This window comes from Coenobita brevimanus, chromosome 93 (genome assembly GCF_032717465.1).
Source record: "Coenobita brevimanus isolate Jiangsu-jjx chromosome 93, ASM3271746v2, whole genome shotgun sequence".
NCBI classification, from domain to species: Eukaryota; Metazoa; Arthropoda; class Malacostraca; order Decapoda; family Coenobitidae; genus Coenobita; species Coenobita brevimanus.
Window position 1 is genome coordinate 682,236 of NC_137046.1, and position 144,179 is coordinate 826,414.

Genomic DNA, 144,179 nt, shown 5'->3' on the forward strand with positions numbered 1-144,179 from the left:
ATCCTCTTCCCCCACCCCCCTCTTCCTTATCCTCCACCTCCCTCCTCGTAATCATCCTCTACCATACCCCCCTCATCCTTATCTTCCCCCCACCCCCTCATCCTTATCTTCCCCCACCCCCTCATCCTTATCTTCCCCCACCCCCTCATCCTTATCTTCCCCCACCCCCTCATCCTTATCTTCCCCCACCCCCTCATCCTTATCTTCCCCCCACCCCCTCATCCTTATCTTCCCCCACCCCCTCATCCTCTCCCCCACCCCCTCATCCTTATCTTTCCCCACCCCTCATCCTTATCTTCCCCCCACCCACTCATCCTTATCTTCCCCCAACCCCTCATCCTTATGTTCCCCCCTCCCCCTCATCCTTATCGTCCCCCACCCCCTCATCCTCTCCCCCACCCCCTCATCCTCATCCTTCCCCTCATCCTCTCCCCCACCCCCCTCATCCTCATCCTCTCCCCCATCCCCTCATCCTCCTCACCCCCACCCCCCTCAACCTCTTCATCCTCCCCTTCTGCCCCTCGTCCCCCTTCCTCTTCCACGCCTAAAACTCCTCCCCCTCATCCTCGTCCCCTCTCCTCCCCCTCCTTCTCGTCCCTTCCTCCTCCTCCTCCTTCTCGTCCCTTCCTCCTCCTCCTTCTCGTCTCTTCCTCCTCCTCCCCTCTCCGTCCCCTCCTCCTCATCCCCTCTCCTCTTCCTCCTCATCTCCTCTCTGTCCCCTTTTCCTCCCCCTCATCCTCACTCCTCCCCCTCATCCCCCCTCCTCCTTCTCGTCCCCTCTCTTCCCCCTCATCCTCGTCTCCCTCCTAATCCTCTTCCCCCTCCTAATCCTCTTCCCCCTCCTAATCCTCTTCCCCTTCCCAAGCCTCTTTCCCCTCCTAATCCTCTTCCCTCTCCTAATTCTTGCCCCCCTCCTAATCCTCTTCCCCCTCCTAATCCTCTTCCCCCTCCTAATCCTCACCTCCTCCTAATCTTCGTCTTCCTAATCCCTCTTCCTCGTCTCCTCTTCCACGCGGTTTTATGTTTTTCTTTTTTTATGTAGTCTTTATTGAGTAATATTTTCGCCTGTGCAAATAAAGTCGTCTTGTGTGTGTTTTAATTCCAAAATATGGGAGAGCGAAAAATAAATTTGGTGAGCTGCGGGATTTAGCAACAGGGCAGCATAAGGCCCGGGTGTTGAGCAGTGGTACAAGCTTGCAATTGTTGCCACCAGGTGGCAGCACCAGTCTTGTCAGGAACAGCAAAACATAAGACCCCTTCCCTGTGCAACCAAAGATACTGTAGTTCAAGGGATTACCAATAGATGGCAGCACTAACAATGTCTGGTGCTGCCATCTATTGGTCATTCTTTGAACTATCTTTGGTTGCACAGGGAAGGGGGCTTATGTTTTGCTGTTCCTGACAAGACTGGTGCTGCCATCTGGTGGGAAATATGTGAACTAACCAGTGGTGCCATCTGGTAGAAAATATGTGAACTAATTGTACCAGTGGTGCCATCTGGTAGAAAATATGTGAACTAATTGTACCAGTGGTGAACACCAAGGCGTCATTCCCCCCTGTTCATCCGTGGGCCTGGTAAGTATTGTCTTGTACACTACTACAGAGGATACAGGAAACAGGGTAGTAGGTAGTATTGCCACCACTTTATTTTGTACTCCAGTGTTACACACGACACGTTTGAGATTCAAGGTACATTGTACATGAGGCTCATAGCTATGAAAAAGGAAGTAAATAATGAAGGGGGAAAAATGTTCATGGAGAGAGTCGGGAGGGGGGGGGGGTTCTTTTCACAATTCATAACCCAGGAAAAAAGGTTAAGGTGCTTTCTGTGGACTCAGCCACGCCATATCAAAATATCAGACTGGATGGTTGTAGTGGTGGTAGTAGTAGTAGTTCTAGTCAAGTTCATCTGAAATGTGAACCCAGTGGACTGCAGGCTGATATTGTGTAACTTATTTTTCTAGCCAATCTCGATAATGATAAAAGAAAGACGAAATGGCTGGGAGGGGGCAGGGTAATAAGGAGGATGACGGGGCTATGGGATATGGGGAGGACATCTGAGACAATTTAGTGATAAATTACTGGTGATTGGTGGGACAATAGTAATCAGCAGTACACAATAATTCCAACCTGCAGTCCACTGGGTTCACATTTCAGATGAACTGTTACTACTACTACTAAATCATCCAGTATTATATCTTTATGTGGCGTGGGTCAGTGCACGGAAAGCATTTTGTATTTTTTCTGGGCCATAAATTGAGGAAAGAATCCCCCCCCCCCCTCAATGCTCTCACTCTGACATCCCATCTCCCCTTATCACACCTGTCTCCCCCTTAATCTCTCTCTCTCTCTCTCCCTATCTCCCCTTATACATACCCTCCCCTCTCTCTCTCTCTCTTTCACATCCTATCTCCCCTTGTATCCCCCCCCCCTTTCTCATATTCCTTCATCACACACCTCCCCCTTAACACACACACACGTCCCAATTCCCATTATGTGTACCATTCAACTCCCCTCTTCTCCCACTCTCTATCCTGTTATTATATGTCCCCTCCTTAACTCTCATCCCTTTATCATACATCTCTCCCTTTCTCTTTCTCTCTGACACACACACACACACACACCTATCTCCTCTTCTATATACCCTGCCTCTCTCTCCCACATAAGGCGTAGGGGGTAAACTTTTAACCTACTGTAAAGGTCTAACTAAACAGTGTGGGGTAGTTATATACTGTATCTACAGTTTGTAATACTAAAGATGCCACTGCAATATACCGGTAATTATCTGGCCTCAAAATATATATATATTCTTAAGTATATCTGTAAGTTTTGACGTCTTTCCATATGCTGTTGTTACTACTATTTTGTCACCAGTTTGAGTAGTGGCAACTTTAGTGTTGCATTATACACTAATATGTATATTATACAGTGACACAGAAGAATGGTATACCTGATTGACAATACCAACATCACGTACGGCTGTACTTCACAGTACTTAGCACAAGAACACAAGACTGAAAGAAATTTGGACCAAGTTAAGGTAAAAAGTGTATTGACAGGCAACTGAAACAAGATTTTAACAATGTGTGTACAAGAATTTATTTTTACAAAATAACATTCATTTACTATACATACGTACATGGCTATACTCTCTTCACCTTAACTTAGCACAACTTTCATAATTTTGTAGCTTAAATTCTTGTTGTTCAATGCCAGAAACATCATTATCACAGCACTTACTCATGACTAACACAATATTCTAGGCAATCTCTTACAAGTACTGTACAGTGATAATGGAAAAGATGTTAATTTTAGGCCAAGTTAGAGTAAAATATGTAATATTGGTTGTGCACTGACACAAACTATTATTCTGACATTCTTTGAAGCCTTTGTGGATCTATTTTACATTAAATTATTTAGGCCATTACAAGAAACAAATGGGAAACTGTCTGGCTTTTGCAGTGTTTTGTCTTAACACATTTTTATGCCCCATACTGAATGGCCTTGGTAAAAATTCAGTGTGAAGTGTTAAAAGCTACTTTGATTTTTTGCTTGCACACATCAGTGACTTAGTATGAATTAATAACTAGAAATAGCTTTAGAAAATTGTCCTCCTGATGCAAAGGGTAACAGAAGTTGACATAGTGGAGCATTTATTTTATAAGATCCACTGATCCAGCTCTACTCATGTCTGTGTCTATGAAACATGCTGAGCATTAGCCTAAGCACAAGTCTGTCTTTATATATGTATTACAACTCTGACCTGGGATTTAAAAAAAAAATAAAAATAAAAGCAATGATAGTCCCTCACACACACAACCTTCAATGTAAAAATGTCCTGTACATAATCACTTTAGTCCAGTTTGTTTAATCTACAACCATTTATACGTACAAAACACACCTACAGTATTTGCATGACCATCTGCTACCAATGGTCAATAAATAAAACTTCAGCAGGTGATGATATGCCCGATGTTGGAAGCAGTGCACTGGGGAGCTTGGACGACAGGGAGAGTGGATTGCTACAGCCTGGTAGGAAGAGAGACACTGTGTTACTACAGTAGTAAGCAGAATAACTGCTTAGGAAGATATCAGGAACTTAACTGATGACAGTGTGGGCCCTAGTATTATTGTACAGCAGGAGAAACACCATATGGATAAAGATCAATATGATGGTAATAATTCTTATTGTGCTGATGATCATACATAACTGATCATCAGCATAATAAGAAATATTGTAATCCAATTCATCATCTTTATCAATATGATGTTTTTCCTGCTGCTGTAGTCCCAGGCTCCTCTGAAGGTGAACCAGTGAACTACAAGCTCTTATCTTGCAGTCAGTCCTCCTCCTTTCAGAACAAGACTGGGTACATGGTTATATCAGTGCCACTGCATGAAGGCATCCTTCAATAGCACCTTAATACAACAAAACATCACAATCCTATTTATATGCTTTCTCTTTCTGTTTTTGGATCCTACCCAACCCAATCTTTTAATGGAGTTAGAATAATCCATCCATCCATCATCCAACCCTATGTTGCCCCATAACGAGTGTAGGAGCCTGGGGCTAGGCAAGTTGGTCCTGCCATTAAAGATGAGAGTGACCAGCCTCACTCATCCCTGAGTGGCATTTTATGAACTATAAACCCCAATCACCCCTTGGATATAAACCTACACAGGCTCAATCTGATTGGAGAACCTGAATTACCCACTAAACCACCAAGTGCCATAATTTGGTTATATGCATACCATCCAGCATAGTAAATGGTTTCCTGGTGTACAGGAAACCATTTGGCTTGTCACTCAGTTCAGAGTCACCAATAGGCAGAAGAAAGAGGAGAGAAAGACAGAAGAGGAAGGAAGGAAGAGAGGAAAGGGCAGACATCCAAAGCAGCAGTACACTGAGTGAGTGGATGGTGAGCATCCTCACCTACCAACAAGTTAGGGTAATGAGGATGGGGGGGGGGGGATAGCAATCATCTCAACCCTATCTAACAAAAAAACCTGTTGGGTGAGCAGTAGTATGGGGGGGGGGGGATGACTGAGGCCCATATTCTCCTCAGTTAAAGAAACTCCCTAATATCTCTCCTATGATTATTCTGCTTATTACTCCCTTACTATCCTCTTGTGTCATTTAAATCATTACAATACCTGCACAGTCAGCATAAATAACATACAAATTGACTAAGCATCCCTATCCAAATATAATTAGCTACGGAAAAGACGCTAGGCAGCTTCCTTAAGTTACGAGAATATGGACCTAGGAATTATGCTAATACAAAAACAACTAATGCTATTTTGATTCCTATTACAGAGGCAGCTGGAGCTACTCACTGCCAACGAGGCAGTGGTTACCAGCCTCACTTGCCCACCCCTCAGATGTAACCCTTCCAGTCTCCATCCAACTGAAGCACCGTAACCCACTAAACCACCACCCACCATAGCAAATGACATGGCATATAGCAAACCAATTCACTTGTCACTCAGGGGCACTACATGAGTGACAGAGAGAGAGACTGCATCAAGGAGTCAGGAGGGGATTGGGACATCAAGCAAAGAGAGGGGGGGGGATGGGGACTACAACAAATAAAGAGGAGGGGGGGGGATGGGGACTACAAGTAGACAGGGGGGGAGGGTGGAGACTACATCAAATAGCAGGGGGGAAGGATGGGGACTACATCAAGCAGAGCAGAGATGAGACACTGAGTGGGGGAAGAGAGGGGGTCACTATCAAGTGGGGGGAGAGGGGAGGGGATACAGAAAAGGGGGGAAGGGAGAGAGGATGACTGCACCTCCACCTTTCACTATTATTATAAATATTGTTATTATGAGTGGGGGTGGGTGGAGAGGATGACTGGTCCCCCTCCTTCCACTATTATTATAATTATAATAATAATTATTATTATGAATAGGGATGGGTGGGGGGCACAACACTGAGTGGGGGATGATTGCTCCCCCACCTTCCATTCTTATATTACAATTACAAGTATTATTATGATAAAAACAACAGCCATTACTGAAAATTTTACAGCTTTCACAAGACAAATGCTAAAGATGGAATAAGATCATTTTTAATCAAGTGGAGGCTGAATGTACTTTACTTAAAAACAACTGTAAACGTCAATATATTAATTACCTTGGATATCAATGGGTGTAGGAAGATCAAGAAGGGTGACTATGAAGGCACAATTAGGTGTCAACTGGCAGTCCGTCTCTCCCTTAAGGTAGCTGATCACTTGTCCTCGCACCTCTGTTGTCAATGGGATCAGATGAATAACTCTTGATTGGTAGGATAACTTCTGGAACAAAATTGGTTAAAAAAAGATAATCAAATTTTTAAAAACTGCTCTTCCATCCATTATACAAACCTTCAGTAACCCATCAGGAGCATAGGTGCCTGGGTCTACACTACTTAGTCCAGGCTGGATTATGAGGCAAGTGACCAGTTGCTCTTTCTTCAGTAAGGAAAGTGTTGGTAGTGTGGGGGTGAAGGGAGGAGGAAGGGGCTGGAACTGAGAGAGAAGATGACGAGAAGGAAGAGGAGGTGGAGGAAAAGGCTGGCACTATGAGAAAAGGAGGGAGGAACTCGAGAGAGGAGAATGGAGGAAAAAGGGGATGGCAATGTGACAGGAGAGGTGGGGCAGTATGAAGCTGGTGCGCATACATAGAAAGGAGGAGAAAAAGGCTGGAACTGAGAAGGAGGAGGAGAATGGGGCTGACACTGAAATGGAAAGAGGAGGAATAAGGAGCTGGCACAAAGAGAGAGAGAAAGGGGTAGGCACAGAAATGAGGGGGAGGAGGAGTAGGAGGCTACAAATGAGAAAGGGGGAGAGGGAGAAGTATGTGAAGGGCACTGGGAAAGCAGGAGTAGAAGGCTGCAAAGGAGAGAGGAGGGAGGGGAGAGAAGGGAACTGGCTGCCTGGCACTGAGAGAAAAGGGGAGGAGATGGAAAATAATAACACTGAGGGAAGATAGTGAGAGGAGAAAGAGGAAGAGTAATGAAAACTTACTCAGAAGTTACCAGTAAAGAAGTTTCAATCCTAAGATTGGTTGGCAAAAAATTTTCATTATGCAAGTAGCCTACCAATAAAATACACCTGACCCTTTCAATATGGTCTCTTGAAATTATTCATTTTCATTATTCACAGACAATTGACGTGAAATGTGTTTTATTTCAAAGAGAGTACTAACAGCGTCTTGGCTATAAGAAGTTCGTCCCAGTTTGATAAAACTGTCAGAAGAAATGTTACAAATAAATAAAAAATACACCATTATCATCATACTGAAAGGTTTAGCTCCAAAACACAAAACATTATCCACAGACAATTTAAATTTACTACAGGTATATTTTTTGAAAGTACTAGCATCTTGGCTGTGGGTGGTTTGTCAAAATTTGATAAAATTGTTAGAAGAGTGAAATTTAATAATATAATATACAACATCATACTGAAAGGTTTTATGGGTCCAAAGCACAAAAGGTTAAACTTCAGTAGTCATCATCATCATCATCATCATCATCATCTGGACCTCCTTTCCCACCCAGGGGCAGGGTGAGGAGTAGCAATGTCCAGACAGCCCAAACTTGCCCAATCCAATGAGGCACGCTTCCATTCACTCATTGCATATGCCAAAAACATTCACCAAATTCTGTAGCTTCACATAAACATATCCGATTGAGTCAACTTCAGTAGTTTCTATAAATATACACTCACTATTGCCAGATTAATTACTCCTACATTATATGAACCTCTAGTGATGAGGTGTCTGAAAGCCATATTTAACTCCTCCAGTTACATCTCTTGATATCTTGGCTGGAGGTAAAAAATACAAAAATGAAATAAATATAAACTGATCAGATAGGTATAAGTGAAGCTACATAACGTGGTTAAATATTTTTTGGCCTATCTGATAGAGCCAGCATTCCATGGGCTTGAATGATGAGTGAATGAAAGTGTGGCCCATTGAAGTGGGCAAACTTAGGCTGTCAGAACGCTGCTACTCCTCACCCTGCCCTAGGGTGGGAAAGGAGGTCTGGATGATGATGATGAAGACAAACCAATTAAGAAAAGATAATTATATAATAAGAGTAATAAAAAAAAAAAAACGCCAAAAATGCCAATCCAGATTTGTCAGTAAGCCCACCTGACAGACTATGCATCATCTAGACATCAGTGAAGTTTTGTTACCTCATGATACATAGAGATGGACACTTACAGACATAGGTAATTGCATACAGTAACAACAAACACAAGCAAATATGACTAACCTTGCATCATCCAGGTATCGGTGAGTGACTGGAGGTGTTTACCAAGAGACAGTGCTTGTTTGGCCAACACTAGAGCCCTTGTGTGTTGCTGCTGCCCCTCCACAGTGGATGATGGGCAGGCCTTGTGTGTTGCTGCTGCCCCTCCACAGTGGATGATGGGCAGGCCTTGTGTGTTGCTGCTGCCCCTCCACAGTGGATGATGGGCAGGCCTTGTGTGTTGCTGCTGCCCCTCCACAGTGGATGATGGGCAGGCCTTGTGTGTTGCTGCTGCCCCTCCACAGTGGATGATGGGCAGGCCTTGTGTGTTGCTGCTGCCCCTCCACAGTGGATGATGGGCAGGCCTTGTGTGTTGCTGCTGCCCCTCCACAGTGGATGATGGGCAGGCCTTGTGTGTTGCTGCTGCCCCTCCACAGTGGATGATGGGCAGGCCTTGTGTGTTGCTGCTGCCCCTCCACAGTGGATGATGGGCAGGCCAGGGGATGCGGGGTGACAAAGTGGAGGAAGTGGGTGGCTCGGCTAATCAGTCTGGCTTGCCACACTAACAATCCTGCTCACTGGCTCAGATCTGATACTTGCCAAATGCCCTGTGGGATAATGAGTCACTTTAACCCCTTCTCTGCAATTACACATATTTTCAGTACTGTACAATCCTGTTATATACAGACAACTTTAATCTGCTTGGGTAAATATAACAAACTGGAGAGGTCAGACACACCACTAGAACTGCCTGTTCATACACAGCATCCCAATATTACTCCCCCAATTCCTACCTAAGAAAAGGGATGAGGTAGGATCCCCCTTCCTCCCCACAAGAGAGAGAGAGTATAACAATCACACAGCATACCCAGTGACATATGCCACAGTCATTAACACACATCAGCTAACAATCTGAAGTAATGGTTCCTTATAAGTACAACCTGGTTAATCATCTTCCCTTTAGTCCTTCTGTAACACCTACACTTATAAAGTATTAAAGGTACCACACAACTTTATCAAGCACACATGCACAACTCAAAATGACGATATGGTTACTCAAACAAAACCCTGATACAAAAGGGCTCCTGATGGTACGGGTAGTTGTTTATGGAAATCAGTTCATATGAAAGACTACATAACCTATGGGCAAAAATAGGGACTGGGTGTTTAGCTACCACCAACTTACACCTAGAATGCTATATATAAGGCAGTTTTAAACAAAAATAATGGTGAGTTATATCTAAAACAAACAAAAGTAATACTGTATATGACCTATAATAATAATGCATAGCTAATATAATGGATGCATAAAGACCCCAAGAAAATCTGTTGGAACTGGAACCACATCCTCAAACTCCTTACTCTGGCTACTGATTGCATACAACAATCATAAACACAAGTGAAGTAACCCTTCAAGGATTAAGGTTGTGGGTAATACATGGGAATAATTTATCTTACTATTCCCAGAAGCCTTAATCCTGTATGGGGTGACCAGAAACAAACTGCTTCCACATTGCCCTGTCCTTTGGCTGCCCTCCCTCCAACTTAAATCCCCCTCTCTCATTTATCTTTCCACTTCATCCTCCCATCTTATCCCTGGTCTACCCCTCCACCTCATGCACACACTTTCCTGGCCAGTTCTTCATCCTCCCCACATTGCTAGTAATTTATGCCCTTGGTTAACCCACCAGTTCACAGAAAATTATTCCTAACATGTTACCAAACTCCAGGATACCTGATGTCTTAATCTTGTCCCAATTGTTTCAGTGTCTGAGGTGATACACTGGCAAGTATTTATAATGGTCCTACTCCCTACCCGAATAACAGCATGAATAAGCCTCCATAAATTTACTATTAACAAAAATGTTTTAGTTTCTTTTAATCTGATATTCAGTCTAAATGACTTGATTATGAAGTGTTTGTTAACACTGAGTGAAGACAGGTGTAGCACAAAAGCCATTTTACAAACAATTTAAGCTTGGTAAAGTATATAAAATGAGATGCCTTCATGTGGTGTACTGGTCAGCTCCACTGCCAGGTTTGACAAACATTCCTCAGTTTCAGCCCTATCCCCAGAAAAGTGGATGGTGAGTTGCAGGAGGAGGCCACAGTTCACTGGGTTCATATTTCAGATATGCTTTAGGACACTACTACATGTGTTGTGTGGTGCTGGTGCAGGATTTGTGCATTACACTGACACAATATAATAAATATTACCTGTAGTGCTGCCAGCCAGTTGGGTATAGCCTGAGGCATTCCAATGACAGGTACTTGTATACAATTGTCATAAGCGCTGGAGTGAACCCATTTTCATTTTTCTCCTCTCCTGTCATTGCTGCAGCCTTCAGATGACCCCAGTGACCTGGATGATGCTGAAGATGGTTTGGTTGATGACCAGGATGACATACTGGTTGATGCTGTCGACGATGAGGGTGATGTTCCGCCAACTAGCACATGCACCAGCTGAGCAGAGCTGCCACTGATCTCACTAAGTACACAGCTCTGGAAGTGTTGGCAAAGATATAGTGTATGACAAATAAATAAATAACTACATCAGTTCATCCCAACTCTTATTCACCCATCACATTAAATAAGTAAACTGAAGTGTCAAAGAAAGTGTAAAGTGATGCATCATCATCACAATCATCATCTGGACCTCCTTTCCCACCCTAGGGCAGGGCGAGGAGTTGCAATGTCCAGACAGCCCAAGTTTGCCCTCTCCAATGAGCCACACTTCCATTCACTCATCATTCAAGACCCCGGAATCCTGGCTCTATCTGATGTGCCAAAAACATTCACCACATTCTGTAGCTTCACATAAACATATCTGACAAAGTCAATCCGATGCTGTCACGTTAAAAAAGGGTGCCAAATCCCTGATCATGCACTTCTCACAACATTCATCCATGCAGCTCGATCTCTGTCAGTTCCATAGCCTCACCGACTTTCATACCTCTTCTTCACACGCTCATCCACGATATCCCTCCACCTTCCTCTTGGCCTACCTTGCCTCCTCCTTCCTTCAAATTCGCTCAGATATAATTAAATAAATACCAGCAGCAAGTGAAATTTACCTCTTAGTGAAGTTTGTGAACAATATCAACAGTGGATAACTTTCCTCCCTTACCTGATACATCTAAGTAAGAGGCACAAGCAATGATTTCATCAAACATTTGAAGGAGCTTTCCTTATTGAGTTCCCTTACCCTTAACATCTATGTAAGAGGCACAAGCAGTGAGTTCATCAAACATTAGAAGGAGTTTTCCTTATTGAGTTCCCTTACCCTTAACATCTATGTAAGAGGCACAAGCAATGATTTCATCAAACATTAGAAGGAGTTTTTCTTATTGAGTTTTTCTTGAAAGACATTTCAGCTCCATGACCTGAGTCATTAACCCTTTCAGGGAGATGGTGGGGTGGAGCTGAGGTCTATTCTGGTTAATTATCACTGGCTGAAATGCATTAACAAAGCAGAGCATTGATGCAGCAGCATGCTGGAGGTAGGCAACAACAAGACAACACACAGGTAATGCAAGTGGGTCAGTATATCTTGAAGGTTAAATCAGTCTAGGCTGCTAACATGGAGATATCAAAGGTTTGCTGTATGGCTGTCTAGGTATTACATAGGGAAATATTTCTCTCAGTAGAACAAAACTGCTTCCCAACAACCTACATACAGTACAGCCCCCAGCTCCATGTGTCCCCTACCTGATGCATGGATTCATGGTCTAAGCCTGGGGTGGTCTGGTTGCTGCCACGGTGTATGTGCATGAGGACAGAGGATGGGACATGCGTCTCTACCCACTCTGGAGTTGGCAGTACACTGTCCCATGTGATTAAGCCAAGGACAACAGTACGTAGCAGCAGAAAGTCTGGAAACACCTGTGAAAGAGTTGTTTTTAGGTTATATAAATGTTCTTTGCTTATATGACTTATTACTACAATGTCTGCAAGCAATGACACTGATATAACCAAGCTGCCTGGTTAATCAAAAGTTCCTCAACTCCTTCCCTATCCCCTGAAAGTAAGATGGTGACTGTAAGAGGATAATTTCAGCCTGCATTCCACTGCATTCACATTTAGATGACCTCAGGCCACAACAAAACACAAAATGCAATGACAACCTAAATCTATCTATCTATCTATCAATTGCCAGATGCCTTAATCCCATACGGGGTGGCCACAAACACATCACCTCCATGTCACCCTGTCCCCTGCCATTTCACTGCCCTGCCCCCAACTCACACCCCCCTCTCTCATATACCTCTCTACTCCATCCCTCCATCTCATTCTCGGCCTCCCCCTCCCTCTACCCCCCTCCACCTCACTCACATACACTATCCTCATCAGTCTCTCACCCTCCATCCTCTCCACATGGCCAAATCACCTCAGTGTGTTCCTCATAATGCTTCCTATCACATCCACATCAACACCACAACGCTCCTTTATATCCTCATTCGTCAGCCTGTCTCTCCATGTGACTCCACAGGCTCCTCTTAAATAACTCATTTCCACTGCTCTCACTCTTGACTTGTGTCCTTCCAACAACGTCCAAGCTTCACTTCCATACGTTAGAGTTGGTATCACAATACTGTCATGTAGTAACTTTTTCACTTCCATGCTCACTTCCCTGTTTCTTATCACTGCTTTCAAAGAACCAACAACCTTTCTTCCCTGCTGTACCATTTCAAGCACTTCACCCTCCAAACCTCCATCTTTACTCATCACACTCCCCAAGTACTTAAACATACTCACATTTTCCATTTCCTCACCATCCAACCTCACTGTACATTCACTGACTTCACCTCTCTCGAAGACCATCACTTTACTCTTCCCTACATTCACCTTTAGATTCCATTTCTTACACACTCTCCCAGATTCATGCACCAAGCCTTGCAGCTCCCTTTCGTCTTCACTTAACAACACAGTATCATCTGCAAACAACAGTACAGGGAGTTTCCAAACACTACCCCCTCCCACCAGGGCCACGCCAACATCCACTGCCCTACCTTGTATTTCTCTTATTACCCCATCCTTGTACAGATTGAACAACCATGGAGACATGACACATCCCTGTTTCAAACCAACTTTCAAAGAGAAAAATTCACTTAGTTCACCATCCACACGCACTGCAGCCTTCGCACCATCGTACATACTCTTCACAGCATTCAACAACTTCCCATCTACTCCATATATTCTTAACACTTTCCACATTCCTTGTCTATCCACCCTGTCATATGCTTTCTCCAAATCCATGAAAGCCGCATACAACTTCTTTCCCTTCTCTAGAAACTTTTCCATTAAAGATCTAAGAATGAATATCTGATCTACACAACCTCTTCCCTTCCTAAAGCCTCCCTGTTCTTCTCCAACTAATTTCTCTGTTCTTTCTCTAACTCTGTCAATAAGTATCCTACCATACACTTTCCCTATTACACTAAGAAGACAAATACCCCTATGATTACCACACACTTCTTTTTCCCCTTTTCCTTTGTACAAACTAAATCAATAATACAATAAGAAAAGCAAACATCTGCCTATTTACTATTAATATTCATTCCTGGTTTCTCTATTTTAGGAATTAAAATGCAGGTAAAAAATTAACATAAAAACCTACCAACTACTTTGATGTGGCTGCATCATCCCACCAAACAGTACCTTAGCTGCACCTATTAGTGAAGGACATTTTGTGGGCTGAACAAAATATGAGCAAGTGTTTACATGTCTTTCTTGTTCTCAGAAAATTATCACTTACACCTGTGAGACTTAGTTACTCACACTACCAATGGAGGAGATTGGCACATATTTAACAACACCTTCTTCACCTTAACTTGGCCCAGATCTTCATTCTTCTGTGCTGTATTTCACAGGTCAAGAGCAGAGTAAGACCATGTTACTGCTCTACACTGTTTCTTTAGCTATTTTTGTGACTGGCACCATTTTCTGGCATTAATCTACTGCAACAACTAAACATTCAAGAAGATGTCAATTCAAGACCATGTAAGAGTAAAAATGAGTACAGTAGAAGTGACAGCCTTCTTCACTGATACACCTGCACAGCAGTTTCTTCTCCTGAAAATCCCTAACTCCTTCCAGCATAAACAATGACCAGGTGTGGCCAGATTACATGGCCAATCTGACCATACTAGGTTTATTTTCACCTGACAGATGTGGGTCACTCTCACACCTTGAATACTAATTGTGGCCTCATGAAATTAGTGTTAGGTGGGGGAAGGGCAGTCTGATGGCAGAAGACTGGGTGAAAAGGAGGCAAGCTGTTAACAGCCATCCCGATAAGTTATCTGATTATAGACAGCTAAATGTAGGTAGGTAGGCAGACAAGACAGATAGCCCTAACAAACCTGGTGAAGAAGATAATGCTGGTGGCATCATGCAGCCAGTGACGGCAATGTTGCTGGTGATGAAGGGCAAGGGTAGCATCTGCAGCTGTTACCTCAATGTTGACTTTCTCACCCTCCTGAAAAACAATTCATACAGTAAAAGTAATGTCAGTCATACGCAAGTTAACGTGGAACAAATATGTATGACACTACAGCTATTACTGTTCAATCCTTTTATATTCTAGATATATGAGCCATTGTTGTTCATCTCTTTGTATTCTAAAGTAATATGCCCTTTACATCCATCAGCTAATCTTGTATTGCTCCTAAAATTAACAGCATGGACCACTCCCCAGCCCTGGTTTTAAAAAGGAATGTAAATCACTCAAGACACAAGAGAGAGAGAGGAAAAAAAGAAAGTGCAGTTGATAATGACAGGGTAGATGCTGCAGGTAGATTCAGATTCAAATTCCTGGCCTTGAGTCAATGTAGATGAATAAGGGACAATGGTATCAGTGGCCAGAACTCCCTCTAGCTTTTGCCAACACTAATGGTACCTGAGGCTGAGTGTGACAGTGACTTGGTGCACAGTGAGCAATGTGAAATAAAGACTGTGGATTAGGCCTACTGGGGACAGACAGACAGACAGACAGACAGACACACACACACACACACACACACACACACACACACACACACACACACACACACACAAACACACACACACACATACACATACACACACACACACACACACACACACACACACACACACACACACACACACAAAATGCTGAGTATAAACTATGAGATTATATATGACAGACAGCATTAGAATTACATTAAGGTGGTTCAAATACATGGAGAGGACGGAGAGTGAGAGATTAACGAGGAGAGAGTATGTGAGGTGGAGGTGGAGGGGGGAGGGGGAGACTGAGGATGAGATGGAAAGATGGAATGGAGAGTTATATGAAAGAAGGGGGTGTGAGCTAGGGGAAGGGCACTGAAGTGGCTGGGGACGGGAATACAGAGGCGATTTGTCTGTGGTCTCCCCATTTGGGATTATGGCATCTGGCTATAGACAGATAGACAGATAGACTTACAAATACACAAACTCAGCTCAGTACTAGGCAAACTTTGGGTGGCTCAAACAACTTACTCCATACACAGCAACACACAATATCATCATTAGTTGTTCCGAGAAGAATTGACACGTACATCGCCACTTGGCCTGAAGTACAAAATGAAAAATGTTACAACCATGGCACTGACTCTGATACACGTCTATGAAGCTACATGTGGAAGGTGTGCCTGTGAGGTGTTGCAGGGATTCCACAAGCTTGAATGGTGAATGAATGAGTGTGTGGCCTATTTTGCTGGGGATGCTGTTCACTAATTCTCCCAATTTTTTCAGCTGGGCATGGTGTTCATTTGTTCATTAACTTTTTGACTGGGCCTGGTGTTCGTCTGTTCTCCTACTATAATTTTTTTTAACTGGACACTGTATGCTGTTCATCTGTTCTCACATTATCACTTAATTTTCCTCGCTTTCTGCATCTTGCCTTGCCCCACCTGAGGGTAGGAAAAAAGAGGCAGGGCGACAACGATGATGACAAATATTTTGATGTTCATTTTGGATATATAGAGCAGATATTGACCTGGATATCTGCATTGCCATATCCCAGCATGCCCTCTTACATGTCATACCAGTGAAACTGATTTTATGATAACCTAAAATACTGTACTGCATTATTTGATAAATTTATAGTTGCTGGAAAGGGATGCCTTCATGTGGTGGCACTGATAAAACCAGGCAGCTTAACTGTCTGGCTACACAAACCTCCCTCCACTACTTCCCTATCCCACAGAAGAAGGATGGACCACAGGAGACAGGCATCTGGACTGCAGGAAAAAGGCATCTTCATCCCTTTGGTACAGTGACTTATTGGGTGCATCATGGCAGGCCTGGGGCATTGAACCATGACATAACCTCAGTGTCATATATTCCCTTGAAGGTAGGCAGAATGCTGGGAAATGCAGGAGGGGAGGGGGGGAGGTACTGGAAGCATGACGCTCTGGGGGGAGCCAGGATTGCTCACTGGTCCATGCTTCAGCTCTGTCTACTCTGGGTCTTCAATCAATCCCTGTCCAGGCTGGTCATGATGTACTGTGGTAGCTGGTCACCCCCCCAGATACACCGGCCTTGTCTCAAGGGAATTGCTAATGGTACCCATATAGTGGAAGACATTATACAGTATTTACACAGCTTGCATAACATCCGGAAGAGTTAATTAGTAACCTGGCTGATGCAGTAGTCTTGTATCCTATCGCAGAGAGTGAATAACCAACCACAGCCACAGTGGCTTCAGATACAGAGATAAGCACTGTGGCTAAGCACTATAATTAGGCTTTTCATCTCATTAACTCTCCTCCTCTTACTGGCTCCCTTCAACCTGTCTCTTTGCCACACTGTTCTGTCTGCTTGCATCCCTCCACCTCTATGATGGGTGCGTAGCACTCGTCTAGCAACAAACTCTCATCCCTTTTCTGTCCAACTCTTTAATGCAAGAGTTAACCATTACTCCCAGTCCTTCATTTATGCAACAGGTCAACTCTGGAACTGTCTCCCTCTGTCTGTATTTCCTACTTCCTATGAACTCCAGTCTTTCAAACGCAGTGTGTCCAGGCATCTCGAGATGAACGGATCTTGAATCTGGTTCTCTTTTGTATTGTTTTTATGTTTTTCTTGGAAGGAATTGTTTTGCGGGCTCCTAGCCTTTGGTTTCTTCTTCCTCGTATTAAAAAAAAAAAAAAAAAAAAAAATGCCACCAACTTTACCCTAAATTTGGCTGTAGTGTAAACACAGAGCACATTTATCATGATGTGTCATGTGGCCCAAGGAAAAAAACAGGACATACAGTATCTGCAATACATAAATACAGTATAATGGCAGATGTCTACAACAGAAGGTGTTAACCCTGCAATCCACCTGGTTCATGTTTGAGATACTGGATAAGCCTGAGACTGTAGCTACCATCACAATTAATACTTATATTCAGGACAATGTACCTGCTAAAGTAAGGTACATATCAGCCTTTAAAAAATAGATAAATATAGTACTATATTACATTCTCTATAAGCCATTATGACAAAAGACAAAAGCAGTTGGAGAAACATTTTTAAAAACCTGTGTTTCTTTACACATATGGGGCATGGCATACTTTCCCAAAGCCTGCTATAAATGGCTCCAACCACCCATAGTTCAACTCAGTGGCAATTCTGACCAGACCAAGTCCATCTTTCTGAGATTTATTGAATAATTTGTAACACTCTGTCACAAGATGCCTGCATCCCATAACAGGTGGACACAAATGAACTGCATCCATGTCACCCTATCCTCTGTCATCTAGCTATCCTCTCTCCAACTCACACCACCTTCTCTCTTGCATCTCCACCCTCTCCCTCCATCTAATTCTCAGTCTCCCCCTGGAACCTTATTCACATACACTCTCCTAGTCAGCATCTCATTCTCCATCCCCTGTATATGGCCAAACCATCTCAAAGTAATTCTCTTTATGCTTTCTTGCACATCCACAAAATCTTTAGTTTTCTCACACATCCCAGTAACACCACAGTGCCCTCAAGCCTCAAAGTCTAACTTCCAAAGAACCTTTACTTTCCAAAAGATTAAACAAGGGTGTATTGATTCTATCTGTCATTACACAATCAATGCACATTTGAAGAGAAAGTATGGCAGGTTTGTAAAAAAAATACATAAATAAATAAATAAACAGAATTACCATAAAAGCCCCGAACTGCAAATGGTTGGTTCTCAGTTCTTGGTGTTGGGTTAAGGGCTCTGACAACAAGGAGCCCATATGAACCCTTCCCTTGGCCCGGCGGAGAGGCGGCAAAGTTGCCTGGATCATCCGAGGAAGAAACAGGTGCCAAAGGACATAGTGAGGCAGTGGTTGACTCAGGCTCCTCCCCCCACAAGAGTGCTAATTTGCTGTCTCAACTCCTGGGAAATTTGTGGGGGGGCAGCACCTGTGGCCTGCAATGTAAACCTGTTGCCATTATACAGTGATGGTAAGTACAGTATAGGGGCAAACGTACTGTTCTTTACAATAACTCTCCTCTTGAAGAAATGGCTAACTTTATTTTTATATTATTTTTTTTTTTTTTACAATAAGACATGGAAAGCCTCCATTCCTCTCCTTCCTGTAAATAATCTGATTTGTGACACAGTCCACCACATGTACATTTGAAATTCCCATCCCAGTACTGTGCTGTGCAGGTTCCAATCTCTGTTAATCCCTAAGTAGCAGCTTTGGAAAAATCTACCTAACACCAGGGGGAAAAAAAAAAAAATCATATAATCAATCAATTTTAAGTTATACAGACTCTCAAAGAATGTGATGTACAACATTACAGTATCTTGCATGTGTGTCAGACTTTATAGGTCCAGCTGAACTCTTGGCTCAGTTACCTTGTTTTTGTTTTTTTTTGAGAGAGAGATATATATATATATATATATATATATATAATAAAATGCAGTCTTGAAGTTTCAAAAATTTTAATATATAATGCTGATGTCTATCTATCTATTGCCAGACGCCATAATCCCGTAAAGGGTGGCCATTTGACTCTGAGTTATTTGTTTCACAGGGAGGGGCACTAACCCTCCACCAACCCACTTGTTGACACGTAGGAAGCACATATGGTTTGGTTATATGGTTACCACTCAGCATTGTAAATGGTTTCTCAGCTTACAGGAAACCATAGCTTGTCACTCAATGTAAAGCCACCTGTAAAGGAAAAAAAAGCAATAAGAAGTAACAGGAAAGATGGCAGAAATAGGAAGAGAGGAGAGCAGGCACAGAAAAAGAATGATAAAGGCTAAGGTAGAAGTTGGCAGCACTACATCAAGTGAGTGGATGATGGTCGCCACCAGCTACAACTTGATGCTGATGTGCTACATTGAAAACTTCTTGGGACTTAGGAATTAAACTGATTAAATATTATGTGAGGTGTGGAGTCCTGAGGCTAGGCTAGGTGAGTACTGTACACAACAGGGTAAGTTAGATGACCAGCCTACTTATCTTGACGACACTACAGGATCAAAAACCCTCATCACCACTTTGGCAGTGAAATGGAGGGGGACAGAGCGACGTGGAGGCAATGGGGTACTTTATGGGGTGGAAGACAATTGATAATCGTCATGGTCGAGCCTGCCACAGACGTCGTAGAACACGCATGCTCATGAATCATATGCTGCATTTGTTTGTGTGCACTTGTGATAGGATTAATGTCATTCCTGCTTACAAAACCACTTACACTCTCCAATGAATACACACAACAAGAGCTTATTCATTTGTATGAGTCATACAAAAAGGTAAAAATATTCTAATCTGGCAAGTCTAGCAACTAGTCAGCTCATTCATCCCTTATAATTTAATGTTTTCTATGTTAATTCTTTAGAAATGAGTAGATTTGTATCTCTTAATATATGGTTTCAATGAGGAAAGTCATATTTTCCTCCTCTGAGACGATTTACTAACTTAAATTTATTAATGCCTAAATTCGCCTTCAGTCAACGATTTCGACAAACCGTCCCAAATCCAGGAAACAGTCATTTTTTGCCTGCTCTGAGAGAGGTCGGAAGGCTGGACTGAAGTCGAGAGGACGCACGCTGAGAATCTGAGATGTCAGGATCGTACTGTTGTGTTCCCCTGTGCATTAATAGGGGTGGCCATCAATTTCCTCAGATTATGAATGATGAAATTACAAAATAAACAATTTGGATAATATAGTGTCATATACAGTATGTATATATTTCTCAAAGTAGCTAATCAATCCAGAATAGAATATATTCTCTATAATAAGTATATATAGAAAAATATATGTATATATATAAAAATATGTGCTTTTCACTTTCACTCACAAAGTACACACTGCTTCCTACCCAGATGACTTAACACTCCCACACACACTTCATGACTGGTGTACTACAAAGACTCAGAATGGCCTCTTTTATGGTAGAACACAGTCATAACTCACACCTCACTATCAACAACATCCCCCTTGTCCCACATGCACGCAAAATCATTGGTGATGAAAGCACAGTAACAGAAGAATTTGGTAATATCTTGAAGCATAGAGCAGTTAGTTAGAAGCTGATCTGTAAAAATATTTATCTAAGACAGCCTTTCTGAAATTATCTTGATGTCCTCAAACGTGAATATTACAAAATCTTGGGTGCCGCAATATTAGTAAACAAAAGCAGGGTCTATCTTGTCCCTGGGACTGTACCTTCAATGCGCATGCGCCACTTGGATATTTGGGATGTTACGAGCGTCGTACCGATTTTTTACTTATATTGGCTAGTAATCGACTTGAAGAGGGTAATTACAAAGTATTTCGTTCCAGCCAATAGTGAGTAATGTAACTCCACCTCTTTCAGTACAATAAAAGACTACTAATGCAAAATAAATGAGGATCTTGGAGTTCATTTGATGCTAGTCTAGCTGGATAAATATTTTTTACGTATTACTATGAAAATAATAAGTAGTTTGCCTTCATTTCTTCTCAATTATTTGAGAAAAAAAATAATTCCTCTACACATTACAAACTTTAATTTGAATCATAAGTCCACACAAAGATATATTATTAATGATTCATGAGAGTGCGACTGTTCACTGTCAGTGGCAGGCTCGACCACTTCAATGGCGGCTCCAAAGTACCCCATTTGTTTGTGGCCACCCCAAACGGGATTGATGTGTCTGGCAATAGATAGATATATAGACCACTTTGGATGCAAACTAGGCAAAGCTACCACTCCAACAGGGGCATTCTAACCACCTTTTAAACTTTCAAAATACAGTACTCCAAATTACACTATACCATCTGATAATCCCTGGCCATATTTATCTCTAATACTTGCCTATGTCCAGTACCTTATTCAAGCCTTCCATTAGAACAGGACGGCTGAATTATCACAAGATTTAAAACATCATCATCAATAAAACGATTCCAGACTTTTAATATTTTACCTTTCAAAATATCGAATGTCATAAATTAAATCCCCAGCCATATTAAGTTTCTGCGCTTACCCATATTAGTAACATATCGGTATTTATAGCTCCTATTAAAAAGGATGGCAGAAATGTTATGAGACATCCTCCACCATATTAATCTTCGTTTTTCCTCATGCCAGGGACCATATTCCACCTTAAAATATGTTTGAATGACGCGAATATTTTGGGGATTTAACAGCTTCAGCCTACCTGGGTTTAAAGGGACATTTTGGTCACCTGGGAATACACTGTCGTATAATGTATAGGTAATTGATATCAACTACCTATACGTCTATATAATGGCACAAGAAGCTAATAAATATACAAACATGAAATTACCATCGTAAGAATCACAGTAACACCGTAATCAACTAATAACGTCACTAACCTTCACCACGTACAAACTCACCCGCTCTCGTAATGCTCTATTACCCCATTTTATAAACCTATTTTAGGCAGATAATTTTACTACTACATCATTAATTTTTCAAGCAATAATTTATGTGCAAAATATACTGAGATAAGTAAAACATTTCTTGCTATTTTTTTTTTTTTTTTTTTTTTAAGAACACGATAATATTTGCTGCATATAAATAGATAAAATAAAAACGTGGATTATTGCATACTGTATTTGGTTATATGGTAAGCATAAAACTAAATCACATCCTGTGCTGGGTGGTAACCATACATCCAAATGACGCCTGGTAGTTTAGTGGGTTAAGGTGGAGCCATCTGAGGGTGGTTGGGGTTTATTGTTCCTGTAATGCCACTCGGGTAGAGGAGGGCTGGTTGCCCTTGCCTTAAATGTCGGGACTGACAACCTAACCCCGGGACCCTACACTCTTTCTTATATGGGGCAAAATGGGAGTGAATGTTGTTTCGTTTGCTTTTATTGTTCTCCTCCTCCTTTTCTTTTTTTTTCTTCTTCTCCTCCTTTTTCTTATTCTTCTCCTCCTCCTTTTCCTTGTTCTATTTCTTCCTTTAGCTGTTCGTCGTCGTCTTGTTATTTCCTTATGTTCAAAAAATGTCATCCAGCTCGGGAGATTCTACACTGAGGGGTATATGATGGCTGCAGCCAACCTCTCCACTGCAACAAGCGTCCCATGATGTCCTGAACAAACACGGTGTGGGGGAAGAATATAGGTCATTGGTGTAAAGGGGTTGAGATTTTGTTTTGTTTCGATTGAGACAGATTGAGGGAGAGAGAACGCACGAAATGGATTATTTTTTTTCGCCGCAAAAAAACACTGACACATATACACACACTCTAATCTTAAAACACACACACACACCTGATGCCATAATTTGTATTCATATTCCTCAAAACTGTCTCACCTGATACGGTTTTCTTTCACTGCGTTTTCCATTTTTCTATTTCAAATTCCCCCTCCCTTCTCTCTTCAGTTAATCACACTTCTCTCCTCTGTGAATAATTTCTTTTCATTGTAGACTTCCTCTTCTGTTCATGCTATCTCAAGGCCATCATACAGGATGGCGCATAAATACCGTTTCACTAGAAACTCACCTGCCACTATCTTATGTGTTGTAGGAATGGCTTGACCTGCTGGTGTGGGTGTGGGTGTCTCAGTAAGAATAAGAAATAAACAAACAATGCAGGGTACACAGTGACAACACTGACCAAGCTGTCCCCACAACACATGAGAAATCACTCGATGCTGAGGAAGATGGACGACCCTCCAAGCAGAGATCTTTACCGCACTGTCCACCTTTATTCTCTTAAATTTTATTCTTGCTATCTCTGGTCGCGTATCCGTCACCTGGTGACATCAGTGACTGGATGGCTCCATTGCCCGGTCATCCGGTGGCCATAATCAAGTAGCCTTCCAGTCACCCTGTCCACCACCATCAGACTGCCCTCACTCAAACTCACATCCTCCTCTCTCATATATCTCTACCCTATCTATCCATCTCATTCTTGGTCTTCCTCTCAACCTCACTCAAAAATACACTTTTTCCATCAGTCTTGCACTCTCTATCTTCTTCACATGGGATACAGTGGGCTTAATATAGGCACCTTACTGCTGTATTGGTAATGGAGAAGGATGTCCTCTTGTAGTGGCACTGATATGATCAGCCGCCTGAACTGTCTCGTCAAACAAATGTCCTTCGACCCCCTTCCAACACCCTGAAAGGAGGAGGGTGAACTACAGGTGAAGGGTAACTTCAGTTTGCAGTCCAATGATTTCACATTTCAGCTGAAGCTGGGACAGTGACAATGGTGATGATTACTGTACAACTACTACAATGGTAGTGTTGTTGCTGCTGCTGCTGCTCATACTGTTATTGCTACTTATTACCAATACTACCACTCCCACTACTAGTTACATAGTTTGTGCAGACACTATATCCTTTGAGACAGTAAATGGAGGGTTTTATACTGGTTGTTCCTGTTGTGACCCATGTTCATCTAGACACGAACTCAGAGGACTGTAGGTAGAAATTCTTTCTCCTACAGCACACCATGCCCCTGATGGGGGATATGGAGGAAGCCATGGGACAGGAGCAGACTGTAGCACCAGTCGAGCAGGGCGGTACTCCCAAGGTGGATGGAAAGCTGGTGACAGGGAGAGCTGGAGCTCCCATTTCAGGACAAGTGCCTGACCATCCCCCTTTGCAGAACTTTTTCAGTGTTTCTGGAACACAGAGAGTAAGTCGGCATACCTACAATGCAAGTTTCTCTAGTTGTCAACACCAAACCACATGCACATTACACATTACACTTCCTATTCAAGATTCAACCAAAATGGCATCATTTAACCAAGCCTCAGAGTCCCTGGGAGGGGGGTGGGGATCATAAATGCACCCATCATCTGCCCATATCCCAGTGGTGACCCAGCAAGATGGTTGGAACCACTGTCTGACTCATTTCTTCATTTCTGCAACATTTGCAGCCTTTCCTCCAACTTTCTCTCTGTTGAGCACCACTTCTCCTCTAAACCTCACCTTCTCTTCCTAACTTAGACTCAGCTGTCTGAAGCAACTGAGCTGAGGCAACTGATAGCAAACTTTTATCTTTTTCCTCCTACTTTTCTCTATACTCATTTCAAAGCCAAAGGTGGCTGTTGTGTATATGTACGCAACGACTTATCTTGCTCTCGTGTTCCTGAACTTGATTCTTCTGAATTCTCTGCTCTCTTGCTTCAGCTTTCCTGATGTTCTCTGACTAGTTATATCTAAGCTGTTTACTTATCCTCTGATTCTACTGACTCAAAAATTCTTTGATTATCTTACTTCTACAACAGAACACATCCTATCCATTTCTCCCTTCTCTGAAATCTCCATTCTAGATTTCAATGTTCACCACCACCTTTGGCTCTCCTCTCCTTTCACTGATCCACCTGGTGAGCAGGCATACATCTTTTCTATCCTCAGTGACCTAAAGCAGCTTGTATAGCACCCTACCTGTATCCCTGACCGCCTTGGAGAGATCCAACATACTTGACCTCTTCCTTACAACTAATCCTTCTGCTTACTCTGTAAATCTTTCCTCTCCATTGGGCTCCTTTGATCACAACCATATCATCTATCTATCTCTCTATCTATATAGATAGATAGAAAGAAACATACATATATACTGTATATATATATATATATATATATATCTATATACCTAGGCTGCTTCCCCCAAGGAAAGGGAGGTAGCCGAGACAGGACGACACACTCTCCATTTACTCATCCATTTAAACACATTCATTCACATCTTAGCCCCAAAGGGGAGAACGGACAGATATATATATATATATATATATATATATATATATATATATATATATATACATACTATATATGAGGCCCTGCACGCCACAAGGGGCAAAGTGACATATACGATTTTCTACAAATTGCTTTCAAAGTCTGGCGACAAAAAAGTTCATAGAAATGTTAGTTTTAGTTTCTAAAATTTGGACATAAGGTGCATAAATGTGAGTACTTTAAGGGTAATATCTAAGAAACTTGGCACAATAATATTTTCATTGTTAAAATTATGTCATCAGTAGAAAAATATTTTTTGTTAGTGTCTTGCTAGACTTTGTGAGCTTTTTGCAGCTGTTTTTGTTTTGTTTTTCTTATTCAAACCGATAAAGTATCATATTTATCCAATACTATGATAAAGGTAAGTTGTTTTTTAAGGGCAACATGGAAGAAAACGGTAAAGTGCAAAGTGCCACCTGAAACAAGGTGTAAGTTCCTGGGGTGCTCTGCACCTGGCAGAGGTGACACTGAGACTGAGCAGGTAAGGCGCCACCCCTGAGAAAATCAGCGGCCCTAATTGGCTATGTGTGGATGACATAGCACATTCTGATTGGATGGCTGGTCACTACTGTGGGATGACATACAAATGGAGTTTACCCTTTGTGGAATGCAGCAGAACCTACACCCCAAACAAAGTGTCAACAAGGTCGCTTGGAGCACACTTCTCACTTCAGACTTTCACCCTTATTGCACTAATCGGAATTAAGCAAAGCAACTTTGTGCACACATAGGGTAGTGTTTGAGGGAGTGGCTGGTGGGAACAAACAGGTTTCAGCAGGTATGGTGCTTTACCCCTTGTGGCTGCAGGGCCTCATATATACACAGTACAAACAGTGCCGCTGCCTGGTTAAATTGGTGCCACTACATGAAGGGATCCCTCTCCAGCACACAGGTTTTATAACACAATCCAGTAATATAAAAACAAACAAATAATACATATACTGTACACGTATAATTTTGCAGAATCTTGCCATCATCATCATCATCCAGACCTCCTTTCCCACCCTAGGGCAAGGTGGAGGAATACCAACATCCAGACAGCCCAAATTTACCCAATCCAATGGGCCACGCTTCCATTCACTCACCATTCAAGTCCCCGGAATCCTGGCTGTATCTGATACACCAAAAACATTCACTACGTTCTGTAGCTTCACATAAACGTATCCGATAGAGTCAATCCTAGAATCATATGAAGTCAGAAAAACAATCATTACAAAATCAAAATATAAAAACAATGAAGATATAATTAAAAAAAAAAAAGATATTAAAAAACCATTAACATATAATGACACCAATGAAGAAATCAAAACAGTGGTAGTAGTTGTAACTCTAGGTTCATCTGAAAGTGAACCCAGTAGGCTGCAGATAAAAACTGCCGATCTCCTGCAGTCCACCATCCCTCTTTCAGGGGATAGGGAGGGAGCTGAGGGGCATTCACATACAGTACCAGGCAGCAGTGTAGCCCAGTTATGTCAGTGCCACCACACAAGGCAGCCTTCTTCAGCACAATTATGAAAATGTAACTGGAATATCATAATCATAATGTTATACAGAATTATGTTTTATTTTTTCTTGGAGGGAACAAATTTTGTGGGCTTTTAGCCTTTAGTTCCTCCTTTCTTGCATTAAACAAAAATCTAAGTATCATACAAACAATCAAAATATCATACAAACAGCAAAATAAAACAATCATAATATCACATTAACCATCAGAATAAAACCTTATACAACATAAACAAACACATTCATTGACCATCATGTCTGGTACTCTCCCACCTGGAGTGTAAGGGCTGAGGCGAGGGATTTGGTCCACACACTCATGGTAAAGAGTGACCAGTTGCCTTCAAGTGAGTGGCATTATGTGAACAAAAAAACCCAACCAGCCCTCGGATGTGAACTCTCATGGGCCACATCTGGATGAAGCACCTCAACCCATTAGCCCACCAGGCATTCATAAAAACCAGTATTATAATTTAAACTAAAATCACAAGGCAGTCAAAATTAAGGATTACATAACAAAACTAAATATGATTTATAAATGACTATACTTAACACCTTCAATCCAGTGACTTATTCTATTAGTTTATTCTTGTTGTTGTGGGACATGAATCCAGTGGACTACAGGGTGAAGTTGCCAGCCCCAGCAGTCCACCATCCTCCTTTTGGGGGATAGGGAGGAAATTGAGGTACATTTGCATTAGCAGGCAATGAAGCCAGCTGGTTATATATGTGCCACCGCATGAAGGCACCCCTCTCCAGTACTCCAGATAATTTCATTACAGAATATAAGATGCAGGAAGAAACACAGCAACATGTTGGGGCCTGAGGCTAAGCTAATATTCTATTACATTTAAGGGATCAATATTACAGGATAACGATTAGATGGACGTGTGGTGCATCCTTCAATGACATGCTGGGGGGGAGGGGTTTAAGGTTGAGAATGAAGAGTTGAGAAGAAGGATGAGACTTGAATGTACTGGTGATGTGATGAGAAGGGGTAGAGTGAGATGGCTTAAACATATGGAGAAGGTGGAGGATAACTGAGAGTTGAGGATGAGAGGTGTGCATATTGAGGGTAGGGACATGCGAGCAACACTGAAAAAAACCTGCAACAAGGTCATAGAGCATGAACTCAGGGATGAGAGACTGAAGAGAACCTGCTAGAGACTGAGGATTGTGGAAAGGCATCATTAACTGACCAGTGCCAATGCATGCAAGCATGTTGGAGCCTTAATAAATAAATAAACAAATGGGTAAATGACCAACCTACTGCCATTGATAGTACAGAACCCTACATGACTGAATAACCTCCAGTCATCTCTTGGGGACTGAATCTATGCAAAGCTGTCACTCTGACTGGTGTGTTCTAACCCCTGGACCACCAAGGGAAGGGGTGAATTAAGGCTGGATCCAACCCCTCCAGTTTGAAAATTTTATCCCAGAATATTTAACCGTGAAGGAGTTATTGAAGGATATATCTAACCCCACCAGTTCTATTGTCCATATGTTTTTAGCTGACAAAGATCTGTAACCTCTTTTAGCTTAGTTGATGGCCAGGCACAGTTAGTCTGGTGTATAATTTTACTTGTAACCAAGGAGACTCAAGTCTGCCTCATAACTAAGGCTCATCCTATTTCATACAACCATGACTTAGCATTCAAGTTGTAGGAATGACCCAATTCTATCACATAAAAACTGACTATAACAGTTTCTTCCAAACTACAGGATGGCCCATAAACTCCTTTTCCACTGCCAAGCAATTTCTTGGGTGATACAGGGATGGTTGAGTCAGTCAGTGTTATCCGTTTTTATTCTGCATCATTTATTCATTTTCTGTTTCAACTGCCACATCCATGCCCAATCCAGCTGGTGAGCCATCGCCGCCACACACAAGACACTGCTTGGTGAGTGAAGGCTGCACCTAACCCCTCCACTTTCAAAAATATCTCAGAATAAAATTAACAAGAGGTTGCAAGAATGAAATAGAGAGTAGGCCACTGGATTGAAAGGGTTTTTTAATGCTGAATTATACAAGAGATAAATCTATACAATACAATGGTTCTTCTTCATTATAAAATACAGAAGAGACATATATGAGCATACAAAAGGATCATCATCACTATCAACACTGGCACCATCATCATCATCTTTGGCACTATCAGCAGCATAATCACTCATCATCAAGATAACTATTGTTCTCACTGCCATCATCATCATCAGCACCACCATCATCAATGTTATCTTTGGCACCACCACCACCACCACCATAACAGGCAACAACACCACAGTCATCATCATCCTAACCTTACATAAAAACCTTTCCCCCTGAATCAAATGACGTTTTCTAGTTTATTCTTGCTACTTCCAAACAACTCAGATATTCTATTCCAGAAGTCTTTATGTCGCACATTTCAATATTTCACCGATCACATGGTTCAATGCCAAGGTAACACTCACTAGTTTCCAATACTTTAGGAAGGATGAAAGCAATGCTGCGAGTCCTACCTGCCTGAGTGTTCACACATTCAACATAACTTCTCATGATCAGGATAACTCTAGTGAAGTACATTATTCCTGACAACTTTATCTACATGAGAATGGTAACTACCTGTGTCTTGCTGTCTCCAAATAACTTATTCCCTCTCATGTCAGGACAACTCTAGTCTTGTCATCCAGTTAATGCCAGGTAATTTTATGTGGCTAAAAGTGCAGCACTGTCACCATTAACCCTCTCATGAGTGAGACAACTCTATTATTGTCTTCCAGTTGGTACCAGGTGTTTTTATGCAGCTCAAAGAGTGTTGTACTGCCACCTTTAACTCTTGTCGAGCTGCAGACCACATATGAGGCACAAATGAAGGTCTGCAAGTGCCACGCTGCAGGCCTCATACGAGATACAATTTCCATTGGTTATCAAACAATGACTCAGGGGAGGTGAACTTCCTTTCAAAGACTCAGACTGACAGGGTTAACTCTCTCATGGCTGAGACATTTCTATCATAGTCTTCCAACTGGTACCAGGTAATGTTATGTGGTTACTAGTGTAATTCTGTCACCCTTAACCCTCTCATGAATAGGACAATGCTAATTTTCTACTCTACACAACTGTGTTCAACTGAAAGTTGAGTCCCACAAACCCAAGAGTGTCAATACCTCGCTAGTCCAATGGTTGGGTCCCACTGTTGCAATTCCAATGTTTCCAGAGCCAGGTTCAGTTTATAACTCTTCACTGAAGCACACATCTACTGCTGTCACAAAAGCCTGAAAGTGCTAATACTACACTGGACTGACAGTCTGATGCCAAAGAGTGTTGACAGCTCACTGATCAGATGGTTCCGTGCCAAAATAACGATCGCCAAAGTTCCCAATGCCAGGCACAATATAAAACTTTTCATTGACACAGGGGTCCACGGCTGTTGTAACAATTCTCACCTTGGGAAATGCATATGCTATGTTGTGCACACCTGAAAGGGAAGATACAAATGTTTTTAGTTACATAGACAGTTTTCATCATCACCACACCCACACATATGCACACAAACATGCATGCCACACCACACCACACCAAACCCACACATGCACGAATGAATGCAAGCACACACACACACACACACACACAACAAAGCAACAAAACTCACCCTGTTCAGTCATAAGCAGAGAACACAATGATATATGTTCTTCTACAACTTCATGGTCCAATAACACTCTTATGGCCATAATGCCAACAGCTCCCATTGCTACTGTGGCGTCCATTAAAAAGATGTGATAGTCCTTGATGTCCTTTGGCAGTCTGAGGTAGTACAGCTGAAGAAAAAAAAACTAAAATTTTTATTATTACTATTACTGCTGTTGTTATGGGGATAGGGCAGCCTGATGATGGAGGACAGGGTGACATGGAGGCAGTTCATCTGTAACCACCCCTTCCAGGATTATAGTGTCTGGCTAAAGACAGATTATCATCATCATTATCCTAGTTTTGCCCATTACTGTACCTATTCTCTCGCTCTCTCTCACTATCTCAATGTCTCTTGAAAGTCTGTGGTAGTACAGCCCCCCTCCCCCTCCTGAAAAAATACTGTACAAAATGCAAAAATAAGTACCTTTATTACAATAATGCTTCTGGCGACTTCAGTGGTGAGTAAATAAAGTTGTGACCCATTCAACTGGGCTGACTTTAATCAACTGCTCCTCCTATCAGTTTTTTCTTGCTCCCTGAACCTTACCTCACTCCCTCTGAGAACATGACGAAGTCTGGATCATCATCATGATTAAAAAATCATTACAGCCACCACCACCACCACCATTATTCAGTAACCTTACACATAAAGCATAAGAACAGGAGACTAATTATCATGATCATTATCACTGTGACAATAAGCCAAGTTGGGGGGTCAACTGTAGTTAACTCCTTCAGTCATATTATCTTGCTTCACTGTTGGTACTGTCAGACATTCCCACATGTACTACACTGCAGGGCACACTTGTAGATCTGACAGGTATGATGTGGCCTTCATTTACTCATTATTAAAGCTCTGTCCTAAGCTTAAAAAACTGACCACATGTAGGAAGAATGTTCACCATCATTATCCAGACCTCTTTTCCCATCCTAGGAAGGGATGAGGTAGTATCCACACAGCCAGAGGAGACTTGAAAGAATGAGATCACAGAAAAACTAACCAAAGCAAGACAAGCATATCAATAATACTGTAAATCAATGAATGTTGCTGTGGCCCTATGCTCATCTTGACATGAGGTCAGTGGAATACATGCAGAAGTTGCCCTTCTCCTGCAGTTCACCATGCTGAGGGATAGGGAGGCAGCTGAGGGATGTCTCCATAATGAGGCAGAGAAGCCACTTGATTACACTGACACTGTCACTGGATTGAAGGGGTTAGTGAATGATGTATCTAACCCATCACATTTGAATCCTCCCCTACATCTTGTAAAGTTGTCCTAAAAAATAAAAAATAAAGAATAAAAAAAATAAATAAAAAATAAAGTGGCATAGCCAGACCCTCTCAAACTGGTGGGTCAAGGTGGAAGTGGCCCATTGCTACACAATGTGCACACATTTAAATAGATAAGTTTCAGATGGGGTGCCAGTGAGGAGGGCCAAGAAATGCATGGGGAAGCCAAGGCTGTCCTGAGGACTGGCCTATGGATACCATTATCCAGGTGGATTCTGTTCCAACTAATGCCACATCATTTTACCTCTGGCTCTCCTGTGTCAAGGTTCGTCTGGATGAGAATCTTGCCAATCCTAACGTCCTTCAACACCTCACACAAAGCGTTTTCCATTGTCTCCCCTGCCCGTAAAATTGAAACACCACAAATCTTTTCTGTGGCAATTCGTTTTCTTTCATACGGGATTCCCTGGGGTGTTTCCACAGTCACGTCCTGCTGGGGAGAAGGAGTAGAATCATCATCATCATCAAAATACCACAAATCTCTATGGTGAATTACTTTCTTTCACAAGGGATTTAATTATACAGGAATACCCCGGTTTAACAATGCAACTGGTTCAGTAAAAACCCATTGCTAGGCAGGGTACCATATCTCAGGGTGTATTTAACATGCAAAGTATAGGAATGTGTTTTTAAGTCTTGGGTTTACCCCTCAACCAAGTCCTAAACCTATCCAAATGAGTCCAAAAACAAGTTTCTAGCTAACCTAAACCTCCAAATAACTTTAAAACAAGCTAAACTAAGCCTAAAAGCAGTTTATAACTCACCTAAACCCAAAAATAAAATGTGAAAATCATCAAATATAAGGCTGGAAAAAATCAAACTTGGTAAACTGTACCCCAATATGACAATGCTCACCCCACCTATGACTAACTATCTATCTATCTATTGCCAGATGCCTCAATCCCGTACGGGGTGGCCACAAATAAACTGCCTCCATGTCGCCCTGTCCCCCATCATTTCACTGCCCTGCTCGCAACTCACACCCCCCTCTCTCATATACCTCTTCGCTCCATCTCTCCATCTCATCCTCAGCCTCCCCCTCCCTCTCCCCCCCTCCACCTCACTCACATACACTCTCCTCGTCAGTCTCTCACCCTCCATCCTCTCCATATGGCCAAACCACCTCAGTGTGTTCCTCCTAATGCTTCCTATCACATCCACATCCACACCACAATGCTCCTTTATATCTTCATTTGTCAGCCTGTCTCTCCATGTGACTCCACAGGCTAATCTTAAATAACTCATTTCCACTGCTCTCACTCTTGACTTGTGTCCTTCCAACAACGTCCAAGCTTCACTTCCATACGTTAGAGTTGGTATCAGAATACTGTCATGTAGTAACTTTTTCACTCCCTTGCTCACTTCCCTGCTTCTTATCACTGCTCTCAAGGAACCAGCAACCTTTCTTCCTTGTTGTACCCTTTCAAGCACTTCACCCTCCAAACTTCCATCCTTACTCATCACACTCCCTAGTACTTAAATGTACTCACATTTTCCATTTCCTCACCATCCAACCTCGCTGTACATTCACTGACTTCACCTCTCTCAAAGACCATCACTTTACTCTTCCCTACATTCACCTTTAGATTCCGTTTCTTACACACTCTCCCAAACTCATCCACCAAGCCTTGCAGCTCCCCTTCATCTTCACCTAACAACACAGTATCATCTGCAAACAACAGTACAGGGAGTTTCCAAACACTATCCTCTCTCACCAGGGCCACTCCAACATCCACTACCCTACCCTGTACCTCTTTTATTACCCCATCCATGTACAGATTGAACAACCATGGAGACATGACACATCCCTGTTTCAACCCAACCTTCAAAGAGAAAAATTCACTTAGTTCACTATCCAAACACACTGCAGCCTTAGCACCATCATACATACTCTTCACAGCATTCAACAACTTCCCATCTACTCCATATATTCTTAATACTTTCCACATTCCTTGTCTATCCACCCTGTCATATGCTTTCTCCAAATCCATGAAGGCCACATACAACTTCTTTCCCTTCTCTAGAAACTTTTCCACTAAAGATCTAAGAATGAATATCTGATCCACACAACCTCTTCCCTTCCTAAAGCCTCCCTGATCATCTCCAACTAATTCCTATGACTAAAACACATTAATCTAAGTCTAAAAAACGGTTTACAAATCAACCTTCACACAAAATTTTAGTCTAAAATACCACCAAAATCAGTTTAAAAAAACAAAACCCATTGCCACACTGGGGTCTGGCCAGTGTTAGGTGGGGTATGGTGGTTTTTCTACCCCCATCGCTATGCCGGGGTTTCACGTACATGTATAGGGGTATCACATCCTGAGGTCTGCCCGTAATAATACTAATACTTACACTAATAATAATAATAATAATAACTATAGTAATTCCTGGTAGGTGGGGGTGCTCACCATCCACTCACTCAATGTAGTGCTGCTTTGGTTATCAGCCCTTTCCTCTCGTACTTCCTTCCTCTTTCGTTCTTTTCTTCATTCTTTCTACTTTCTTCTGCCTATGGGTGATTTACTCTCCCTCTTCAATCTTTCTTTCCTTCATTCTTTCCCCATCCTTCTGCCTATGGGTGACACTACAGTACTGACAAGCCAAATGGTTTCCTGTACACCAGGAAACCATTTACTACGCTGGGTGGTGACCATAGCCAGACCCTCTCAAACTGGTGGGTCAAGGTGGAAGTGGCCCATTGCTACACAATGTGCACACATTTAAATAGATAAGTTTCAGATGGGGTGCCAGTGAGGAGGGCCAAGAAATGCATGGGGAAGCCAAGGCTGTCCTGAGGACTGGCCTATGGATACCATTATCCAGGTGGATTCTGTTCCAACTAATGCCACATCATTTTACCTCTGGCTCTCCTGTGTCAAGGTTCGTCTGGATGAGAATCTTGCCAATCCTAACGTCCTTCAACACCTCACACAAAGCGTTTTCCATTGTCTCCCCTGCCCGTAAAATTGAAACACCACAAATCTTTTCTGTGGCAATTCGTTTTCTTTCATACGGGATTCCCTGGGGTGTTTCCACAGTCACGTCCTGCTGGGGAGAAGGAGTAGAATCATCATCATCATCAAAATACCACAAATCTCTATGGTGAATTACTTTCTTTCACAAGGGATTTAATTATACAGGAATACCCCGGTTTAACAATGCAACTGGTTCAGTAAAAACCCATTGCTAGGCAGGGTACCATATCTCAGGGTGTATTTAACATGCAAAGTATAGGAATGTGTTTTTAAGTCTTGGGTTTACCCCTCAACCAAGTCCTAAACCTATCCAAATGAGTCCAAAAACAAGTTTCTAGCTAACCTAAACCTCCAAATAACTTTAAAACAAGCTAAACTAAGCCTAAAAGCAGTTTATAACTCACCTAAACCCAAAAATAAAATGTGAAAATCATCAAATATAAGGCTGGAAAAAATCAAACTTGGTAAACTGTACCCCAATATGACAATGCTCACCCCACCTATGACTAACTATCTATCTATCTATTGCCAGATGCCTCAATCCCGTACGGGGTGGCCACAAATAAACTGCCTCCATGTCGCCCTGTCCCCCATCATTTCACTGCCCTGCTCGCAACTCACACCCCCCTCTCTCATATACCTCTTCGCTCCATCTCTCCATCTCATCCTCAGCCTCCCCCTCCCTCTCCCCCCCTCCACCTCACTCACATACACTCTCCTCGTCAGTCTCTCACCCTCCATCCTCTCCATATGGCCAAACCACCTCAGTGTGTTCCTCCTAATGCTTCCTATCACATCCACATCCACACCACAATGCTCCTTTATATCTTCATTTGTCAGCCTGTCTCTCCATGTGACTCCACAGGCTAATCTTAAATAACTCATTTCCACTGCTCTCACTCTTGACTTGTGTCCTTCCAACAACGTCCAAGCTTCACTTCCATACGTTAGAGTTGGTATCAGAATACTGTCATGTAGTAACTTTTTCACTCCCTTGCTCACTTCCCTGCTTCTTATCACTGCTCTCAAGGAACCAGCAACCTTTCTTCCTTGTTGTACCCTTTCAAGCACTTCACCCTCCAAACTTCCATCCTTACTCATCACACTCCCTAGTACTTAAATGTACTCACATTTTCCATTTCCTCACCATCCAACCTCGCTGTACATTCACTGACTTCACCTCTCTCAAAGACCATCACTTTACTCTTCCCTACATTCACCTTTAGATTCCGTTTCTTACACACTCTCCCAAACTCATCCACCAAGCCTTGCAGCTCCCCTTCATCTTCACCTAACAACACAGTATCATCTGCAAACAACAGTACAGGGAGTTTCCAAACACTATCCTCTCTCACCAGGGCCACTCCAACATCCACTACCCTACCCTGTACCTCTTTTATTACCCCATCCATGTACAGATTGAACAACCATGGAGACATGACACATCCCTGTTTCAACCCAACCTTCAAAGAGAAAAATTCACTTAGTTCACTATCCAAACACACTGCAGCCTTAGCACCATCATACATACTCTTCACAGCATTCAACAACTTCCCATCTACTCCATATATTCTTAATACTTTCCACATTCCTTGTCTATCCACCCTGTCATATGCTTTCTCCAAATCCATGAAGGCCACATACAACTTCTTTCCCTTCTCTAGAAACTTTTCCACTAAAGATCTAAGAATGAATATCTGATCCACACAACCTCTTCCCTTCCTAAAGCCTCCCTGATCATCTCCAACTAATTCCTATGACTAAAACACATTAATCTAAGTCTAAAAAACGGTTTACAAATCAACCTTCACACAAAATTTTAGTCTAAAATACCAGCTAACTCATTTTAAAAAAAATTATCCCATTGCCACACTGGGGTCTGGCCAGTGTTAGGTGGGGTATGGTGGTTTTTCTACCCCCATCGCTATGCCGGGGTTTCACGTACATGTATAGGGGTATCACATCCTGAGGTCTGCCCGTAATAATACTAATACTTACACTAATAATAATAATAATAATAACTATAGTAATTCCTGGTAGGTGGGGGTGCTCACCATCCACTCACTCAATGTAGTGCTGCTTTGGTTATCAGCCCTTTCCTCTCGTACTTCCTTCCTCTTTCGTTCTTTTCTTCATTCTTTCTACTTTCTTCTGCCTATGGGTGATTTACTCTCCCTCTTCAATCTTTCTTTCCTTCATTCTTTCCCCATCCTTCTGCCTATGGGTGACACTACAGTACTGACAAGCCAAATGGTTTCCTGTACACCAGGAAACCATTTACTACGCTGGGTGGTGACCATATAACCAAATTATGGCGCCTGGTGGTTTAGTGGGTAATTAAGGCACTCCAATTTAGGGGACATGTTATATGCTGGAGATGTGGCTGGAGCTAGCTCTGTGGCTACAGTAAGGAGTGGCTGGAGGAAATTCAGGGAGCTGTTGCCTCTCCTGACTCTGAGAGGGTTCTCCTTCCTTGCTAAGGGATCTATGTATGCAGCATGTGGTAGAAGTGTAATGCTCTGTGGTAGTATGAACTGGGCAGTAAAGGAAGAGGATATCTGGAGGCTCAAATGTACAGATATGACAATGATCAGATGGGTGCGTAGTGCATCCTTGAATGTGAGGCCTGTGGGAGCTTGGATTACGATTGGCAAGTTGAAAGGAAGGATGGGACTAGTGTGTATTGGTGATGTACTGAGGAGAGGTGATGATGTGGGGTAGACTGAGATGGTCTCAGCATGTTGGGAGGATGGATGATGACAACTGGGCGTGGAAGGTGAGGAGTGTGAATATCAGGGGTAGGGCTGAGATGGGCGGACCAAAAAAAGACCTGGGACAAGGTCACAGAGCGTGACCTCTGGGATAAAGGACTGAACAGAGAGGCTGCCAGAGATCAAGAAGCATGGAAAACTGCCATTAGGTAACCAAGGCTGATATATGCAAGCATGTTGGAACCTTTATAAATGATACCACTAAACCTATTGGTCTTCATTACAGTTCTCCTCAGATCACAGCTTCTTGAAGAGAAAAAACAAAAGACCTTCTGTAAATGGAGGTAAAGATGGAGAGATGGCAATTTTAGGCCAACATAAAATGAAAAGGGTGAGTTTTCAAAAGCCATCTATCTCTAAGACATACCGTAAATGGAAGTAGAGTCAGCGCGTGTTCTATCACCAGACGAATCAACCTCTTGGAGTAGAAGATGAATTCGTCCCTGGGAGTGTCCTTATTGCGAATGAACGTGTGCAGACCACGAATTTGTGGCGTTGATGGCAGGAGATGGAGGGAATTAGGTCTTGCAATGCCAAAATTGGCGTTTGCTAGCTTCTCTCGCAGCTTGAAGCCCCTCTGAAGAATATACAACCAGCATCACATCCTATTGTCATTCTAATGTTTGAACTCAGCATTCAAGATGGACAGATGGCAATTTTAAGTCTAGTCAAATTCAAGATGGGCAGATGGCTATTTTAAGTCTAGTGAATTCAAGATTGGCAGATGGCAATTTTTAAGTCTAGTCAATTCAAGATGGGCAGATGGCAATTTTTAAGTCTAGTCAATTCAAGATGGGCAGATGGCAATTTTTAAGTCTAGTCAATTCAAGATGGGCAGATGGCAATTTTTAAGTCTAGTCAATTCAAGATGGGCAGATGGCAATTTTAAGTCTAGTCAATTCAAGATGGGCAGATGGCAATTTTAAGTCAATTCAGAGGAAAAAGGGGTTTAGGATTATTATTATTACCTGTTGTAGTTGTGTCATGACATTTTGAGCAATGAGATTTATGGCAACTTCATTCTCACCTCCTCTTGGCACAATGATGTCTGCATGGACCTGAGAATAAGAAGAAAGTAACCATCATCATTATTTATTTATCATTATCATTCTCTCTCTCTCTCTCTCTCATTCTGTATAGGTAATTAAGGTATCACCATAATGGTATAATAATAATAATAATCATCAACTGATGGAGTAGAGAGGTATACGAGGGAGGGGGGGGTAAACTGAGAGCAGGGCAGTGAAATGGCGACATGGAGGCAATTCGTTTGTGGCCATCCCGTATGGGATTAAGGCGTCTGGCAATAGATAGATGCCTATAGATAGATCATCAACTAAGAACATGAAGAAAGTATTTATCATCATTAACACTTCATCATCACTTACTCTTTCAGTATAGGTAATTAATGTACCACCATAATACTGTAATGCATCCATCCACCCATCATCCAATCCCATGTTGCCCCATGAGGAGTGTAGGAGTGCAGGCCAAGCAAGTTGGTCCTGACATTTAAGATGAGTGACCAGCCTCACTCATCCCTGAGTGGCATTACATGAGCAATATACCCCAGCCACCCACTGGATATAAACCTTCACCGGCTCATTCTGATTGGAGCGCTGTAATTACTCACTATACCACCAAGTGCCATAATTTGGTTATATGGTTACCACCCAGCATAGTAAATGGTTTCCTGGTGTACAGGAAACCATTTGGCTTGTCACTCACTGCAGTGTCACCCACAGGCAGAAGGAAGGGGAAAGAATGAAGGAAAGACAGAAGAGGAAGGAAGGAAGAGAGGAAAGGGCAGACACACAAAGTAGCACAACATCAAGTGAGTGCCCCCACCTACCACATAATACTGTAATACTACTACTAATAATAATAACAATAATCTATCTATCCATCCATTGCGAGATGCATTAATCCTGTAAGGGGTGGCTACAAACAAAGCACCTCCATGCCACCCTGTTCCCTTTGATTTCACTGCCCTCCCCCCAGTTCACACCCCTCTCTCACATACCTCTACACTCCACCCCTCCATCTCATCCTTGGCCTCCCCCTTCCTCTCCCCCCCTTCACCTCACCCACATACACTCTCCTTGTTAGTCTCTCACTCTCCATCCACTCCACATGGCCAAATCACCTCAGCATATTTCTCTTAACGCTTTCTATCAGATCCACATCCACGCTACAACGTTCCTTCACTTCCTCATTTGTCAGTCTGTCTCTCCATGTGACTCCACATGCTCCTCTCAAGTAACTCATTTCCACTGCTCTCACTCTTGACTTGTGTCCCTCCAACAAGGTCCAAGCTTCACTTCCATACGTTAGAGTTGTTATCACAATACTATCATGCAGCAACTTATTTACTTAAAGCAACTTTTTTACTTAAATGCTCACTTCTCTATTTCTTATCACTGCATTCAAAGAACCAGCAGCCTTTCTTCCTTGTTGCATCATCTCATGCACTGCATCCTCCAAACCTCCATCCTTACTCATCACACTACCCAAATATTAATGGACTCACATTTTACACTTCCTCATCAACCAACCTTACTGTGCAGTCAGTGACATCATTTCTCTTGAAGACAATAACTTTACTCATCCTTACATTCACCTTTAGATTCAATATCTTACACACTCTCCCAAACTCATTCATCATCATCATCATCATCATTCTTCTTCCCCCCCCCCCTCTCTCCCACCTCTCTCTAACATAGGCAGTTCATTATTATCACCACCATCCCAACTTCTATTACCAATGAAATTTGGAGTGAGGGAAGTTATACAAACATCCTTCTCTTCCTCCTCCTCATTACTATAATATTTCCTGACATAAAAAGGGAAAAGATATATTAACAACATCTAGTAACTTAAATAATGCTTAACCATGCAACTGAGATCTACACAGACCATACAGATCAAGAGGTCCTTATCACAGAGGTATCAACACACTGTACATACATATTAGTCAAGTGTTAGATTCACAAACTGCATGTACTCTTCTGAGCTGCTACATCACAAGAATGTTGTTGTTGTTGTTGTTGTACCCCAGGCTCATCTGAACATGAACCCTGTGTATTGTAGTCTGCAGCAGTCCAACACCCTTCTTTTGGGGAAGACGGATAAAGATGTTACTATAACCAGCCAGTGGTGCCACCCAGTTACATTGGCGTCATCATACAAAGGTGCCCATCTCCACCACCACAAACTGTTACATATGTGCCACAGATCTAGAGGTCTTTACCACAGAAGGGGCAATGTAGTAGTCAAATGCAGGCTTGACAAACTTGAAGTATTGTTTCAACACACCATCCAGTTCTCTCCCTCGCTCTGCAATGTCCCGCTGCAATCGGCGAACCAGTCTTTCATCTGAATCAGTGTCAACAAATACCTTCATGTCTAGTAACTGTTGAAAGAAATTAGGTTATTATTATTATTATTATCACCATAATCATCATCATAGAATCCTGTGTTGCCCCATGAGGAGTGTAGGAGCCTGGGGCTAAGCAAGTTGGTCCTGACACTAATACTAGAGGAACCAGCCTCACTCATCCCTGAGTGGCATTACGTGAGCAATAAACCCCAACCACCCCTTGGATATAAACCTGCACTGGCTCAATCCAATTGGAGTGCCTTAATTACCCACTAAACCACCAGGCACCATAATTTGGTTATATGTTACCACCCAGTGAAGTACATGGTTTCCTGGTGTACAAAGCTGGGAATAAAGCCACTACTATTTTAATAACGATGGTGGTAATGCCATTACTTGTTTTAGCTAGTAGCAGAACTGAGAGCGCTGCTACTTCTTGGCAGTACTCACGCGTTACTGCGCTCCTCACTACTCAAGCGACGAATACAGGTCCGGAGTTGGTGAGTGCTGTACATACAGATATGCTGACGGTTTGGTTGTATTAATGACGAAAAATAATACTTTTGTCAGTTCTGTCAATTAATGATGTTTGTTCTACATTACATCAGTAATTTATTCATTATTATTTATTAGTTATGTGCAATAATTAGACAGGAATTTGCTAGTTAATTATCAATTGTTTAAATTAAGTAAAGATAAATAAGGATGTCAGCTAGATGTAGGCAAAGCAAACACACACACACACACACACACACACACACACACACACACACACACCTCTAACTATCCCCGTCTCTAACTCCCGTTCTGTGGACCTGGTGTGGAGGTTCAGGGCGTGGTTCTCCATCTGGCGACGTCGCCCCTGACGGTATACAATGTATACTGGAGCCAGAGGAGCACCCTGGAGCTGGGGGAACTTTTCTCCCAAGCTGCCAGGGGAGCTGTGTACATTGGGGGCAACTTCAATGCCCACCACGCCCTGCTCTCTTCGCCTCTTCAGCCCAACGATGCAGGACGACACATCTCTTTAATACTGGAGGAGGTGGGTGATGTTTCCCTATTAAACGACACCACTGAGGCCACACACATTGACGGGGGGCGTCTGGACTTGGCGTTTGTGTCCTCCCCCCTTGCGGGCTCGGCAACATGGTCACTGCACCCTCACCTTGCTAGTGATCATTTTGCCCTAGAGGTCACTCTGCCAACTGCTCCACTCCCACCGACGCCGCCCCCTCCTCTGCGGTGGGACTTCCGTAGGGCCGACTGGGTGGCGTTTGCCCAGGCCTTAGCTGGGGCCTTTGCTGCATCTCCTCCCGCCTCAGACCTCGAGAGACGAGCAGATCAGGTGGCGTGTATCTTTTCACAGGCTGCCTCTCTTGCTATCCCCCTGCAGCGTCGATCCGCGAGGTGCTATCGGGACGGCTGGATTTACTGCGACAGGGTCAAGGAATTGAACCGGCGGCTCAATGCGGCACGCAGGCAGTACCGACGGCGTCGCACATCTCCACACCGTCGGTACCTGGTGGCTGTCACGCGACATGTCACCACAGAAAAACGCCGCATCAAGGAGGAGGCGTGGATTGGATGGTGTCGTACCCTAGACGCTCACTCCACACTCAGGGAGATGTGGAGGAGAATCAGGTTCATCTCCGATCCACGTCCTCCTCGTCCGCCCTCGCATCCTGATCCTGCCGCAGAGGCCAGCCGCCTCGCTCAGCACTTTGCGGATCGCTCTGCTTCAAGCAATCTCCCACAATCCGTCCAGATTCTGCAGGCTCAGCTATGCACCGCTTGTGCCACGGCAGTTCAGGCTGCCTGTGATAGGCCAGACCCAGCTGATTGTCCCATCACCAGCGGGGAGGTTCTAAAAGCACTGCACCACTGGGAGGACTCTGCGCCTGGACTGGACGGGATTACATATTCACTCCTGTCACACGCTGGGGATTGCGGCAGCGAGCGCCTACTTGATCTAATCAACCTCTCGTGGTCTGAGGGGCGTCTGCCAAGGTCGTGGAAGGCGGCTGTTATTCACCCGATTCCTAAGCCTCATGATCCTACCGCCATGCGCCCCATCTCCCTCCTTAGCTGTATCGCTAAAACGGCTGAGAGGGTTGTGCGGGCTCGTCTCGCTTGGCGGCTGGGACCACTGCACCCAAGGATCTTCGCTTACCACCATGGTAGGAGTGCCACTCACTGCCTCGCATCTTTCCTTGGGGAACTGAGAGGGGGAAGGGGGATGGCCGTCTTCCTCGACCTTGAAAAGGCTTTTGAACTAGCCAGCCCTACAGTTATTTTGGCTGCCCTTGCAGACAGGGGTGTGGGAGGCAGGCTTTTAGCCTGGATCAGGGACTTCTTTGCGGATCGCTCTGCAGGGGTCAGATTTCAGGGGGACCTCTCACACTTTTGCAAACATTTAAATGGCACGCCCCAGGGGAGCGTATTAAGCCCCCTCCTTTTTAATACCCTTATGGAGGGGCTCTTAACTCTCGACTATGGGCCTGGCATCACCCTCCTCTGTTATGCAGACGATCTTGCCCTCGTTTTTACAAGAAGGGATTGTTTTCGACAGGCAGACTTGGCCCTTTCTCGGCTCCATGCCAAGTGTGCCGAGTTAGGCCTCAAAATTAACTTCCAGAAGACCAAGTGCCTGCCATTTGGACTCCGCCCCCCAGACTTTCCACTGCTACTCGGTGGCCATCAGCTCTCCATTGTCACTGCACATCGGTACTTGGGGGTCTGGCTTGACGCGGGTCTCAACTTTTCCTGCCACGTTCGGTACCTGAGGGAGCGTGCATCCACCCGCATGGCTGCTCTCCGCTATCTATCCAAGCGGAGTTTGGGGGCATCATATTCCATCCTACGGACTTTTTATATACACGCAGTCCGATCCTTAGTAGACTACAGCGCCATCTGCTTGACGGGACTCGCTCCGCCAGTCGCCAGATCTCTGGAGGTCATCCAGAATGATGCCCTCAGCATTATGCTGGGTGCTCCACGCTGGACCCGACTTGTCAATCTGCGTATGGAGGGTGGGCTGCCATCTCTGGCCCATCGCATTGTGTTACGAGAGGCAATTGTCACTCTGAAGCTGATCCAGTGCCTGCCTCACCTGCCTGTCTCTGCCCTCCTAAAACGCCTTCTCTGCCGCCCACCTGAGCCGGCCCCTCAGCGTGACTGGGCCCGCACCACAGCCGCTGCCATCCATGGATTGGGAGCTGCTGCGAGCCTCTGTCAAGATCCCGACTCTCCCTTTCCTGGATACGTTGATCCACCGCCATGGGATCCTCCTCTTTTTAATATTATTGGTCCATCGGAGGCTAAACCTCGCTCATCAATTCCAGCACTCCTTTGCCAGGAGGGTCTCAGTAGGGTGGCAGCTCTGGCCTCACCAGACTCAGCCATCTACTACACTGATGGCTCTGTTTCCCCTAATGGCGCAGCTGGAGCGGCCTTTGTCTCTGGGCATATAGTGGAAGCTTGGCGACTCTCTTCATGTGTATCCGCTTTCCAGGCGGAACTTGCGACCATCCTGGGTGCATTGCGCCATGCTCACCACCATCGTCGCAATCGAGTCAAAATCCACACAGACTCTCTTTCCTCCATTCAGAGATTACGATCCTTCTCGCTGCATGACAACGTCTTTCTCCTAACAGCGATTCATACATTTGCATCACTTCTTGTCCATAGGGGCGCAACGATTAACCTTCACTGGCTCCCGGGACATGTGGGAATTAGTGGCAACGAGCGTGCTGATGACGCTGCGTGCTCAGCTTGCGATCTCCCAGACATCACATTCCCACTACGCCCTAGTCCCTCGCACCTCATCCGCACTCTCACTGCCACCATAGGAAGACTATCCCTAGAGGACCATCAGCTCTGGGTCACGGAGGGTTCTTGCTCTGCAAAATGGTATGCTACTGCCACGTCGTATTCCCTCCTGTTGCCCCCCCCAGGACTACCTAATTTTATTGTAGTCCGGCTTCGCAGATTGCATCTTGGGTTTCTTTGCTACAAGCAAATTGTGGGTATGGAGCCAGACCCATGTGAACATTGTTTGGCCAGCTGTGAGGAGCCCCTTCTTCATTATCTTCTGGACTGCCCAGCCACCACCACGCTCAGGTCTGAGCTCGACTCAGCCCTAGCCCGATCTGGTGACGTCTTTATGGACGCTGCTGGCATTGTTGCCCATGCTCCATTATATACATTAATTACTACGGTAAGGGATTATCCTCCACCTCGCTAAAGCAAGTTCTTACTTCTACGATGGAACACATTCTATCCATTTCTCCTTTCTCTGAAATCTCCATTCTTGGAGATTTCAATGTTCACTACCACCTTTGGCTCTCCTCTCCTTTCACGGATCCACCTGGTGAACAAGCCTACATCTTTTCTATCCTTAATGACCTAGAGCAGCTTGTACAGCACCCTACCCGTATCCCTGACCGCCTTGGAGAGAGCTCCAACATACTTGACCTCTTCCTCACAACTAATCCTTCTGCTTACTCTGTTAATCTTTTCTCTCCGTTGGGCTCCTCCGATCACAACCTTATTACCTTAACCTGTCCTATCACTCCGGTACGGCCTGTGGACCCTCCAGAGAAACGTCGTCTGTGGCATTTTGGAGCCGCAGACTGGGAGGCCCTCAGGCAGTACTTCTTTGATTTTCCCTGGAATGATTATTGCTTCCATGGCCGTGAGCCATCTGAGTGTGCCTTGCGCATTACGGAGGTTATTCTCTTGGGCATGGAAGCATACATTCCTTTCTCATATCCTTTGACTAATGCAAGAAAGCCTTGGTTTCATCACGCTTGTTCTAATGCTGTCCGCAACAAGGAGAGGGCCTACAAAAGGTACCGGAGCCAACCCACCCCTGAATCACATCATCTTTACGTTTCTGCCCGGAATCGTGCTAAGTCTGTTCTTCACTCTACTAAAAATAATTTCATCCATACTAAATGCTCTCAACTCTCCAACTCGAATTCTTCCCGCTCCTTCTGGCATCTTGCCAAAAATCTTTCTAACAACTTTCCCTCATCATCCTTCCCTCCTCTTTTCTACTCTGATGGTTCTGTAGCTATTTCTTCTACTGATAAAGCAGATCTCTTCGCACAGACTTTCTCCTCCAATTCTACCTTAGACGATTCCGGTGCTGTTCCTCCATCACTTCCCCCCTCTGACTTCCTCATGGCTGACATTAAAATTTCTTCAGTTGATGTATTTTCTGCCATCACTGGCCTCAGTACTAACAAGGCATATGGGCCTGATGGGGTCCCTCCTGTTGTTCTCAAGAACTGTGCTTCTGTGCTTACACCCTGCCTAGTCAAACTCTTTCGTCTTTGTCTGTCAACTTGTAACTTTCCTTCTTGCTGGAAGTTTGCTCTCATTCAGCCAGTCCCAAAGAAGGGTGGCCACTCCCAACCCTCCAACTATCGTCCAATTGCTTTAACGTCCTGTATTTCAAAAGTTTTCGAGTCAATTCTTAATAGAAAAATTTTAAGGCATCTTTCCTATCACAACCTTCTTTCCGATCGTCAGTATGGGTTCCGTCAGGGACGCTCCACTGGCAATCTTCTCACCTACCTTTCAGATTCCTGGTCATCCTCCTTTCGGGACTTTGGCGAAAGCTTTGCCATTGCACTTGACATCTCAAAGGCTTTCGATCGAGTCTGGCATAAATCTTTAATTTCCAAACTGCCCTCCTACGGTTTCTATCCTGCTATCTGTGCCTTCATCGCTAGCTTCCTTTCTGGTCGTTCTATAGCCGCTGTTATAGACGGCCATCGTTCTTCTCCTAGATCTATCAACAGTGGTGTTCCTCAGGGCTCTGTCCTATCACCAACTCTCTTCCTTTTATTCATCAATGATCTTCTAAGCTGTACATCTAACCCTATCCACTCATATGCTGATGACTCCACCCTTCACCTTTCCATTCGGTTCCCGCAACGCCCATCTCAACAGTTACTTCAACAAACAAGGGATGAGGCTATGGCACACCTAATGTCTGACTTGGCTCGTATCTCTGACTGGGGTAAAAATAATATGGTTGTCTTTAATGCATCTAAGACTCAGTTCTTACACCTTTCAACCCGACAAAATCTTCCACAGGTATACCCACTAATGTTTAATAATATTCAGCTTAATCCTACATCATCCTTGAACATGCTTGGGGTTTCATTTACTCGGGACTTATCTTGGAAAGATCATATTACATCTCTTGTAAAATCTGCTTCCAAGAGATTGGGTGTGCTAAGCCGACTCCGCTCTTTCTTTACCCCTGCGCAATTGTTGACTCTATACAGGGGTTTTATCCGCCCCTGTGTGGAGTACAACTCTCATGTGTGGGGAGGCTCCCCTCATACAGCTCTTCTCAATAGGGTGGAGTCAAAGGCTTTTCGTCTCATTAACTCTCCTCCTCTTACTGACTCCCTTCAACCTCTGTCTCTTCGCCGCACTGTTGCATCTTTATCTCTTTTCTATCGCTACTTTAATGGTCACTGCTCCTCTGAACTGTCTGCTTGCATTCCTCCACCTCTACGACGGGCGCGTAGCACCCGTCTGGCAGCAGACTCTCATCCTTTTTCTGTCCAACTCTCTAATGCAAGAATTAACCGTTACTCCCAGTCTTTCATTTATGCAACAGGTCAACTCTGGAACTGTCTCCCTCTGTCTGTATTTCCTGCTGCCTATGATCTCCAGTCTTTCAAACGCAGTGTGTCCAGGCATCTCAAAATGATCGGATCTTGAATTTGGCTCTATATTGTATTTTGTTTTTCTCTTGGAGGGAACTGTTACTGCGGGCTCATGGCCTTTGGTTCCTTCTTCCTCGCATTAAAAAAAAAAAAAAAAAAAAAAAAGTAGTGCGCACCTCTGACGGGCTCTCTGTTTGCCCGTGTTCCAGGAAACTGGGACGAATATCACACAAACACAACAAACTCCCGTTCTCTCCCTCACTCTCTCAGACTAACTCTTACTCATTATGTTATTGTTTCATAACAGTATGTTACTTACAGCTTAAAGTAATGGAAAAAACATTGATGTTGTACAAATAGCCTTTAAAAGAAAGCCCCAGTTCATTTTTTCTTTCGTTTTCGTACATATATTAAATAGGTATCACTGAAAATATAAATCTATATACTGTACTGTAGTATGTATGTATGTTACTTTCAGTAGGTATACTAGGTAACAGTGTAAAAGAACATTTGTTACATTATACAGTAAATAGCTTTTTCCTGAACCTTTGCTCTAAGCTTCATTAAAGTGACACCGACATGTATATGATTTTTTTTTTTTTTTTTTTTTAATATAAGTATATATAAGGGTGAAGTGCTTGAAAGGGTACAGCAGGGAAGAAAGGTTGCTGGTACCTTGAAAGCAGTGATAAGAAGCAGGGAAGTGAGCATGGAAGTGAAAAAGTTACTACATGACAGTATTGTGATACCAACTCTAATGTATGGAAGTGAAGCTTGGACGTTGTTGGAAGGACACAAGTCAAGAGTGAGAGCAGTGGAAATGAGTTATTTAAGAGGAGCCTGTGGAGTCACATGGAGAGACAGGCTGACGAATGAGGATATAAAGGAACGTTGTGGCGTTGATGTGGATGTGATAGGAAGCGTTATGAAGAACACACTGAGGTGGTTTGGCCATGTGGAGAGGATGGAGGGTGATAGACTGACGAAGATAGTGTATGTGAGTGAGGTGGAGGGGGGAAGAGGGAGGGGGAGGCCGAGGATGAGATGGAGGGATGGGGTGGAGAGGTATATGAGAGAGGGGGGTGTGAGTTGCGAGCAGGGCAGTGAAATGGCAGGGGACAAGGCGACTTGGAGGCGATTTGTTTGTGGCCACCCCAAACGGGATTGAGGCGTCTGGCAACAGATAGATATACTGACATTACTGGTACACAACATAACCACTCAGACTGATTAATATTATCAAAACTGTATATACTGTATTGCTATATAACAGATTTTTGTTAACCTTTCCTTCATGTACCTTTTTCTTATCCAACATAGCGGAAGCGCCGCTACATTTCATATCAAGTAGCGAAACCAGTAACGCAACTACTTTTTCGAGCTAGTAACGGGAATGGGAGCGCCGTTACTTTTTATTAGTAGTGTTCCCAGCATTGCTGGTGTACAGGAAACCATTTGGCTTGTCACTCAGTGTAGTCACCCATAGGCAGAAGGAAGAGGAATGAATGAAGGAAAGAAAGACAGAAGAGGGAATGTAAAGTCACCCGTAGGCAGAAGGAAGAGAAAAGAATGAAGGAAAGAAAAACAGAAGAGGGAGGAAGGAAGGAAGAGAGGAACAGGCAGACACCCAAAGCAGCACTACATTAAGTGAGTGGATGGTGAGTATTTTTGGTTGGTGGGGACGCTCACCATCCACTCACTCGATGTAGAGATGCTCTTGGGTGCCTGCCCTTTCCCCTCTTCCTTCCTTCTTTCCATCCTTCCTCTTTGTCTTTCATTTCTTCATTCTTTCCTCTTCCTTCTGCCTATGGGTGACTCTAAACTGAGTGACAAGCCAAATGGTTTCCTGTTGTACACCAGGAAACCATGTACTGTTATATGCTGGTTGGTAACCATATAACCAAATTATGGCACCTGGTGGTTTAGTGGGTAACTAAGGTGCTCAAATCGGATTGAGCCGGTGAAGGTTTATATCCAAGGGATGGTAGGGGTTTATTGCTCATGTAATGCCACTCAGGGATGAGTGAGGCTGGTCACTCTCATCTTAAATGTCAGGACCAACTTGCCTAGCCCCGGGCTCCTACGCTCCTCTTGGGGCAATGGAGAATTGGATGATGAATGAATGAATGAATGTAGAGCCACAATATTGTCTTTTTCTGCCACTAAGCTATGTGGAATAAGCTGCCAAAGGACAAAAATCTGGGCCAAGTTAAGATGAAAGAACTACAGATCACCACACCTACCTTCAAAACATCCGGAGAGTAGAACGCCAAGATGCCTTCAAAGATTATCACATTGGCTCCATACATGGTTTTCTGAAAATAAATAAATAAATAAAATAAATAATTAAATAAAAATAAATACATTATCACCACCAACACCACCACCATCATCATCATCTGCTACATACAGCTTTATATCATCATCACCATCTGCTCCATACACCTTATATCACCACCACCACCACCACCATCATCTGCTCCAAACATATTTTTTTGAGTTACAATACAGCTTATGAACATTAAGTTACTGAAGCAGCATATATCATCACCATTTGCTCCAAGCACTGTTTCTAAGAGGCAGCTACAATATGGTGTAACTTTCATCACCACCACCACCACCACCTAAGGATGGAGTACAGTAGGATCTGAAAACAGAGATGTGGTAAAGCACAATAGTGAGAAGTACAATCGGAATGCCAAGTGAAATAGGCCACACATTCATCCACTTATCATTCAAACTCCCCATTATCAGCCCAAGAATAACCTCCTGAAGTCTGTGTAGTGCAATCCCAGTTAACCAAGAAGCTTGGGAAATTTACCTTCCTGGTTACTGAGTTTTCCTGGGTATCAGATATATAGTCTTATACAGAAGCCTCTCGATCTTCAATTGATTTTGGGACCGAAAAAACCGATCGAAATGCGATTTATCAAAGTGCAAATTGATAAACTTATGGAAAATAAATGAATGGGACCGGCGTGTTGTCGACAAACTTAAACCAACTTTTACGTATACACTTATACCCACCCAAAATCATAACACAACCATATAAGTGTTTACATTTAGTACATATTTACTTACTGTTAGCAAGAAAAGCAAGAAATACAGGATGCATTCACTTTAAAATAGAAAGAATGAAGCTTATGTGGTAGAGCGTTGGTTCTGGTTCCGAGACAATTCGCCGTCAAGCCAATTCCCCATCAGACAATTCGCCTTCAAAACGTGAACGATTCCCCGTCAGGACAATTCGCACCCTGGACAATTCCCTGTCATTCTATAAACAGTGTAGTTATTATTAATTAATCAATACTTTAATAACTATATTTCAGGGGGATCCATCAAAGTCTATGTTCAATAGCGTAGGCTTTGGGTATTATTTATCTGTTGCACCTTTAGCCAATAATTAACTAGTTTCTTCCTTGCTGTAGTCGCCTTTGAATTATATTTTAGCATCACCCATAGCTGTCTTCATTAATGACAGCAAATTGCTCCGAAACCTTGGTTCCAAGGCAGTGGTTGAGTCACTGCTGCCTGCCACCACTGCCACCCTCGCTGCCATCACTCGTGTTCGCCCCAACCCCGCTTGAGTGAGCACCTTCTTCCTTGTCCTTGTCCCAATCACCATGGCCACTGCTGTTGATGCTTCCACTGTAACTTCAATGAAAGCGAGCAAAGAACAGGTACTGATGTCACAAAAAAGATTTCAAATGTTTGAAAGAGGGCAAGCTTCACCAAGTGACGGTAGGTGGCATGACAGATGAACAGATGAGCATCGACTTGCACTCGCAACCCGGCCTGAGTGATCGAAGCACGGCTTTTGAAATCCAAGCACAAATTTTGGACGAGCGGGCGAGTCCGATCGAAGTACAAAATATCGAAGTAAGGTTAATCGAATATCGAGAGCCTTCTGTACTGTACACAGGTTGTATCACTGCAGTATATACCCCTTGTATCCAGGACCACACTAATAGATTCCATTTGATACATAACCTCACACTAAACAAACCCATAGATGTTAACACATGTGATGGCAGTGTCTTGCAGTAGTGCAAGATGCACACAGTAAGTCCATTTTGTTAAATACTGTATTTCATAAAACATGGAAAAATAAACTAAATTAATAAATCTTCAGCATTTATTGGTGAATTGATGCTCTGGAAAGAAATGTTATACAGTGGCATTATCAATGCTCCCTTGCTCACAGTTGTGGATATGGCCACGGCCCACCCATTTATTTCTCACCTGACTCCCTCACTCCACCCCTCACTCGCCACTCAGCTGTTATGCACATAATACAATACATATGAATTGCAAGCACAGTAATTTTACCCAACAAAACAAACCTTCATTTCTAACAGCTACATTGAACTTCTCTGCCCGTGCAAATGCATTCTAAGATGATGTATAACTTCATATTAGAATGCATTTGCGCTGGCAGACAAGATAAAATCTAGCTGATAGAAATGAAGGTTTGTTTTGTTGCATAAAACTACTGTGCTTGCAATTCCTGTGTACTTATTGTATAAACCGCAAAACAGCTGAGTGGCGAGTGAGGGGTGGAGTGACAGCAGTCAGGTGAGAAATAAATGGGCGCACCACGGCAAGGAAGCTGTGATAATTCTATGGTATAACACATCTTCTGAAATCATCAGTTCACTAATGAATGCTCAAGATTTGTTTGTATAGTTAGTTTTCCATGTTTTTATGAATTAAATAATAATATTTAACAAAATGGGCTTGCCAATGTACTGTAAGATGCTGGAAGCTTTTGGTGTAGAAGTGAGACCTGGGCAGTAAAGGAAGACGATATTCACAGGCTCAAACGTACAGAAAAGATAATGACTAGGTGGATGTGCCGTGTGTCCTTGAGTGCAAGGTCTGGGGGGGGCTAGGTTTATGATGGAAGAGTTAAGAGATGGGATGGGACAGTAGTGTATTGGTGTTATGATAAGGAGAGGTAGACTGAGATGGTTTGGGCATGTGAAATGGATGGGGGATGATAACTGGGTGCAGAAAGCGAGAAGTGTTAATGTTGGTGGAAGGGATGTGAGAGGCAGACCGACAAAGACCTGGGACGAGGTCACTGAGTGTGACCTCAGGGTTACAGGATGAAACAAGGATGCTGCCAGAGATCGGGCAGCATGGAGAGCTACCATTAGGCTAGGTGACCACGGCCGATGCACGCAAGCATGTTGGAGCCTTCAAAAACGAAAACATGGTAATGGCCATAAGCATACTGTCATTTAGATGATCCATGATGGTGTTGCTACTGTCTGGGATTAATTGTGGGACATCACTACAACAGAGTTTAAGGTTGCTGTGTGACATGTTGCTCAAAACCTTGACTGTTTTGGATGTTCTTATGATTTACACGTCCACTGATGAGACTCGCTGACAGTACTGTATATATCTCTTAACTCTCTCCCATTCCCTGAAGATGTAGACTGCATTAAAAGGGCAACTTCAGCCTGCAGTCCATCAGCTTCAGGTTTCAGATGAGCCTGTGCCACAACTACAAAAACCTTCTTACCACATCCATTCATATATACGGTATATATATACCATATATATATAAAACTATACAGCTTACCATCTTTGTTCCTTTGAATGTGTGACAAATCTGAATACCGGTAAATCAACCTTCTTACCCTAACCAAAGTGTCTGTTTCTTTTGGATATGTTACAAAGTTGTATACTGAAATTTCAACACTGATAGCACAACCACCCCACAGACTTAAACCCCATAAAAACACACTGTATAACTCACCGTCTTGGTTTCTCTTGAGTGTGTGACAAAGTTGTATATTGGGACTTCCACCTTCTTGCCTTCCTTTAGCCGCACCAAAGTCTTTGCTACCAGTTCAAAATCAAAGGCATCAGGGTGGTCGAAGTTGTATTCATTCTTTGCTGCCTCTTCATGTTGCTTCTCTGAGAGTACCTGGACAGATGGACAAATATAGATAGATAGAAAGTAGACAGACAGATAGATAGACTGATAGACAAAGATACAGATATAATATACTGTAAATTTCTACTTTTCCAAAATAATTTTTTTCTTACTTTTTTAAATGTAATATATTTACTTTTAATCCTCATTTCTTATGTAAATGCCTCATTTCCAAAATCAACGGAATCATGTAAAAAAACACACACCAGAAAAACCCTGGCTTCCAAACTGCCACTCTCACTTAACACGCACCTTATAGAAAGAATCAAGGGAGAGTAATGTCACCCACGGTACATCAAGCTCTTCTATAATTTTCCGGGCAACAGTTGTTTTCCTGAAGCACTGCCACCACACACACCTTAGGAAAAAAATATATATATATATCATCATCATTGTACACATCTTTGGATTGGCTACAGAGGATGACCTTAAAGAAATAAACAAAAAATTTAATAAGATAGCTCAGGTACTAACATACCAAGATAAATTCATCACAGGACAGAACTCGGCAATGAAAACAATTGTGAAAAATCTGAAACAAGCAGAAAACGTAGCTCTCGAGAGTATAGATAAAATAAATGACTTGGAGGGTAACGTTACCCTTTTCCAGCACTTCTCCATCATCACAGAACATATTGACACGATTCTACTACAATTAGAGAACACTAGAGATCATTTCCGGGCACTTATGCAAGGAATTTCGAATGCTGGTGATGGCAAGATCACAAATGACTTACTCCCAGTTCATGAGCTACGTCCGATAGTTAGTCAAGGCATACATAAACATAAATTGAAGCCATTGTTCCGCAGTAGGGAATTTATGCAATATTACCCGTACTTGGAAGCAACACTAACACCAACATCAGTGATAGTTCATGTACCATTCATCACGGAAGACCTGTTCACAGTATACCAAATACACCCCTTCCCCTATAGAAACAACAACACTTTAGTCATCATCAACATCAACACAGACACCGAACTCATCATGGTCTCCAAGAGACGAGACACTGTCACTTTCGCAAGTGAGTCAACGATTGAGCGAAAGTGCCGCACATCCTTACATGCTGTTCATCTTTGTCCTGCGTACATTTTCACGTTTCAGCCTACTGATACGGTCCCTTGTGAAATGGCTATCATCAGAAATAACAATATTCATCATCATTGCAACTTCACTTTTGCTCCAGATAAACTTGTACACCATCAACGCATTGGACACTCGCAGTTTTTTTATTTCCCTCATAACACATCAGTTTACATAGTCTGTCCAGATATACCACCATCTCATACATCAGCCTCAGGATTATACATAGCACCAGACTACTGTGCGGTATTTACACCATCCATGTCTACTTTTTCCACCATCAATCACTACGCCATTATCAACCATACACACAAACATTTCCACCCACTGCCTGATATGGACTTAAACATGAGCACAAGTATTAAGCTGACTTCACCTAAGTTTGAAACTATGCAGCTGATCAATGAAACAATGAAGCCCTGGGAAGATTTGAGTTTGAGTATGTTCAACCCATATTATGTGTATAGCCAAGCACCTTCTGTCTTTATAATTATCTGCATTGTGGTTGCAGTATTGCTGTTGGCCATGCACAGAATGCATGCAAGAATTGCTAATTTGGAGTCATTGTTTAGTGGGGGGAGAGTTAACATCACAGTTAACCACCCTGAATGAAGTGTATATATTTTGTATATAGTATTAATTATATATAAAAAAAAAATAATAAAAAAAATAATAATAATAATAATAATAATAACACAAAGAAGAATGACCCATATATGACAAACCAGTACCATTATCTTTGAATGAAATATTAATAACTCTTACAATAATCTTAATTTTAAACTATTTTTATTCTTGCATGTATGCAATTCACTATAATAACCCAAGTACATACTGTATTACAGTTAAATAATTTACTTTAATGCATTTATTCCAATATGTATTCAACTTATTTAAAATGTAATATTACTGAATAATCACTATTTACTATGAATAATATATGTATACAATATTCATACAATTATGTTACTTTACAATATTATGTATTTCACTTAATTAGCTTATAAGTTCATTATAATGTGTATGTAGTATGTATTAATATATTATAACTATTAAATGTCGATGGTACGCCATTTTCGCGCGGCCGAGCAAATATAGGACTACATAATAGATAGATAAATAAATAGATAGATAGAGAGACAGATAGAAGCAGGAAGTCAAATGATGAGAAGGTGTTGTGTTTGCGAGAAGCGAGCAGCGCTAAACGCTTACACGGAGGAAAGCTGACGACAGCGGCCAGTAAGGAGATGATGCAGTTAGCTGTCAGCAGTCCTCTCGTGAGAAAGTTCTGTTGCCATGAGGAACATACGTGACACACACACCCTACTACACCAAATTTTAGGAAAGAGAGTTGAGAAGGAGACAAGCGACCCTAGAGAGAGGTCGAGACGGAGATTAGCCTTAGAACAGAGAGAGAGAGAGAGATAGCGAGACAGGGAGGTAGCTACCCAGGACTTATACTATTATACCTGTTTAATATTTCCAAGACAAATAAAAATAGTCCCATACTATTCTTTACCTCTCCCGTCACTACATGACATCTGGTGGGGAAACTACTACAAGATATAAAAGCCGCTCGACCACAAGTCTAAAATATACTTCTCTACAAGTAACTACAAAGTCTTTATGACAACCCTGTTTCCCCCCCCCCCAAAAAAAAAACAAAAAAAAAAAAACATCACCATTATCATCAGCCCAAAGATATAAATAGCCAAATAGCCTATCCTGTAAAAACAAAAATAATATACATGGAGAAATAAATAGTTTCGTATGTAATACATAATAGCATTATGTGAATCTGACCATCATCATCATCATCATCATTGCTATTCCATTTTGTACCAAGTCATTTATACTCTCCATCATGCTTACATACACTGACCTTGGTCACCTAATGGTAGCTCTCTCCACGCTGTTCAATCTCTGGCTGCCTCCCTATCCAGTTCCTTATTCCTGAGGTCACAGTCTATGACCTTGTCCCAGGTCTTTCTTTATCTCTTGCAATCCTATCCCAACATTCACACTTCTCACCTTCCACACTCAACTGTCATCCTCCACATACATCACTACCCTCATTAGGCCATGCACAATTAAAAAAATAATAATAACAGTTTAAAATAGAGGTTATTATAATCATCATCATCATTTCATAGATGCATGGTGTACCCCTTTCACAAAATAAAAATATTCCTTTACACTCAAGAGATTCACCAGCACACTCAAGAGATTCACCAGCACACTCAAGAGATTCACCAGCACACTCAAGAGATTCACCAGCACACTCAAGAGATTCACCAGGATTGAACTTGCTGGTGAATCTCTTGAGTGTGCTGGTGAATCTCTTGAGTGTGTGGAAGAGTTTTGTTATTTGGGAGACATGTTGTGTGCTGGAGGTGGGGCTGGAGCTAGCTCTGTGGCTAGGGTGAGAAGTGGTTGGAAGAAGTTCAGGGAGCTCTTGCCTCTCCTGACATTGAGAGGGCTCTCCCTACGTGCTAAGGGGTCTTTGTATGCAGCATGTGTTAGGAGTGTAATGCTGTATGGCAGTGAGACCTGGGCAGTGAAGGAGGAAGACATTCGCCGGCTCAGACGTACAGAAATGAAAATGATTAGGTGGATGTGCAGTGCGTCCCTGCGTCCAAGGCCTGGAGGGGCTGGGTTTACAATGGAAGAGTTGAGAGGTAGGATGGGACTGGAGTGTATTGGTGTTGTGATGAGGAGAGGTAGATTGAAGTGGTTTGGACATGTGGAGAGGATGGGGGATGATAATTGGGTAAGGAAGGTGAGAAGTGTTAATATTGGGGGTGGGGTTATGAGGGGTAGACCGAGAAAGACATGGGACGAGGTCATTAAGTGTGACCTTAGGGTTAAGGGACTGAACAGGGAGGCTGCAATGGATCGTGCAGCGTGGAGAGCCGCCATTAGGTGACCAAGGCCGACACATGCAAGCATGTTGGAGCCTTTAAAAACGAAACGAAAACGAAACGAAACGAAAGAGAGGTGGGGAATTGGAAAATGTGAGTACGTTTAAGTACTTGGGTAGTGTGATGAGTAAGGATGGAGGTTTGGAGGGTGAAGTGCTTGAAAGGGTACAGCAGGGAAGAAAGGTTGCTGGTACCTTGAAAGCAGTGATAAGAAACAGGGAAGTGAGCATGGAAGTGAAAAAGTTACTACATGAGAGTATTGTGATACCAACTCTAACGTACGGAAGTGAAGCGTGGACGTTGTTGGAAGGACACAAGTCAAGAGTGAGAGCAGTGGAAATGAGTTATTTAAGAGGAGCCTGTGGAGTCACATGGAGAGACAGGCTGACGAATGAGGATATAAAGGAGCGTTGTGGTGTGGATGTGGATGAGATAGGAAGCGTTAGTAGGAATACACTGAGGTGGTTTGGCCATGTGGAGAGGATGGAGGGTGAAAGACTGACGAAGAGAGTGTATGTGAGTGAGGTGGAGGGGGGAAGAGGGAGGGGGAGGCCGAGGATGAAATGGAGGGATGGGGTGGAGAGGTATATGAGGGAGGGGGGTGTGAGTTGGGAGCAGGGCAGTAAAATGGCGGGGGACAGGGCGACGTGGAGGCGATTTGTTTGTGGCCATCCCAAACAGGATTGAGGCATCTGGCAATAGATAGACAGATGTTGCTCCACTCATCCTTGGGCTCCCCCTCCCCATCTCCCTCCCTACTCTCCATCTCACACACTCTCCTAGTCAGTCTCTCATTCTCCATCCTCTCCTCACACCCACCTGAATATGTTACATTCATGTTGCTCCACTCATCCTTGGTCTACCCCTCCCCAAATGAGTCTATTAGGTGGTGCTGTCTATCTATCAATCTATCTATCTGTCTATCTATCTGTCTATCTACTGTGTTCATCTGTGGGCAAAATGAATCTATTATGTGGCGCTGTATCTATCTATCTATCTGTCTATTGCTTGAAAGTGGTGAATGCAACAAAACAATGATGATTTTCCAACTCTTGTCTTTGCACTGATCTGTGGCCAAAATGAATCTTTTAAATGGTGCTGTGTATCTATCTGTGCATCTATCTATCTATCTGTCTATCTATCTATCTGGCTGTCTATCTATCTGTCTGTCTATCTATTTATCTATCTATCTATCTATCTATTGCCTGAGCAGTAAGGCACACTCAGGGCCAATTCTGTCTTCACACTGATCAGCGAGTGGGTATAAATGCATCAAATATTGCTATCTATCCACCTATCTATCTATCTATTTTTCTAACAGTACAGTATATCTACCTATCTATCTATCTATCTATTTAACTATCTACTAGATAGCTCTGATCAGTGAGTGAATATAAATGCATCAAGTATTGCTATCTATCAATCTATCTATCTATTTTTCTAACAGTACAGTATATCTATCTATCTATCTATTTTTAACACTATAATCTATCAATCCATGTACTAAACAGTTCTTTCTATATATCCCTTAGGCTGCTTTGTCTATACTGTAATATAAAACCCAGGCCAGATATACATAAACAATACACTGCTTCCCTTACCTGGTACATGTTATTAAACCCAGGATGGTCAGGCTCCTGGCATAGGCAGGATGTAGGCAGAATTAACACAGCTGAATTGCCTAGTCCTTCCTGCAATCCACAGCACCACACCACACCACAACATACATCTGTTGAGATGTCATCATCAGCATCACCATCATTATCACTATCATCATCATCATCATCACTATTATCACTATCATCATCATCATCATTATCACTATCATCATCATCATCATTTACATCATTGTCATCATCATTATCACTATCATCATCATTACCATCATCATCATCATCATTTACATCATTATCATCATCATCATTATCATTATTATCATCATCACCACCACCTTAGGACAGGGTGAGGTATGATAAAGAGAAAAAAACAATAATAATCTATCTACTATCTATCTATTGCCAGACGCCATAATCCCGTAAGGGGTGGCCATTTGACTTTGAGTTAGTTGTTTTACGGGGAGGGGCACTAACCCTCCACCAACCCACTTGTTGACACGTACGGAGCACGTATGGTTATATGGTTACCACCCAGCGTTGTAAATGGTTTCTTGGCTTACAGGAAACCATTAGGCTTGTCACTCAATGTAAAGCCACTTGTAAAGGAAAGAAAAGCAATAAGTGACAGGAAAGATGGGAGAAATAGGAAGAGAGGAGGACAGGCACAGAAAAAGAATGATAAAGGTGAAGGAAGAAGTAGGCAGCACTACATCAAGTGAGTGGATGATGGTCGTCACCACCTACCACAATAATAATAATTAAAATGCCAGACATCGCTGCCGAGGGAATCTCAACACCCCAGGAGGAGCCTACGGAGGGGCGAATAGAGCACGACCCTCTGGCGACAGGGACATAAGTCCGCCCGGGCCACGCGCCCCTATGATCCGGAACTCGCCTGCTGCCACCACAACAGGAAAAAGAGACTACCTTTCAGGCGAGCTGATCCCCCACAGGATCGGGGTGGAGCTACTCCTATAGCTCAAGGCAGCACCCCTGCGATGGCCTGTAGCCGCTCAAACCTCCTTCAGGAGATGGACCGTAGCTGCTCGCAAGATGCCCTTGAGACGGCCAATAGCCGCTCACTCCTCCTGCAGGAGACAGCCTGTAGCCGCTCCCCCTCATGGGCCACGGCCAGTAGCCAGGCTTCAGCAACGGCCTGCAGCCGCACTCCTAAAAGGCCATGGCCAGTAGCCAGGCCTTACAGCAGGAGACGGCCAGTGGCCGCTCCTCCATCAGGTGCTGCCACACCCCTACAGCGAGACAACCTTCAGGAGGAAGGTCCCAGCCCCGAGGACTGCTGGAGAGGCCCTGTGGCTCCCACCGGGCTCTCCTCTGTGCAGCCGGTCCCCGAGGTGCCCAGCCTGACGGACCCCAATGGAGGCCGACGCCACAGCCAGCTCCTGTCGGCGTCCCCGACCACCGGAGACCGCAGCCAACGAGACCTCGAGACCACCCCTAGGACCCCCAGGCGGGACATCTCCCCACCTCGACACTGGAGACCCTCGTCCTCCATCAGGTGCTTGAGTGAGCACTTCAGGCAGCTCTTCGGCCTCAGTCCTGAGTGCCGTACTCCAGTTCCCAGCTCCGACAGTGAGGGGTCCTTTGCCACACATAGCCCCAGACGAGAGAGAACACCCCTACGAGTGATTCTGTGGCCCCTGGATGCCGAGGCCCCTGACGAAACTCAACCCCCATCAGTAGCCGGGCTGTGAGTTCCCCGTCGCCCCTCTACCCTCGCCGTCACCACACCCAGTCCTGACAGTGAGTGACAGTGAAAGTGCCGTGACAGTGATACAGTGACATTAGGGCTGGGCAGTGAGCTACTCTGTGTAAGGGAAGCCTAGAGTAAGACCTGTCAGTGTTAACGTAATGAGACATGGAATAGTAGTGTAACAGTGAAACAGTGAACCCGGCCAAGCAGTGAATGTAGCGTCTGCCTACACAAGCATATCTGGATTTCAGTAACGTAGTCTACTGCAGCTCTAAGATTTATCAATCAATGCTGCCAGAACCAAGGTGTGGATTAACAGTGAAACAGTGAATTAGAGTAAGCAGCCAAACAGTGATGGCAGTGCCCACCTATACACGTGTGACTCGGCCCCCAATGGCATAGCTTCCACCTAGGACCAATAAAGTGCGCTGCCCACACTAAGCATGAGACAGACTTCCCACGAAGCGACAGTGATTGGTTTCTCTGCCCACTGCCCCCAGTGCTGACTAGTGCACTGTTCACTTTATTCCCAATATTGTCCCAGTAGTATCCCATGCAATACTACTTCCCATGATCTCTACATATAACTTATAATTGCCCAGATTCCTGTTCTCGTGACATCTACCTGTTCCACATATACAATGTCAATACACGTGTAAGATTGTTGCAATGAGTTTTTGTGTCCTGCCTCTCTCTTATTTGTCTAAGCTCCGGTCTAGAAAGGGAACCCAGCTACACACTAGGTGTTAGAGGGACAGGAAGCCGACGCTAAAACACCCAGCATAACAATAATAATTCATTCATCCATCCATCATCCAATCCTACATTGCCCCATGAGAAGCGTAGGAGCCTGGGGCTAGGCAAATTGGTCCTGACATTTAAGATGAGAGTGACCAGCCTCATTCATCCCTGAGTGGCATTATGTGAGCAATAAACCCCAACCACCCCTTGGATATAAACCTGCACTGGCTCAATCCGATTGGAGTGCAATAATTACCCACTAAACCACCAGGCGCCAAAATCTGGTTATATGGTTACCACCCAGTGTAGTAAATGGTTTCCTGGTGTACAGGAAACCATTTGGCTTGTCACTCAGTGTAGAGTCACCCACAGGCTGAAGGAAGAGGGAATAATGAAGGAAAGAAAGACAGAAGAGGATGGAAGGAAAGAAGGATGGAGGAGAGGAAAGGGCAGACACCCGACAGCAGCACTAAATCGAGTGAGTGGATGGTGAGCGCCCCCACCTAGCAATAATAATAAAAATAATAATAATAATAATAATAATAATAATAACCCAACAATAATAATAATAATAATAAATACTAACAATAACAAAAACCTAGGACAAGGATAGGAGCCACTTACCATGTGAGTACCACAGAAGGCATGTTGGAAGTTGTTAAAAGGGACCTGGTTGTAACAGTGGTGACGCAACACAGAAAATTACACAGCACTTGTGTCTCTATAACCAACTTGGACGGCAGGCCTAGATCTGTATACCTGTGGAGGGGAGACATTGGTAATTATTTATCTATCTATCCATGTATGTCTATCTACCTATCCATCTATCTATCTGTCTATCACCTATCTATAGCCAGATGTCTTAATTCCATAAGGGGTGGCCACAAACCAATCCCCTCCATGTCACCCTGGCCCCTGCTATTTCCCAGCCCTCCCCCAACTTACACCCCCCTCTCATATACCTCTCTACTCCATCCCATCCTCAGTCTTCCCCTCCCTCCACCTCTCTGACATATTGTACATCTTCTAGTTAGTCTCTCACTCTCCACCCCCCCAACCTACACCTCCCCCTCTCTCATATACCTCTCTACTCAATCACGCAATCTCATCCTCAGTCTTCCTCTCCCTCTCTCCCCCCCCCCTCCACCTCATTCACATACTCTCCTAGTTAGTCTCTCACCCTCCATCCCCCCAACCTACACCTCCCCCTCTCTCATATACCTCTCTACTCCATCACTCAATCTCATCCTCAGTCTTCCTCTCCTTCTCTCCCCCCCTCCACCTCATTCACATACTCTCCTAGTTAGTCTCTCACTCTCCATCCCCCCTGACTCACACCCCTCTCTCATATACCTCTCTACTCCATCACTCAATATCATCCTCAGTCTTCCTCTCCCTCTCTCCCCCCCCCTCCACCTCATTCACATACACTCTCCTAGTTAGTCTCTCACTCTCTATCCCCCCAACCTACACCTCCCCCACACAGTAGAGTTCTTTTATACTCTCTCGCTCTCTCTCATTCCTTCCAATTCATTTTCTCTCTTCCCTTCCCTTCCCATCCTCTTCCTTCCTCTCTCTCTCTCTCTCTCTCTCTCTCTCTCTCTCTCTCTGTCATTCCTTCCAATTCATTTTCTCTCTTCCCTTCCCTTTCTATCCCCTCTCTCTCTCTCTCTCTCTCTCTCTCAGCTGTGTTGCAGCATCAGTAATATCTGCGGCTGTTCCCACACCCAACTGTTGACAGAAGGTAGTTGTAGCAGCTCTTGTGTCTACGCCTCCACCACAACACCACTGGCCACAGAGAGAGAGAATTGGAGAGCGGCAAAAATAAATCATCATCATCAACATCTTCATCATCGTCATTGTTGTCATCATCATTATCATCGTTATCATCATTATTTCTTCATAGTACAATGATGACCAATGCAAATACCACACATTCCACTATCTATCTATTTATCTATCTATTGCCAGACACCTTAATACTGTAAGGAGCAGCCACAAATAAATCACCTCCACGTCACCTTATCCTCTGTCATTTAGCTGCACTGCCTCCAACTGACATCCCCCTCTCTCATATACCCCACTCCAGCCCTCCACCTCATCCTTGGTCTCCCTCTCCTCTCCCCTTCCACAGATAGACAGATAGATGGATAGACAGTTGAAGTCTTTATAAACAATACAATACAAATATGGCGCTAGTCACAAAGAAGTGCTAGCCAAGAAACCAATGACTTTTTCTGCCACTGAGCTACATAAGTATGAAAATCTGGGCCAAGTTAAGGTGAAAGGAGTATAGTAAGAGGTGTAAGGTCTGTGTGGTTTATGTCTATCCATCTATCTATTGCCAGACACCTTAATCCCATACAGGTGGCCACAAACAAATCACCTCCACGTCGTCCTCTCCCTCGCCATTTCACTGCCCTGCTTCCAGCTCACGCCCTCCTCTCTCATATACCTCTCCACGCCATCTTTCCATCTCATCCTTGGCCTCCCCCTCCCTCTCCCCCCCTCCACCTCACTCACATACACTCTCCTCATCAGTCTCTCACTCTCCATCCTCTCCACATGGCCAAAGCACCTCAGCAAGTTTCTCCTAACGCTTCCTATCACATCCACATCCACACCACAACGCTCTTTCACTTCCTTATTTGTCAGTCTGTCTCTCCATGTGACTCCACATACACATACACTCCTCGTTAGTCTCTCACTCTCCATCCTCTCCACATGGCCAAACCACCTCAGTGTGTCTCTCCTAACGCTTCCTATCACATCCACACCACAACGCTCCTTCACTGCTCTAACACATCCTTCATAAATAATTTCTTCTGGAGTTATATCAATTCTCAATACAAAAAAAATACCATGGCATTGTTTTATTTTTACAAACCTCCCTAGCACCTCTTCCTTGGTGATTTATTTTATACACTACACATTAATATCTCTCATCTTCTAAGTCTCCTTCCCTCTTATTTTTTCCTCGTTTTCCTGAACATATGTCCTATCACTCTTTTATCTATCTGTCTATAGCCAGACACCATAATCGGGTAAGGGGTGGCCATTTGTCTTTGAGTTAGTTGTTTTACAGGGAGGGGCACTAACCCTCCACCAACCCACTTGCTGACACGTAGGCAGCACGTATGGTTTGGTTATATGGTTACCACCCAGCGTTGTAAATGGTTTCCTGGCTTACAGGAAACCATTTGGCTTGTCACTCAATGTAAAGCCACCTGTAAAGGAAAGAAAAGCAGTAAGAAGTGACAGGAAAGATGGGAGAAATAGGAAGAGAAGAGGACAGACACAGAAAAAGAATGATAAAGGCTAAAGAAGAAGTAGGCAGCACTACATCAAGTGAGTGGATGATGGTGAAAAATACGAAGAGAGGAGGAGAGAGACAGAAAAAGAATGATAAAGAAGTAGGCAGCACTACATCAAGTGAGTGAATGATGGTGAGAAATAGGAAGAGAGGAGGACAGACACAGAAAAAGAATGATAACGAAAGAGAAGGAAGCAGGCAGCACTAAATCAAGTGAGTGGATGATGTGAGAAACAGGAAGAGAGGAGGACAGACACAGAAAAAGACTGACAAAGGTGAAGGAAGAAGTAGGCAGCACTACATTAAGTGAGTGGATAATGTGAGAAACAGGAAGAGAGGAGGACACACAGAAAAATACTGATAAAGGTGAAGGAAAAAAGAGGTTGCAGTACATCAAGTGAGTGGATGATAGTCAGCAGCAGCTACCACCAACACACATGCAGTACAGTTTATAATACCTGATGACCAGTGTACCAGGTATATATGGAGGCAGTGGTACCAACTCAGTGAAGGATCTGGCCCTGCTGTCTCATTACAAAGTCTTCTCCTGGAATAGCCTTGTCTTATCCTCAAAGTCTTCTCCTGGAATATCCTTGTCTCATCCTCAAAGTCTTCTCCTGGAATAACCTCGTCTCATCCTCAAAGTCTTCTCCTGGAATATCCTTGTCTCATCCTCAAAGTCTTCTCCTGGAATAACCTCATCTTGTCCTCAAAGTCTTCTCCTGGAATAACCTCATCTTGTCCTCAAAGTCTTCTCCTGGAATAACCTCATCTTGTCCTCAAAGTCTTCTCCTGGAATAACCTCATCTTGTCCTCCAACTCACGTGCTATCCTTGTCACATTCTCCAGCTCACACTGCCATTATTGGATCTGTAGTAAAGGGAATAAAACATCATCCTTTCTGCCCTGATATGGTTAAGGATGCTCCCTAACACCTTTTCTCAAGTGATTTATTTTGCTTACTACACCTTACTGGCCCCTTCTGTGGTTGTTTCTGCATAAAGCTCCCTAACACATTTTCCTAAGTGATTTATTTTGCTTATTACACTTTGCCGTCCTCTTCTGTGTTACTTAAGTCACTGTAATATCACCATACTCTGCACAAAGCTCCCTAACACATTCTCCTAAATGATTTATTTTGCTTATTACATCTTGCCATCGTCTTCCTTTCTACTTAAATCATTCAAATATCACCAAACTCTGCCTACAGCTCCTTAACACCTCTTCCCAACTGATTTATTTTGCTTATTACATCTTGCCATCGTCTTCCTTTCTACTTAAATCATTCAAATATCACCAAACTCTGCATACAGCTCCTTAACACCTCTTCCCAACCGATTTATTTTGCTTATTCCATCTTGCCATCCTCTTCTGTACTACATAAATTATTCAAATATCTCCATATTGCATAAATAACATACAAAATTATATTAGCCAGCCATATCCAAAAATAAATCAATAAGGAAGAGGTGTTAGGGAGCTTCCTTAACAACCAAGAAATCCAGCTATTCAAGTCCTCTCTCATTCACTTACATTTTTTTCAAGAAAGAAGGAACCAAAGGCCAGAAGCCTTTTTTTCCTGTACTGAAATACTGACTGTTTTTGTATAACATATCCACATTATACAGCCGTGTCCTGTTATACCAGTGGGATATGTTAATGGAGGATTGTTGGATGGCAAAACTGGTATGATGGAGTGAAAACTGGTATAACACAATGAAAATACCAGAGCAAAAGCCAGTATGAGTGAAAAACAGTAGTGAAAACTGGTATAATGCAGTGAAAAACAGGGTAGTGAAAACTGGTATAATGGAGTGAAAAACAGTAGTGAAAACTGGTATAATGGAGTGAAACATAGGATAATGAAAACTGGTATAATGGAGTGAAAAACAGGATAATGAAAACTGGTATAATGGAGTGAAAAACAGGATAATGAAAACTGGTATAATGGAGTGAAAAACAGGATAATGAAAACTGGTATAATGGAGTGAAAAACAGGATAATGAAAACTGGTATAATGGAGTGAAAAACAGGATAATGAAAACTGGTATAATGGAGTGAAACATAGGATAATGAAAACTGATATAATGGAGTGAAGTAATCCATCATCAATTATCCGACGTAACAGAGCCAAAGGTGTGTCAGGGTAGTGGCAATGTCCAAATAATGACCAATATTCCCCCTACTATACCAAGACCCTACATATACCCAACCTTCAACCTATACCTAACCTATTTGTACAGTACCTAGGATTAATTTGCCAGTGTTTTCCTGTCATTCAGCCATATTTAGACAAAACACACAGCAATATCAAAAATAATTTTTAACACCAAGAAAACCAGTGCGTGTGGATGGTGAACTAAGTGAATTTTTCTCTTTGAAAGTTGGTTTGAAACAGGGATGTGTCATGTCTCCATGGTTGTTCAATCTGTACATGAATGAGGTAATAAAAGAGGTACAAGGTAGGGTAGTGGATGTTGGAGTGGCCCTGGTGAGAGAGGATAGTGTTTGGAAACTCCCTGTACTGTTGTTTGCAGATGATACTGTGTTGTTGAGTGAAGACGAAGGGGAGCTGCAAGGCTTGGTGGATGACTTTGAGAGAGTGTGTAAGAAACGGAATCTAAAGGTGAATGTAGGGAAGAGTAAAGTGATGGTCTTTGAGAGAGGTGAAGTCAGTGAATGTATAGCGAGGTTGGATGGTGAGGAATTGGAAAATGTGAGTACGTTTAAGTACTTGGGTAGTGTGATGAGTAAGGATGGAGGTTTGGAGGGTGAAGTGCTTGAAAGGGTACAGCAGGGAAAAAAGGTTGCTGGCTCCTTGAAAGCAGTGATAAGAAACAGGGAAGTGAGCATGGAAGTGAAAAAGTTACTACATGACAGTATTGTGATACCAACTCTAACGTGTGGATGTGAAGCTTGGACGTTGTTGGAAGGACACAAGTCAAGAGTGAGAGCAGTGGAAATGAGTTATTTAAGAGGAGCCTGTGGAGTCACATGGAGAGACAGGCTGACGAATGAGGACATAAAGGAGCGTTGTGGTGTGGATGTGGATGTGATAGGAAGCGTTATGAGGAACACACTGAGGTGGTTTGGCCATGTGGAGAGGATGGAGGGTGAAAGACTGACGAAGAGAGTGTATGTGAGTGAGGTGGAGGGGAGATGAGGCAGGGGGAGGCCAAGGATGAGATGGAGGGATGAAGTGGAGAGGTATGGGAGAAAGGGGATGTGAGCTGGGAGCAAGGCAGTGAAATGGCAGGGGACAGGGCGATATGGAGGTGATTTGTTTGTGGCCACCCCTTATGGTATTAAGGCGTCTGGTCATAGATGGACAGATAGATAGTAATGCCACTCAGCGATGAGTATTCTGGTCACTGTCATCTTAAATGTCAGGACCAACTTGCCTAGCCCTGGGCTCCTACACTCCTCATGGGGCAACACAGGTTTACATGAAGGATGGATGGATACACTCAAACTCCTGCCTTCCATTCAGTCTCTTGTCATATTGTATTATCATGTCATTTATAAAGGCTCCAATGCGCTTCCATGCATTATCCTTGGTCACCAAAGGACAACTCTCCACCCTGCTAAATCTCTGGCAGCCACCCTATTCAGTCCCTGAGGTCACACTCTATGACTTCGTCCTAGGTCTTTCTCGGTCTGCCTCTCACAACCCTAACCCCCAACATTCACACTTCTCATTTCCACAACCAACTGTCATCCTCTATATTCTCAACATGCCCCCAGGTCTCACTACCATACAGCATTACACTCCTAACACATGCTGCATACAAAGACCCCTTAGTGCAGAGGGAGAGCCCTCTCAATGTCAGGAGAGGCAACAGCTGCCTGAACTTCTTCCAACCACTCCTCACCCTAGCCACAGAGCTGCTCCAGCCCCACCTCCAGCACATAACATGTCTCCCAAATAACAAAACTCTTCCACACACCCAAGAGACTCACCAGCAAGTTCAATCCTTTCAAGCCTGACAATCTCTATATGCTCTCCCTGACACACCACACACATGAACTGAGCATCATCTTGCAGTCTACCTCTAATACTACCACATCCCACATCCTTTATGTCTACCTCTAATACTACCACATCCCACATCCTTTATGTCTACCTCTAATACTACCACATCCCACATCCTTTATGTCTACCTCTAATACTACCACATCCCACATCCTTTATGTCTACCTCTAATACTACCACATCCCACATCCTTTATGTCTACCTCTAATACTACCACATCCCACATCCTTTATGTCTACCTCTAATACTACCACATCCCACATCCTTTATGTCTACCTCTAATACTACCACATCCCACATCCTTTATGTCTACCTCTAATACTACCACATCCCACATCCTTTATGTCTACCTCTAATACTACCACATCCCACATCCTTTATGTCTACCTCTAATACTACCACATCCCACATCCTTTATGTCTACCTCTAATACTACCACATCCCACATCCTTTATGTCTACCTCTAATACTACCACATCCCACATCCTTTATGTCTACCTCTAATACTACCACATCCCACATCCTTTATGTCTACCTCTAATACTACCACATCCCACATCCTTTATGTCTACCTCTAATACTACCACATCCCACATCCTTTATGCACCCACTTATTTTCATCATCTCTGTCAAAGAGTAAAAGGTAGGGGGCATAAAGAATACAACAGCTGAAAAAACAGACATTACACGCTATAGGAGAGAATTTACCTGTGTTTTGTGAGTGAGAGGCCTGGGGGGTCCTTGTGTACAGATGCAGCTTCCTGAGAAGATCCTCTGGCCATCCCTTCTCCTCCTCCTCCTTCCTCGGCGGGGGCAAGAGTTCAACCAAGTTTGTATGGGTTGTGTGGTCCTCCTTTCTACACCTTCTTCCAGCAAAAAAGGAAGTATTCAGACAATATCCCTTCCCCTCCAGCCAACACTACCCCTCACAGACACATATATACATCCTTGCACCACAGACATACAAAACCATCAACCACATAACATCCTTCATGAACCACCACCACACCCTTCATCACCATCATTATCATCAGCAGGTGGTGGTGACCATCATCCACTCATTTGATGTAGTGCTGCCTACTTTTTCCTTCACCCTTATCATTCTTTTTCTGTGTCTGCCCTCTCTCTTCCTATTTCTCCCATCTTTCTTGTCACTTTTTATTAGTCTTCTTTCCTTTTCAAGTGCCTTTACACTGAGTGACAAGCCAAATGATTTCCTGTAAGCCAGGAAACTATTTACAAAGCTGGGTGGTAACCATATAAACAACCCATATATTGTTCCCTACATGTCAACAAGTGGGTTGGCAGAGGGTTAATGTCCCTTCCCATAAAACACCTAAATATTGTTCCCTACATGTCAACAAGTGGGTTGGCAGAGGGTTAATGTCCCTTCCCATAAAACACCTAAATATTGTTCCCTACATGTCAACAAGTGGGTTGGCAGAGGGTTAGTGTCCCTTCCCATAAAACACCTAAATATTGTTCCCTACATGTCAACAAGTGGGTTGGCAGAGGGTTAGTGTCCCTTCCCATAAAACACCTAAATCAAAGCCAAACAACCATCCCTTACAGGATTATGGCATCTGGTTAGGGATACATAGTTACACCATCATCATCATCATCATCATCATCCTATCTTCTTTTTTTTCACTTAAGGATGGGGTGAGGTGGAGTCCAGAAGGCAAGGAAAGAAATAGATAGATAGATAGATAGATAGAGAGAGAGAGAGAGGCCAAATTACGGCCATGTCCAGGTAACAGGACACACATCATTAACAACACAACACAATAAACAAACACCATATGACATACACACAGACTTCAATGACTAAACAATATACACAATATATAAAGATCACCATCATCATCATTATCATATCATCATTATCATCATCATCATCATCATCACCATCGCATTATCAGTGTTACATTTATTTTACACAATGGGTTCACCTGACAGCACTGCCCCTCCTCCTCCTCCTCACTGTGTTCCATGCCAGCTCTCTAGTAATATTACTAATAATAACCTCTATTAATGCCTGTGTACCTGCTTTCTAGTAACATTGTACCTCTAGTAGTGGTATGTGGTGGTGCAACCCATCATCCACTCACTTGATGTAGTGCTGCTTACTTTGTCCTTCATCTCTATCACTCTTTTTCTTTGCCTGCCCTCCTCTCTTCCTATTTCTCCCATCTATCCTGTCACTTTTTATTACTCTTCTTTCCACTTCAAGTGACTCTACCCTGAGTGACAGGCCAAATGGTTTCTTGTAACCCAGTAAACCATTTATAATGCTGGGTGGTAGCCATATAACTAAATGACAAGGTGACATGGAGCCTACCATGGTGCCCATGTTAAATGAGTGAAGATGCAAATGTGGCATCCATCCAGGAACCAATCCTCCACACCTTTCCCTGCACCTTACTGTGGTGAGGTGCTGTCCACCCCATGGCAACATCAGTTCACTCCACAGGCTGGCCCTGCAGGGGCAGTTGCTTGCCTGTGATTGATGGGTCTGCTAGGCCAGACAGACTGGGATTAACAAGTGTACCTCTAATAATAACACTAGTAATAACTCTCTGCCAGGTTTACAGCAATTCTTCTTGCACAGTAACAACTATTAATACTTGTGTGCAAACTCTCTTTTTAATACCTGTAGTAATAACTCCAGTAATACCTGTGTACCAGCTGAGTAATAACACTGTACCTCTATATATATATATATATATATATATATATATATATATATATATATATATATATATATATATATATATAGTTGTTTTACGGGGAGGGGCACTAACCCTCCACCAACCCACTTGTGGACACGTAGGCAGCACGTATGGTTTGGTTATATGGTTACCACCCAGTGTTGTAAATGGTTTCCTGGCTTACAGGAAACCATTTGGCTTGTCACTCAATGTAAAGCCACCTGCAAAGGAAAGAAAAGCAATAAGAAGTGACAGGAAAGATATATATATATATATATATATATATATATATATATATATATATATACAGTAATCACTCTAATATCCGGACGCCCAATAACCGAACATCCCCACTACCCGGACCTTATCGTCCTGGGATCCAACATTCCCAAAATGGTCCGAAAACCAAAAAAAAAAAAATTAAAAAATCGATTTTTTGCCGTCCGTAATTTGAACTTGCCGCGCGCGCCGCGGGAGAGCATTGTTTTGGTTCGTCATTCCTCCGACGTCTGATAGAGCGCCGCTGCATCCTCCCCACTTCCCGCCTGTCTCTCACCACGACTGGACCTACGCTCTTCGCAATGGCTGCCCAAGTGCTCGCTTTTGTGGTGGTGCCGTACTTGCTGCAGGGCCTCCTGCTGCTCTCGGGCCTCCTCTTAGTGTGTGTGATGATGGCCCCGCCTCCTGAGAAAAGGAAGAGAGTGGTGCTGACTCTGGAAAAGAAGAGGGAGATATTGGAGAAAGTTGATGCGGGATGGTCTTCTTCCTGCATTCTCCGTGAGTACAACCTGGCCCGGTCGACTTTGTTCGATATCAAATGTTCCCGAGACAAACTCATGCAGTACACGGCTGACTTCTCGTCGCGAAGCAAACGCAACGTGGAAAGGAAGGTTATGTTTACCCCCAAGTTTGCAGAAATCGACCGATCCACGTTGATTTGATATCAACAGCAACGTGCAGCTGGTGTGATGGTATGTGGAACGGAGCTGAAGGCTGCAGCTGAGAAGTTTGCCAGGCTTCACGACGCCCTAGACTTCAAGGCATCCGAGGGTTGGCTCTTCGCGTTCAAGTTGCGACATGGCCTTACTAACCGTAAAGCACATGGCGAAGCATTGGATGCTAACGAGGATGGAGTGGACGAGTTTCGGCACAAGGTGAAAGGCTTGATCAACAGGGAGGGCCTCACTCTTGGTCAAGTCTATAACGCAGACGAAACTGGCCTATTCTATCGCTCGGTGCCAACGAACACTCTAGCCAAGGAGACAGAGAAGCGTGTACCTGGCCGCAAGCTTTCCAAGGAACGGATAACTGCTTTGTGTTGTGCCAATGCTAACGGCATGCACCGGCTTAAGCCCGTTGTTGTTGGCCATGCAAAGCAGCCTCGGTGCCTTCGTGGGGTGATGGATGTCCTTCCTGTCGTCTGGTACCATTCTTTGAAAGCATGGTTCACAGCTGTGATCTTCAAAGACTGGTTTCACCGTCACTTCGTCAAGGAGGTCATCCAGTACCAGACGAAGACACTGGGAATTCCTCGCGACCAGGTAAAGGCTCTCCTTCTGCTCGACAATGCACCTGCCCACCCGTGCGACAAGGACTTGGTTGCTGAGAATGGCCGTATTAGGTGCATGTTTCTGCCACCTAATACGACTGCTCTCATTCAACCAATGGACCAAGGAGTGATCGTGGCAACAAAGCGCCTGCACCGTCAGAAGTTCCTGGACGAGGTGATGGTTGTTCTCGAGGACGAGGACGAGCGCAGGGAAGGACGTGACACTCGAGGCAAGCGGACTTTGGAAAACCTTCGCCGCTACAACATCAAGTCTGCAATCTACAACTGGGCCAGTGCATGGAAGGAAGTCCCTGTGAAAACTCTTGAAAATGGTTGGTCTCATCTGCTTCTCGGAACGGATGTGGAGTATGATTTTCTGGGCTTTGACGTGGATGACTTCCATGCACGGCTACGTATGCACGACGACGTTGTTGATGTGGACGATGTACGTGAGTGGTTGGAAAACGACGAGGGCGATCCTGGGTATCAGACATTGTCTGATATCGAGATCGCGTCTTCGGTTGCTGGTGTCAGTCCCGAACTTGAAGATTCCGACGCTGAAGGCGACGATGATGCGGACTCCTCTCAGCAGGACACTACTCCAGCCATCCCCAAGCTGAGCGCACTCCGGGAACATCTAGAGTTCGTTCTGGACTACCCGGAACACCCGGACTGCAACAGGGAGATGGGGCCCTTGGGACTCGTGGAGGAAGTGCGTGCTTTCAGGCAGCGCATCATCAATCGTCAGAATCGTCGGTCCTTGCGTCAGTCAACGACTGACAGTTTTTTCAGGCCCATGACCCCCGCTGTACCCAGCCCTGGCTCCACTCCGTTGCCTCCCCAAGACAGGCCCTCATGCTCCGAGCCACAGCCCAGCACATCAGCCACGGTGGAGTCACCGCTCGACGTGAGTTTGTGGCTGTCTTCAGAGTCTTCTGTAGTCGGTACGCCATCACCACTACCCACCGATGCACCCCTTGGTCGCCTGCCAGTGATACTCTCGGACTCTGACAGTGAATAAACAGCAAGAACTTCTCCACTAGACCACACGGGAATTTTGAGTGTTGTGCAGTGAAAAAAACGGTGTGTTGTGTTAAGGTTTTCGAAATTAGAGAAAAGACTCATTGGAAAAAAAATTTAACGTAACTAACCTTCTTTGTTTTGGCTTTGGAAAATAAAAAAAACTTGGGAAAAGTTAATGTGCAACACTAAATTAAAATGGAACATTATTTGGACTAAAGTAAACACTGTGAAGAGAACGGACTTCTCTGTGTTATTGACTAAGTTCAGTGCAAGACTTCAGGAAGAGTGTACTGCAAGTGCTTCAGGAAATCGTTCTTACTGTCAGACTCCGAGAGGAGGCGGTTATTCATCGAGGTGGCCAGGGACTTGCTGTAAGTAGCCAGAATGTTTCATACTGTACTTTTTTCCATACTATACTTACCAGAATGTTTCATACTGTACTTTTTTCCATACTATACTTACCTCATGCATGTGCAGTAGGAATGTGTTTTTCTGAGTTAGGCTAGGTTAGGGTCCATAAGTACCAGAATGTTTATTAATGTATGAACATACTTCTAAACCCTCATTTTATGTTTCTTTTGCATTTATTTCAGTCATTTATGTGCCTTATTGGTGTGATATGGGTGTTAAATAGGTGCTATGCATGTCCAGAGGGAGCTGTATAGGTGTTTCTCTGAGTTAGGGTCCATAAGTACAAGTCCATAAGCTGGGGCCCAATATCCGGATGAAACCAATAACCGAACCTACCGATGGCTCTATTACTCTGGATATTGGAGTGATTACTGTATATATATATATATATATATATATATATATATATATATATATATATATAGTCTCTGGCCTGTCTCTTATTAGGAACTAAAAAACAGAAGAGGGGGTCCCTAGTCCCCTCACCCAGCCCCTTTTAGTCGCCTTTTACGACACGCAGGGAATACGGTGGCAGTATTCTTCTTAACACAACCTGGCCGCAGAGTAGTAGTACCACCCAATTGTGCGGCCAGATTGTGTCCCCCCCGCCACAGGGGGGGATCTGTCCGTTCTCCCCTTTGGGGCTAAGATGCGAATGAATGTGTTTGAATGGATGAGTAAATGGGGAGTGTGTTGTCCTGTCTCGGCTACCTCCCTTTCCTTGGGGGAAGCAGCCTAGGTATATATATATATATATATATATATATATATATATATATATTTATATATATATGTATGTTTGAGAGAGTGTTTAAGAAACGGAACCTAAAGGTGAATGTAGGGAAGAGTAAAGTGATGGTCTTTGAGAGAGGTGAAGTCAGTGAATGTATAGCGAGGTTGGATGGTGAGGAATTGGAAAATGTGAGTACGTTTAAGTATTTGGGTAGTGTGATGAGTATAGGATGGAGGTTTGGAGGGTGAAGTGCTTGAAAGGGTACAGCAGGGAAGAAAGGTTGCTGGTTCCTTGAAAGCAGTGATAAGAAACAGGGAAGTGAGCATGGAAGTAAAAAAGTTACTACATGACAGTATTGTGATACCAACTCTAACGTACGGAAGTGAAGCTTGGACGTTGTTGGAAGGACACAAGTCAAGAGTGAGAGCAGTGGAAATGAGTTATTTAAGAGGAGCTTGTGGAGTCACGTGGAGAGACAGGCTGACGAATGAGGATATAAAGGAGCGTTGTGGTGTTGATGTGGATGTGATAGGAAGCGTTGTGAGGAACACACTGAGGTGGTTTGGCCATGTGGAGAGGATGGAGGGTGAAAGACTGACGAAGAGAGTGTATGTGAGTGAGGTGGAGGGTGGAAGAGGGAGGGGGAGACCGAGGATGAGATGGAGGGATGGGGTGGAGAGGTATATGAGAGAGGGGTGTGAGTTGGGCGCCGGGTAGTGAAATGGCGGGGGACAGGGCGACTTGGAGGCGATTTGTTTGTGGCCACCCCAAACGGGATTGAGGCGTCTGGCAATAGATAGATAGATAGATGTATGTATATATATATATATGTATGTATATATATATGTATGTATATATATATATATTTATATAGATATATATATATATATATATATATATACATACATATATATATATATATATATATATATATATATATATATATATATATATATATATATATATATATATATATATATATATATATATATATATATATATATATATATATATATATATATATGTGTATATATATACATAAGGTTGGCACTGATACCTGTGTACCAGCTCACTAACAACACTGTACCTCTGTATATATATAAGGTCAGCACTCAGCACACACCACCTCATGCCATGTCATTCACTGTCCACCTCTCTGGTGATGGCTGCAGCTTCTTCACATCCTCACCCAGGGTCTCAGGGCCTTTCTCTCGGCATGTCCAAACCTTCCTGATCTCCTTTCTTTCTTCCTTATACTTTCACTTCCACTCATCTGAAAGAATTACATGAACTGATATTTTGCAAGACACACCCATCTTAAAATCAACACTGCATGTAGGCCAAGGTTTAAGACATTATTATTATATAGTATTGTGAAGGCAGGATAAAGTAAAGCCAGATGGATGCCTGGTGGTTTAGTGGGTCAGGGCACTCATCAATGTGACCTATTAGGGCATTTACTGGTAACACAACATCACTAACAACAGCAGGCTTGGGTCTAATTAGGCAACAGCAGGCCTGGGTCTAATTAGCCAGTGTTTGTATGTAAAACTGATGAGGTTCTATACACTAAATAGTAACCTAACAATCATACATATTACAAGATAGATAGGCAGACAGATAGATAGATAGACAGACAGACAGACAGATAGATAGGTCTAATTAGGCAGTGTTTGTGTGTAAAACTGATGAGGTTCTATACACTAAATAGTAACCTAACAATCATACATATTACAAGATAGATAGGCAGACAGATAGATAGATAGATAGACAGACAGACAGATAGGTCTAATTAGCCAGTGTTTGTGTGTAAAACTGATGAGGTTCTATACACTAAATAGTAACCTAACAATCATACATATTACAAGATAGATAGATAGGTCTAATTAGGCAGTGTTTGTGTGTAAAACTGGTAAGGTTCTGTACACTAAATAGTAACCTAACAATCATACATATTACAGCTCTTCAAGACCTATTACTCTGATAATTTGGTTACATCTTATACATGAAAAGGTAAATGTGCCTCAACTGCCACACTACTCGTACCCCTGGATGGTGCACTGTTGGATGAGGGTAACTTCAACCTGCAGTCCACTGGGTTCACTAAATTAGAAAAATAAGGCCAGATATGAGTCATAATTCAGGAACTGGTGGCCCAATTGGACTAGAATCAGTTTTATTCCTCAAGTTAGTGTATTTTAACAGTGCCTTGTTCCAACACAAATTTGCACTACATGCGTCACTTTTGCTGTTACTGTAACAAACAAACATACAGAAATCAGATCATTATAATATACAGTATTATTATCATTAGCACTACTACCACTACTATTACTACTACTATTACCTCTACTACTACTACCACCACTACTACAGCTGCAATTATTATTATTATTGTTTTTATTATTATTATTATTACGTTGTTGGAAGGACACAAGTCAAGAGTGAGAGCAGTGGAAATGAGTTATTTAAGAGGAGCCTGTGGAGTCACATGGAGAGACAGGCTGACGAATGAGGATATAAAGGAGTGTTGTGGGTTGGATGTGGATATGATAGGAAGTGTTATGAGGAACACACTGAGGTGGTTTGGCCATGTGGAGAGGATGGAGGGTGAAAGACTGACGAAGAGAGTGTATGTGAGTGAGGTGGAGGGGGTAAGAGGGAGGGGGAGGCAGAGGATGAGATGGAGGGATGGGGTGGAGAGGTATATGAGAGAGGGGGGTGTGAGTTGGGAGCAGGGCAGTGAAATGGCGGGGGACAGGGCGACTTGGAGGCGATTTGTTTGTGGCCAACCCAAACGGGATTGAGGCGTCTGGCAATAGATAGATAGATAGAACTGGGTAAATATAAGGAGAAAGAACTGGGTAAATATAAGAAAGAACTGGGTAAATATAAGGAGAAAGAACTGGGTAAATATAAGGAGAAAGAACTGGGTAAATATAAGGAGAAAGAACTGGGTAAATATAAGGAGAAAGAACTGGGTAAATATAAGGAGAAAGAACTGGGTAAATATAAGGAGAAAGAACTGGGTAAATATAAGGAGAAAGAACTGGGTAAATATAAGGAGAAAGAACTGGGTAAATATAAGGAGAAAGAACTGGGTAAATATAAGGAGAAAGAACTGGGTAAATATAAGGAGAAAGAACTGGGTAAATATAAGGAGAAAGAACTGGGTAAATATAAGGAGAAAGAACTGGGTAAATATAAGGAGAAAGAACTGGGTAAATATAAGGAGAAAGAACTGGGTAAATATAAGGAGAAAGAACTGGGTAAATATAAGGAGAAAGAACTGGGTAAATATAAGGAGAAAGAACTGGGTAAATATAAGGAGAAAGAACTGGGTAAATATAAGGAGAAAGAACTGGGTAAATATAAGGAGAAAGAACTGGGTAAATATAAGGAGAAAGAACTGGGTAAATATAAGGAGAAAGAACTGGGTAAATATAAGGAGAAAGAACTGGGTAAATATAAGGAGAAAGAACTGGGTAAATATAAGGAGAAAGAACTGGGTAAATATAAGGAGAAAGAACTGGGTAAATATAAGGAGAAAGAACTGGGTAAATATAAGGAGAAAGAACTGGGTAAATATAAGGAGAAAGAACTGGGTAAATATAAGGAGAAAGAACTGGGTAAATATAAGGAGAAAGAAGTGTGTCAATTAATCAATCAAATAATTCAACATAAATGACACGAACTGAAAGGCTTACCATTTATACCAAAAGACTTCAAACCAAACCCAATGTATTGAATACTCCACAGGTATGACAGGCAGGTAATATTGCCAGGTGTATTTACCACAGTAGCTGACACCCACACCCACACATACATACACACACACACACACACACACACAATATATTCAATACTCCACAGGTATGCCAATGACAACAAGAAGACAGGCAGGTAATATTGCCAGGTGTATTTACCACAGCAGGTGACACCCACCCCCACACCCACATATACATACACACACACATACACCCACACCCACACCCACATATACATACACCCACACCCACACATACACATACACACCCACCCACACATACACCCCCCCACCCACCCCACACACAACACACACACACAATTTTAAAAATTCGCCCATTACCTCTCCTACACACACACACACACACACACACACACACACACACACACACACAGACTCATATATATGGTTAACAAGGCAACCGAAAAACTAAAAAAAAATATTCGAATAATACTTATAATAACATCAAATATTCACATCATCATCATCCAGTCCAGTGTTGCCCCATGACAAACGTAGGAGCCCGGGGCCAGGCAAGCTAGTCCTGACATTTAAGATGAGAGTGACCAGCCTCACTCATCCCTGAGTGGCATTACATGAACAATAAACCCCAACCATCCCTTGGATATAAACCTTCACCGGCTCAATCCGATTGGAGCGCAATAATTACCCACTAAACCACCAGGCGCCATAATCTAGTGTTATGGTTACCACCCAGCGTAGTAAATGGTTTCCTGGTGTACAGGAAACCAATTGGCTTGTCACTCAGTGTAGTCACATAATAAAAAACACAATATCACAAACTCAGAAATTCAACCGTTATCTCGGATACCTCTTGGAGGCTTCCTAATATCCCTTCCTCGGCGATTTATTTTGCCTGCTACACCTTAATAGCCTCTAATATGGTGTAAATACAAACTACGACTCTATTAAAAAATATAAATAACGTCCAAGAGGACAGGAAGGTGCAATACAGTATGCAAAATAAATGGCTCAGGAAAAGATGCTAAGAATCCTTCCATTTCAACGAGATAACGGCTTTATCTTCAACCCCGACTTGGCAGGCTTCGTAACACCTCTTCCTCAGCGATTTATTGTGCACATTACACCTTAATATTCTATTATAGGTTACTGAGGCAACTGTGCCGAGATTTAAATTTATGCCGTAATCTCTCATATAGGTGATTTCGTAACATTTCCTTCTCGGCGAACTATTTTGCACATTCAGCCTTAATATCCTCTTGTGTTCGATTGATGCAAACTATGGCGGTATTAGCAAAGTATAAATATTATACAAGCCAACAGAAAGGCCTAATATGAAAATGAATCGCTAAGGAAAAACTGGTGCGAAGGCCACCATTCCAGCGACATTACGGTTTTCAACTAACTTTGATCGTTCCGTAACACTTCTTCTTCAGCGATTTATTTTGCACCATACACCTTAATATTCTATGTTACTCTGACATGCAATTGTGCCGACATTAAACCTTCCGCCGAAATCTCTCATATAGGCCTTGGAGATTCCGTAGTCTCTCTTCCTCGGCGATTACTTGGCGCATATACCATAAAATCCTCCAGTATGTTATAAATGGAATCTACGTCGATTTTAAAAGTGACAGATTATATGAAAATCAATATTAATGTGTAAAATACAAAATGAATTACCGAGGAAGTGGTGGTACGAAATCTCCCATATGAAGGACGATATTTTCAAACCTTGGCGCCGCCAGACAGCCTCTTGCTTTTGTGTTAATCTGTTTTTCTGCCTCGTTGTGTGCTCCATCGCTTATCTCTGGGATATGAGCCTTATCAGCGGTATCACAGAGCTGCCTTACACTGGCATCCACTAGCAAGCTTCGTAGCACCTTCTCCTAAGCGATTTATCCCGTATATTACACATTAACATTCTCCTGTTGGCCATTTGTAGCGTTGTAATACCAACATGGTTTTTGTTGGTAACAAGCAAAATAATACTGAGGTGTAATGTGCAAAATAAGTCAATAAGGAAGAGCAGTTACGAAATATCCAGCCTCTCAGAATACCACCCTTAACCGTCTCAGTCCGGTGACATTTTTTGTCTACGTATCTCCCTCTCTCTCTCTCTCTCTCCCGCTATTAGGTCTATTTCAGGCGTCTAATTACATGAAAATCGCCTTTGCCGTAAACTGGCCTTAAATTTGGCGGGAAAAATAATTCAACACGCAGGCAATAGGCAAAGCCCTGACCCACACCATTGTACTGAGTTGTATTGTGTGTGTGTGTGTGTGTGTGTGTGTGTGTGTGTGTGTGTGTGAGAGAGAGAGAGAGAGAGAGGGTAATGGAGGTGAATGTGTGTGTGTGTGTGTGTGTGTGTGTGTGTGTGAGAGAGAGAGAGAGAGAGAGAGAGAGAGGTGAATGTGTGTGTGCATAGAGGTAGGAATATGTGTGTGTGTGCATAGAGGTAGCAATATGTGTGTGTGTGTGTGTGTGTGTGTGTGTGTGTGTGTGTGTGTGTGTGTGAGAGAGAGAGAGAGAGTATCAAAGGCCTGGTAAACAGCTAATATATCCTGCCATTACCTGAGCCAAGCTGGTCTCTACGTCACACTGTCTCATTAATTCCCAAACTCCATCACCATTTTCCTCATATTGGAGAACCCATTAATGCTGAATGGGTATACACGTCTATCTATCTACTGCCAGACGCCTCAATCGCGTAAGGGGTGGCCACAAACAAATCGCCTCCATGTCGCCCTGTCCCCCGCCATTTCACTGCCCTGCTCCCAGCTCACACCCCCCTCTCTCATATACCTCTCCACTCCATCCCTCCATCTCATCCCAGCCTCCCCTTCCCTCTCTCCTCCTCCAGCTCACTCATATACACTCTCCTCGTCAGTCTCTCTCTCCATCCTCTCCACATGGCCAAACCACCTCAATGTATTTCTCCTAACGCTCCCTATCACATCCACATCCACACGCGCAACTGACTAAAGAATGAGGAGAGGCAGACCAAGAATGAGGCCACGAGAGGCAGCAAATTGGACTGACGAGAGCGACAGGATGAGTAGCAACAGAGAAGCTTAAACGACTGAAAGATGACTGATTCATAGGACTGCATTTCTTGTCTGGCCATGTGGAAAGGATGGAGGGTGAGAGACTGACAAGGAGTGTGTGTGTGAGGTGGAGGGGGGAAGGGGAGGGGGGAAGGGGAGGGGAGGCCAAGGATGAGATGAAGGGATGGAGTGGAGAGGTATATGAGAGAAGGGGGTGTGAGCTGGGAGCAGGGCAGTGAAATGGCGGGGGACAGGGCGACATGGAGGCGATTTGTTTGTGGCCACCCCTTACGGGATTAAGGCGTCTGGTAATAGATAGATAGATTTCTGGTCCGTTCGGAGACCGTGACGCCTTTTCCTCAGCGATTTGTTTTGTCTGTTTCTTGTCTTACACTGTCAGTGCCATAAACATATATGTTAGTGTGAGAAAATTAACGTGTGATACGCACAATATATATATATATATATATATATATATATATATATACCATGCCACTTAGACTAGGCAGGCACACACACACACACACACACACACACACACACACACACACACGAATAACTGCCATGAATTAATTTGAAGAAAAGCTCAAGATCCAAGTGGTGGTGGTGGTGGTGGTTGCAGCGGCGGCGGTGGTGGTGGTGGTGATTAGGTGGTGGTGGTTGGGTGAGGTGGTTTTGGTGGTAGTGGTGGTTGGGTGGGGTCGTGGTGGTGTTGTGGTGGTTGGGTGGTGTGGTGGATGAGAGGTGCCTATGTGGTCGTGGTGTGGTGGATGAGAGGTGCCTATGTGGTCGTGGTGTGGTGGATGAGAGGTGCCTATGTGGTCGTGGTGTGGTGGATGAGAGGTGCCTATGTGGTCGTGGTGTGGTGGATGAGAGGTGCCTATGTGGTGGTGGTGGTGGTTAGGTGATTCTATGGTAATGGTGGTGGTGCCAGGGCTCCAGCAGGAAGGTGATAGGTACATGTTACGGTAACACGATGCTAATCATAAAGTGCTACACAAGTGATGTAATCATGTAATGCCAGTGTCTCTGAGTCTTGTTTAATCTGTAAGAAATCAGCTGCAACATGACAACATTTTTCGTTCATGAAAGATGCCTGAACTATATTGCTGGTATTAACAAAACCAATGGCACTGCGTCAGGTTCACGCAGCCACACCTCACGCCTCACACTGTCTCACCTGCCATATTGACACCAGCACAGGCTTGCTATTTTCACACGCCTTACCCGTTCATTTGTGCTGCTAGACACACGCTGCCTCGTTCTGGCAGCTCGCTGTTGTCTCACACCGCTGATGAGGCCCATAGTCTTGTGTAAGTGCACCACAAGTTGGTACATTGACAAAAATACACCAACAAAAAACCCACACCGATAACTTCCTTGCCTGCGCCTGCCCTCCTGGTCGGCTGTTGCATTGTGGGTAGTGTAGTGACGTCACACAGCCAATCAGATGTCATCTCTTTCCGGCGTCAGGCCCCGCAGCCAATCACCGCAAATGTACGTACTCTATAACATCTTTCACTCGAGCCTCAGGGATAAATCTGTACGAATTAGTGGTAAACATCTAACTGTACATTAACACTGCATTAATATACGATGTTTGTGGTGTATACAGGGAAAATATACTATCGTTTTCCCGCTCAGTGTGGGAAGATGTTGAAATTTTGGCCTGATTTGAAGATATACTGTTTAATAAAGGCAGTATTATTACCGATGAAAGAACTGTTGACAGCCTAAGCCCTAAGCCGAGTCGCTGGAATTCCTGTTATTTTAGTGTTGTACCATTTATCTGTACACCAAACGATGTCTCTCACTGCACACACCCCTTCTCCACACACACACACACACACACACACCTATATATAAACCATTACAGCTTTCTTACTCTCACGTGCAAAGGCTGACACCCCAGCACCATAACTATCCCTCAGTCACATCATCATCATCATCACTCAATCGATCGCTATAACTCGTTGCATCACCCCATCACTGTAACTATCACTGAATCACGCCATTACTGTCACTACACCTCTCTGAATAACTCTATCACTATTACTGAGCCACTCCATCACTATAAGGTACTCGTTGAATCACTGCATCACTATCACTCACTGCATCACCATCACTATCACTTAATCCCGTCACTTTCACTCACTGCATCACCATCACTATCACTTAATCCCGTCACTTTCACTCACTCCATCACCATCACTTAGTCACTCCACCAGCACTCACTGACAACTCCATCGCTATCAGCACCAGCCACTGAATCTATCTATCTATCTGTCTGTCTGTCTATCTGTCTGTCTACACTTAATCCCGTCACTGTCACTCACTCCATCACCATCACTTAGTCACTTCACCAGCACTACCTGACAACTCCATCGCTATCACTGCCACCCACTGAATCTATCCTCTGTTTATCTGTCTGTCTGTCTATCTGTCTACACTTAATCCCGTCACTTTCTGTCACTCACTCCATCACCATCACTTAGTCACTCCACCAGCACTCACTGACAACTCCATCGCTATCACTGCCACCCACTGAATCTAGCCTCTATCTATCTGTCTGTCTGTCTGTCTGTCTATCTATCTGTCTGTCCATCTATCTATCTATCTGTCTATTTATCTGTCTGTCTGTCTACTTATCTGTCTCTGTCCATCTATCTATCTATCTGTCTGTTTATCTGTCTGTCTATCTATGTCTACCTGTCTATCTGTCTGTCTGTCCATCTATCTATCTGTCTACCTATCTATCTGTCTGTCTGCCCATCTATCTATCTATCTGTCTATTTATCTGTGTCTATCTGTCTACCTATCTATCTGTCTGTCTGTCCATCTATCTATCTGTCTATTTATCTGTCTGTCTATCTATCTGTCTACCTATCTATCTGTCTGTCTGTCCATCTATCTATCTATCTGTCTATTTATCTGTCTGTCTATCTATGTCTACCTATCTATCTGTCTGTCTGTCCATCTATCTATCTGTCTATTTATCTGTCTGTCTATCTATCTGTCTACCTATCTATCTGTCTGTCTGTCCATCTATCTATCTATCTGTCTATTTATCTGTCTATCTATCTCTATCTACCTATCCATCTATCTGTCTGTCTGTCTGTCTGTCTCTCTACATCTGTCTCTGTCTATCTGTCTGTCTGTCTATCTATCTATCTATCTGTCTGTCTATCTGTCTCTATATCTATCTATCTATCTCTGTCTGTCTGTCTCTATATCTATCTGTCTGTCTGTCTATCTATCTATCTATGTCTGTCTGTCTATCTGTCTATCTGTCTGAATCACTCCACTTATTTTTCCTTGGTAATATCTCACTCAATCCTTCCTTCATTATTTCTGTCATCATTATCACTCACTGCATTATTCCCTCATTATCTCTGTCATTACTATCTATTCTATCTATCTATTGCCAGACGCCTTAATCCCGTAAGGGTGGCCACAAACTAATAGCCTCCATGTCGCCCTGTCCCCGGCCATTTCAATGCCTTGCTCCCAGCTCACACCCCCCTCTCTCATATACCTCTCCACTCCATCCCTCCATCTCATCCTTGGACTCCCCCTCCCTCTCCCCCCTCCACCTCACTCACACACACTCTCCTCGTCAGTCTTTCACTCTCCATCCTCTCTAAATGTCCTGTAAAAAGTAATTAACCTTAACACAGCTCCACCACGCACATTCTGGAGGCGCCTTAAGTATTCCAGCCAGACTAACTTTTTTATTATGCAAGAAAGAAGGAACCAAAGGCCAGGAGCCCGCAAACCGTCCCTTCCAAGAAAAACAAAAACAATACAAAAGAGCCAAATTCAAGATCCGTTCATTTCGAGATGCCTGGACACACTGCGTTGGAAAGACTGGAGATCATAGGCAGCAGGAAATACAGACAGAGGGAGACAGTTCCAGAGTTGACCTGTTGCATAAATGAAGGACTGGGAGTAACGGTTAACTTCCCTACCTACCTACCTACCTACACTGGAGATCATAGGAAGTAGGAAACACAGACAGAGGGAGACAGTTCCAGAGTTGACCTGTTGCATAAATGAAGGACTGGGAGTAACGGTTAACTTCCCTACCTACCTACACTGGAGATCATAGGAAGTAGGAAACACAGACAGAGGGAGACAGTTCCAGAGTTGACCTGTTGCATAAATGAAGGACTGAGAGTAACGGTTAACTTCCCTACCTACGTACCTACACTGGAGATCATAGGAAGTAGGAAATACAGACAGAGGGAGACAGTTCCAGAGTTGACCTGTTGCATAAATGAAGGACTGGGAGTAACGGTTAACTCTTGTCACGTGCGGGAAATAAGCTGCAAAATGACGAAAATCTGGGCCAAGTTGCGGTGAAGAGAGTATAGCTGCTATTACTGCTCTTGAGGCCTGGTGGTGTAGTGGGTTCAGTGGGCCAATGGGACTAAGCCTGTAACTGTTTATGTCCAAGGGTTGGTTGGGGTTCAGTGCTGACATAATGCCACTCAGGGAAGTGTGAGGCTGGTCATCCGTGCCATAGCAGGACTTAATAGCCTAGCCCCTGAACCCTACGCTTTCAAGGGATTAGTAGTAGTAGTTGTAGTAGTAGTGGTAGTTCAGTAGTGGTAATAGCAGTAGTAGTAGTTTAGTAGTGGTGGTAGGCTAGTAGTAGTAGTAGCAGTAGTTGTAGTAGTAGTAGTATGAGTAGTACAGTAATGGTAATAGTTGTAGCAGCAACTTAGTAGTGGTGGTAGGGTAGTAGTAGTAGTAACAGTAACAGTAGTAGCAGCAGCAGTAGTAGTGGTAGTGGTAGTAGCAGTAGTAGCAGCAGCAGTAGTAGTATCCCTCGGTTCATCATAAATATCAACCCAGTGGACTGCAGGCTGAAGTTGTCCTCATCCTGCAGTCCATCATCGTCCTTTCAGCTGACAGGGAGGGAGTTAAGGCAGGTTTGTATAGACAGGCAGGTCCACCGCCTGGTTATATCAGTGCCACCAGGTGAAGGCAGCCATCTCCATGAGTCTCCCTGGTTACTAGTCGAATCAACCCTCATATCTGACTACATCTGGCCATCAGCTGAGCTGAAAAGGGTTTACTGATCTTTGTTATGAGGTAGGAATGAGTCTCCTTGGTTACTAGTCAAATCAACCCTCCAGTCTGACTACACTTGGCCATCAACTGAGCTGAAAGGAGTTACGGAAGGGTGAGAGAGAGAGAGAGAGAGAGAGAGAGAGAGAGAGAGAGAGAGAGAGAGAGAGAGAGAGAGAGATGGAAAGAAGGTGGGAAAGTGATGGGCGAGGAAGGGAAGGAAGGAATGAGGGAAGGATGCAAAGAGGAAAAGAAAGGCAGTGAATGAATACAAGGAAAGAAGAAGGGAATAAATGAAGGAAAGGAAGGAGGCAGGTAGAAGAGAAGGAAGGCAGAGAAATGAAGGAAGAAACGCCTATAAAGATGGAAAAGAGGAAGGAAGGAAGGAAGGAAGAAGAAAGAAAACAGGCACAAAGAAAGGAAATAAGAAAGAAGGAAGGAAGAATGAATGAAAAGAAAAGAAGGAAGGAAGGGAGGAAGGACAGAAGGGACAGCAGGAAGAAAGGAAGGAAGGAAATAAAGAAGGACGAGGAAAGAAGGAAGGAAGGAAGGCAAATGAAATAGGGAAAGGAAAAGAAGAAAAGAATGGGAAGGAAGGAAGGAGACAAAGGAAAGAAGAAACGAAGGCTGGGAGAAAGATAGGAGGGAAAGAAGGAGGAAAAGAAGGGGAATGAAATAAAAAGAAGGTAGGAAGGCAGGGAGGAACTGATAATGAAGAAGGAAAGAAGGAAAAGGAAGGAAGGACTGGAGAGAAAGAAAGAAGGCAGAGAGAGATAAGGGAAGGCAGGCAGAGAAGGCGCATTCTTCACTTTTGACATTAATTAATTCAGCCAGTGAACAATCAAATAAATAATTTGAACTCCATAAATCGCTAAGTGTAATAAAAATAATGCAGGATACGAAAAAAAAAAAAATGTTCATTTACGGTTTATGTAATGAAACTGTCTTAATTTTCCGTTACAAAGTCTAGAATAAAATAACCTGAAGTAAAAAAATACAAATAAACTAAATATTTTGTTATAATAATGAAAACTAATTCATTTTAGTACATTAATTACTAGCAAAAATAGCTAAAAGAATTACGGAAATATAGAGGCAAACGATGGTGACGCAGGGACGCGAAGATGGGTTTGGCCAAGTTATTATTTCTTTTGTACTGGACCCTGACGGCTTGGATTTTAAAAGTAAGTATTGTTATTTTATTGCCAAGTTTTTAAGGTTAATTACATGTAGTAAAAGTATATAAAAATCATGCGATGGAGGAGTAATGGCATGGTGTGTGGAGGCTGGGACAGGATCAGTGTTATAATTCTCTCGTATGTACATGGAGAGGGTCGCCTTCATGTCCTGGCACCCATATAACAGGCCGGTGGATCTGCCTGGCAATAAAAACATCCATCAGGTACCTCACTATTCCCTGAAAGGAGGATGGCAGACCCCAGGATGAGGCAGCTTCTGAGCTTCATCCTGCATTCCATAGCAACAAGCGTATCAATAGGGCAGGGGACGCTGTGTGTTCTGCCATTAATATATAGGATTTTGGGTCTGTATATGGGTAGAGGAATAATTTTTGGATAATATTTACCACAAATGAAGGGTAATATTTACAAAATCAGGAAATAAAAGCAGGAATATGTTTGTTTCATTTCAAAGTCAGCTTTCTTCAGTAACTTTTCCGCATTTTAAAAAACGGCAAGATGTGTAGTTGTAGTGAGTGTAATGTCAGTAGTGGCAGTGTGTGTGTGTGTTTGGTGGTGTGTTATGGTATAGGCCAGTTGTTCATAACCTGGGGGTATTTACACCCTAACGGGTAATTGGGCCTTTTCGTGGGGGTAATATTGGTAAGTCATTGCTCAGCATTTTTTTTTTTTAAATAAGACAGTAAAAAATATTATCATCAGCAGGATGTGTCAACTTTCAGGATAAAGTTTGGTAAGTACAGTAATACACCATTGGAGCCTAGGCCATGCTCGTGTGTGTGTGTGTGTTTTTTTTTTAATCGAGACGAAGATGCACTTGACAGGTTGGTGATGATTGGCTAACTGCATCATTAGTTCATAATGTCTGTACTAGTACTATTAATTAACAACATATATCTGAGGGGTAATTAGGGTTAGTACATGTTATTCAGACATGTTGCATTCAGCCAGTCATCACCAACCTGTCAAGTGCATCTTCGCCCCGATAAAAAAACTGAGTATAGTGAGTACACAAGATACTGATGTCTTTTGTAGTTACATATGGTACTGCTGTGATGTGGCACTTTCTGTATTATTATTATTATTAAAAAAAGAAAAAAAAAGAAAAAAAAGGGCAGGTTACTGAGTGTAATAGGGTATTGGCTGTCACGGTGCCCCAAACAGAAAAAGACGGATTCCAGTGTTTTAGCCTCACACCAGCACTCACACCAAATGAATGTTGTACCGTACTGGAAACAATTAAATTTAGTGTGTGATATAGAGGGGGTGTGAGCTGGAGGAGGGACAGCAAAATGGTGGGGGACAGAGTGACAAGAAGGCAATTTGTTTGTGGCCACCCCTTTCGGGATGAAGGCATCTGAGATATACAGGCATACCCCGGTTTAACGATGCAATTGGTTAGGTAAAAACCCAATGTTAGGTGGGGTATTGTACCTCAGGGTAGATTTAACATGTAAAGTATAGGCAGGCATTTCCCAGCCTTGGGTTTCCCCCCCAACCAAGTCCTAAACCCACCCAAATGAGCCCAAAAGCAAGTTTCTAGCTCACCTAAACCCCAAAATAGCTTTAAAACAAATTAAACAATGCCTAAAAGCAGTTTATAACTCACCTAAACCCCAAAATAGCTTTAAAACAAATTAAACAATGCCTAAAAGCAGTTTATAACTCACCTAAACCCCAAAATAGCTTTAAAACAAATTAAACAATGCCTAAAAGCAGTTTATAACTCACCTAAACCCCAAAATAGCTTTAAAACAAATTAAACAATGCCTAAAAGCAGTTTTAACTCACCTAAACCCCAAAATAAAATACTGTATGAAAATCATCCAGAATGTCAGGAAATAATCCTACAGTAAACTGTAGGCCAAAATGACAATGTTCAAGCCACTGTGACTAAAACACATTAATCTAAGACTAAAACAGTTTATAAATCAACCTAAACACAAAACCTAAGTCAAAAATATCACCACAATTGGTTTGACAAAATCCACCGCCATGGTTATAGCAGGTGTGGCCATTGTTGGGCAAGGCAGGGTGGTACAGTACTGTATTGCTACAGCATGATACAGTATATACTGTATTGCTACAGCATGATACAGTATATACTGTATTGCTACAGCATGATACAGTATATACTGTATTGCTACAGCATGATACAGTATATACTGTATTGCTACAGCATGATACAGTATATACTGTATTGCTACAGCATGATACAGTATATACTGTATTGCTACAGCATGATACAGTATATACTGTATTGCTACAGCATGATACAGTATATACTGTATTGCTACAGCATGATACAGTATATACTGTATTGCTACAGCATGATACAGTATATACTGTATTGCTACAGCATGATACAGTATATACTGTATTGCTACAGCATGATACAGTATATACTGTATTGCTACAGCATGATACAGTATATACTGTATTGCTACAGCATGATACAGTATATACTGTATTGCTACAGCATGATACAGTATATACTGTATTGCTACAGCATGATACAGTATATACTGTATTGCTACAGCATGATACAGTATATACTGTATTGCTACAGCATGATACAGTATATACTGTATTGCTACAGCATGATACAGTATATACTGTATTGCTACAGCATGATACAGTATATACTGTATTGCTACAGCATGATACAGTATATACTGTATTGCTACAGCATGATACAGTATATACTGTATTGCTACAGCATGATACAGTATATACTGTATTGCTACAGCATGATACAGTATATACTGTATTGCTACAGCATGATACAGTATATACTGTATTGCTACAGCATGATACAGTATATACTGTATTGCTACAGCATGATACAGTATATACTGTATTGCTACAGCATGATACAGTATATACTGTATTGCTACAGCATGATACAGTATATACTGTATTGCTACAGCATGATACAGTATATACTGTATTGCTACAGCATGATACAGTATATACTGTATTGCTACAGCATGATACAGTATATACTGTATTGCTACAGCATGATACAGTATATACTGTATTGCTACAGCATGATACAGTATATACTGTATTGCTACAGCATGATACAGTATATACTGTATTGCTACAGCATGATACAGTATATACTGTATTGCTACTGCCATCGCTAGGCCAGGCTATCGCATCTACGGCTATTGTATCTCAGGTTCTGCCTCTACTGACTTTTTTCTGTAGGTTGTATAATAACTTATGTGGTAGGTGGGGGCGCTAACCATCCACTCACTCGATGTAGTGCTGACCTCGGGTGTCTGCCCTTTCCTCTCCTCCATTGTTCTTTCCTTCCATCCTCTTCTGTCTTTCTTTCCTCTTCCTTCTGCCTAGTAGTGACTTTATGCTCCCTCTTCTGTCTTTCCTTCATTCTTTCCACTTCCTTCTGCCTGTGGGTGACTCTACACTGAGTGACAAGCCAAATGGTTTCCTGTACACCAGGAAACCATTTACTACGCTGGGTGGTAACCATATAACCAGATTATGGCGCCTGGTGGTTCAGTGGGTAATTACGGTGCTCCAGACAGTGAAGGTTTATATCCAAGGGGTGGTTGGGGTTGACTGCTCATGTAATGCCACTCAGGGATGAGTGAGGCTGGTCACTCTCATCTTAAATGTCAGGACCAACTTGCCTAGGGGCAATGTAGGATTGGATGATGGCTGGATGTAGTGTATAATAACTTATAAAACAACTACCAGTACCAATATATTTTTGTGGTGTTACTCCTGGTGTATATAGGATGGGGGCGTAACAGCCTGTCATGGTGTGGCAAGGGCTACCACTCACAAAAACGTTAACACCCGCTGCTATAGGCCAACCAGCCAGGTTTGCACAACTGAGAGGGAGGCGCAACAGCCTGTCATGGTGTGGCAAGGGCTACCACTAACAAAAACGTTAAGGCCCGCTGCTATAGGCCAACCAGCCATGGTTTCACAACTGAGAAGTAACGGCTTTGTGTTTCAGCACTGCATTTGGGTAGCCTAGAGGCGATTTTTTTTTGGTTTTAATGTTTTTTTTTTTTCCCAGTGCGTTAGTGGACATTTGTGCTGGGAGGGGGTTGGTGATAGCCAATACCCTCTTCAGGCATAAAATGATCCACAGGTATACATGGCGAGTGATGAGAAGGGTGGGTGGTGAACTGAATGAAAGGAAGGCAATGACTGATTATGTGTGTGTGGATGAAAGGATGCGAAGATGTGTAATGGATGCAAGAGTTTATAGAAGTTGGGGGAGTGGACTTTCTGACCACTACTTGGTGGTGGCCAGAATTAGAATTCAAGTAAGATGGAGGAATAGAAGAAGGGAAAGACGAGAGGAAGGAGTAGTTGCAAGGAGAGTGGAAAGGTTACAAGAGGATGAGAAAAAGGCAGAGTATAAGAGAGAAGTGGAGGAACGATTGGGCAATTATGAACTGGAGCAGATGGGAGACGTGGAAGGTGTGTGTAGGATATTTACAGAAGAAATATGTGCAGCATGTGATGTGGTGTGTGGAAGGAAGAGAAGACGGAGGGGGGTGCAAGGAACAGCGTGGTGGACTGAAGAGGTGAAACAGGCTGTGGCACAAAAGAAGAAAGCATACAATGAATGGATGAGAAATAGAGGCATGGAAGAAGTTGAGAGGCGGAAGAGAGAGTTATATGTAGAAAGAAAGAGAGAGGTGAAAAGATTAGTAAGAGAGAGTAAGAAGAGAGTGGATGAGGAATTTGGAAGGAATCTGAGTGTAAAGTGGAGGGACTGTAAGAAAATGTTCTGGAGAGAGGTGAAAAGAGTAAGACAGGGTGGAAGTGAAGTTAGCAGGGGAGTGAAAGATAAAAATGGTAGATTACTAGTGGAGAAGGGAGAAAAAGTGAGCAGATGGAGAGAACACTTTAACCCCTACACCGCGGGCTTGTTTACCAATTACTTGCGTGTCCCGCGGGGTTATTTGGGCTCCGACAGACTCTCAAAAAATATTTGCTAAAAATCAGTTATTAGTCCTAGAATAATAAAATTACACATGCTTATAGCACATACCTTCAGCTTTCTCCTGGAATGATTGTTGAGCCTTCGTCGTTTCCGTAGGACTTGTGGAGACCTCTGAAGTAGGGTAACTAAGTCTCCACTTTACACTTCCCGACAACCCGTTATATGATTACCACAGCCAGATACAAACACTATAAACACTATTCTACCATTTTCAAGTAGTTTGGGATCCATACTAAAAAAAAAAACAGTGTGAAAGCAATGGAAATTACGAGCGCGTCTGATCGCCGCACTTGCGCTAGTTCGCTCTAGGCACTCTGTCATTTATTATTCATAAAACCCCTCACACTTTATATTTCTATTACTATATCACACTTATATATATCTGGAGTCTTTCTCCATAAGTTTCCTTCAGTCGTATTATTTTATTGTCACTGAAGTCATTCTATTTTTCAGTCAGTAAAATACGTAGAGAGCCACGGATTCACTCTCACTGTTATAAACTTAAGTATTTGTACTCATATTCTTATATTACTAATTACTTACATTACTATTTACATTTTCTATTCTATTTTCAATATTTACCCTTCTATTTTACTTACAATATGTTATTCACTGTCACTTTCAGTAAGATGAAACTATAATACACTGTTCAATCATATGAACAGAACATCCATTGCTTTCACCTGCTATTTACACATTATTTACACATTATTTCCAAATAATTCTGCTTCCACACTTGCACTGTTAGAACTGCTTCTGGCTGTGATAATCGAAGAAGCAGTTTACACAGAGGGGAACCTGGCATTCAGCGCACTGCCAAGAGGTGCGTTTATGCTCAGGTGTGCGGCGTGTGGTATGCGCACATACCTGACACCTGCGAATCGCAGCCTTCCTTTTCCCTGTGGCAGGCATTAGCTCAAGTCTATGCCGATCCATATACGCCCTCTGCTCAAGTCGGTCGGGAAGTGTAACTGGATGGCGCCTTGGAGTTGCTGCTTGCACCTTACCATATTTTTCCAGCAGCTGCTGGACACAAGTCCTGGCGAACAACCTCAGGGAGAAGGACTTGGGTGGCTTTACCTTCATCTTGTACAGGATGAAGGCGTTCAGCATCGTCATATCTATGAGATGCAGAAAAACTTTCCTGTACCACCTAGTATTCTTCCTGAGGCAGTCGATCTCACCAATCATCATGTCGGACTTGTCCACCAGCCGCATGTTTATATTATAGTCCAACACAGCATCAGGTTTCATCACAGGTTCGCCTGTCCTACGGTCGACCTTCCCACTGTCTCTCATCTCCCCCTTATGTACGGTGGTGAGCATGTGCACGACTCTCTTGTCATGCCACCGTATTGCCAGCATCTTCTCAGACTTGCGTAGGTGCACGTCTCCTCGCTGCGAGTTTCCCGCCTCTGGGAATTTGGGGAAGTTGGCACGATTACTTTTCACAGTGCCGCAGGAGCCAATGCCGTGCTCAGAAAGGTATTTGGCAAGTTTCGGTGCTGTATAGTAGTTGTCTGTATACAGCACATGATTCCCACCAAAATACTTTTCTAGGGGCACTTTCACTACACAGCCTGAGAAGCCAAGGGGGTGTGTTTTATCGAGATCGACAGTGCTGGCTGAATATATGACGAAGTCAAGGATGTACCCCGTCTTACAGTCGCACAGTACAAAGAACTTAATTCCAAAGCGATGGCGTTTGCTTGGAATGTACTGGACAAACCGAAGACGTCCTCTGAACAGAACCAAGGACTCATCAATGACAACCTTCTGAAATGGGTGGAAGAATGACATGAACTTATCCTTCATTCTGTTCAGAATCTCCCGGATCTTCCAGAGTGGGTCGGTTTGGGAAGGTACATCATTATCGGCAAAGTGCAGGTTTCCCATGATGTTCCAGAAGCGATCTCTGGCCATGTACTTGTTGAAGGTCGGTGAGGGTAGTAAGGGGTCCATGGACCAGTATTCTTCCAACTCATGCTTCTTGGAGTGTGGCATAAGAAGCATGAGGGCAAAGAACACATACAGCTCCTGCACTCCCAGCATGGTCCACTGTTGCAATATTGGCTGCACCTGTACCATTAGCAGCACGTTGTGATTCGAACCTGTTGGTCTCATCACATATGTGCTGCATGACTTCGTCATCTAGGAAGGCCTAAAGGTAGTCGACACACTCAGCATTTTCGTCCATAGTGAAGGCAGGCTGAACTCCTGACGAGCTCTCATCGAAAACCAGGTTTTCGGGGACAAAATCTGACCCTTCCGTCCACGCGAAGGCGTCCAGGATTCCCTGGCGTGGCAGTGGAGGTTGGCTGAGAGGGAGGCTTATCTCGGTCAAGGTCACTCGCACTGACCCTAGGTTGCCGTACAGCACTAGCAGCCCTTACCCTACTAGCTACACTACTTCTCACTCTCTTAGATCTACCTCTACCTCTACGGCCGGCCTTCAGTGTTGATGCTGGTGGTGACTCCGACGACGAAGACTCCGGAGATAACTCAGCCGACGATGATGACGAGATGAGTAAAGCGGGGCTTGGGGAACGGGGAGGTGAATGCTCTCGTGACTCATGGCGGGCTGGGTCATGTGCGGGCATTGTTCTAGGGCTAACACGCCGCCTTTTCACTCCCTTCCCAAATTCTTTTCCTTCCTGCACTAAAGGCTCCTTTCCCTTGGAGCTAGACACAGATTCACTGGTAGGAGCACTTGTTGTCACTGTTTCTGGCGCGATAACTTCACCCGGCTCATCACACGATTCACCGGAATCGTCAAAATCGCTGTCCATTATTATCATCGACAATTCAGCAAGTTCTCGTGCCACTGCAGAGTCACTGAGGCCTTTCCTGCTTGCCTCAACACTTTTCTTGGGGGTAGAGGTCACGGGGCCCTTTGCAATGGGCGCAGAAGCGGCAGGAATGGCGGGGCGCGAGTGCGACATGTTGTCTCTGCAGTGGAGGACAAAGAACTAAATGCCGCGGCTTATCTGAGAAGGGAAGGGTTGACAATGACACTTTAGGCTGACTGCTGCTAACTTACAGGCTAATTTTTTATAGGTAGAAAATCTCGGCAATAAATAAAGAAATAGGTAGTTCCAGGTGAATGTAAATGTCAATTAGGATTCTCCCTTCCTTTCTGATATTTTTATTACAGACATCGATTACAAGGCATAAATCAAAGGGGAAATTACCGTGGTAATGTAGCGAATGAATGCACGTGAGGTGTTGTCAGGTGATAATTAGGCAATTTCTGGAGTATAACACTATCACTTACCTGTTTTTTTTTTGGTATATATTATTGGGTAAAAATATTGGGCATAGGGCTTATTTCAATGGATGAAATCTGTGGAAAAAGAAGGGGGAAATTTCCGTAGCGCAGCGCGGTGTGGGAGGTGAGAGGAGAGGGTAATGGAGGGCAGGTAGGGAGGGGAGTCACGAAGGGGGTAAATTATCTGAGAAGGGAAGGGTTGACAATGACACTTTAGGCTTACTGCTGCTAACTTACATGCTAATTTTTTATAGGTAGAAAATCTCGGCAATAAATAAAGAAATAGGTAGTTCCAGGTGAATGTAAATGTCAATTAGGATTCTCCCTTCCTTTCTGATATATATTTTTATTACAGACATCGATTACAAGGCATAAATCAAAGGGGAAATTACCGTGGTAATGTAGCGAATGAATGCACGTGAGGTGTTGTCAGGTGATAATTAGGCAATTTCTGGAGTATAACACTATCACTTACCTTTTTTTTTTTTTGGTATATATTACTGGGTAAAAATATAGGGCATAGGGCTTGTTTCAATGGATGAAATCTGTGGAAAGAGAAGGGGGAAATTTCCGTAACACAGCGCGGCGTGGGAGGTGAGAGGAGAGGGTAATGGAGGGCAGGTAGGGAGAGGAGTCAGGAAGGGGGTAAAATAGCTAAAATGTTAACAATGGATGGGAGTACAGATGAGATTTGGAGTGCTGACTAGTGTTGGACATTGGCAGTACTGATATATGATACAAGCCACCACTTGAGAGCCCGGGATAATTAAAAATAACAGAGAATCACAAAAGTGACGCCCCGCAGTATGATCCATTGTAGCCGAGCATCACGAAAGTGACGCCCCGCGGTTAAGGGGTTAAGGAATTGTCGAACGTAGAGGATGGAAGTAATGCGAGTATAAGTGGCTGGGGAATGGCTGGGAGAAGGAGGGAGGTGAGAAGACAAGAAGAAATCGGTAGGATAGAAGTTGTGGAAGCAATGAAGAAAGTTAAATCGGGGAAAGCCCCAGGAATTGATGGAGTGTGTGGTGAAATGCTGAAACATGGGGGAGAGATTGTAGTAGAATGGATGTGGAAGACGAGCAGATTGGCCTGGGAGGAAGGCAGAGTCCCGGAGGATTGGAAGTCGGGTATAATTATTCCCTTGTACAAAGGAAAAGGGGAAAAAGAAGTGTGTGGTAATCATAGGGGCATTTGTCTTCTTAGTATAATAGGAAAAGTGTATGGTAGGATACTTATTGACAGAGTTAGAGAAAGAACTGAGAAATTTGTTGGAGAAGAACAGGGAGGCTTTAGGAAGGGAAGAGGTTATGTAGATCAGATATTCATTCTTAGATCTTTAGTGGAAAAGTTTCTAGAGAAGGGAAAGAAGTTGTATGCGGCTTTCATGGACTTGGAGAAAGCATATGACAGGGTGGATAGACAAGGATTGTGGAAAGTGTTAAGAATATATGGAGTAGATGGGAAGTTGCTGAATCCTGTGAAGAGTATGTACGATGGTGTGAAGGCTGCAGTGCGTGTGGATGGTGACCTAAGTGAATTTTTCTCTTTGAAAGTTGGGTTGAAACATGGATGTGTCATGTCTCCATGGTTGTTCAATCTGTACATGGATGGGGTAATATAAGAGGTACAAGGTAGGGTAGTGGATGTTGGAGTGGCCCTGGTGAGAGAGGATAGTGTTTGGAAACTCCCTGTACTGTTGTTTGCAGATGATACTGTGTTGTTGAGTGAAGACGAAGGGGAGCTGCATGGCTTGGTGGATGAGTTTGAGAGAGTGTGTAAGAAACAGAATCTAAAGGTGAATGTAGGGAAGAGTAAAGTGATGGTCTTTGAGAGAGATGAAGTCAGTGAATGTACAGCGAGGTTGGATGGTGAGGAATTGGAAAATGTGAGTACGTTTAAGTACTTGGGTAGTGTGATGAGTAAGGATGGAGGTTTGGAGGGTGAAGTGCTTGAAAGGGTACAGCAGGGAAGAAAGGTTGCTGGTTCTTTGAAAGCAGTGATAAGAAACAGGGAAGTGAGCATGGAAGTGAAAAAGTTACTACATGACAGTATTCTGATACCAACTCTAACGTACGGAAGTGAAGCTTGGACGTTGTTGGAAGGACACAAGTCAAGAGTGAGAGCAGTGGAAATGAGTTATTTAAGAGGAGCCTGTGGAGTCACATGGAGAGACAGGCTGACGAATGAGGATATAAAGGAGCGTTGTGGTGCTGATGTGGATGTGATAGGAAGCGTAATGAGGAACACACTGAGGTGGTTTGGCCATGTGGAGAGGATGGAGGGTGAAAGACTGGCGAGGAAAGTGTACGTGAGGGGAGGGGGGAGAGGGAGGGGGAGGCCGAGGATGAGATGGAGGGATGGAGTGGAGAGGTATATGAGGGGGGTGCGAGCTGGGAACAGGGCAGTGAAATGGCAGGGGACAGGGTGACATGGAGGCGATTTGTTTGTGGCCACCCTTTGTGGGATTGGGGTGTCTGCCACTAGACAGATAGATTGACTGGTCAAGCTGTTGCTGTTGTTTTTCTTGGAAGGAACAGTTTGTGGGCTCCTGGCCTTTGGTTCCTTCTTCCTAGCATTAAAAAAAAAAAAAAAAAAAAAAAAAAGCTTATGTCCCTATTGCAAAATGAGTGAATAAGGCAAAACAGGCTCAATAAACTGGTGTGTTTTATGTAGCAGAAGCAGCCAGAAAAAGATAAATAAGTGACAAACATGCAACGGGTGACAGCAGCAACAAGCAGCTGGCTGACTAGCGTTACATTAAAACAACTAGACAAAATTCAGAACAAAGCTGTTAGAATCATTAACAACCCTGCCATTACAAATAAACTACCCCCCCTACAAGTAAGAAGGAATGCTGCCTCCCTTGCATTATTTTACAGATACTTTTATGGCAAATGCTCAGACGAAGTTGCGTCCATGGTGCCACCTCTCCATGCCTTCCCCTGTGCTACACGGGCATCTGGTAGCGCTCATGACTGGAATACCACACTACCATATTGCACAACTGCTGCCTATCAGAAATCTTTTATTCTCTGAATTGCATCTCTCTGGAACTCGCTTCCTCGTCGTATGTCAGATGAAATGTAGAGACCTAATTTTGACAAAATAATGAGAGAGAGAGAGAGAGAGAGAGAGAGAGAGAGAGAGAGAGAGAGAGAGAGAATTATTTATACTCCCTGTCTGGTGTATCATTATTTTTTATCTGTGTGAAAGCATGCCTGGCGAGCTGTTGGAATGCTGAAATCTGTTTGGAATAATAATATGCTTTCGGTACATACTAAAGTAAAAATTTACAAGTCTATGGTTAGACCAATTTTAATTTATGGGCATGAGTCATGGTACAGTACAATTGCAACAGATCAGAAAGTATTAGGATTTGAGAATAAAATACTGAGAAGGATTCTTGGGGTAAGTGTCAACACAGAGTTACAAATGCAAGAGTAAGGGATATTACGAGAGTGGAACCAGTTAATGAATATGTGAGACTGTCTCGCTGGAAGTGGCTGGGGGCCATATACAGAAAAGAAGGCAGTTTAATACTGGATGTGCCAGAGTGGACTGCTAGAGGAAGAAGAGGTAGAGGTAGGCCGAGGGAAACCTGGTTGAGGACAATGAAAAAAGAAGCAGGAGAGGAGTGTAGGTGGGACCTGAAGGAGATGGCAAGAGACAAATATTGGTGTAGAGAGTTCATCGAGGCCCTATGCATCCCGTGGGGTGCCACAGGAAATGATTGATTGATTGATTGATTGATTGACTGAAAACAAAGTGTGGGTAGGCAAGGTCAGAAGCCACGCTCAACAAATGTGCAGATCCAGGATTATCACCCCGTGCATTAGGGAGTGGAGAGGAGGAGTACATGAGGGAGGGAGGCTTGGAGTGTGGCAGGGAGTGGAACAGAGATTGCACGAGGGTGAGAGGCTTGGAGTGGTGGCAGGGAGGGTGCAGTGGAGTGCGTGAGGGAGGGAGGCATGGAGTGGTGGCAGGGAGGGTGCAGTGGAGTACATGAGGGAGGGAGGCTTGATGTGATGGCAGGAAGTAAAGTGAAGGAGTATATGAAGGAGGGAGGAGTAGTGTATCAGCCACTGTCAACGGAATCAAGTGATAATGACTGACGCATGATTTACTCCAGAGTTGATCCAGTGTGACTGCTACATAAACGCCTTCTATCTTCTCTATCACCAGTTGCACCACTTCTTACCATAAAAATTCTACGGCCTGTCACCACTCATCAATACGGATGTTGTCACACCACTGCAAGCTTTTCTATCTCCAATTTCCTTTACTTCTCTCTCTCTCTCTCTCTCTCCGCTGAACCATAAAACATAGATAATGGCATATGTATTGCGACCGTGACCTCAGTGGACCGGTAAGGTATAAACAATTGTCCTGTGCCTTTGCTCTGGGGGGGGGGAAATGAAGCCTGAGCTTTATGATAAAGTGCATTGTTGTGAACGATAAAGAAGCCTGGTGTTATAGGGGTTTCACTATATTTCGGTCATAGTTCACTAACTTTAATGCAGGGTGGAGGCTGCGCTGCGACTGGGAGGGTCGAGGCAACGTTGTTTTGATAACCAACCTCGGAACTGACCCCCCCCCCTCTCTCTTTTTTCCCCCTCCAACCCCTCACTCTCCCTCCTTTGCTCCCTCCCACCCTATAAATTACCTTTATCGTTCACTCCTCTCTTTCCAATATCCCTCACTCCTGCCTTTCTCATCTCCCTCACTCCCTCCCTCCCACTCTCTTTCCAACCTCCCTCCAACCTTTCCCCCTCACTCTCCCTTTCCAAGTTCCCTCCAACCCCTCCCCCTCCCTCCCTCCCGCTCTTCTACTCCTACTGGACGCTTCCTTTCCACATCACAAATTAAAAAACTAGTATTCATTTTCCCGGACTAATCATTCTTATCTTTGTTCGTTTTATCCACTTCACTGACAAGAAATATTTTGCTTTCACTTAAAGTCAGGTCACAACCACTGTTTACATTTCATTTTTCCCTATTTTTTCGAGTCTCGCAAACGTTCACAGAATACCTCTCTCTCTCTCTCTCTCTCTCTCTCTCTCTCTCACACACACACACACACACACACACACACACACACACAGGTATACTGGTCACAGTGATGGGAGGCATACAGGATTAACAATGGGCCACCAACTAATCATCAACAATAAGACAGGGGACATAGGCAGCTGGGTAATGGTTCACCCGGATGACGTCCTTCACCCCTCACAGTGGCAGGGTTACTGTGTGTTGCTAATGGTGGTGGGTAACGGTTCACCAGGATGACACCTCTGATCCCTCACTGTGGAAGGGTTAATGTGGGTCCTTGGGGGAGGGGAGGGTGATGGATGAAAAGAGAACTGATGCGCCGGTACGTGGTCTATTTCGTACTTCTATCTTTTTCACTGAGTATGCATCTATACACGTCTGTTTACTTATACTCGTTTTCTTTTATGACTAGAAGTAAATCTGCTTTTGCTGTGTATGCTCTGTTTGCAGCAGCCTAAATATCTGCTTAGAAGACACTAAATTCTTTACGACTGGCCATTTCCCCACGCTATCAAACCCATTACTGATACACTGTGACCTGCTTATCTAAGGTCACTTTCCTTCCCGCTGTTGCTCTTCCTTTCCCTGGTCTGGCCTGGGGCAGGGAGCGAGATGTGGTGTCAAAGGCGAGGTGAGAGGGCAAAGTGTGCAATGCTGAGTCACATACGCTTACCAGATAGTAATTACAGATTGACACCAAGGTAAACACAGGCCAGGTGCCGTGGTGTGCGTGAGAACTTAACCTGTACTGATAAATTCATGTCTACGGTCATCTGAGGCTCTTACCACTGGGAAAGGGATGGATGGATGGAGAGGGACAGGGTCAAAAGTGAAAGGGGAAATTAGAAGAGGTGGATGAGTTAGTAAAATGGGGAGAAGGAATGAGAAGAATGAGGGAGGGAAAAGAAGGGGTGATCAAGAGGGAGGGAACGGGGAAGGATATGATATACTAAAAGTGTGTGTGTGTGTGTGTGTGTGTGTGTGTGTGTGTGTGTGTGTGTGTGTGTGTGTGTGTGTGTGTGTGTGTGTGTGTGTGTGTGTGTGTGTGTGTGTGTGTGTGTGTGTGTGTGTGTGTGTGTGTGTGTGTGTGTGAAACAAGTTACCAAGAAGAGATGGTACGCGAGGTGAAGCCTAGACAGGTATGTGGGTGTAATGACGAGATATGAGTGGCGGGGTGAACTTAATCGACAAACCCCACCATCATCAGCATCCAAATCCTACACAACTTCAAACGAGGGCCAAAGAAGTGAGTGATAAATAAGTGGGTGTAGGATGGGGGCTGAGTCAAGCTGTGTGCTCAAGCTTTTCAGTGGGATCCACAGAGCACTGCATCGTCCGGCTCAAGTGCTCTTCTTCATCCACATAAGGACTGCCCGACCCGACATCAGGAGAATCGCATAGGAAAGCCAACCTTACTGAAGTCAGTAAGAATATGTCCGGTAAACAAAGACCTTAAATCCGCAGAAATGTGCTGGCACAAAAAATAAGGGAAGACACATACACCCGATGTTGCTTTAAAAGTGACGTCTGTGTTGGGATTTGACAACTCTTAGGGCTTTCAGTAACAGTTGTATTTATAAAGGCTTTGAGAGAAGTGAATTCATTTACTTTGTTTGGTCTTTTCGTCCTGGCAACTTGGAATGGCTGCCATTTGATATACACCATCCGCCATCCTTATCTGCCAGTGTAAACTGGAGGGCCAGTTTATGCTGAGGTGAGTGTCTTAATGCAAGTGTTTTGTCAGTAAAAGTAAATACTTATGGGTGGCGGGGAACCATATGGCCGTTGTGGGAATCCTCGCTGTTTACAAGAAAGCTGAGAGTTGGTGTAAATATTGGTTAATAAGTCTTTTATCTCCATATAAGCACATGGGCTTATGATGCTAAATACAGCCACTCGGAAAGAGGAGAAAATTGTTACTCCTCTGGTGAAATTTAGACAAAGGCGTAAATAATCGAAGTTTAACGCGGACACATGTTGACATTTGCATAAGTATTAGTGTTTAATACCATATGAAGCCAAGAGCGAGAGACTGACTAGCATAGGGTATGACAGTGGGATGGTTGGAGGGTGAGGAAGAGAAGTCCGAGAACAAAGTGGACAGATTAAGCAGAGGGGTATATAAGGAAGGATGGTGCTTCGTGGAAGATGTCGTTACTGAGCAGGGACAGAAAGGCCTGGGCGTGATACAAGGTGGGAGTGAGTTGGTGGGAGTGGTGTGGCGTGCAGGGTCAACAACATCCTCTGTCAACCTCACCTCCACAAACACACCACACGAGCTTCAAATATTTAATGTACCGCACTGTGACGGCCGGCCACGTAAATTCCAAATACAGAAAAATAACTCTCTGGCTGCATAGGGTTTCTCTATAATTAAAATCATCGGAAATTAACTTGCATTAAATCGTTTATATTTAGTGACCAAAAAAAATGCTTTCAAATACCAGAGTGAAGGAGTCAAATGGAGAAAATAAAATGAAATGGATGGGAAGGGGAACATGAGGATAGAGGAGGCTGAGAAAGAACTGAGAGGTGGGACAGGGTAAAGTGTAAAGACTGGAATATCGATCCTGGGAACAACTAAGGATGATTCCCTGCAACACTTTCGTCTCTCCATACTTACACCAACACAAAACTCAGACGTTCGAATTTGTTAAGAGCTTCGGACGCAACATCTATGCAGTTCTGGAGTGCCTAGGTAACAAGGTAATATATACTGGTGGTGCAGGGAAGGTTGTGTCAGGGGGTGGAGAGGCCTGGAGTGTTGGCACAAAGAACCTCTTCACCACAACCACCAGTTGCCACATTTTCTTGTTGGTATTTACCGCACTTGAAGCCTTGCCTGAGCCCACACGCCAAGCACTCCAGCCTGCCAACACACACACACACACACACACACACACACACACACACACACACATCTCTCTCTCTCTCTCTTTCGTCAATGCACCCACAGACCCTGACACGATATCACATGAGCACTGATGCCCACCATTCATACTGCAACATGCTACGAATATGCTACCTTATTCGGGGCTTATGTAATATAACAGGCAGGGTTTCCCTTAGCATGTGTCTATGAATCTTACGGAGAATAGATAACCCATCATAAATATCATATCGTCAATTTCTGCCTGAAACATCTGGGATTCTATTTAAGAACCGTGATACCCGGGTCCACTTCCCCGGCACCAGGTTACCACTTCCCCCTGGGCTGCCACTCACCACCACCCTCCCTCCACCACCTCCCCCTGGGCTGCCACTCACCACCACCCTCCCTCCACCACCTCCCCTTGGGCTGCCACTCACCACCACCCTCCCTCATGTGTTAGTCATAGCGACGTTTCAATCCGGTACGCAGTCTAAATTTCATGGATGTCCGATTGTAAGAGTGAGAGGGGCGGGAGTGAGTTATTAATATTAACCAGGTGCAGTGTGGACACAAGGGGGCGTGAGGGGTTAAGTGTGAGGGAACGGGAGGGCGAGTGCCATGAAATCGCACAAAAACCTATTCTTGAATAAATTTCGCTTAATCTGAGTTTGAGGAGATGACTAACACTTGAAATTTGAAACATCTCGCATATTATTTTTTCATTCATTTTTCTTCCTTCCGCTGTTCTGTTATTTAAAAAAATACGGCAGATCTAAGCTTCTGTAAGATCATTTGTGGTATGACGATGGAATGATATTTATGATAATCTTTTACTTCTTCAGGATTATCCACCTTAACACTATAACCACTATTACATTTAAACTGAGACAGTGCTAGCTTCACACTTGCAGAAAATACGCATTATTTTAGAAACAGACCAAAATGTCTTAGAAAATTCAGTTACAACACCACTTTTCCTGACACCTGGTGCTATGTTGATCTTTAGTGGTATCCACGTCATAAAGAAAAACCCAGTTACCTGCAACTTCCAATATTTTCAAGATCCTGCAACTCAAGGCCCTGACGACACCACCAGTTACTGCTGCCGGGCCGGAGTGCCTCAAGGTCACTGGATTCCTGATACATCATTATTTTATGAGGCATCTAAATCATCAGAACTACGGTAACGATGAATCATTAGGCTGGGTGCACATAAAGTGGTGCATGTCATGACGCCCAAGCCACCATGTAACGCCTATAGTTTGGACTGGGTTAAACATCTGTCTCATACCAAGACTGCTGACCATCTACAGTGATATTATATTATATTATATTATATATATATATATATATATATATATATATATATATATATATATATATATATATATATATATATATATATATATATATATATATATATATATTGATGTTTGCCGCTGTATCCTATAAGAAATTACACGAACAAAGAGAAATCCAGGTATTTTGGTCGTGACGACCGCTCCTCCCAATATACACCATTGTCCCTTAAAAATTCAGGGCCTCATTCTTCCGTCGTTTTCTTAGTCTGCCTCTTCTCTTTCAACAGACAAACCACTCTCTCATGTAGCCTATAATCCCACAGCATATCTCTTTTCTTCTAACCCCATCCTCCTCGTTACAAACTCATTTACACTGACCACCTTCTCACTCACCGCTCACATGGCCAACTTCCCCCCCCCCCACCTGATAAATATTGCCAGCAGAGAGACCAGATCAACAGAGTGGTTTAATGGGAAACCGTTCGCTCCGTCTGGTGCATCATTGTATGGATACTCCCAGAATTCAAACCCATAATAACTTAATAAACGATATGAAAGAAGTTAAAATGCTTGATTCTGAGTGTACTAGTCATAAGGCCTGCTGCATTAGAACATGGCCGATACGAACCAGAATGAGTGGAGTGGATCTTATACCCATGTATTCCCTGAGTCTCGTAAAAAGACGACTGAAAGAGATGGGAGTGGATTGACTTCAAATTCCTCCTGATATAAGTGTGACTCTCTTATTCACCACATACAGAAACAAATTCATTTCTCTCTCTCTCTCTCTCTCTCTCTCTCTCTCTCTCTCTCTCTCTCAATTCTTTCTGTCTCATGCTCCTTTATCATTTCATACCCTTTCTCTTTTCACTTTTTCCTTGCAATTACATCTTCCGCTTTATTACATTGTTTCTTTCTCTTACCATTTCTTTTCTCACTACTGTTTCCATCTCGCATTCGTTTCCTTAACTGCTGACACTTCCTTCTCTCTTCACTCTTTTCTCTCTACTAATATGGATTTTCTCTTATTCGTGTATACAGTATTTCTTTATTAGTCTTTGTTTTTTCCTCTCTCATCACATCACCTTCATTCGCCACAGTACATGCAAAGGCCACATCACAGACTCTGAACACAAGATGGCAGCCCGTTTACGAGTTGCCTGCGACCCTCCGTCTCAATGCACTGACAGGCGGAACGAAAGGATAGTGTTGGCCTGTGTGATTACATAGGTTTTGGGTGGATTAATAACTTGCTGTTGACGTTTATGGTGTGTGTGTGTGTGTGTGTGTGTGTGTGTGTGTGTGTGTGTGTGTGTGTGTGTGTGTGTGTGTGTGTGTGTGTGTGTGTGTGTGTGTGTGTGTGTGTGTGTGTGTGTGTGTGTGTGTGTGTGTGTGTGTGTGTGTGTGTGTGTGTGTGTGTGTGTGTGTGTGTGTGTGTGTGTGTGTGTGTGTGTGTGTGTGTGTGTGTGTGTGTGTGTGTGTGTGTGTGTGTGTGTGTGTGTGTGTGTGTGAGAGAGAGAGAGAGAGAGAGAGAGAGAGAGAGAGAGAGAGAGAGACCTCCTGCTGATTCCCCACGTACGGTACTTGAAGAAAGGTGACCAAGGGAGGAACTAAGTGTGGCAAGGAACACATACAGACCTGGACCAAATGGGAGTGAGGTGAGGCGGGCCACTGAGGGGGCTAGACAGGTGAGTGAGGGGGCACTGGGGATGAAGAAGAGGAAGGGGGGCGTCGATCCCTGTATGTAACATCAAAGGATCCTGTATTCTCGTCGGTTGAGGAAGTTCACTAAATCCATTTCCTAAGCTATTTATTTTGTTTATTACACCTAACTCCTCTTACTTAATACATAAATCCTTACAGAATCACTACACTGCATAAATAACGTACAAAAAGATAATAACGAGCCACATCCATAAATAAATCGCTAGGGAAGAGGTGTTAGGGAGCTTCCTTAACCGGGGCGAATACGAGTTGGAGATGTGAGGAAAGCACTGACAAAGATTATCACCGAGGGGCAGCAAAACAACGCCGCTTTCTCAGAGGTGTGAAAGGGTCGTAAATGGTGGTGGTGAGAGGATCCCACGGGTGATAGCACCGCCGCCGCTCCAATAAACTCGTGGACCTGATCACTGCATCGGTCCATGGCGTCAGGGACAGGGTGGCATTTGCATATCAATCACAGCGCCGGGATGGCCAAAGGAAGGAGGGAGAGGGAGAGAAGGCTGACTGGATGTAATATGTGTCTGAGGAACGTTGTTGTGTTACGGACATGGGTTTATACTGTAGGTATATAAGTTGCCTTGACGGGTACTTGCCTGCTATCAATGGTATTCATGTGAGATGCTAGTGGCTTTACTCACAGCTGAAATACAAGCTTCAGGAGATCGCAAAAAACGACTACGACTATGACGACGACCATGACAACAATGACGACGACTGCGATGGCAACAAGGACGATGATGATTACGATGACAATGCTGATGATAAAATGAAGATATATGGAGGAGACACTTATGCCGGACACACACACACACACACACACACACACACACACACACACACACAGTCTCTCTCTCTCTCTCTCTCTCTCTCTCTCTCTCTCGTGTAATAAGGTTCAAGAAGGTGGTATCATTGCTGGTGTGTGTGACTGTGTATGTCTGCCTGCGCTTGTCTCCACGGCCTCTCTGTCTTTTGGGTCTGCATGTCAGTCTCTCTGTGTGTTTGCTTTTATGTCTGCTTACTAAGGAAATAAATTCAATTATAGGGAAATAAATAATGTAAAAAATGACAAGACCGTTCCAGAAGCAAAAGCAAACAAACAAACAAACAAAATTCCACCAGAAAATCATAAAAGGGTGGCTCTTAGCTAAACTGTAGATGGAGACAAATATGACTCCAACAAATATGACTCAAAGAAAGTAGTGAGATAGGAAAGAGAAATTTGAACAGGAAAAGATTGTGAGGCAGACAACATAAGCAATGACTGACGAACTGGCAGATTACTACCCCTCTTCCTGCCCTCAATCCCTCCTTACCTACTGTACAGTTACCTCCACTTCTAACGAGTACAGCGGGTGTTTTGGTGAAATGTGGCACCACTGTGTTTGTTTACATCGTAGTAATAGCAAGTGAATGGGCAGACCAGGCAGAGCTTCCCCTCCGCTACAGTATCTAGTACCCACAGAAACAATGTTCTATCAAGTCATACTCTGTCAGCAAATACAAGTGTTTGCCAAGTATGTATAGTGGAAGGTAGAGAGAAAAACAAATAGTAATGCCATTGGCTCCCATTGTTTCTCTGACATGACTGTGAGGCGAGGTGGAACGGAGGGGAGGGGGGACAGGTGGTGGGGGCGCATGTCTTGAAACTTTGTCGTGTTTCGTTTAGAAAGATGAAGGGTGTGATTATTCATATGTTCTGAGATGATCTGTAGTTCCGTATGCAATAACGTGTATTGGGTGAAGGTTGGAGTCTTAATGTTCGTCATACAATGTGGTGAACAACTGTAGTTGTGCATAATTGTTAGAAAATGTGATGTCCGGTGTCTCGAAACGTGGTGCACCTGAGTATAGCGAGTGTGCGACTCAACTGCTGGAACATTTTTGTGGCTGAACCAGGGTGGCCATAAATGATTCATGATTATCCATGTGACACAACGGTCATGCCATATTGTGCATCATCCAGTCCGTTTTACTGTGAGTAAAAACAGTCATTATATTCGCAAACCATGGTATAAGTAGATGTCCTGTTGCATACGATTATAGCTATTTTCAGTGTTGGACAGCTGTTGGCTTGTTGTGAGAAAATGTTGTGCAGCCATCATACTGATGGACCACGCGGAGGTAATGAGATACTGTATTTGCATAATGAATGGATATTTTGTATTATAAAAATTGAAGTAACGGTGTTACGGGTGTTCAGTCCACAAATGATGTCGCTTTCTTCGAGGTGCTATGTTGTTAGTCTGGATATTTGTGACACATCCACAAACATTGCTCATCGTTTATTATCTATCTATCTATCTATCTATAGCCCGACGCCCTAATCCCGCAAAGGGTGGCCGCAGACAAAACGCCTCCAAGTCACTCTGTCACCCACCATTTGACTCCCCTCCCCCAACTCACCCCCCTCCCTCATATACCTCTCAACTCCATCCCTCCACCTCATCCTCGGTCTACCCCTCCCTCTCCCTCCCTCCACCTCACCTACATACACCCTCTTAGTCAGTCTTTCATTCTCCATCCTCTCCACATGTCCAAACCACCTCAGTGTATTTCTCCTAATCTTTTCAACCACATCCACATCTACCCCACAACGTTCCTTCACTTCTTCATTCGTCAACCTGTCCCTCCATGTCACTCCACATGCTCCTCTCAAGTAACTCATTTCCACTGCTCTCACTCTTGACTTGTTCCCCTCTTGCAAGGTCCACGCCTCGCTTCCATACGTCAGGGTAGGGATCACAATACCATCATGCAGTGACTTCTTAACTTCCATACTCACCTCCCTATTTCTCATCACTGCTTTCAGTGTGCCAACAACCTTCCTTCCCTGCTGTACCCTTTCACATACTTCATCCCCCAAAGTTCCATCCTTACTCATCACACTACCCAAGTACTTGAATGCACTCACATTCTCCATATCCTCACCATCCAACCTCACTGCACACTCTGTGACTTCATTCCTCTCAAACACCATAACTTTACTTTTGTTTACATTAACTTTCAGCTTCCTCCTCCTACACACTGTCCCAAATTCATTCACCAAACCTTGCAACTCCCATTCATCTTCACTCAACAATACTGTATCATCAGCAAACAGCAACACCGGAAGCTTCCAAATCTCACCCTCATTCATTAAGGCCACCCCCACATCCACTGCCCTACCTTGTACCTCCTTTACGACCCCATCCATATATATATTAAACAGCCAAGGAGACATTACACACCCCTGTTTCAGTCCCACATTGAGATCAAAGAACTCACTCAGCTCACCATCCACTCGCACCGTAGCCCTAGCTCCCTCGTACATACTCTTCACAGCACTCAACAATTTCCCCTCCACTCCATATATTCTTAATACCTTCCACATACCTTTCCTATCTATTCTGTCATAAGCTTTCTCCAAGTCCATGAAGGCAGCGTACACTTTCCTTCCCTTCTCTAGATACTTCTCCACTAAACATCTTAGAACAAATATCTGATCTACACACCCTTTTCCCTTCCTAAATCCCCCTTGTTCTTCTCCAACTAGCTCCTCTGTCATATGCCTAACCCTATCAATGAGTATTCTACCATATATTTTACCAGTCACACTAAGAAGGCAAATACCCCTATGGTTACCACATACTTCTCTCTCCCCTTTTCCTTTGTACAGAGGAACAATTATACCTGATTTCCAGTCCTCTGGAACCCTTCCCTCTTCCCAAGCCAATCTACACAACTTCCATATCCACTCCACAACAATCTCACCCCCATACCTAAGCATTTCACCACACACTCCATCAATTCCTGGGGCCTTTCCCAGCTTAATCTTCTTCATCGCTTCCACTACTTCCGACCTACTGATCTCTTCCTCCCTCCTCTCATCTCTTCTTCTCCCAGCCATTCCCCAACCACTTATACTCACACTGCTCTCACTCTCTACATTCAACAAATCCTCAAAGTGCTCCTTCCATCTCCTCAATTTCTCTCTCTTCTCCACCAACAATCTATTATTCCTATCTTTCACTCCCCTACTATTTCCCCTTTCACACTGCCTTACTTTCTTTACCTCCTTCCAAAACAATTTCTTACTCTCCCTCCATTTCACACTCAGATTCCTCCCAAACTCTTCATCCACTTTCTTCTTACTCTCCTTCACCAGTCTCTTAACCTCCCTTCTCCTGCTCACATATACTTCTCTCTTCTCTCTCTCATCTTCTCCCCTACCTCTACTCGCCAACCATTCACCATATGCCTTCTTCTTTTGTTCCACAGCTCGTTTCACCTCATCATTCCACCATGCTGTCCCTTGCACACCCTTGCATCTCCTCCTCACTCCACAAACCGCCTCACACGCTGTGCTTATCTCTTCCGTGAATATCTTACATACGTCTTCCACCCCTTCCATCTGCTCTAGCTCATACCTTCCCAATCTTTCTTCCACTATGCTCTTATACTCTGTCCTCTTCTCACTATCTTGCAATTTCTCCACTCTTCTCACAGGAGCTGCTTCCTCCTGTCTTCCCCTTCGCCTCCTCAACCACTTTCTTTGCAGCTCTACCTTGGCCATCACTAAGTGATGGTCCGAGACTCCATTCCCCCACCCTCTCCACACCCTTGCATCCAACACTTGTCTTCTCATTCGCTCATCCACACACGTAGTCTATCATTGCCTTTCGTTCAACAAGTTCACCATCCATCCTCCTCATTACTCTCCATGTATACCGGTGGATCATCTTATGACGAAAGTAGGTGTTGGCTATTGCCAACCCCTTACCAGCACAGATGTCCACCAAAGCACTACCATTCCCATCTACTTCCGCTGGCACACCCCACTGACCAACCACTCCATCCACTCGTACATTCCCGACTTTGCCATTCATGTCTCCAATCAACAGCACTCTCTCGCTCCTCTCAAACTTGTCCATACATGCTTCTACTCTCGCCCAAAACTCATCTTTCACTCTTGCCACTCGATCCTCTGTTGGAGCATATACACATACAATCGCCCATGCTTGTATACCTACTTTCATCCTCACCCATACAATCCTTGCACCCACTGTTCCATACTCTCTTATATTCTCCTTCCACTTCTTGCTTATCATCAGACATACTCCCTCTCTTGCCCTCTCATTCTCACTGACTCCCGCACATATACCTACACCGTATTCCCATTCTCTCATCCTTTCACCTTTCCATTTAGTTTCAGTCAATCCACATATATCCACTTTTGCATCCTCAAGCACCTGGACAATCTCTCTCTCTTTCACTTCATCATTCACTCCTCTCACATTCCACGTTCCTACTCTCAGAATGTCCTTTGTCCGTTCCTTAGTCATCAACGTATGGTCCGTCCGGGTCCGAGGCGCTTTATTTGCTTTTTTAGTTAGTTCTTTTTACGGGGTGGGGCACTAACCCACCACCAACCCTTTTAGTCGCCTCGTACGACAAGCAGGGATACTGGGGGAGTATTCTTGAAACCCCCCTACCCCCAGGGGTTATTATACTCTCTTTAAAACATTCATACATTAGTTTTCATACAAGTATTACACATTCAGGCCCTCCTTAGTTCCAGACGCATTAAACTATTTAATCGTGTGTCTACGCTCACACACTGTTCATCCCGAAGGAGCAATATTTCCTTTACCACACATATCTGTCCGTTGTCTGCCATTATAACACAAGGTTTTAGCGTATGGCCACAGCTACACAAAATATGTCGGTGGCGTGGTGCTACTGGGAGAGTGTAAAATTGTGCATAGTCTACGTGTGTTTGTGCAGGGAGTCTGGTAATACACGTGTGTTTGTGCACAGAGTCTGGTAATATACTGATGCCAAGATAGCAGCGGTTTTGGTGACTATACTGACAGACCACTGAACACATTTTCACCTCCCAGCAGTCTGAATGAGGTCCTGTTTCCAACCAATAGAACCATTAAGTAATACAGTGAACGATGCAATTAGATACCTAAAGTAATGAGTGTTTTATGCACCGTGTCATTACACAGGCTTAACTAGCATAACACAACCAAGGATAAGTTGGACCTACGGTAGGATAAAGGTTGAGTGCTGCTGGAGCGTCCAAGTAAACGTATGCATCAGCACGTGGATGGTAAAACCCAACCACCGCGCATTAGGCAAATACCTCCAAGGACTGAAAATCTCCTCTCTCTCTCTCTCTCTCTCTCTCTCTCTCACACACACACACACACACACACACACACACACACACACACACACACACACACACACACACACACACACACACACACACACACACACACACACACCTCCGGCCATTCCACGTATAATGGGTGAGGAGACCTGATATTGACTTCCGTATCAGACCGCATCACTACGACGAGATTGCAGCCTTATCAGTTACCTTCTGCAAATCTACTGGATGACGTGGGGTAGTTTCGGAACCCCGGGATATTTGCCTAATGCGCGGTGGTTGGGTTTTACCATCCAGGTGCTGATGCTTACGTTTACTTGGACGCTCCAGCAGCACTCAACCTTTATCCTACCGTAGGTCCAACTTATCCTTGGTTGTGTTATGCTAGTTAAGCCTGTGTAATGACACGGTGCATAAAACACTCATTACTTTAGGTATCTAATTGCATCGTTCACTGTATTACTTAATGGTTCTATTGGTTGGAAACAGGACCTCATTCAGACTGCTGGGAGGTGCAAATGTGTTCAGTGGTCTGTCAGTATAGTCACCAAAACCGCTGCTATCTTGGCATCAGTATATTACCAGACTCTGTGCACAAACACACGTGTATTACCAGACTCCCTGCACAAACACACGTAGACTATGCACAATTTTACACTCTCCCAGTAGCACCACGCCACCGACATATTTTGTGTAGCTGTGGCCATACGCTAAAACCTTGTGTTATAATGGCAGACAACGGACAGACATGTGTGGTAAAGGAAATATTGCTCCTTCGGGATGAACAGTGTGTGAGCGTAGACACACGATTAAATAGTTTAATGCGTCTGGAACTAAGGAGGGCCTGAATGTGTAATACTTGTATGAAAACTAATGTATGAATGTTTTAAAGAGAGTATAATAAACGATGAGCAATGTTTGTGGATGTGTCACAAATATCCAGACTAACAACATAAGCACCTCGAAGAAAGCGACATCATTTGTGGACTGAACACCCGTAACACCGTTATTTCAATTTTTATAATACAAAATATCCATTCATTATGCAAATACAGTATCTCATTACCTCCGCGTGGTCCATCAGTATGATGGCTGCACAACATTTTCTCACAACAAGCCAACAGCTGTCCAACACTGAAAATAGCTATAATCGTATGCAACAGGACATCTACTTATACCATGGTTTGCGAATATAATGACTGTTTTTACTCACAGTAAAACGGACTGGATGATGCACAATATGGCATGACCGTTGTGTCACATGGATAATCATGAATCATTTATGGCCACCCTGGTTCAGCCACAAAAATGTTCCAGCAGTTGAGTCGCACCCTCGCTATACTCAGGTGCACCACGTTTCGAGACACCGGACATCACATTTTCTAACAATTATGCACAACTACAGTTGTTCACCACATTGTATGACGAACATTAAGACTCCAACCTTCATCCAATACACGTTATTGCATACGGAACTACAGATCATCTCAGAACATATGAATAATCACACCCTTCATCTTTCTAAACGAAACACGACAAAGTTTCAAGACATGCGCCCCCACCACCTGTCCCCCCTCCCCTCCGTTCCACCTCGCCTCACAGTCATGTCAGAGAAACAATGGGAGCCAATGGCATTACTATTTGTTTTTCTCTCTACCTTCCACTATACATACTTGGCAAACACTTGTATTTGCAGACAGAGTATGACTTGATAGAACATTGTTTCTGTGGGTACTAGATACTGTAGCGGAGGGGAAGCTCTGCCTGGTCTGCCCATTCACTTGCTATTACTACGATGTAAACAAACACAGTGGTGCCACATTTCACCAAAACACCACCCGCTGTACTCGTTAGAAGTGGAGGTAACTGTACCTCCTCCCTCCCTCCTTTGTCTACCTCCTCCCCGCCTCCCACACCCATATCACGCACCCACCAAACCATAAGTTCATGAGGCCACTGATTACTTCCAAGGGGCCGTCAGTCTGTTGACATAAACATCAGTTTTCAATCTCCATTTTGTCTTCCACTAATTATTTTCATCTCGCCATTTTTCCCTCTGCTCGGTCTCAATCCTCTTCCCACTCATTCACTTTCTTCTCTCCTTTTCCTCACTGTTTTTCTTTTACCCCCTTTCTTGACGTCATACCGTAGAGTATGTCTCTCATGTTGTCTCCTTATCTCCACGCAATCCTCTTATTTCATTGCTTTATTTTCATTCTCATTTTTTTTAATTCCCTCACCCCCCTTCTCTCTCAACGGGCAACGGTTGACAGCTCCTGCATGTGATAACGAGGGATGCACTGTTTTCATGGGTGTGTAAGTAATTGCTAGGAAGATAAGAGAGTTCAGATTAAAAGGGAGAAAGGAAAGAGAAGTAGAGGACAGGAAGGGGGGATGGAGACAGAGAGGAGAGACAGAAGGAAGGAATTAAGGGAGAAGTACGGTAAAGAAGACAGAGGAAGTAGAAATGAAAGCTGGAAAGACAAAGTCATCAGCAGAAAACACGAAGGAGAGAGATAGGCTTCACGATGAGAAGAAAGGCGAAAGAATAAGAAAGGAATGAGAAACAAACACAACAAAACTCTACGGCCCCACTGCAAAGCTTGCGACTCTACCAGCAACCGCCCAATACATCCACAGTTTGCCCTAAAACGATATCCGTAAATTCACTCTACAGTAAACCCTTGATGCTGGCGGACTTGAAACTCGCGGATTTGATTACTCGCAGATTTTTCACTCTGATGATAAATAATAATGAACTGTGAAATAACACGAAAACATGCGGAGTTTGAATGGCGCGCACATAATTATGTACATCGTACATCGATCATAACAAATCATACTTTCTACATTTTCAATAATTAATCTTCCTACAGAACGGTGAACTAAGAAGAAAGTATTGTACATCGATTAGAACTGACGAGAATATATTGACATTACTGTACTGTATGGTATTTTTAAAACCTTTTATTGTACAATTTATTGTATTTTGCAATGTGTTCGTGCATTATCATTTATCATTATCATTAAAGCATCAGAAACCGTTTTCTTTATGGTACAGGCATAATATTTTCAATGTGGGAGGGGAAACTGATTTGATGCTCGTGGATTTTCCATTCTCGCGGGGGTCTCTGTTCCCTAGCCCCCGCGAGCATCAAGGGTTTACTGTATTTAGCTCTACACAGTGTTCTATGATCCCTTTAATCATAATCTCCTACTCCTCATTCTCCAAAGAGAAAAGCCGCACGTTTCCCACTCCCAACTGAGATGGTTGGGAAAAACTGAAGGTGTAGACTGAGAGGATAAAAAGTGAGGCCATTTAGATGCTACTTTTTTTTTTTTTAATGGGGGCGAAGATGCACTTGACAGGCTGGTGATCACTGGCTAAAGGCAACATTACTTTATAATCTCTTTACTCGTTAGCATTATTAATTGACAACATATATCCTATGGGGAAATTTGGGTTAGTAAATGTTATTCGGACATGTTGCATTCAGCCAATCATCACCAACCTGTCAAGTGCGTCTTCGCCTCAATTAATAAAAAAAAAAAAATGAGTATAGTACCCAAAGAGAAAGGGACAGAACGGGAGGCCAGGAAGGGAAAGAATGGAGGAATTCAAAGGAGATAAAAACAAAGAAAGAGAGGAGGAAAAATAAATGATATAGCTTGTGGCTCCCCCAGAGGGAGAATCACACCAGCCGCGAGCCGATACATGTCTGGCGTGGCGCGGAATATGACCCTGACCTTGACCTACTTTCACCAATTTCGAACTCGACCGAGATTTTCATCCATACACCTGTAAAATGTTGTGATGATATCTTGAGCGGCTGCGAAGTTACCGTGCTAAGACACACAGATAGACAAACTGAAAACAATACCAGCTTCGTTAACATGGATGGTAACTACCTGCTAGGTTCTCTCTCTCTGACAGCCCTAAAAGATAAAAAAGAAGTGTTCATCCAGGCGAGGCAGACCACCAATCCTGTACCCTTACCTGGCTTCAGTCACCTCAACCTTCCCTCTAACCTTCTTCCACCATCATCTTTGTTCCCCCTCTCTCCACCTCCTCCTCTCCGTTCTTCCATTTTCCCTTTCTGTTTCTCTCCACCTCTCTCTCGATCATTTTTTTATCTCCTGTATCAACTTTTCCTGCCCATTCTCTTCCCTACATTTTTTTTTTTTTTTTATGACCCGTATTCTCGTGGTTAAGGAAGCTCCCTAGCACCTTTTCCTTAGCGACTTATTTCTGTATATGGCTCGTTAATATCCTTTTGTACGTTATCTATACAGAAGATGGCGACATAAGAAAGATTTAAACACACAGCAAGGACAGTAAGGTCTAAAGTGCTAAATAAATCAATTAGAAACGTGTTAGGGAGCTTCCTTGGCCGACGAGAATACGGGCCTACATGTTCTTCCTGGTTTTTCCCATTTCATGCCTCTCATCACTCAGTTTGCTCTATCATTATTCATCTCTCGCTTTATCACTCTCTCTTCACTCAGATCTCTCCATCATTATTCATCTCTCACTTTATCACTCTCTCTTCACTCAGATCTCTCTATCATTATTCATCTCTCACTTTATCACTCTCTCTTCACTCAGATCTCTCTATCATTATTTATCTCTCACTTTATCACTCTCTCTTCACTCAGATCTCTCTATCATTATTCCTCTCTCACTTTATCACTCTCTCTTCACTCAGATCTCTCTATCATTATTTATCTCTCACTTTATCACTCTCTCTTCACTCAGATCTCTCTATCATTATTCATCTCTCGCTTTATCACTCTCTCTTCACTCAGATCTCTCTATCATTATTCATCTCTCGCTTTATCACTCTCATCACTCAGATCTCTCTATCATTATTCATCTCTCGCTTTATCACTCTCTCTTCACTCAGATCTCTCTATCATTATTCATCTCTCGCTTTATCACTCTCTCTTCACTCAGATCTCTCTATCATTATTCATCTCTCGCTTTATCACTCTCATCACTCAGATCTCTCTATCATTATTCATCTCTCGCTTTATCACTCTCTCTTCACTCAGATCTCTCTATCATTCTGCAACTCTCACTTTATCACTCTCTCTTCACTCAGATCTCTCTATCATTATTCATCTCTCGCTTTATCACTCTCTCTTCACTCAGATCTCTCTATCATTATTCATCTCTCGCTTTATCACTCTCTCTTCACTCAGATCTCTCTATCATTATTCATCTCTCGCTTTATCACTCTCTCTTCACTCAGATCTCTCTATCATTCTGCAACTCTCACTTTATCACTCTCTCTTCACTCAGATCTCTCTATCATTATTCATCTCTCGCTTTATCACTCTCATCACTCAGATCTCTCTATCATTATTCATCTCTCGCTTTATCACTCTCTCTTCACTCAGATCTCTCTATCATTATTCATCTCTCGCTTTATCACTCTCTCTTCACTCAGATCTCTCTATCATTCTGCAACTCTCACTTTATCACTCTCTCTTCACTCAGATCTCTCTATCATTATTCATCTCTCGCTTTATCACTCTCTCTTCACTCAGATCTCTCTATCATTATTCATCTCTCGCTTTATCACTCTCTCTTCACTCAGATCTCTCTATCATTATTCATCTCTCGCTTTATCACTCTCTCTTCACTCAGATCTCTCTATCATTATTCATCTCTCGCTTTATCACTCTCTCTTCACTCAGATCTCTCTATCATTCTGCAACTCTCACTTTATCACTCTCTTCACTCAGATCTCTCTATCATTATTCATCTCTCGCTTTATCACTCTCTCTTCACTCAGATCTCTCTATCATTATTCATCTCTCGCTTTATCACTCTCTCTTCACTCAGATCTCTCTATCATTATTCATCTCTCGCTTTATCACTCTCTCTTCACTCAGATCTCTCTATCATTCTGCAACTCTCACTTTATCACTCTCTCTTCACTCAGATCTCTCTATCATTCTGCAACTCTCACTTTATCACTCTCTCTTCACTCAGATCTCTCTATCATTCTGCAACTCTCACTTTATCACTCTCTCTTCACTCAGATCTCTCTATCATTCTGCAACTCTCACTTTATCACTCTCTCTTCACCCACTCTCAACGTGTCTAGTCATTAGGAAGGGAAGACTGTCGTGATGGTGGTGGTGACAGCTGCTAATTGGTGCCAAATACGTATCTCTTACCCGTTAATTCCCGTGGACTTTATTACCTGTTGGCGAGATAAGGTGTATTTTCATCCTTTTATGACGCCCCACTGCCAAAAAACGAACCCCCTTGCTTTTTTGCTGTGTAAAATGTCCGTATCGTGAAGGTTGTAACGTGCTTGTGTTATATACCGAGCCTTAGCCGACGTAAGATTCGTCAAAATCCATCATGTCTGTCTTACATTGCAAGCCTGTGGTAGAGGGATAAGTATTTTATGCCTAATATGGTATACACTGAGTTAAAGGAATGAAAAATACTACTCATGTACTCAACGCCAGAAAAAAAAAAAAAAAAAATGCCGACGTGGAGTGTTGGTGCCTCTCTCTCTCTCTCTCTCTCTCCACCAAATCCATAATCCCTTCAAAAAACTGAAAGCTCCTCCACATTCTCCCTCGCTTCCACATCGCCCCACTCCTCATTCCCTACCCGTCCCTCCACCGGCTTGCCTACCCTCTCAGATAACATCGTATTCCTCTTCCACTTTACCATGATCCCCCTCAAGCCGATATCACAAGCCACCATTTCCCCCGCCATATCGCCTCCTCTCTACTACCAGTGCATGTTTATCCTGTACTGCTTCGTCACCAACTTCGGTATGTTTAAGCTGAAAAAACTGAATCACTCAATCGCTGTTCCAATCAAATGTTTCTTATCGTTCTGGTTTATTACTTTCTCGTTTGCCTTACTTGGCCCTAGGAACTGGGCTGATAATGAAGTAAAATACCTTTCCTTTACTGTATGACAGCTTTTTTAGATTATATAACGGTGTGGCACACTGTGACACTTCATGGGTATAGAAGGACGCTGTTCCCGAGTCTAATCTTGCATAAGCCTGGGAGGTGGAAACATTAATGGCGGCAATAATGTGGGCTGCGGGCTATAATCAAAGCACACCTTACACTGAAGTTACTTTCTATTTCTGCCATTACCAAACTTAACAGGATCTCGGGTACCTTCTCCCGCAGCTTTATCGAGCCACACCTTCCGCGGCACATATCATCGTCTCTAATTTGTCGATAATAACTTCGATAATCACATCTTTTTCGCAGGGCTCTGACGACGCAAGAAAACCAAGACGAAAATAAACCAAACTGGTAGCACAAGTGACGGAGAAATTGAGAACTGGGAAAGTGAAGAAAAAATATATATATATATCCCATACTGGGGGGAAACAGAGTGAGCACTGACAAGAACGAAAGGTAATGAGAATAATGGCTGGAGAAAGAAAACTGAACATCATGAGAAAAGTAATGACGTGAGATAAGGGCTGAAAGATTACTTCAGTACCTTCCCCTCCCCCCCCTTGTGGCAGCAGAGGAAAGGGCAGCGGGATAATGTAGATGCTTGCCTTGTGGGTGGCAGATGAAGGGGGGGAGGGTGAACGAGGACCTGCTATTTAGTCGTCTATTAATCTCATCATTACAGTGGTACGTCCTTGGAGGAGTAAAATCGCATTCGACAGAAAAAAAAAAAAATGTAATAAGCGTGTTACTGGGGACAGGCTAGTTCCTCTACAGTATCAATCCAGTTCTCATTGTGGATAATTCACTAATTCATCTTTCAGTACAGCCACCGTTGTTGCCAGAATTCACCAAAGTACACTGTAGTCCGGCCCTTACCTGCTGTCCCATAGTAAATCCTACACATGGGGATAAATGCAGTGAGTTACAAGTCTTGATTATATCTCCTTAATCTTACCTTCATCCTTTACTCAATATAGTGTAGGCTTCACTACGCACTAAATTATGGTTGTGGCAGTCATCTGGAAGCTAAAGATAAGTATTTATATTTGCCGAGTGGTTATATCGGTGCCACCACGTGAAGGCTTCATTTTCCATCACCGGATAACAGTGGTGATGACCTGACAGAGATACAACATAAAGGAAGGACGGAAGATATCGCCTTAATACAGTATCTTAGTTTAATTATAGTGCAGAATGGGCATCCATCCGTTAACTACTCCAACAGCAACAACAACAACAACAACAACTACTACTACTATTACTACTACTACTACTACTTCTACTACTACTTCTACTACTACTACTACAGAACTATATTACTACTACTACTACTACTACTGTAACTCCTACTATTACTACTACTACTACTACTACTACTGTTACTACTACTACTGCTACTGTTACTACTACTACTACTTTTACTACTACTACTACTCACTGAGTGTATCCTGGGATATCAGCTCTCCATACACCACCAATGTGATCATGTGGCCTTTACATAGGGATGCTGGCGTCTTTTATGACCCAGTAGTATTGTTTTGTAAATGTTTTAAATCGGCATGCATATCGCAGCATTGGGTATACAGTTTCCTTGTTTTCTCTGAAAGGACAGAAAGACTCTGCACATCTTCTTTGTTTATCAGTGTCTTGCAGAATTAGACACATGAAAATACCTTCCAAAGCATTTGGTTTTAGACGGTTTCCTAGAATATCAGTTTTAGTGATAGATTCACGCACTGAGAAGCGCTGGTTTGAATCCCTGTTGTGTCTAATATATTGAGAAAAAAAAATGTAGAACAGACGCTTAAATATATCTTTCAGTTAATGAAATTTCTCATTTCTCTGTAGCTCAGTCGTGTTAGTGCTGGTCTCACGCACCTGCGAGCGCTGATTCGAATCTCCGCAGTTAATGATTTATTAATGAAAATCTACCGGTAATAGACTCTTAAATATACCTTCCAGTATATATAATTTTGAATTCATTTGTAGCTCAGTCGTTTTCGTACCGTGTCCACGCACTTTAGAGCCCTGGTTCGAATCCCCGCAGTTTATAATTTAATAATAAAAATCTGTTTGCATTAGACGCTAAAATACACCTTCCATCGTATATAATTCTCTATGATTCCATAGCCCAGTCGCTTAGGTGCTGGTCTCACGTACGTAAGATAGCTGGTTCGAATCCCCGCAGTTACTAATTTATTAATAAAAATCTGCCGGTATTAGACGCTTAAATACACCTTCCAACATATAAAATTTTACTGACCTCGATGAAAGCTGTTGGTTCCGCTGTTGTCTCCTGGCACTTCCAAGCGCTTGGTACTTCTAACGGCTTCCATACAGTGAAAGAGGATCCTCTGCTGACCCGTATTTGGTCATCTGGCCTTGCGGGTGGGACTGCTGACCCTGACTGCTGCCCTTCATTGGGTGGCTTAATTGGTTGCCTTCAATCGGGTGACACAGGGTGGGATTGCTGACCCTAACTGCTGCCCTTAATTGGGTGACCTAGGGTGGGATTGCTGACCTTAAGTGCCGCCCTTAATTGGGTGACCTTGGGTGGGATTTACTGCCTCTGACTGCTGCCCTTAACTGGGTGGGACAAAACAAGATGGGTGGGAAGAAGCTGTTGAAGGGGCTGAAGGCAGGGAAGAAAGGGATAGTGAAGGGATTTAAGAGGGTGAAGAGGAAGGTTGGAAAGATAATAGGTGGTGTTGCTGATGCCATGAGGGGGGTTGGGGAGTGTGTGGTATGGCTGAGGGAGATGGTGCTGAGCAACAACATCAAGATTGTGATTGATGGGGGAGTGCTGGCGGTCGATGGGCTGCTGGGAATGACAAGGGGAGTGGCTGGGTGGGTGAGCCAGGTGGTCAACTTGGCGGTGGAGCTTGGGCCTCTGCTGTCAAGAGTGACCTCTGGTGTGGCTGCCTCGGCTGACTCCTTGTTCAACGCCCTGGGCAGCTTAATGGAGGCCGCGGGGCAGCTGGGGGTGTTTGTGGGGAGTATCGGTTCAGCCATTGGGACTGCTGCAGGTGGGGTTGTTAAGGGGCTGGCTGGGGCGGCTGAGATGGTTGCTAGGATTGGTCATGGCTTGGCTTCTCTGGTGTCAGGTGTCATAGACGCTGTGGCCCAGGTGGTGGAAATTGTCAAAATTCCGTACAAGGCACTGCTGGCTTTCATCAATATGATTGATTACATCATGAATAAAATACCCGGCGTACACACAGGGAGATTCTGATTTCTGCATACAAACTGTGAGTTTGATTCCTGCATACAAAGTCTCCCTCTGTCTATGCCAGATTCCCTGATCTGTAAATTACAACCCATGGGACTTACAATAGCACAACAATCACTTGTAAAACTAAATTGCTACCATAACATTTTACTGAAGTGAAGAGCATACGACTACTTAATTTCTGCCACCCTCTCACACTATGGTATTGGGTCTCTACACTTTTGGTTGATTGCGTCTTTTTTCCAAATACATTTCAGTTTGGTGTCATTTCTTTCCACACACACACACACACACACACACACACACACACACACACGGTGGACTACAGTCTGAATTTGTCCTCCTGTCAGTTCATCATCCTCCCTTCAGGGGGATAGGGAGGGTGCTGAGAGGTGCTTGGTGATGCTTTCTTTTGGTGTTTGGCAGTTTGTAATGATGACGATTGTGTGGAACCCCAGTCGGTGTTTATGATGATGATGGCGAATCCCAGTCAGAGAGGTTCGTATGATCCAGGTGAAGGTCCAGGTGTGAGATATTTGCCCAGTTGTTGTGATTGATACGGGACGGTGACGTTTGCCATCCAGTGGGTGGGTCAGAGGTCGAATCGTGGCGTGGCATACTGATTGCTATATCTTTTACTGCACTTATTATTATCATTATTATTATTAGTATTAGTACTAGTATAACTAATTTTTTATGTATATGTTGATCGATACGTCTTTTTCTGTACTCGTTCGTTGCTCACTTTTATTTATTATTATTGTTATTATCGTCGTCGCCGTCGTCGTCGTTATTATTATGTACTTTATTCTTGCACAGATATCTATACTGTTTAGGGACAATGCTTTTTTTTTTTTTCCTCTCTCTCTCTCCTTTCTCTTATCCCTAGTACAAACAATATTGTTGTTACTCGAACCTGGCCAAGAACTGCCACTCTCCATCTTAAATGCTGAGCTGTAGCAGTAAATTAATAATACAATATGGTACTAATCACGAAGAAGTGCAGTGGGAAGGACGTCCAGCTGTTTGTATTGTCTTTTTCTGCCACCGAGCTACGTGAAATGAGCTACAAGTCGCTGAAACTGTGTGCCAAGTTAAAGTGAAAAAACTATAGGTCAAATGTCCGAACCAAATATTGAAATACTGAGGGGCTCATACATAACACTGCCCTATACTCCGCCAGGTGCTGTCTCGTGTTTTGTGGGGACGGCTTAGTCGGCGGTATCAGTGTCCGACTTGTATCATTTATATATTATTTACTCTCACTGCCACATCCACGCCCACATCTGCGGACTGACCCGTCCCCACACCATATACCATAACATCAGGCAAGTTTCCAGTAGAGTGCTATGTATGGAAGAACCTATGTAATCGCACCACATTCTAATTCTTGGTGGATACGTGGCACTGATTTCTCAGCGATTGATTAAAAATATTACACCTCCACATTTTCTTGTATGATATTTCTGTAGTTTTAGTATCGGCATAATATACACTTTAACATGTAAGAGGATATTGAGGTATAACGTTCAGAATAAATGGCGGAGGAAGAGGTGTTGCGGAATCACTTAAGCCACACAGAAAACGAGCTTATCTGTTGCAACACCAGAGTGACAATATTGTTTCACCTGTGTGTTATTAAGAATCAGGTTCGTATGATAGCGCAGAAGTTGTTATTATTATGATTATGATGTTGAATTCGAAACAGTGATGATGGTCATGATGAAGATGATGATGATGTTCCAGTCAGTGGGGTTCGTATGATCCAGGTCAAGGTCCAGGTGTGAGATATTTTCCCAGTTCTCTTGGATGATACGGGACGGTGACGCTTGCCATCCAGCGGGTCAGAGGTCGAGTCGGTATTTTTTTTTTTTTTCCATTCAATAATCGCCATTCCTTTTTTTTTTTTTTTTGGGTACAGTATTGGTGCACGTATACGGTATTGATCCTGAAGTGCTATTAACATCAGAGATTAACTGCTGTCCAATGGGAAGTAATTTTGACAAAGGAAGAGATGAAGAAACCGTGCGAATCCTATCATAGTAGTAGTATTAGTAAGAGTATCTCCACGTTCATGTGATACCTAAACCCGGTGGACTGCAAGCTGAAGTTGCCCTGATTCTGCAATCCACCATTCTCAGTTTGGGGGACGGGGCGGGAGTTTGGGGAACGCTTGTATAAACAGGCAGTAAAGCTGTCCAGTTGTATTGGTGCCACCACGTGAAGGCGTCCCTCTCCAGCACCAAGTATGTCATAATACGCCTCATTGCCTAAACACTGGCCTTTATTCTCAACCTTCACGCTTTTTCCTTTGCGATTTATTCTGCTTCATACCCGCATCTTGTAGTGTGTTGTCTTGTATTACATTACTGTTAACACCATACGATTTACTGCAGCTGTAGGTGAGTTGGAGGAGCCTGCAAGTATTAATTCTGAGTAACATTAGCCTTCTCATGGTAGGAACAACTCACTACAGCTAAAACCTTACGATTATATTAAGCAGTGTGTGAGTCACAGGTGCCCGAGGGAGTCAGCATCTTCTCGTATGTTACAACTGCAAACTTTATGATTAATGAAGAACTGTTGATGACAATCCCCTGTCAGCATTTAGTCATTTCTTTCATTCCTCACTAAACATTTGCAAGTATCCTTCTTTCTCATGTACCTATGTTGTATCCTTCATACTGATATAGAGAGTATCTTTGCTTCCCATGCTGTTGCTCTTCATATTGCGAGAGAGAGAGAGAGAGAGAGAGAGAGAGAGAGAGAGAGAGAGACTATTTCATACGCAACTTTATCCTCCTCCACAGCAGGAAAGCGTCGGCGAAATATTAAGAACATATGGAAAACGGACAAGTGCAGTAGTTCGGGTGGTCCATGCTAAGCAACTCCATAAGAATGTGGCTTTGTTTCTAGATAGCTATATTAGGATAAGACAGGGATAGTAAAGAAGGCTCTCCCCTGCCCACCAAACTGTTCAGTCGAAAGTGGTAGGAAAACTGACAAGGAACACCACGTTGTATTGAATTACTGCCGTGGAAGTTGTTTAGCAGAGGGTGAAAGGAAAACAGGGACTATCGTAGTGAAACCTGAGAATGAAAATGATGAATAAGCAACTAAAACAATTGTTGCTCGTGGCTGCAGGTCATCGTCTAGAAGACATTAACTCGCCAACAAGGTGCGGCAGCCACAGACCCCATGGCCAGGTTGATGCTGACATTATCGCTGTGGTCAGGGCCGGCGATCACAACTCAGACCGGGGTTTGTATTTATTTATTCCTAACGTTTTTTCATATGTACTTTTTCCGTTGTGCGAGTCTGAGTTTTTTTTCTTTTTTCTTTTATTTTTTTTACGAGTGCTTCCGGTTTACGAGTGCTTCCGACCTGCGTGGCATCATGTTCGGCAACTGTCCCGTACCACTGCGCGAGATTCAGTTTTTCTGCTTCCGTGTATCTGTTTGTCTGTGTGTGTGTCAGTGCCTTAACTCCTCTTAGGTTGTTTGATGGATATGATCAAACCTCCCATGTGATATCGTCTGGTTACTCCCAAATGCTTCCACGTTAGTAAATTTCCAACCAGGATTTTTAGGGGGGTCAGTATCACAAAATAAAAAATTATCTGAAATAGCGAAAAGAGAGCAGATGTGACTTTGATATCGTGATATATTTTGTACATTTTACTGTACTGTCACCCGTAATGCTTTATTTTGGGAGCATGACTACCCCCAGAGGGGGTCAGCCCCCACCAAAACTAACAAGAGATACAACATAAAGGAAGGACGGAAGATATCGCCTTAATACAGTATCTTAGTTTAATTATAGTGCAGAATGGGCATCCATCCGTTAACTACTCCAACAGCAACAACAACAACAACAACTACTACTACTACTACTACTACTTCTACTACTACTACTACAGAACTATATTACTACTACTACTACTACTACTACTGTAACTCCTACTATTACTACTACTACTACTACTGTTACTACTACTACTGCTACTGTTACTACTACTACTACTTTTACTACTACTACTACTCACTGAGTGTATCCTGGGATATCAGCTCTCCATACACCACCAATGTGATCATGTGGCCTTTACATAGGGATGCTGGCGTCTTTTATGACCCAGTAGTATTGTTTTGTAAATGTTTTAAATCGGCATGCATATCGCAGCATTGGGTATACAGTTTCCTTGTTTTCTTTGAAAGGACAGAAAGACTCTGCACATCTTCTTTATTTATCAGTGTCTTGCAGAATTAGACACATGAAAATACCTTCCAAAGCATTTGGTTTTAGACGGTTTCCTAGAATATCAGTTTTAGTGCTAGATTCACGCACTGAGAAGCGCTGGTTTGAATCCCTGTTGTGTCTAATATATTGAGAAAAAAAAATGTAGAACAGACGCTTAAATATATCTTTCAGTTAATGAAATTTCTCATTTCTCTGTAGCTCAGTCGTGTTAGTGCTGGTCTCACGCACCTGCGAGCGCTGATTCGAATCTCCGCAGTTAATGATTTATTAATGAAAATCTACCGGTAATAGACTCTTAAATATACCTTCCAGTATATATAATTTTGAATTCATGTGTAGCTCAGTCGTTTTCGTACCGTGTCCACGCACTTTGGAGCCCTGGTTCGAATCCCCGCAGTTTATAATTTAATAATAAAAATCTGTTTGCATTAGACGCTAAAATACACCTTCCATCGTATATAATTCTCTATGATTCCATAGCCCAGTCGCTTAGGTGCTGGTCTCACGCACGTAAGATAGCTGGTTCGAATCCCCGCAGTTACTAATTTATTAATAAAAATCTGCCGGTATTAGACGCTTAAATATACCTTCCAACATATAAAATTTTACTGACCTCGATGAAAGCTGTTGGTTCCGCTGTTGTCTCCTGGCACTTCCAAGCGCTTGGTACTTCTAACGGCTTCCATACAGTGAAAGAGGATCCTCTGCTGACCCGTATTTGGTCATCTGACCTTGCGGGTGGGACTGCTGACCCTGACTGCTGCCCTTGATTGGGTGGCTCAATTGGTTGCCTTCAATCGGGTGACACAGGGTGGGATTGCTGACCCTAACTGCTGCCCTTAATTGGGTGACCTAGGGTGGGATTGCTGACCTTAAGTGCTGCCCTTAATTGGGTGACCTTGGGTGGGACTTACTGCCCCTGACTGCTGCCCTTAACTGGGTGGGACAAAACAAGATGGGTGGGAAGAAGCTGTTGAAGGGGCTGAAGGCAGGGAAGAAAGGGATAGTGAAGGGAGTTAAGAGGGTGAAGAGGAAGGTTGGAAAGATAATAGGTGGTGTTGCTGATGCCATGAGGGGGGTTGGGGAGTGTGTGGTATGGCTGAGGGAGATGGTGCTGAGCAACAACATCAAGATTGTGATTGATGGGGGAGTGCTGGCGGTCGATGGGCTGCTGGGAATGACAAGGGGAGTGGCTGGGTGGGTGAGCCAGGTGGTCAACTTGGCGGTGGAGCTTGGGCCTCTGCTGTCAAGAGTGACCTCTGGTGTGGCTGCCTCGGCTGACTCCTTGTTCAACGCCCTGGGCAGCTTAATGGAGGCCGCGGGGCAGCTGGGGGTGTTTGTGGGGAGTATCGGTTCAGCCATTGGGACTGCTGCAGGTGGGGTTGTTAAGGGGCTGGCTGGGGCGGCTGAGATGGTTGCTAGGATTGGTCATGGCTTGGCTTCTCTGGTGTCAGGTGTCATAGACGCTGTGGCCCAGGTGGTGGAAATTGTCAAAATTCCGTACAAGGCACTGCTGGCTTTCATCAATATGATTGATTACATCATGAATAAAATACCCGGCGTACACACAGGGAGATTCTGATTTCTGCATACAAACTGTGAGTTTGATTCCTGCATACAAAGTCTCCCTCTGTCTATGCCAGATTCCCTGATCTGTAAATTACAACCCATGGGACTTACAATAGCACAACAATCACTTGTAAAACTAAATTGCTACCATAACATTTTACTGAAGTGAAGAGCATACGACTACTTAATTTCTGCCACCCTCTCACACTATGGTATTGGGTCTCTACACTTTTGGTTGATTGCGTCTTTTTTCCAAATACATTTCAGTTTGGTGCCATTTCTTTCCACACACACACACACACACACACACACACACACACACACACACACACACACACCATATCTATCGTTTGGTGATTCGTTGTGCACGCATGTTCCGTGCCCCAGATGACACCCCTCCTCACTTCCTGGAGGGGCCAAACCTTCGTTCCGCGACCATCCAATCATGCTCTGCGGGTGTGTTTGTTACGATGTGTTATGACAGTGGGTGGCCGACGTGATCAAGGATAGAGCTTGGCAATGAAGAAGGAAGAGAGGAGACAGATAGACAGACGACAGACATAGATAGGTTGATACATAGATAGACAGGTAGGAAGGCAGATAGAGACATAAATGAATAAAGAGAAGAGGAGGAGGAAGACGAATAAGAAGGAGGAACAAAAATGTTGAGTGTGGAGGACGGATTGCTTTTATGAGTTAGGACAAAGAAGGGGAAAGCTGGTGGTATCGATGCTGTGAGAGAGAGAGAGAGAGAGAGAGAGAGAGAGAGAGAGAGAGAGAGAGAGAGACAGGCTGGAGTTGGGCTGGGCAGCGGTCAGAATGGAAAAGGACTATCGAGAAGGAGAGGCCTCTAAGCTGAACGCAATATGAGAGGGAGGGTGGAAGAGAGGGAAGGATGGAGGGAATGAAGGCAGAGAGAGAAAAGAGAGAGAGAGAGAGAGATCAATGGAGGGACACGAGGGAGGGAGAGAGGAGTTTTGAGAAGAGAGAAGGCGAGAATATTGGACTGAAACGAGAGAGGATGAGAGGATTGGGGAGAAGATAGAGGGGAGGGAAAGGAGGGAGAAGAGAGTAATGGAGGAAAAAAGAGGAAGGGTGGGAGGAGTTGAGAGAGAGAGAGAGAGAGAGAGAGAGAGAGAGAGAGAGAGAGAGAGAGAGAGAGAGAGAGAGAGAGAGAGGCGAGAGGAGGAAAAGAGGAAGGAGAGAGGTAGAGGGGGTAACAGAGAGAGACAAAGAAAAGTAAGGGGTGGGGGAGAAAAGGAATGGGATCCTGGAGGGAGGGAGAGAAGGGAGAAAGAGAGAGAGGGAGAGAGATAAAAGAGAGGCTGGCCAGGAGGTTAGAGTTCTTGTGATAGGATGTAAAGAGAGGCTGGCCAGGAGGTTAGAGTTATTGTGATGGGATGTAAAGAGAGGCTGGCCAGGAGGTTAGAGTTATTGTGATGGGATGTAAAGAGAGGGATGGAAGGAGGGCAAGGGAGAAATAAAGGAGAAGTAGAAAGAGAGAGAATATTCCTTTCTCTTCTTGTCTTGCTTCCTCCAGACGCTTTCATTCAGCTGATGGGCTACTAATCTCAGTGAAGGAATTAACACTTTTTTTGTAATCTTTTAATCTTGCTAATCCCAGTCAGCTTGATCAGGCTTAGGAGAGGCTTAGAGGGATTACACGAAGCCAATAGTAACGCTGTCAATAATGACAGTAGTAGTAATACGAATAATAATAATAGTAGAAGAAAATCGTCTGGAGTTAAGAAGAAACTACAGAACTTCATTAAGCTGAAAGTCTGAATGGAGAAAAGGCAGTGGTCTGTTGCCGAAGGAGAAATTTATAAAAGTTTAAGAAAAGTAACACAAAATTAAGAAAAACTAACGAAAGTAATAAGAGTAACGAGAGTAATAGCGGTAAAAGTAACAAAGTAACAGCACTTCTAACGAAAGTAATGAGGGTAAAAAAAGTAACGAAAGTAACAGCGGTACTAACGAAAGTAATGAGGGTAAGAAAAGTATGAAAGTAACAGCATTTCTGACGAAGTAAGGGTTAAAAAGTAGCCAAAGTAACAACAGTAACAAAAGTAACGACAATAACGTACAGCAGTAGCTTTGCCATTTTTGTTTTTGTTTGTCTTGATTAGAGGGATATGGGATTAGAATGACGATGATGATGATGATGATAAGCAGTGTGATAGTAATGTTGATTGATCGACGGTGATGATTGTATGTATGGTGGTGGTGGTGATAGTCCTATTAGTAGTAGTAGTAGTAGCAGTAATAATAATGGCAGTAGTAGTAATACGAATAATAATAATAATAATAATAATAATAATAATGGTCTAAGTAAAAAATTATGGAAATAAAGATTACTCCATTATTAATACAAATATAAAAATCAATAATAAGGTGAAGAAGAAAACCAATAGATACCAAAACAGGAACTACGGCAACAAAGAACTACAGCGAAACTAAGCAACCAAAGCAAAGACAAACAAAAGCAAAACAACAGAAGTAAACAAATAAACAACAGCATCCACAGCAATTTCCTCCTCCCCTGGAAGGTGACTTGGAGAGAGGAGGAGTGTTTTGTCCCTACTTCTCTCCATCTGTCGCCCCCCTCCGTCGTTTCTCTCCCTCTCTCCGGTTTCTCTCTCTCTCCAGTCCTTCATATTTTCTCTCCATCCCACCTTTTATTCTCTCCATGCCACTGCCTTTTCTCTCCTCCTTTCACCGCATTTTCACTCTTCTCCATCCTCTTTTTGTTCCCGTCTTGCCATTATCTTTCTGCCTCTTTCCTCCACTCAGTCTTCGTTTTCTCCTTCTCTGCCTTTCCAGTATAGTTCCACCCCTTCGACATTTCTCTCCACCTCTCCACCGTTTCTCCACTCCTCCACCGTTTCTCTCTTCATCCCTGTACTGTTTCTGCCTTCACCCCTCCACAGTTTCTCCCTGTCTTATCTCCATCCTCTCTCTTTTCACCCTTCCGTCTTTTTTCCCTCCTGTCTTTCTTTCCACCCCTCCGTGTCTTCACTCCTCCCTCTTTCTCTCCACCTCTCCTTCTCTCTCCACCCCCCCAACCCATGGCATTTCAAGAAAGACCCCACCATGCCAAGTGCCTTCATTGAGGGGGAGGGAGTGTCAAAAAAAAAAAAAAAAAAAGACAGGAGAGGGACAGCGAAAAGGATGAATGAAGAGCAATATGAATGGAGAGGAGGAAAGATGGGAGCTGATTAATGGAAAGGAATAGGAGGAATAGAAGTCATAATACATGAGGAAGAGGAGAGAGAGAGAGAGAGAGAGAGAGAGAGAGAGAGAGAGAGAGAGAGAGAGAGAGAGAGAGAAACTGAACACATAAAAGTAGCCAGGGAGATGGAAAAACTGCTAACCATACACAAAGATGCGTCGATAAGTGAACATATGATAAAAAAGAAAAAAGAAAAAGAGACTAACAGGAAAAGCTAATGGTCAGTAATTTTTAGGTATGGTAAAGGGAAGGGAGGAAGATGGATGGAAATAAAAATACAAAGAAAAGAGATACGAATGAGGGAAATTAGAGAAATTGTAAAAATATGAGTAATTATAGAGGGAGGATGTAATCATTAAAAAGGAACAGTGAAAAGAGTAAAATATGAAATAAATTGCAGAAAGAAATATAAGGGTGAAGTGAGAGAAAGCAAAACGAGAGACAGAGGGATAGACTTAATGGAAGAAAAGGGAAAAGGGAAGGAGAGAGAGAGAGAGAGAGAGAGCGTATAAAACTCCAGGGCTGTTTCCTAATTTCGTGTCGACAATTTGTCATCATTACAATGTGGTCTCCCTTATTTCCACCCCCGTTTTCTTTTTTTCTTTTTTTCCCCTCCCTCTTTCTCCTCCCCCCTTCTTTTTCCCGTTCATCTTTCTCCTCCCTCCTCCCTTTTTCCCATCTTTCTCCTCCCCCCATCTTTTTTTTCCCTTCTTTCTCCTCCCCAGTCTTTTCTCACTCTCCTCTCCCCTCCTCCCTTCTTCCACTCTCTTCCTTGTTCTCTCATCTTCTTTCCTTTTTTCTCCCACCGTTCTTCCTCTTCCTCACCTTTTTTTCTCTCTCTCTCTCTCTCTCTCTCTCTCTCTCTCTCTCTCTCGATCACCAAGTTAGAGGGAGTAGTGGGGAATCAACTTAAACAACAAACTTTAATTAGGAACTGGCAACCGGAGTTCCCTTGTTCAGTGTAAATAAGCCCTCTCTCTCTCTCTCTCTCTCTCTCTCTCTCTCTCTCTCTCTCTCTCGTGTGTGTGTTTTTATATGTTGTGTAAGTGTTAGTCTGTGTGTCGGTTCATGTATGTATTTGCACAGGTACATGTCCTTCCGCTCACCCATTTGCTTCCAAAGTCATCAGAATAACAAAAAATAAAAAAAATAACGACAAATAAAAATTCCTCTGGACATTTAGGTTTCAGTATATGTGAGTTTTATCTCATTCTTCGCCCGACTTTTTTTTTTTTTTTTCTTTCTTTCTCAATCTTGGTTCTGCCTAACACATCCTCTTGCCGCGTACTTCCTCAGCCTCTGTTCTCATAATTTCCAGCGTCTTTAATCTACCCTCCCCATCTACTGTTATATTTCCACCCAATTGTTTCCACTTGCCTCCCCGTCTGCTACTATTTGCTCTCCCTCTCCACCATAGCCCCAGTCGCTTTCAGTTTTCCTTCCTTACATCTACTCTCTTTCCTCCCCTACCACCACACCTTCAGTCTCTCTAGCTTCCCTCCCCATCTACTGCCTTCTCTCCCCTCCCAGCAAATCTCTGTCCTCTTACCATCTTTCGTCTCCTTCCATTTTCTTCCCACGTCCCATTTACTCCATTCTTCCTATCCAGTCTTATCTCAGGACCCTCCCCGTTTACCTTCCCATGTTTCCCTTCTGTCCTCTCCTTTCTTCACTTCCATTTTATCCCTCGCCGTTCCCATCGCCTCTCTGAAATCCCTCTCATTTTTTGGCATGTTTTTTTCCCGTTCTGTCTTCCCTTCGATCTTTCTTTTCCTCCTCTCATCTCCCCTCTCTTCCGCCATTCATTTTCCTTCTCTCATCACTCTTCCCTTCCATCATATCTTCCACCCGTCCATTCCATCATTGTTTCTCTCCTTTCATTTCCCTTCCCTCTCTCCCATCAAGTTTTTCCCCATACCTTTCTTCTCGTCGTAATATCTTTCCCCAACTCTTTCCATCTCCCTTGCCCAGTCCTTTTCATTTCCCCTTCCTAATCACTCATCTCCCCCGTCTTATCCAGGGCCACACCCCTCATCTCTTGCTTTCCATCTTCCCTTCCCTTGCCTCTTCTGTTTCCCTGTCTATCCTCTCCTAACTCCCAACCCCCATGCTGCGTGATATGTGTGTGTGTTGATTTGTAAACATTTTTGGAGTTAGGGGTAATGACGAAAGGCGGGGTGAACGGAAACGAGTGAGTGGAATGGGCTGAGATGCTGGTGGGTGGTGAAAATGGGCGGTGTAAGAGAGGTAAAAATGGTAGGTGGGCGGAACGGAGCGGGTGGGACGGGCTAAGATGCTGGTGGATGGTGAAGATGGGTGGTACATGGGGTGTGGTTTAGGGTGAATGAAAGTTTATATATATTCTCCAAGCATACCAATGAACCAAAGCAAAACAGCGTAAAGGATAACACTACCAACCAATATGCCTGTAAAAACACACTAGACAATCACACTTACCTTCTACGGCACATTCTCTAACTGAAGGCGATGTGGTGACCCTGGAATAGAAAATACGAGCATTAACGTCCATCACAACTACACACAGGATGGGAAATTATCACAGAACTATTAGAGGATTTTTTAAGACTATCCAATAATGGCAGGATTGTAACAACTTTCCAGAATATGTGAGGGGAAGGGGATAAGACACGACGGATTTAACCAATGATACTAAGCACAGACTAATATAATCTGATTACCAGGCTAACACCATCCATACCTATAAAATATTAACACAAAAAAGAATTACCGTACAATGTTAATATTAAACCCGACAACTTCGCCATACAGAATAAATTGAAGGAAGTAAACAAATAAATATTAACACCTTGGAATTTAATTGCAAAGTATTGGGCAAGATATTTTCTAAAAACTTTAATCATATATTAGAGAAATAAATGCGGCAGCAATTACGGACAATCGTGTCAGGAATTATGAAATCAATGTGACTGGCTGAATAATAAGCCTATCATAAATGTTAAAAATGAGACTAATAACATCATTACTGTTATCAGCAAAAAATTACCAAGCTAACTAATAACATATCTAGAAATTTGCGGTAAAAAAAAAAAAAAAATCACTTAGCCAGTCAGTAACATTCCTGTAGAATTTAAGAAAAAAAAATGCTAGTCCAATTTATACCATTCCTTATATTTTATAAAAATAAAAAAAAATACCATCAAAAGCAGTTACCTATCAAGAAAAAAGAAAAACTCCAAATACAATCAAATGAATTACAGTATCCAAACCTGCTACATTTCGATTGTGGTTGTATATAATCTACATTCATTCATTCATCCATTGCCAGACGCCATGTATCCCAAACGGGGTGGCCAAGGGCTTAGAGTTAATTGTTTTACAGGGAGGGGCACTAATCCTCCACCAACCCCACTTGACATCTACATGATGCAATATATCAATCACCTGGAACAAAACAGATAAAGGACACTCTCAAGATTTGTCAAATGCAGGATTACTAATCCAGCATTTACCATTAGAACTCTGCCGTAACAACAAACAAACAACTACTATTACTATTACTAATAATAATAATCTATCTATCTATTGCCAGACGTCTTAATCTCGTAAGGGGTAGCCACAAACAAATCGCCTCCATGTCGCCCTGTCCCCAGCCATTTCACTGCCCGGCTCCCAGCTCTACACCCCTCTCTCATATACCTCTCTACTCCATCCCTCCATCTCATCCTTGGCCTCCTCCTCCCTCTCCCCCCCTCCACCTCACTCTCATACTCTCCTCTTTAGTCTCTCCACCCTCTCCACAAGGCCAAACCACCTCAATGTGTTTCTCCTAACGCTTCCTATCACATCCTCATCCACACCACAACAATGTACTACTACTATTAATAATAATAATAATAATCATAATAATAATAAAACCGATTGCTTAATAACTCTTCCAAATATCACTTGTTGGCATAACATGGGCTATTCAATACCTAATTTCCAAGTCTCTTTTGCTCCCTCATCCCAACTATCAAAATTTAACTAACCTGTCCCGTCGTAACTTCCAGCCAGCCAACTCCATCTCTGGCTTCGTCACACAAGCATTACCATCAGTACAGTAACATGTCTAGATGCCTCAAATTTACACCAGGCCGAGTACACAATCGGTCATTATCGCTTCAAATCATATGCTTCACTACTGTAGTGTCACAACCCACGACAAGAGTTTCACTTGTGGTTTATGTCTGGACTGTAGCGAACACTGTCAGCACACGAGTAGTTCACTGTTAAACGTAACAATTGTGGAAGAGAATAGAATACACCCCAACCCCACTTAAGCGAAACACAACTGAGGGTTGCGTGTCGACTATCGGAGCCTAACCACGATGCACAACCACTCACTTATACTAACAATATCACATGCGCTTGAAACATTACGTACTACCCCTCTAATAATCCCAATAATACACCTCAATATTTCATTTATATTTACTCGGAGATATCTGTATCACAAATAGTGCGTAAGACATAATTGCCAACGCCTTTTATTATCGGAAACGTTGGCAGCCTTGATTTCTCTCTCAGACGCTGGCTGGCAAAAGAAGTAACGTTATCACATACGGTTTTCGTTTCAGTAATATACTGTACGTTATCTACTGATTATAATTAGGCGTTTCTCGGGTATTACTGATTTTAAATCGTACCAGCAACTGTACAGTACATGACACAGACGTGATTAAATGTGTTAGTAAAAATATCAGCAAATGTGAGTATAGGCAACTATACGGTAGCCATCCACCTGCTACAGTGATCAATAATTTTTGACAAACAGAATATCGAACCTGGTAAGGGATTTAAATGTTGCATCCCATTCATATTTACATACTCTGCTCTACGACTCCCTCTATCTATATATTAGTTTTACCAAGTACTTTTTTACTTTAAGCATCAGAGCTTTACCAATTTGTTTCTTCTTGGTTGTTTTCAGTATTTTCCTAATCACTTTTCTGGTCATAAATGATTGTTTTCTACTTATCAATTGTTTCCTAATCCCCCCCCCCCCGCGAATAGGCTCATCCTTTGTATACGCAGGTAACTATGGATCAAATTTTGCCTCAGGGGGGACACCTCATGGTAGACCTACAGATGACTTTATGCAGGTCGTATTGCCGGAGTTACTGTGGGCCATGTCTAACCCCTCCAGATGAAAAGAATCTCCTAAAATGCAAAAAACAGTCTGAACTCAGCACGGATATACCAGAGAAAATGTCGTCGCTGTGCTGGAGGTAGTAGTGGTGCTGGAGACCTCCCTTGCCGAGTTCACCATCCTGCTTCGATCCCTCTGAACCCCTGAAGCTGGGGAAAAAAAATACCTGTCTCGAGATTTCCCATACCATGAAATGGTTAATGGTGACCGTATTTACACTATGGTCCGTATTCTCGTCAGTTAAGAATGCTCCCTAGCACCTCTTCCTTTACGACCTATTTTTGGATACGGCGGGTTAATATAATTTTGTACGTTATTTATGATGAGTATGGTGATAACAGGATAATTTTAAAAACTCAGAGGAAGATAGCAAGATCCAATAAGCAAAATAAATCGCTTAAGAATTGGTGAAGGGAGCTTCCTTAACTAACGCGAATACGGGTCTAAGACTCAATATCAGCTAAATAATATTGTCTGTTGTTAGCTGGAAAAAATACTGTAGAGAATGCAGATATGAGAGGTTTTCCAATTTTATATTTCGCCTCTCTCCCTCTCTCCCTTCCTTTGTTCTTTCTTTTCTATACAGTTATATTAAACATACTAATAAGAGTAATCACGAGTTACAGCTTTAATAATTATCATCTCTTCTCCACTTTCCATTCCCATACCTGCCCCCTTTCCACCCACACTCAAACACACACGAGTAATATTACTTTCATTTTTACCATTACCTCTAATGTTATCAGAGTATCACCTTCACCACTATTACCGTCGTGTCTCCAACATCTTTCTCTCCCTCCCTCCCTCCCTCCCTCTCTCTCTCTGGCCTTCCCTCACCTATACAGCATTTCTCAAATACATTGCCCAGAACCATCATTCACAAACTATTACACCTTCAGATACTATGCTATTCGTCTGTAGCCACCACATCCACAGTAATCTCTCCCATCCCTTACCATCGTCACCACTACAAATACTGTCATCACGAGCAATGCATCAAAATGGGCAACACCACCGCTAGTACGTCCATCATTACTACCAGCACTACCAAAACCACTGCCATCATCCTTTCCTACAACTGTAACAGCAGGCACAATATATCTTCCACAGGCTTGTCAGCAGAGGAAAATATGCGAAAGTGAACATTCAGCCCGAGTTGGCTAGGTGCGGCGCAGCGGTGAGTATCCATTATTTTTCCAGAAGGGGTAGTGTGGCGTGTGGCGAGGGGTGGTGTGGCTGGCAAAGAGGGAAAATAACCAAGTAGTTAATGGCACTGTGTTGAAGAAGAGTCGGCATCAAAAGCCCTGTCGTCCGTCCTGCCTTTTCCTCCCTCGACTTTGAAAATCAGTGTGGGCGACTTTACCTAGATATTGATCCTCAGTCATATTTGTCATCTCTCTTTACATGCATGGTTTCATTAAAATCATGTTTTCGAGAGTTCTATAACATACAGCACTACACATCAACGATATACTTAACTTAAATATTTACTAAGACCTAGACTGGTCAACCGTACCTGCAACCAAAGTTTCATTTTAGCCTACCCTACCTTATCCTGTCCCATCCTTTAGAAGTTTCAAGACAAAATCGATACTCGACAGACGAAAGACACGCTGAATCTCCTGACTCTGTATGGTGTACAATCAGGAGAAAATGACACCTTTTCACGCCTCCGCAGGGGTGAGAACTAATAAGGTGCGAGTAATGTGAAGAAAATTGCATCCAAGCACAAGAAGAATAAGAGTATCTTCGTGTATAATATGTTGTTGTTATTGTTGTTGTTGTTCAACCCCCGGCTGTATTACTGAGCAGATCCGTTGACCGCAGGAAGCACCTGCCTTATGAGGTTATGTTCCCTACACCTCCCTATACCATTAATGTTGTGTTTGAGTCTAAGCGTGGCAAGTGCTGTACAGTGCTCCATTATATGTTATGCTGTGTGGGCCTATTTTACATGCATGGCACGTGTCATTTGAGATTCCACCCAACCCAAATCTAAGGTCGCGTCCACACGTGTGCTCAAACAAGTGTTGGCAACATGTAAGCAACACAGTAACGAATACGCTGCAGAAATGTTGGGAACAGCAGCGTCCACATCATGTTGGCAACATAATGTTGAAGTCTCAGCTGTCTGGTATGGACACATTTATCCCATCATCTCTGCTGCCAGTGTTCGAAGCTACATTGAAACATGTTTGCATACATCTGTCCAAATACTGCTGCAAGCATGTTCCCGAACATGTTGCCAGCTGTGTTGCCAACACGTTTGAGCACACGTGTGGACGCGCACTAAGCTGGCAGCCAAGGAGGGCTGAGTGGTGTCCTGTTCTTAACCTTGCTAGGCGAACTTGATCATCTCATTTTCAGGCCAACTCCGATGGGAGGGGGAAGAGGGAGCTTGCAATATAGTGTTCAGATCAAGGTGTTCTATGTACAGGCATTTTTTCCCTGCTAGTGTTGGAATGTCAGAAGGTGGGATATCATTGTAGAGGGTTTGATAATGTTTGTGCGACGATTGTTTTATCTACCTAGGTGTGCTGTGAGTCTGTCATGTACTAACAGGGATGCTGTGTACTGGAACAGGGTGAAGCACAAAACTGTGTGTTTCTCATTTCAAGACAGTCTCTTACAATGACGATCTTAGTTTCAGAGTGTAAGTGACTTGTCGGATAGGTTGTGGTGCAGCCAGTGATGATGCCTAGGGTGTTGTTCTGTATGGTTTGCACGATGTTGTAGTGAGCATTAGACAGATGGGTGCCTATGCCGGGGAGTTATCGCCACTTACCTTCATCATCACTTTGCTTAATGTAACCTTGCTTCCTGGCGCCAGTAAATCACGACATATAACACAAACAAGGCCAGAATCACTCAGCCTTATCGTGGTAACAGTGTCTTAAGGGTCCACCACAGCCACCACACCATTATAAACCACAAATGACTTTCAGATTCAGCACCACTTTTTATCCCATCCATTAACCTGGTAAAATTATGTAGACTAGGTATAAAAATGATCTGAAGTAGGGGATGGACCAGTGTTATAAGGTACACTAAGTGGTGAGGTCTTCTTTTCTCTCTCTCTCTCTCTCTCTCTCTCTCTCTCTCTCTCTCTCTCACACACACACACACACACACACACACACACACACACACACTTCACTCTTCTTCCATTCTCAAGACCATTCATAATTTCGCAAGCTGTCTTCTTTCCCCTTTTCTAATCTATTTCTTTAGGTATCCTCCTTCCTCCCTCCCACTTTCCTATATGCACTTCATATCTTCAGTGATTCTTCCTCTTCAGAGATAAACAGATGGACTGATATAATGAATAGATATAACGATGGGCTGAACAGGTACCCCGAAGAAGGGACGCCAGATGAGGTGAGGAGCAAGAAGCAGTGTCAATTAACATTCTTCCCGCCTTACCACACTACCTCAGAACAAAGGGGGTTAGATTTATGCCTACCAACCACACGAAGGCCACAAAGACAGACAGACCGTTTTACTAAGTCCCATTCTTCCTCTAGAACATGACCTACGAGAGTCAATTTTACATCCATGTTCCTAATTCAGGGACATCATCTCCAACGAACCATAAACACAACCACCACAAGTCACACCTGTGTTTACAAACCAACCACCACTTGACGCCAACACGCCCATAAAAACGTATCTTTTATGGCTACCCGTCCATTCACGGGATTTTGTGAATGGAATACTGTCTGGGGGGAAATAATACCTTAAATATTTTTTATAGTTGGTGGAGAGAATAAAAAAGTTACAGTGGAGATAATAGCCAGGAAAACGATCACCATCCACGGCCTCTTGTCTTAACTGGGATGAAAATGGCTTCAGTAGAGTGTTAAAGTCCAGTTACTCGTCAATTCTCATCGTACTTAAAACCTATCACTTTCAAATCTGGCGTTTCAGATCTGAGTTTAAGGTTTCAAATGGTTTACTCGCTGGTCCATGAACAGCCGCGTCCAGTTTTAGTAACACACTTTGTGACGTGCGTGATGCCTGAGAATGACAGTGAAAACCAAACATGGCATTATTTTCGTTTTTCTTTAATTTTTTACTTTTGTTTTAGCCCAGGAAAGATGTCTCCTACCTAAACTTCTCTCATTACGTACTCCATATCGTCTACCTCTCCTCAGATCTTGGCCTCCCTCTTATTCCCTCCACGTCACTCTCAGTCTCGTACACTTTGCAAGTCAGTCATTCTTTGTATGATCGATCCATCTTATATACATTTTTCAATACTATCTACCTATCTCTAGCACCCTGGGATCAAAGCATCTGACAACAGATAGACAGGCAGATAGACAGACAGACAGACAAACAGAAAAACAGAGCTATAGATAGACAGATAAATAAATAGATTGACTGAGAGATATAGATATGGACATACAGACGGATAGATAGTTAGATAGATAGATAGATAGATAAATAGACAGTACAGTATTTTGTTTTGTGCCAGAAATCTCCCTGGCAAATCTTCTTTTGATTATACGTTTCGCATATCTCGCTTTAAAAATTACTTTCTACAGCATTTTTGTTTTTAAGATATTATGTGCAAAGGAAAAGGCATTAAGTCTGCAGCCGTGAAAAACTAATGGTTACAATGGCAGCTGGTCCAACATGTACAGAGTTATTAAGTGACACCAAAAAATTTCTTACTGTGCGTATTTCCACAACGTACTACTTAATTTACAGACACGGAATAAACTGTGATGATTAAGACTTGGGACTGTTATATGAGGTTATCTGACACCCCAACAAGCTGGTCACCGTGTCAGCGAGGTGAATGTCCCCAGAGCATACGACCCACACCTTTATCATGGGTATTGACTCAGGTGGCTGGTGTTCTGGTTGTGGCCTCCTAAATCACGATGATAGGGTGGCAGGGCAGCTCAGGAGACGGGACCTTGATTCACATACAAACTTACTATGAATTCTGTTATCGTGGCTTTTTTTCTTTTTCTTTTTTTTTTATTTAAGGTAAGACCAAGTGCAGCTCTTCCCGTGTTTCTTATTTTTGCACAAACAATTTTTTGCAACGAGGGAAATTATTTCACGTTATTTATCGTAGCTTGGCCGTGATTATGATGTGAACTGTGCTCTGACATGCGACCGTGGCCACATAATCATGACAGACACGCTGGGGGCACAACTCGGGCTGAGATATGGTGGTGTTAGGCCATAGGGAGCAAGGGAGACATGGGGAGACAGAAGATGGGGAGAAATGGGGAGGGGAGAGGGGGGAAACAGGAAGGAGATTAATGGGGAGAAGAGAAATGGAGGGCGAGAGAGAAAAACTATTAGGCTAGAAGACAGGAGAGATAAGAGACAAAACGAAAATTATGAGAGAATGAACATTGGGGAAGATGGGACATGAGAGAGGGATGAGAAAATAAATGAGGAAAGAGGATGGAGGCGAGCGAAGGAAAATGGAGTGACGTGTGGTGTAGTAAAAGTCTGTTTAATATACTGGATGGCAAGGGAAAAATGCTGTTCTTGAAGTTTAAGAGAAAATGATAAACAACTTCATAAATCAAATCCGTCTCATACTAACTGATTGTATTAAACACACACACACACACACACACACACACACACACACACACACACACACACAGAGGTTCGTATCAATGCAACACTGGACACAGGATAAGAAACCAATGTACCAACAGATGGAACCTCCCCCCCAACTTTACCACTTGAGCACTGATACCCACCGTCAGTATTGTAGTATGTTACGATCCCTTTCGGGCCTGGTGTAATGAAATTAACAAGGTATTCATTTGGGAGTGCTCGTGACTGTTA

General features: G+C 43.3%; 1 pseudogene; it reads right to left on the reverse strand.

Moving 5' to 3' along the window:
* Positions 1-29,956: 29,956 nt before the first annotated feature.
* Positions 29,957-58,510, reverse strand: LOC145412562 (uridine-cytidine kinase-like 1; annotated as a pseudogene).
* Between the last annotated feature and the right edge of the window lie 85,669 nt (positions 58,511-144,179).